Source organism: Spermophilus citellus (assembly GCF_964194105.1).
Source record: "Spermophilus citellus genome assembly, chromosome: 4".
NCBI classification, from domain to species: domain Eukaryota; kingdom Metazoa; phylum Chordata; class Mammalia; order Rodentia; family Sciuridae; genus Spermophilus; species Spermophilus citellus.
This window is the reverse complement of record NC_138185.1, coordinates 67,208,008-67,351,845: the sequence shown is the minus strand read 5'-3', so window position 1 is coordinate 67,351,845 and position 143,838 is coordinate 67,208,008. Positions and strand designations below refer to the sequence as shown.

At 41.9% G+C, this 143,838-nt stretch overlaps 4 protein-coding genes and 1 pseudogene across 7 annotated transcripts; 4 read left to right on the top strand and 1 right to left on the bottom strand.

Moving 5' to 3' along the window:
* Positions 1-30,244: 30,244 nt before the first annotated feature.
* On the top strand, positions 30,245-47,488 carry POLG (DNA polymerase gamma, catalytic subunit). Of its 3 annotated transcripts, XM_081290976.1 has the most exons (25): positions 30,245-30,399; positions 31,102-31,878; positions 34,564-34,759; positions 35,846-36,010; positions 36,121-36,267; positions 36,417-36,496; positions 37,285-37,467; positions 37,560-37,702; positions 37,862-37,991; positions 38,828-39,064; positions 40,032-40,152; positions 40,361-40,447; positions 40,731-40,838; positions 41,297-41,457; positions 42,102-42,155; positions 42,259-42,376; positions 42,826-42,961; positions 43,050-43,296; positions 44,567-44,689; positions 44,821-44,989; positions 45,122-45,330; positions 46,249-46,282; positions 46,327-46,346; positions 46,475-46,575; positions 47,016-47,488. In XM_081290976.1, exons 2-25 carry the CDS (start codon positions 31,262-31,264, stop codon positions 47,090-47,092), a joined length of 3,663 nt encoding a protein of 1,220 aa, XP_081147102.1. In that variant the 5' UTR covers positions 30,245-30,399; positions 31,102-31,261; the 3' UTR covers positions 47,093-47,488. The 3 variants fall into 3 exon arrangements, with proteins under 3 accessions (XP_081147102.1, XP_081147101.1, XP_081147103.1); XM_081290975.1 differs by lacking the exons at positions 46,249-46,282; positions 46,327-46,346 and having other exon boundaries at positions 46,415-46,575; XM_081290977.1 differs by lacking the exons at positions 35,846-36,010; positions 46,249-46,282; positions 46,327-46,346 and having other exon boundaries at positions 46,415-46,575.
* FANCI (FA complementation group I) lies at positions 47,278-120,325 on the bottom strand. Its single transcript, XM_081290974.1, has 38 exons — positions 120,204-120,325; positions 119,537-119,639; positions 104,991-105,063; positions 99,271-99,401; positions 98,560-98,716; positions 98,402-98,459; positions 96,301-96,342; positions 95,430-95,553; positions 94,835-94,920; positions 91,268-91,394; positions 88,789-88,878; positions 88,050-88,186; positions 87,076-87,256; positions 84,993-85,080; positions 76,826-76,956; positions 76,105-76,175; positions 74,137-74,251; positions 72,200-72,322; positions 69,567-69,635; positions 67,788-67,889; positions 66,555-66,728; positions 66,348-66,469; positions 65,439-65,603; positions 64,791-64,970; positions 59,219-59,385; positions 58,780-58,865; positions 57,835-57,951; positions 55,957-56,008; positions 55,032-55,159; positions 54,866-54,934; positions 54,594-54,687; positions 54,091-54,272; positions 53,214-53,267; positions 53,075-53,134; positions 50,300-50,371; positions 49,262-49,357; positions 48,458-48,565; positions 47,278-47,414 (listed from the first exon to the last, which is right to left on the bottom strand). The coding sequence occupies exons 2-38, from the start codon at positions 119,618-119,620 to the stop codon at positions 47,355-47,357; spliced, it is 3,975 nt and encodes a 1,324-aa protein (XP_081147100.1). The 5' UTR covers positions 119,621-119,639; positions 120,204-120,325; the 3' UTR covers positions 47,278-47,354.
* LOC308647328 (ras-related protein Rab-2B-like) lies at positions 79,358-80,162 on the top strand (annotated as a pseudogene). The gene is made up of 2 exons: positions 79,358-79,367; positions 79,645-80,162. The product of its transcript is annotated as a ras-related protein Rab-2B-like (transcript).
* Positions 92,032-92,698, top strand: LOC308647105 (ubiquitin-conjugating enzyme E2 C-like). The gene is made up of 2 exons (XM_081290978.1): positions 92,032-92,455; positions 92,554-92,698. The coding sequence occupies exons 1-2, from the start codon at positions 92,047-92,049 to the stop codon at positions 92,670-92,672; spliced, it is 528 nt and encodes a 175-aa protein (XP_081147104.1). The 5' UTR covers positions 92,032-92,046; the 3' UTR covers positions 92,673-92,698.
* A 6,694-nt stretch (positions 120,326-127,019) lies between the features above and the next one.
* Positions 127,020-138,087, top strand: RLBP1 (retinaldehyde binding protein 1). The gene is made up of 8 exons (XM_081290260.1): positions 127,020-127,141; positions 129,710-129,814; positions 130,027-130,155; positions 131,805-132,009; positions 133,870-134,048; positions 135,493-135,651; positions 137,088-137,198; positions 137,504-138,087. The coding sequence occupies exons 2-8, from the start codon at positions 129,803-129,805 to the stop codon at positions 137,660-137,662; spliced, it is 954 nt and encodes a 317-aa protein (XP_081146386.1). The 5' UTR covers positions 127,020-127,141; positions 129,710-129,802; the 3' UTR covers positions 137,663-138,087.
* Positions 138,088-143,838: the final 5,751 nt, after the last annotated feature.

Sequence of the window (143,838 nt, the reverse complement as noted above, 5' to 3'; positions counted from 1 at the left end):
GTCTTCTAGTTGAGAGACCCAAGGTTGAGCCAGCTCAGATGGAGCCTGGCACCCAAGGGTCCTAGGGCTTCCATACCCACCCTCATGTACAGGTGGCCAGTTGGGCTGTAGAGACCTCCACAGCTGCTGAGGTATAGACAGCTGGGGTTGGGGCTCTGGGAATCCCTAGGCTGAACAGGAACTTGGAAACATCTCTTCTAAAAAGCCCTGGGCACAGCAGCCACCCCTCCCCTGAGATCTCCAGCAACCACTATTTCAAAGGGAGGCTCCAGAGGCAGACCCTGCATGACACCTTCCATCTCAGAGCCCAAGTAATCTACCCACCCTGTGGCCTCTGTCCTTGTTGAAAGCCAGACCCTTTAACTCCATCTCCTTTTTTTCCATGTCTAAGAATTAACCTTCTCCAGGATATGGGGGCTCAAAAGCCATCTCTCCTTCAAGCCCAGCACCTGGATTTCTCCCTTGCCACAAAGGTTCGAAGTGTGCATTTCTGGATTCATGCACTCCTCCTATGATCTGACCTCAGAGCATCTCTCAGCTTCTGCTTCATCCCTGTTCTGCTTGGGTCAGCATGGACTGTGTTCCAGTCCTTTCCCAGAGAAGCCCCTCACCACAGTCTCAACCTCCCTGGCACCCTCATTCTTCCCCAGCTCAAAACGGGCTAAGCTGGAGGAGGCTCAAGAGCTGCCCACCGACAGATCCAAAAGGCCTGTTCTGAAGCACAGAGTGGGGAGCAGAACAGAAAGGATTCCCCCAACAACGTCCCATTTCAGAGGGGCAAAAACACGTCATAAATCTTGTCTAGATTGGGTGCCGGTGTTGCATTTTTCTCAAAATATATTTTTTCAGGAAGCCACTTTCTAGGTTATTTTTTTTTTTTGTGGGGAGGGAAAGAGCTGAGAAGGAAGAGGGGAATCAGAGGGGAAGCGAGGGAGGACTCCTTGGGACTTCACTTCAGAAGCATTCTCTCTTCTCCCAAACCGGTCTGCAGTCCCACCACTTCCATCGTATCCCATGCCCTTCCCCTTTCTTCGCACCCAAAGTCCTCTTCTCTGGGAGCTTCCCACTGTCCCAGGACTCTTGACCTTGATCTTGACGGCTTTTGAAAGATGACAGATCCCTGCCTCCTACGCATAGTCAGAGCGAACCCCTTATCCCGCCCGACAGCAAAGGGAAGCCCGGAGCTGCGAGTGACCCAAGGGGACCAGGCAGGGATGCCCCAGCCCCCTCTCCCAGTCCAGCCCAGCTCCCTGGGCTTCCCTAGCGGAGGCCACCGCCCTGGCGCCCTAGCCCTCTCTACCCAGCCTTGCCGAGACACAGCGGGCAGTGGCACTTACGGACCCGGAAAGGGGCCAGGGCCCCACGAGGCGACAGCGGGGGTGGGGCGGCTGCGGCGACGGCGGCTCTGTCTCCCCTGATCAGGCGAGTCCCCAGGCTCAGGCCCAGTTCTGGTCGCCTTCCAAGCGCCCCTGCCCCGGTAGGCACATGGCAGAGAGCTGCGGGAGGCAGGCACCAAGCACTGGCTCGGGGGCTCCTGGCCGCTCGCCGCTTCTCTGGGCTCTGAGCGGCTCCCAGCACCGCCTTCTCGGGCGGGCACGGCCCGCAGTGACGTCAGCGCGGCTCCCCCCGCCCCCTCCCTTCACCCCGATCAGCGCCGAATGGAGCGGGCCGAGGCGGGCTGTGAGGGTGCCCAGCCCTGCGCCCCGGCCAGTCCTCCCGCCTCTCCGCTTGCCTCCTAGCCTTTCCAGGGGAGACGGCGCCGTTCAACCCTCCCCGCTGCCCACGCCGGGCACCACCGGGCTCACCCATAGCCACCAACGACCTGGGAGGTGGTGGCGAGTAGTGCGTTGGAAGCCTTGCTGGCATATCCAGGCTCAGGGATCCCGGCTGCTTTGGGAAGAATGGAGAGCTGAGAGGATGAGGGGTGTCTATGTTCTAGGCGGAAAGGGGGCGTTTCATCTTTTCTCACTGTGTCTTTATCCATGATAGGTTGGACGGTCCTGGGGTCCCCATGTCAGTTCAGAAGGGATCTTTCAAATCGCGGAAATGTGTCTTGTTCGGAGCTGGGATTGCTTTCCAGCCTGGGTCCTGCTTCTCCAAGCCTCAGGGCTGTCCTCCCACCCCCACCCCAACCAGGGCGTGCACCTGCAAACTCACTGGTCTGCGAACGCCCCGGAGCCGCTGTCCAAATGCTGAACTCGGCCTCCCCCGGGCGGGATCCAGACGTCCGGGTACCCACCGCTCTGCATTGTCTGCAAGGGCGGGCCAGGGGTTCTGGAGTATTCTGGGACGTACAGTGCAGAACCCGTGGAAACTTTGGTGCTCCAATATGATATCAGGAAGCTCCAGAAAAGGGGACAAGAGGTCAAGGGGAGGCAGAAACCGAGAGGGCAGGCAGAACAGCCATCCTCCTACCCCAAACCACCTTCTTCCCCACGCACCCGGTAGCTTGTCCGGGGTCCTCTCTGCCTGTGTGTGTTTCTCCTATCACCACAGCAGGGAAGGTCCCTCTGGCTGAACTTGTCAGCGGGTCTCATCATCCATCAGGGGCCAGCCAGACAGGCCAAGTTCATGAGCAACGCTGTTAACCCCTTACAAACCAAGCGCCTACCAAAGGATGGAGCCGCTTGGCCGTCGAGCGCGCTCTCGGATTTCAACCACTGCCTCCCAGAAGCCACCGGTGGCAGCCAAGTATTCCTTCCTCTTCCAGGTTTCTGTCCTAACCATTTATTCTGTCATTGTATTTACTTTTGGTCTCCACAATCTCTCCAGTTCTTCCTCTTCTAAGTTAGTTTTATACTAGTATAACTGACTGCTTTTCTAAATGTCTTCTCTTTTTTCCCATTTTATGACTGTGCTCATTGTGGAAAAACTAGAAAGTTCAGACAAATGCAGAAAAAAAATAATTTGCTTTAATTTCTATAGCTAGAGGCCTGAACTTAAAGTGGGGGGAAAGAACATTTTTATTAGAAGACTCTAGATTGGAGCTGGGGATATAGCTCAGGAGTAGAGTGCTTGTAAGGCCCTGGGTTCAATCCCCAGCTCCACAGAAACAAACAAACACACACCCTCCAGGTGACTGTTTGGTGCAGTATGCAGGGAGGGAGGGGGAATATGTTAAATCCAGACTTTCTCAAGTGATGAGGAAAGAAAAACAAATACAAGCTCTGAGAAAAGGTTGACAAGGAGATCTGTCCAGAGCCTGCTAGAGGGGCCAAAGAGGGACCTAGTGCTATGGAGGGCTAGACACAGGAACCCAGAGAGATACTGTATTCAGAATATCTGGTGGAGAACCAGGGCAGGGCCCAGACACACTCTCACCCTGTACCTACTGGTTCCTGTTCTAGCATCCAAAGTCCAAAAGAGGCTTCCCCTGGTCTTCCTGGTCAGACCAGCTAGGGTGCTTGACTGTGTGTGTGTGTGTGTGTGAGAGAGAGAGAGAGAGAGAGAGAGAGAGAGAGAGAGAGACAGAGAGAGAGAGAGAGGGTGCTGCCCAAGAGCAAAGACTCTGCCTTGTTTTGGAACCCATCCTGCGGAGAACTTTCTCTGCCTCTCCCTGCAGTCTGTCTGACTGGGCCACTTTCCCCCCTCCCCCATTTCCTATTGAATTCCTGGCGTCTGGTAGCTGGCGGCAACTAGGGCGACCTACCAACTTTTCCCCTGGGCATTTTCTCACCCCCTTCACCCCCCAGTGCTTTCTTTTCTTCTTCCAGCGCTCCTTTTGAAAGGAGGCACCCAGGCTCAGAACGTGTTCTGCAGTTTAACTACTTCCAAATTCTTTGTTCAGGTCACCCCGGGACTCCATTGTCCGCTATTGAGAGCGCGGGCAGGCCGGCGGGTGCGCCTCTGCCATGCAGGCCTGAATCCATTAGACCGCCGCCCCGGCCCCAGTGGCCCATTGACAGCGCTCGCTTCACCCGGGCGCCGGCAGCCCCCCTCTGTCTCCTTGGCTCCCGCCCTCAGCTGCCTGTTTTGGATGCAGCAGTGCAGTCACTGATGGCTGCAGGTCCTCAGAGCGGTTTATCTGCGTCTTACCTTGTCTGGAGAGAGTGGGCACAACTCAACCTAGGATGATTCTTGTAGACTCAATACCAGCTTGGGCCGCCCTCAACCGGGGTCCTGCCCAGACCCTGTTGCTTGCCATGATGCTTGATTCTGATGGGTAGCTTTTGAAGGACTGCTTCAGGAATGAAAGTGGAAGATCACACCCAGAAGTCACCTCCTCCTCTTTTTCCAGGCTTCCAACCTTCTTTTTTCACCCTTCTTTTTTCTCTGGCCTCACATTCACAGTTTCCAATATCTCAAAGCCTCTCCTGAATTGAGGAAGTGGAATGAGGTGGTCCAGTTTCAAGCAGAAGTCTTCAGGGAGCAGTACTCTGCCCTACTCCCATTCTGCCCCAGTGTCACCCTTGAAGGCCTGTCACCCTAGTATAGAGATTTCCACAGCTCACAGGGAAAGGGTCCAGAGATACTCTGGCAGAACCTTCCAGGTTCCTAGGGTCCCAGGGTCCCACTGAAGGTGTTGAGGCTTGTCCTGTCTTTCCCTATCTTTCCTCAGAACTCAGGGAGACAAAGAGCATGTGAGTCCTGCAGGGGAGTCAACTCTGAGGTGGGTGTCTGGCAAGATCCTGAGGCGCTGTGCCCTGCAGCACCCCAGATAGCATCCCTCTAACTCTGTAGGGAAATGAAATTTCTCCCCAAGTTGGGCTTGAGCCCACGAAAGATCAGAGAGGTTCAGGAAGACGTTGCATTCACAGTCAGTGCCCAGGAAGAGATTGATTGCTATTAAGGTTTCCCCATCCTCCCCATCCCCCAGCACGAAGCTTCCCTTTACCCCGCCCTGAGCTTGACCCTCTCCTTTGGGGATTGTCGGGTCACTGAGTCTAGGTCAAAAATCGATGCCCAACCCCAGGATGTCTTGAGGTCACTCAAGCCTCTGATCTGCTTGACTTGTCCAGGACCAGCCCAGTTCTTCCCCAGAACTGAACTCCGGTGAGTGAGTGACGGTAGTAAAGTGAAGATGCTAGCAGGAGAAAGGCCGTGGATGCGGGCATAGGTCTCAGAAGAAGAGCTCTAGGAGGTGGGCTCAGCTCCCCGCAGGCCGAGGAAGGAGGGAGCGAGAGGGAAAACGGGTAGCCTCTGCTCTCTAGGCCCCACGACTCCGATCCTCAGGCCAATACTACCGGGCAGCAGGGTGCGGATCTCGTGGAACCCGCTGCGGCCTGGGTGGGTAGTGGAGCGTGCTCTGCCAGAGCTCGCACGTACCCCTCCACTGAGTTCTAGACACCGAGCTGGAGAGGCTGAATCCAGTGCATTTCGAGACCTGGATAGACTATACCAAAGCTCTTGCGGAACACAGGACCTCTTGAGGGTCTCCCACCCTCCAACCCACGTCCTCCCCCTCCGTCCTTCCCCCTGGTATCGGGTTCTCCAGTCGGCTGCCCGGATCTAGCGACTCTCGCGTCCTAGCGGGCTCTGCACGCTGTCCAACAGTGCGCTCTGGCGGCCTTCTTGGGAGCTGCAGGCGCGCACAGCTCAGCCGGCCGAAGTGGGCGGGAAAGACTCGGACCGGCTCGGTGGGCGGTGCCTCGACACCGCAGGTTGGGTAGAACCGAAGAGATGCAGTAGCCCTAGAAGAGCTGCGCACCGTTCCCCCTCTTGGCTGCTCTTTGCTTCTCAAACTCTACGAGTCACGAAATAGTTACTTTTGTTAGTGAGGACACCAGGTACAGGCGAATGAGGTCTGGAGACTTCAAAAACCTTGCCCCCATTTCTAAATGCCCGGTTCCTACTGTCGTGTCAATTTCTTCCCAGCTTTGCCCTCTCCATCTCAGCGGCTTACTTTTCAACCAGCATCTCTCTCGTACCTTCAAGACCTCAGAAAACTAGAAATAAATGCCCTTTATCATTAGGTCTCTATTCCAAGGGTGAATGGGAGATGAGCAAGAGGGAATGACTGGTCATGATATGCAGGTAATGCCTGCGATTTGGAGAGTCATGAAATCTCCCTGGCTAACAACTTAAGTGTCAGGAGCATCTTGGTGGGTTCAGTGTGGTGTTCTGTTTTCAGTCTGGCCACGTGTTTCAAAGGGTCCTTGACATTCATTCTTTCAGCAAGTGACTGAGCTCCCACTATATTGCCAGGAACTGCTAGAGACAAAACTCAGAAAGGTGATTAACTTCCTCAAGGTCACACAGCTAGAAATTGATGGAGTCAGTTTTCGGCCTCAGGCATGTTCTACCCTACACCCCATTTTTCCTTTCTCATCTGGATGATTTCAGAAATCTAACTGGTGTTCCACCTCAGAACTTAGCCCCCAGCAATATGCTGTCCAGTTTGCTGGGGAGAGACTTTTCCAAAATGCCTATCTGATCATGTCTCCTCCTTGCTTGAAATCCTTCAGTGGGGCTCTACTGCCTCCAGGAGAAAGCCTCAAGTCCTGGCAGAAGAGCTCCCCCTGCCACCTGGTCCTATGCTCCTCCCCCACTCTTCCACCATTGCAGGAGACTTCATTTCACCAAGGACAGGGTCTGGCACCTGCCCCTGCCTTTGTGTGCACCTACACTTCCTGTTCTCTCAGGTACCTTTAAGATTCTGGATGAATCCTCTGTGTGACTTTCTGACCTATCCAGCTGGGCTGGATGGGCCTAAGTGGCCACATTTGTATCACCTGCGTCCTCTCTTCCTACTGACAACCTGTTGATGGAATCTGGCATGGTCATTGACCCACAGGGGATAATCCCTGGCCTGGACTGTCTTCCAGGGTCTCTCCTGAGTAGTGACGTGAAACCCAGCTGAGCAGGTCTGCCGTGGCAGGGACAGCTCATGGAGTCAGTGTTGTGCTCAGCCCAGGTGATGAGGAAGCAAAAACAAACAGAAATCCCCAAACACAGAGGAGAATGGAGCAGTGGTGGAGAAGCCAGAGAAAAAGGGCGAGAAAGAGAGAGAGAGAGAGAGAGAGAGAGAGAGAGAGAGAGGGAGGGAGGGAGGGAGGGAGGGAGAGGGAGGACCCAAGACTTCATGAGGGCATCTCCTTGACAGGAAAGTCTCACTTCTTTCCTTTGGTTGGCTTTAAGTAAGATTCTGTTCTGCTCCTGCCAGCTCTCTGACCCAAGTCAGCTCCTGCCAAGCTGTCCCTTCTTCTCTGTGTGTCTTCACCCCTAGGCAGCACCTAGATTGTGCTGCAGAGCAGTGCAGCAGACCCGTGTCTCGGAGGCCCCCTTCTTGAACATCTGCACTTTTCACAAGCAGTGTAACTCAAGTTTCCATTGAGGCAGCAGCAGGTGCGCCACCACGTGGCAATTGTGACAAACACATTTTACAATCCATTTGGACGCCAGCTTAGAATGATGGGTTTATTGATTAGCGTTTAAAATGTTTCAGGATTTGCATCACTCAGATTTGCTCATGGGGTGAGATTTCGCTAACAGTTAATGATTACTGAGTGGGTAGGTTGTGCCAAACGCTATTCTGAGCACTCTATTATTAATTTTCACAGCTGTCTTTCTGTGATACATGCTGTTATTATCATTCAACAGATGGGAAAGCCCAGGCATGGAGAGGTTAAGTAATTGGTCATAAGTCACAGTAGCAGAACCAGGATGGGAAACCACAGTCCAAATATTCTCTCTCTCTCTCTCTCTCTCTCTCTCTCTCTCTGTGTGTGTGTGTGTGCGCGCCAGGGATTGAACCCAGGGGCACTTAACTACTGAACCACATCCCCAGCCCTTTTTTGTAGCTTATTTAGAAACAGGGCCTCACTAAGTTACTGAAGCTTGCTTTGAACTCGAGATCCTCCTGCCTCAGCCTCCCAAGCTGCTGGGATTACAGGCATGTGCCACTACACCCAGCTCACAGTCCAAATTCTTAACCACTATGTTACATTGCCTCTTAACAGCAGTTCTCCCCCACCCCCACTTCGGGCCTGGGGAGTACAGGCTAGGTGAATGCTCTATCACTGAGCAACATCCTCAGAATAGTTTATATTGTCCTTTTCAGTTTCTTGACTCATCTCTTTTTCTTTTTAAATATTTTTTAGATTAAATGGAAACAACACCTTTATTTTGTTTTATTTGTTTTTGTGTGATGCTGAGGATCAAACCCACTGCCTCACATATGCAAGGCAGGTGCTCTACCACAACCCCAGCCCTTGACTAGTCTCTTTTTCCCACTTGACTGTGAGCCCACTGAGGGAAGGAATCCCATCTCGTTCATCTCCATATTTCCTGCTCTGGACACAGAAAACATGAGCAACATTCAATGTATTGAAAAGAAGCACCTTCCAGACATATGAAAATGTGGAAATACCCAAAATTTCCACTGGACAGAGATGGAAGCAGGAGCTCCTCTGGCAGGCCAGCTCTGCAGCATTCCTGGAAGACTCCCATTTGCTTCTGCAGGCCCTCCAATAGTTCATAACTGCCTAATTCCTGGTATTAAATTATATCAAATTCCTTTCTGCTTAAAACATCAGCATGGTTTCTGTTTCTTTTGAGATCCCCGAGAGATACAGGTTTGTTCCCTTCTTTGTTAACTTTGCAGACATTTCTGGAATATCTGGCGTAGGTCCAGTAGTATGTACCGGGTGCTCATGCTAGGATAGTGGTAGAAAAACAGTTCCTGCCCTCAAGGATCCACAGGCTTATGAGAATCTCCCAGACCCGTGTGGCCAGACCACACTGGGCACCGTCTTTGGATTGGATGCTGTGGTGGACACTACTGCTTCTCCACCCAGGTCCCATCCCAAACTTTTTTCCAGATATATCCCTCCATCCCCCTGCAGCTCATCAACTTTCAACCTTGCATGAGTCCAGAGAAGTAGCTGGGAGTGGACACCTTGACCAGTCCCCCAGCAGCCTGTAGCCTTGACGATGCTTATGCTGGAGAAAGCTCAGCTCCTTCAAGGGCGGTGGGCATGCGAAGAGCTGGAGCCCTCTATGGATCAGGCAGACACGGGGCCTTGGCTGAAAATCCCACCCTGGCTTAGCTTCTGTCCCTTTCCTGGCCTGCTTCCCCCACTCTCTTCCTGGTTCTTCTGGGAGCACTTTCTTTCTTTTTAAATATTTTTGAGTTGTAAAATTGATCTTTCATTTTGTTTATTTATTTATATGTGGTGCTGAGGATCGAATCCAGGGCCTCACACATGCCCTGCAAGTGCTCTACCACTGAGCTCCAACTCCAGCCCCAAGGAGCACATTCTTAGTACATCATTAGCATACAATTCCTTGTCTTGGGGTGTGCTCTGAGGAAGTGGACCTAAGGACCTAAGGCAGGCACCATCATTTTATTTATTTATTTATCTATTAACTTATTTATTATTTATTTATTTAGGACTGGGGATTGAATTCAGGGGTGCTTGAGTACTAAGCTACACCCTCAACCCTTTTTATTTTATTCTTGAGACTAGATTGCCCAGAATGGCCTCAAACTTGTAATCCTCTGGTCTCAGCTTCCCAATTTGCTGGGATTACAGGTCTGTACTGCCATGCTCAACAGGGACCATAATTTTAAAAGGTTACTGACTGACTCTGAGAATGACCAGCCAGATCTTTGGTCATCTGGCTGTGGATGGGATTTTACCTGAAGAGAGATCAAGGGGATATTTGTCTGTTATCTGCAACATCTGGGGCACTGACCTGGAGGACAGCAGGTAGGAAAGACAACCTGGGTGTGTCAAAATTGCCTCATGACAGTTAATTTTATGTGTCAATTTAGCTAGGCTATGGTACCCAGTTATTTGGTTAAACATCAGTGTAGATGTTTTTAATATTTACATTTAAGTCCTTGCACTTTGAATAAAATGGATTATTTTCCATAATTTGGGTGGGCTTCATTTAATCAGGTGCAGGTCTTTAGAGAAAAAACTAGGCTCTCCCAAAGATGGAAAAAGTTTATCTCCAGACTGCTTTCAGACTACAAAGTCCACTCTTGCTGGAATTTCATCTGCCAGTTTGCCTTGAAGATTTCAGACTTGCCGGCCTCCACTGATTCCTTAACATAAATCTTTAACTATGTATCTATGTGTCTGTGTATGTGTGTATGTATGTGTCTATCTATCCAAATGATCATTTGCTGCATAACATTTCAGTCAATGACAGACCACATATGTGACAGTGGTCCAATACTAGAACTGAAAAATTCCTATTGCCTAATATTTTAACTGTATCTTTTTTGTGCTTCCATATATGTTTAGATACATAAATATCTAAATAACTGTGTTACAGTTGCCTACAGGGTCAGTGTAGCTCCATGTTTTAGACTATCACCTGGGAGCCATGGGCTATATCATATAGCTCAGGTGTGTAGTAGGCTGCCCCACCGAGGTTTGTGTAAGTATGCTTTGTGACGTTTGCACAATGACAAAATCCACTAATGAAGCATTCTTCAGAATATGTCCCTGTTGGGAAGGGGCACCCAGCTGTACACACACCCACACACCCCCTGCTGGTTCTGCCTCTCTGGACCTCAACTAGGGCGGGCTTCAGATCCATAACATCATGGCAGGGCCCATCATGGGGCAGGCAAGTGGGACAAATGGAGGCCCTGAGATAACACAGGGACCAACACCCCAACATGTGGGTTGACAGCAGAAAGCCCTCCTGGAGGCTCACTGAGGACAGTCCTGACACCCTAAGCCCTAGCAGAGCAGCTGAGAGTGGCCACGAGACAGTGGAGCAGCGTGGCCACTGTGGGGCTTCTCCTGGTGCTGCCAGGGGGAAGTGTGCTGGCCTCCCCACCATTGGCAAGGGTATGGTGGAGTCCCCAGCAGCCGTCCCGATGACCCTGAGCCTGAGATGGAGGCTGTCCTGTTCCCCACCCTCAGTTCCACTTACTATTTCTTTGCTGTGGGGCTTTGGGCAATTGATCATGTTTCTGTATCTGAGTTTTTATATCTGTAAGATGGATGTGTCAGGCAGTTTTCTGTTGCTGGGACCAAAATACCTGACCAGAACAACTTAGAAGATGGAAAGTTTATTTGGGCTCACGATTTCAGAAGTCTCAGTACGTGGTTGACGGACTCCATTGCTCTGAGGCCCAAGAGAGGTGGAACATCACGGAAGAGGGCAAAGGGCAGTGTGGGTAAGAAGGATTCTCAGCTCATGGCAGCCAGGAAGGGGAGAGAGAGAGAGAGAGAGAGAGAGAGAGAGAGAGAGAGAGAGAGAGAGAGAGAGAAAGGGGGGAGGGGGAAAGGGAGAGAGAGAGAGGGGAAGAGAGAGGAGGGGGAGAAAGGGGGGAGGGGGAAAGGGAGAGAGAGAGAGAGAGGAAGAGGGAGAGAGAGAGGGAGGGAGGAAGAGAGAGAGGAGCTCCAGGAGCCAGGGACAAGATATGATTCCTAAGCCTGCCACCCCCACAGTGACCTACTTTCTCCAGTCATGCCCCACCTGCCTACAATTACCACCCAGTAGTCTATTTAAATTATTAATCCATCAAATGGATTAATACACTGATGAGGTTACAGCTCTCATAATCTAATCGTTTCTCCTCTGAACATTCCTGCATTAACAGGGGACATTAAGGATCCAAACCATAACACGGGGCTAGTGGTGGTCCCCTCCCTGTGGGGGTTATTGAAAGGATTAAATGGGGATGCTGAGGAGAACGCCTGAATGCAGATGAGCAGTCCCCGCTAGCCCCGGCTTCTCCTGTACACACAGCCTGCTTTCCTCTTTTTTTTTTTTTTTTTTAATGATCTCTTTAAAAAAAAATTTAAAGTTGTCAATGGAGCTTTATTTTATTTATTGATATGTGGTGCTGAGAATCGAACCCAGTGCCGCGCACATGCTGGACAAGTGCTCTGCCACTGAGCCTCAACCCCAGCCCTCCTCTTGTTTTTGGTAACTGGGGAGCTAACCCAGGAGCACTTTACCTCTGAGCCACACCCCCAGCCCTTTTTGTTTTTTTATTTTGAGACAGGGTCCCACTATGTTGCTTAGGTCCTCCCTAAATTGCTGAGACTGGCCTTGAACTTGCGACCCTCCTGTTTCAGTCTCTCAAGTCGCTGGGATTACAGGCATATATCATGGTGCCCAGCCCGATTTTTTCTTTGGTGTGGCTTGAGCAACAGATTTCACAAGAAAAACATCAGGCACTTCATCTGCTGAGCCAGGAAGCAGGTTTCCTTCTGGGTAATGAGCTTTGTGCTGCTGGAGGTATGCCAGCAGAGCCCTGGGTGTGGGTGAACCAGGCTCCAGGTCACCTGGGGCTCCAGGGACATGCAGAGCCTGTGTGCTGTGTCCCAGGCCCCACATCACACCCTTCTCCCATTCTCACCATCAGTGGGCTTCTAGTCTCTATTTCTTTGCTGTCACATCATGATTTTCTGCCTCGGCAAAGCTCCCATGGCTTGGCTGCCTCTCTGTGCCTTTTGGTGATTGAAATCACCCTGCCAGCTAAGGCCACGGGATACTAGCCAGGGCTTGGACACCTCCCTCATGCCTAACACAAGGATTCCTGCTTCAACCTCAGAAGGAGCCTGGCAGGCACTCCCTTTCTGCAGACCTCTCTGCCTGCCTTGGTGATTTCAACCCCCACACTGTGACAAGTCAAGCTTTGACAGATTGTAGAGCAAATTTGTTCAATTCAGGCTGCCTCCTGAGCCAGGACTATCATGGACAGCTGTACAGGTTGAGTACTGCATAACTCCTGTGGGGTGGCAGTCACATTGGCCTTGGTCCTTCCCCCAGGAGTGCATATTGCAGAAAGAAAGGGATTAAGGGGAGGGGGTACACATCAGAGCCTTCAAGTGAGAAAAAAATGTCATTTAAAAAATACAATGTTGGGACATAATTTCCTTTTTTGAAAAGTTAGATCTTGGGTGCACTGGCACATGCCTGTCATCCCAGCAACTCAGGATGCTGAGGCAATAGGATCACAAGCTCAAGACTAGCCTGAGCAAGTCCCTAAGTAACTTAGTGAGAGGTAGTCTCAAAAATACATAAAAAAGGGCTGGGGATGTAGCTTAGTGGTAGAGTGGCCCTGTGTTCAATCCCTGGTTAAAAAAAGAAAAAAGGAAAAAATACATTTTTTATGCAGTGCAACTATAGAAAGAAAAGGTAGACAAAAATCTTTCATTTTGATGGGGCCTATGGACAAGACTGTGATTCTCAATGTTGTGCACAACCGAGGCAGGAGGGCAGATGTTTATGTGTGTTAAAAGATGAGTAATGGGGCTGGGGATGCAGCTGAGTTGGTAGAGTGCTTGTCTAGCATGCACAAGACCCTGGATTCAATCCAGCACCACAAAAAATAAATAAATAAATAAATAAATAAATAAATAAATAAATAAATAAATAAATAAATAAATAAAAGGTGAGTAATGAGCTGGGCGTGGTGGTGCACGCCTGTGATCCCAGCAGCTTGGGAGGCTGAGGCAGGAGGATCTCGAATTCAAAATCAGCCTCAGCAACAGCAAGGTGCAAAGCAACTCAGTGAGATTCTGTCTCTAAATAAAATACAAAAACAGGGCTGAGGATGTGGCTCTGTGGCTGAGTGTCCCTGAGTTCAATCCCCAGTACCAAAAAAGAAAAAAAGAAAAAAAAAAACCAAGGTGATTAAAGAAAAATGTTGAGAAAGCTTGTTGTCCCAAAGACTGGGCAAGCTTTCTGGCTGCCACTTCTGAGTGTCCAGCAGACAGCAGAAGCACTGGACATACTCTGTGAGGGCCCAGTGGATAAAAAGGCAGGAGGCTAGGTCACCCAACAGCACTGTCAGGCTCCAGTGGTCTTCTAGAGCCATGCCAAGAGTAGCGACCATCATAATTGTATTCCACAAAAATTAAGAGTCAAGCCTTTTATTGCTGGTTTTGGTGATCTGAACATATTAATAGGGACTACCTCTGTCTCTTCACATTGTATTTTTTTTTAAAGAGAGAATGTGAGAGAGAGAGGGAGAGGGAGAGAGAGAGAATTTTTTTTTTAATATTTATTTTTTAGTTTTCGGCGGACACAACATCTTTGTTGGTATGTGGTTCTGAGGATCGAACCTGGGCCGCACGCATGCCAGGCGAGCGCGCTACCGCTTGAGCCACATCCCCAGCCCCACACATTATATTCTTCATTCCTCACAAGGTCCTGGGCATGTAGGATAAATGAATAGGCCCACAACTTCCCTAGTCAATAATTCCCTCCAGCCCGGGTCTGCATTCCACCCTCTGAGAGAGATGATTGGCTTGGGTTGTGGCAGCAAGGAGCCACAGACTGCATAGCTTAAACAACAGAATTTTATTTCTCACGGAGCTCAAGATTGTCCTTGGCAGGGCTGGCATCTTCTGGGGCCTCTCTCCTTGGCTTGTAGAGGGTCCTCTTCTCCCTGTGTCTCTTCCTCTTCACCATTTGGCTTAGGTGAGGGCCCATTGTAACGACCTCATTTTTATTTAATTACTTCTTTAAAGACCTCGTCTCCAAATATAGCTAGAATCTGAGATTTTGGGGTTAGGACTTCAACATGAACTTGATGGGAGACCACAATCAGCCCCTAAGAGATGGGTAGCATCCAACCCAGCCTGTGGGGCAGATGTAGTTGCGGATACTAGAAGTATTACACTGCAAAGATTGTTCCCATACATTTTCCCAAGGGTGTGGTCCAGGCCCACCCAGGTCTTAACTGTCACTGGGTCTCACTGGGACTCCCTTGCCAGTCCTCACCACCTCCTGCCCTGAAGCCTGTTTTGGCCTGCTGGAAGTGCAGACTGTTCCAGGCTGTCACTGGCCCTGTGTTTAGCTGCCTGGATGAGGAAGGTCTGTGGTTGCATTTCTCCTCCCCTGTGTCCTCTCTGAGGCCAGCCAGGGCCCCAAGTGGGCACCATCTCCCTTTGGGCTACAGTGGCTCATAAGGCCCATCTCTCCAAAGGTCAGCTTGCATGTGTCCAAAGCCTCTTTACTATGCAGACAGGATGGTTTCAAGAGGGATTTGGGGGTGTAAATCAGGGCCATGTTCCCAGCAGCCTGCGCAGGTGGCGACCGTGGGTGTTCTGTCTCAGCTAAATGGAAACGCAGCAGTGCCACCCTTCTGTACCATAGAGGGGGGCTGCCAGCCCTGCTAGCTGGTTAGTCATCACCTCAGCAGAGCGCACGGTTCCACATACACCATCTGGGGTGAGGAAGACCGTGTGCGGCCAGAAATAAATGAAAAGCCACCCAATGTCCAGGCCCTCACAAAGATTATTATGGCCTCAGAAAAATGATAACATCAGAGTGAAGGTGAGAAAGATGGGTGTGGGGGTGCACTGCACAGACTGGGAATGACAAATAGAGCAGCACCATGACATGCCCCCGCCAGATTGTTAGCAGGGATTATCTCTGGAGTATGAGCTTATGGAAGGCTTGGATTCTCTTTGTTTATTGCAAGTGGGTCGGTGGCTACATGGTGGCAAGGGCCAGCTCAGGTCTAAGAGGGATTCAAGCAGTCTGGGTTGGTCCAGTGAACTGACACCGCTTGCAGCCAGAGGGCTGTTCTAATGTTAGCTGTGAGAACCTCTGAAAGTCTCTAAAATCTATAAAAACAATGACAATTGCTATCCTTCGTCTTGGCCTGTAAAGGGGGTAGGTATTCCAGATGGTTTGATTTTTTGGGGAGGAGGGTACTGGGGATTGAACTCTGGGGTTCTCAACCACTGAGCCCCATCTCCATCCCTACTTTGTATTTTATTTAGAGACAGGGTCTCACTGAGTTGCTTAGTGCCTCCCTTTTGCTGAGGCTGGCTTTGAACTCACAATCCTCCTGCCTCAGCCTCCCGAGCTGCTGGATTACAGGCATGTGCCACCACCCTCTGATGATGGTTTGATTTTTTTCAGAGGGGAATATTAGGGATTCAACTCTGGGGCTCTCGACCACTGAGCCATATTCTCAGCCATATTTTGTATTTTACTTAGAGATGGGTCTCATTGTGTTGCTTAGTGCCTCACAGTTGCTGAGGCTGGCTTTGAACTTGCAATTCTCCTGTCTCAGCCTCCCAAGCCTCTGGAATTATAGGTGTGCGCCAGGATGGTTTGATTTTAATGCACAGGTAGCACAGGTAGATGTCGCCATCTTACAGATGAAGAAATGAGGTTAACTAACCCATCGATGATTACACAGTGCTAAGAAGTGGTAGAGCCGGGATTTGGCCCCAGCTTTAACCACTCTTGGTGTCCATCCTTGGAAATTCTCTGTGGTCTTGGGAATAGCTGTCCTTCATCTCTCAAACAAGAAGCTGGGAAATCAGAGTGCATTCTGGGTACCTGCTGGCATTCCAACAGTTCTTGATGGGTCAACAAACTCTGCAACTTGTTCCTGAATTCATGTGAGATGTTTCCAGGGGCTCTGAGGAATACCTGGGCGTGAGGGTTGGGGTCACTGGTCAGATCCCAGAAAAGAGGTTCAGGATCATCAAAGTAATTCCAGCTGCATCCACAGGGTGGTGCCACCAGCGCAAAGGCCTAGGACAAAGTTGTGGCCCTTCCACAGGCTGAGGATCAACCTAGAGCCTTGCACATCCTAGGCCCGTGCTCTGCCACTGAGCTACTCCTGTGGGCCCCAGTTCCCACTTCTATGGTCATTGTGTGAAACTTGAAAAAAATTTACAAAAATGAGATTGGGAATATACTTCAGTGGTAGAGTGCTGGCCTGGCATGCACGAGGGTCTGGGTTTGATTCCCAACACTGCTAAAAAAAAAAAAAAAAAAAAAAAAGAAAGAAAGAGAAGAAAAGAAAATTACAAAAATGGCCCATGACTCTCAAAGCAAAACAAACAACAGAGGCATGTAAAGAAAATATTTAACCATCATCCCCTTGTGTTGTTCCCCCTCCATAAAGGAAAGCTGGGTTCAATCTCTTTGTGGTCTTTTCCATGTTCCAGTGAAGTAGGGATGCACACATAGAGGCCTTCAAAAAAAGAAAGAAAGAAAAAAACAACTCTTTGCTTTGTTTGATTTGTTTTCTACTCAAATATGGGGTCGTGTTATGCCCAGTATTCTGCAACCCACAGCTTTCATTCAGCTGAATACTATGAGCATCCTGACTAATAAACAATTTTCATTATTTGTTGTAGTTGTGTTCTATAAAGTTCCCATGAACACCAAATTAGCAAATACTGAACCATTGCTTTTAGGAGAAATATAGGATAAAGTTCCCATGAGCCTCTGGTAGCAACATTTTTTCCCCTAGTACTGGGGATTGAAACGAGGGGTGTTCTACTACTGAGCTACAACTCCCATCCCTTTTTATTTTTTATTTTAAGACAGGGTGTTGCTAAGTTGTTGAATTTGCAGTCCTCCTGTCTCAGCCTCCTGAGTCCCTGAGATCACAGGTATGTTCCTCCTTATCCTTCATGCTTCTGTTTAAAAACTTGTTACTTGATACATATTGGGATTCACTAGCATTGAACTCATGACTGACAGTTCTGTAACTTCTTCTTGAACAAAGCTTAGATCATCTAACACAAGCATTTGTCTGTCAGGCACATGTTATGGTTTGAATTTTAAATGTCCCCCAAAGGTCATGTGTTGAAGGCTGTTCACCAGCCTTTGTGCTGCTGGGAGTTGTGAAACCTTTAGAGGTGGGACCTAGTGGGAGGAAGTTAGGATCACTAGGGGTGTGTCCTTGACAGGGATATTGAGATTCTACCCCTTGCTCTTTCTCTCTCTTTTGCTTCCCCATGTTATGATTTGAACAGCTTTACTTTACCATGTACTCCACCATATTTTGCCTTGCCACGGGCCAAAAGCAATGGAACCAAGTGACCTTAGACTGAACCCTTTGAAGCAGTAAGCCAAAATTAACCTTTCCTCTTTTAACATTAATTGTCTCAGGCATTTTGTCATAGCAACAGAAATCTGACTAACAGCACATCACAGCCACCCTGCACTGAGGAACACTAGGCATACTTCAGCCTATGCTTGGGGGCCCATCTTCAATAACAAAATCAACAACAAAAAAAGCACAAAAATGTGAAGAAAAAAAAAGGGTCTGGAATAGGATGCAAAAAGTACATCTGTTTACAGCTCAAGAGCTGAAATAGAAGGCAGACATCAAATTGTTCAACCTCTCAGGTTCTTCACCACTCTAGGGCTGAAGATGAGGCTCAGTGGTAGAGCACTTGCCTAGCCTAGGCTGCACGAGGTGCTGGATTCAGTTCATAGCTCGCTCGCTCACACACACACACACACACACACACACACACACACACACGTTTTATTTGTTTTTTAACCACTCACTGAATGTCTTTAGCTATGAATGCACTCTAAATATTGATTTTAGGGTCAGAAATAAATGTGAGAGAGTAGGCAAATTCATAGATACTGAATCTGTGAATAATAAACTGACTATATACTGAGTTTTATGGATTTTCTAAAATTTCTTCAGTTATTTTTTGGGGGGAGGTTGTGTTTTGGTAAAAACAAAAACAAAAACAAAAACAAAACAGAAAAATATTGGTCACTAAAAAAAAGAAAAGAAAAGAAACAAAGAAACAACTGGGAATTTGGGAGAGCTGTTGGGCTTCCACTTCCCGGTTAACTCCATTTTCTGCTCGGGTCCCTTAGGCAGAATTAAAGTGTCAGCATCTTGGCTGGTCTCGGGAGTCGGCCATTGGCATGCGGCATGGCTGGCAAGGGGACGAGGACACATCTCTTCTCAAAGGCACCCAGAACGGACATCAGAGGGGAGCAGCACAGTGTCCTCAGGCTTTCTCCTGAGGTCAGCTGGCCATGAGGGAGGTAGAGAAAGCCTTTTCTCCGTTTTGCTCAGGAGGGAATGGAGGTTCTCAGAAGACCCCCGTGTGAGGCCACGTAGCAGTGGAGTGGCCCACTGCTCTGGGTTTGAGCCTTTCAGCTTGAGACTTCATACAAAGATCCATGGAGCCAGCAGCCTTGGGACCCTGGTGGCTGAGCCACTGGAAAAGAGCAGATGCCTTTCCCTTCCTGGGTCTGTCTGGAGATCCTGCAGGGGTTCAGAGGCCTCACCAAAGAGCAGCAGACCCTGCAGCATGGCCAAGTGAAGGTCTCTGAGGAGAGGAGTTTGCGTCCTGGCTACACCAGCCCGAGCTGTGCACTCTGAGGCACATGATACTGCACCTCCCTGGGACTCAGTGTCCTCATCTCTAGAATGGAAAAATAACGACCTTTCAGAGCTCATGAGGTTTAACTGTGATGACATGTGCGCATTCTCTACTCAGAGGAGGCTTTGGTTGTGTGCTCACCTCCCCTCTGAGCTGGACAGTCCAGCAGAGGTCAAGTGATGGCAGGACTGGGCCAGAGAAGGCAGCCAAATTGCTTCTCTTCATTTGGCCCAACCTCTTGGATGTTGAGCGAGTCCACCTGACATTGGGGAGGGGGAAGGTTAAGGTCCCTCTACCCCTGAGCTGGGGCCACCACAGCCAGGCCAAATTCTGGCTCATCCCAAGGTTTGGGGGACAAGGGTGTTGGAACACCTAGGCCAAAGTCACCGGCCCCTGACAGACTAGTGGCCCCACTATGCCCTGTTATTTTACTGAGGGGAAGACCAATCACTTAGGATTCTTTGGCTATAAGCACCAGAAATCTAATTCAAACCAATTTTGGCACTTATAGCCAAACTGCAGAAAGGGAAGGGACAACAGGAATCTGATCCCATTGGGGTTTTGTGTGACTCTTCTCTCTTCTTTCTACAGATCAGACCACCTTTCTCCAAACCACGGGGCCCAGATGGCAGCAGCTCTAACCTAACCTTGCATCCACTCAGCTTTGAGATTTGACTCTTTCCTAAGGAGTTGTAAAAGTTCTAAACTGGGCGAAGTGGCACACGCCTGTAATCCCAACTACTTGGGAGGCCAAGGTGGGAGGATCACAACTTTGAGGCCAGCCTCAGCAACATAGTGAGGCCCTGTCTCAAAATTAAAAGCAAACAAATAACAACAAAAGAAGGGGGATGGGAGTGGAGGGCAGAGATGCAACTCAGTGGTGGAGCACCCCTGGGTTCATACCCCAGTACCACATGCACCCACATGTGTACACACACACACACACACACACACACACACACACAGTCTAGACAGAGTCTCTGATGGGCACCACTGGGATCACTTGCCACTTTTAGCTGCTTTCCTGGGGCTTAGGTGGGAGCTGTATCTATTTTGGGGCTTCATGTGGAAAGCAGGAGGGCGTGTGTTTTGGGGAGGGGTGTAACAACACAGATGTGGCCCAGGGAGGAATCAAAGTGACTTGAACACACCCTAGCCTGAAGTCTATCAACTATTCTGGAGAGAGAAAATAACTGGTTTTTTTTCCTCCTTCTTTCTTCCTTTCCTTCTATTTTCCTTCTTTGCTTTCTTTCTCTTCCCCCAACCCTTACAATTTTCTCTCTCTCTTTTTTTCTTGTCTTGGAGATTGAACCCAGGGGCACCCTAGTACTAAACACATCCTCAGACCTTTGAGACAGGGTCTCACTAAGTTACCCAGGCTGGCCTCCAACTTGTGATCCTCCTGCCTCAACCTCCCAAATTGCTGGAATCAACTGGGATTACAGGTGTGAGCTATCATGCTGGACTCCGGCTTCTTTCTTGTCTTCTCCTTCTTCTCTGTGGTATTTTGGATGAACCCAGGGCCTTGCACATGACAGGCAAGTGCTTGACCACTGAGCCATGCCCCGAGTCCCTAATGTATTATTTTTGAACAGGCAACAAGTTCATAATTCAAAATTTGGAAACTACAACAGGATTTAAATACAAGGTCCCCCCCACCCCACCATCCCCTCACTATGTCCCTCTACCTAGAGGTATCACTGGTGTTGATTTCCGGTGCTTCTGGGAAGGGGTAGAGCCTTGAGCCCCCCTCAGAAGTTTCAGGGTGGAGGTGAGGCCTTGAAGATGACCAAAAGCTAGTGTTTGCTGCTCCCATCTGGCTCTGGGGGTCCCTGGGCAATACGTAAGACGCCATTCCTGACAAGGACTAGAAGCCTGATGGCTTTTCCAAGTCTTCCCCCACTGCCCTCACCTGCTGGAGCTCAGGTTCAGATTTACAGGCTCCAGCCTGACCCTGGCCTCCCCTGTGGTCTCTTTGCAGACCATTAAACCCAGGATTGGCATGAAGCTAGATCAACTTGAATGGGTCCTCAGAGACTGCTCTCTGCCAGGATTGCAGACCCAATCAGGAGCCCCTGAATGAGGACAAATCAAAACAGCTGGATTCCACCAGCCACCAGAATTGAGGGGTGGGTATTTCCAAGTTGGGGGGTTAGGACAGTCACTTTGGCTCCTTGACCCTTCCTGTGGGGGCTCAATCTTCAGCAAATTACATGTCCCTGGGTTCCTGCCCTACTAGCACGCTTCATTTTTTTGTTTGTTTGTTTTTTTGCTGACATTTGAGAGCTACTGTGTTTCTTTACAAACATGCGGAGGGGAGGCTAACCATATTCTCTTCCTGTGGATTCCTGGGTTACGGCCTTCCCCAGAATTACCTCCCCTCCACTGATAATATGCCTTATCACCCTCTGGGAGCTATATCCTTTGTTTTCTTGTTTTTGTTTTTGTTTTTGTTGTTTTGTACTGAGGATTGGACTTGGACTTGGCGTACTCTACTACTGAGCTAGATCTCCAGCCTTTAAATTTTTTGTTTTGAGACAGGTTCTCACTAAGTTGCCCAAGCTGGCCTCGTACTCAGCCTCCTGAGTGGCTAGGATTACAGGTGTGAACCACCAGGCCCAGCATATCCTTTGCTTTCTAAGATGCTGCTGGTCCCAGAGACGAATACAGTTCAGGTCCCAGGCCCTAGCATGCAGCCTCTTTTCCCTGGGAGGACAAGTGGGGCTTGGTGGTGGGTTTCTGGCAGTTCTATGAGTAGCCAGGCAGCAACTCTGGATCCCTAACCCTGGGAACCCATGGAAAATATGAGTGACTTGGCCAAAGACATTAATGGAGCACGTGCTCTCTGATAGACCCTAAGCCAGGCACAGGAAGGCCCAGGGCAAGGACTTCCTTCCTGGGAGGCAGCGTGTATACTCCCATGTCCTAGACCAGGCAGAAGAGGTGCAAATACAGTTGTATGGCTGTGTCTGCCAGATATCATTTGTTGGAGTTTGGCCTTGATTCCCAGCCTCTTCTCTGTTACCCTGTGAGGTAGAAGGCTGCCGGACGCTCTTGCAGTGAGGGTCTGGTTGTGACTACATGCTGCTATGAACACTCATGTGGCCTTGGCACAGGTCAGCAAGCTCTGGCTAACCAGACTGTGGCAGCTCACTTCCACATATCACTTACTGTCACTGGCTTTATGTCATGGTGGCAGCAACAGTGGTAGCTGAAGCAAGACAGTGGTCTTCTTTCCTTCAGAATTTGGATCCAGATTATAGATGTGACATTGGGAACTTACGTAAGTCACCATCTGACATCTACCCCTCCAGCCCTTCCATCTTTATTCACATAGGTAAAGTCCTGCATTACGTTTCTTTTTGCTTGAAATAAACAGAATGTTTCCTAGTTCCTGCTCTGCACTCAGAGTGAGACAATGGGTACAGAGGTAAAAAAATTTATTTTCCCTGGGGAGATTCATGTGTTCATTCAAGAAATACTGATAGGGCCCCTCCTTTGAGCCAGCCATACCTCAAGGACTGGAGACACAGGAGAACCCAGACTCAGCCCTGCCCTTGGGGAGCTCATGCTTTGTTGGTGGAGAAAGTTAAACAATCATGTGACCCATACAGCAGGTACAGGGGGAGCTGAGAATAGGGTATTGGAATCAGTGAGGGTTCAACCTCAAGAAACAGGAACTTTTCCATATATTTTAATTAGAAAGTGACTTAATGCAGGAGAACAGATCCTTATAAACCCTTGGAAGGGCTAGAGGATGACCTCTCAGTGGGGCCTCCAGAATACTTCCAGAATGCCACCCCTCCCTCTAACAAAGAGACCACCCTGCCCTGGTCAAGGTCACGGCCATTTCTGGAACTGCTGATTTGGCATCCCTGTGATGCCCTGAGCATTGTGGGGAGAATTGCCTGAGCTTCCAAGGCTGGGAAGTTCTGCCAGCTGCATCATCACGCAATGCAGTAGCAGCTCTGGTGACCCTGAGCTTGTCCTCTCGATTGGGAACAGCTACGGTCCCTTCTCGTGCTTCCTGAAAGAAGACACAATTGAGATGCTTTGTCACCATTCAGCTTGAATCATCCCTACTGACAAGCCTAACTCCACTGATGATTGGTTTCCCTCTCAAGCCTGGCTGGTCCACATTATCTTGGCTCAGGCACCTGCCTGGGTCTAGCAGCTGTGGTCAGGGGAGTATCACCAGTTTCCTTGGGACTGGGGCATACAGGGGTGGCAAGCCCTTGTAAACCCCCTAGTAGGACCTGTGGCTGCTGATTTCAGCAGATGCCAACTTGAGGAGCTTCCCTGCCTTAAACTTGGACAGTAATGCCTACATGATCACAACTAGCCAGTGCCACCAGAAAACCTTTCTGGAAGAAAGTAGGGAAGAGACAAATAAATATAAGCCAACCCAAATGGAACGATTCTTTACAATGATCAAACTGGTCCATTATTTTTCTTTTGGTATCAAGGATTGAACCCAGGTACACTCTACCACTGAGCTATATCCCCAGCTCATTTTTTATTGTTTATTTTGAGATAGGGCCTCATTGAGTTGCTGAGGCTGGCCTTGAACTTTTTTTTTTTTTTTTTTAAGATAGAGTGAGAGAGGAGAGAGAGAGAGAGAGAGAGAGAGAGAGAGAATTTTTTTTTTAATATTTATTTTTTTTTAGTAATCGGTGGACACAACATCTTTGTTTGTATGTGGTGCTGAGGATCGAACCCGGGCCGCACGCATGCCAGGCGAGCGCGCTACCGCTTGAGCCACATCCCCAGCCCCTGGCCTTGAACTTTTTATCCTCCTGCCTCATCCTGCCCACTCACCCCTAGCATGACAGATGTGTTCCTCCTGGCTCCATTGTTTTACTTGAAGAACAAAAGACAGAATCTTCTCTTTCAATTCTGACAATTAAATGCAAAAGCCACACAGCCATATACTTCTGAACATAGAATTTGGAAGAAGAGGCTCCCCACCTGTAAATACCTCCCCATAGTATCTTGTTCTCATTTCCCCCTGTTGCATAGATGGATGACTAAAATGCTTTTTGTTCCAGGGAGGGAATGGAGCATGTCCCCTTCTAACAGAAGGGCAAGGTCATTTCCACAAGCATGCTTGACCTGGAGAATCTAGCCCAATTTACTCATCAATGGAAATGTCTCTGCAAGAGAGAAATACATTTCTCTCATCCCATTTATATTCAGTATGGCTGATATTTTTAAGCTAAAAATCTGTGACAAACAAATTGCAAGAAACCCACTTATGGGGCTGGGATTTGGGCTCAGAGGTAGAGCGCTTGCCTACCATCCATGAGGAACTGGGTTTGATCCTCAACACCACATAAATAAAATAAAGATATTGTGTCCACCTATAACTAAAAAAAGAAAAAAAAAAAAGAAAGAAAGAAAGAAAGAAAGAAAGAAAGAGAAACCCATTTATCACCTTGGGCACATGAAATGGACTGCTGCAGGACCCAGCAGGTGTAGGTCAGGGCTGAAGGTCAAAGCTGTGCTCATAGTGTGGGTGGCACTATGCTCATCTTATAGAGGGCACTGCTAGTTGGGCTTGCCTTGTCTAGCTGTGACAGCTCAGGAAGTGGAATGCACAATTCTGGAACTGGCAAAAAGGTTGCAGGGATCGGCTAGGTCTCAGAGACCATGGACTTTTCCATCCCTCAGGAATGAAGGGTTCTTCCATCTGGGAGGATATGTGCCCAGATGACATGGCTTCAGGGATGGAGCCTTATGGTGTCTACCTGTATAGAGATTTTTTTTTTTCAGCAATTGATCAAAATGTCACTTCTAAAAGTCAATATTTATTTAGTGTGTGATAAAAAAGTGTACAAAAGTGAACCGGAGTTGGCAGTACATGTAGATTGAGATTCTTGGAGTTACTATTATTACTTTTTTGAACCCAAGGTTGTTTATCCACTGAGCTACATCCCCAGTCGGTTTTTTTTTGTTTTGTTTTGTTTTGTTTTTTTTTTTTTTTTGGTTTCATTTTGAGATAGGATCTCGCTAAGTACTTAGGACTTTGCTAAATTGCTGAGGTTTGTTTTGAACTTGCAATTCTCCTTCTTCAGCCTCCTGAATCATTGGGATTATAGTTGTTTGGCACTAAACCCAGCTAATTTTCTTCTTTTTTTTAAAGCTGGGGATGGAACCCAGGGCCTAAAACATGCTAGACCAGTGCTCCATTACTGAGCTGCACCCCCAGTTCTATCATCCAAAATGTTAAAACTAAATTGTCTTATTGACCTTTTAAGCTAAGAGACCTTAACTGAATAGATCCTTTATATACCCTGTTAAGAAAGTGCTCAGGACTGGGGTTGTGGCTTAGAGGTAGAAGGCTCACCTAGCACGCTTGAAGCCCTGGGTTCGAGCCTCAACACCACATGAAAATATATAAAATAAAGGTATTGTGTCCAACTACAACTAAAAAAGAAAAAAATTTAAAAAGGAAGTGTTTAGGGCTGGGGATGTGGCTCAAGCGGTAGCGCGCTCGCCTGGTATATGTGTGGCCCGGGTTCTATCCTCAGCACCACATACAAATAAAGATGTTGTGTCCGCCGAAAAACTAAAAAAATAAATAAATATTGAAAATTCTAAAAAAAAAATTAAAAAAAGGAAGTGTTTATTTCTCCTGATGGAAAAAATTATTTTCAGGTATGGAGTTTTGTAAACTGGTTGACTTTTTTTTTTAACCAATATTTGGTATTTTAAAATTTTACATGTTAAAGTAAATGATATATATTGTGTTGTATATTCTAATATATAAATTACATATTGTATAGTAATATGTAGTTGCATATATTAAAATTGTACATGATGAGTGATAGGCGTTTTCAATTTATGATAAAATATCTATTGAGTCTCTTTGAAAAATAGTTACTTGTATCAGTGACAGCTCCAGGACCCTAGATCCTTGGGGAGCTAAGGTGAAATTATAAGGGTTTACAAACAGCAAATTGCAAAGCACTTTTTATGTGGAAGAATCTTATGTACAGCCTAGTCTCATCTCAGTGAGATTTCCTTCAGTAAAATTTAACTGAAGACATTTAAAAAACAAAAAGCTCATTCATGCTAGGTGCAGTGGCACATTCCTATAATCCCAGCTACTCAGGAGGCTGAGGCAGGAGGAGCATAAGTTCAAAGCCAGCCTAGGCTTCTTAGCAAGACTCTGTTTTTTCAAAAGAATAAAAAGGGCTGGGGATGTAGCTCAGTGGTAAAGCACCCCTGGATTGAATCCCCAGTATCAAAAAGATAGAGATAGATAGATAGATAGATAGATAGATAGATAGATAAGAAAAAAAAAGCTCATTAATTTGGTCAGCAAATATTTCATGGATACCCAATCAGTAAGGGCTCTTTCCATCACAAATGACAGAAAATCAAGTCTATATTAGTTAAAGCAAAAAGAGGCCCTTGTCATTGAAAATTTCAATACTTATAATATGAAGGAAGTACTGTTAATTTTTTGAAAGGTCCAAATCAGCCTAGCATCGCTAATAAGCCCTATTCCTGACTCTTAGGACCAAGTCAGCTCCTCAGCCCTGGCCAGCAGCTGCAGAAAAAATGACTGTTGGTGTGAAAAAGAACAGCAAACATCTCCTCTCTGTGTCAGGTTCTATAACTAGAGACACAAAAATGGAAAGGGTCCCATTTCTTCTCATCAGGAAGCTTCCCAATCACCAAAAAATTATTTGAATTTCCATCATAAATTCTCTTTTTACCTGCCCTTAAACTTTATCCAACCAACTAGATCATCTTTTAAAAATAGTCTATACCTCTCATCCTGAATATCACAACTGGTCATGAAGCCACATACTGATTTTACCCCGTATGACTATTCTGAGGCTCAGGACTATACTGAGGCCCAGCAAGGCAGAACCTGACTACTCAGATGCTGTTCTCAATGCTTTATATGCAGACCTCTGTGGAGCCTTGTGGCAACTCTGTGAGGTTGCTACTGTAAAATGTGCCCCATTTTACAGACCAGGATACTAAGGAGCACCTCATAAAAATAAAAAAAAGGTACTATGTCCAACTACAACTAAAAAATAAAATATTTTTTAAAATTAATTAATTATTTAAAAAATTCTGGGGATGTGGCTCAGTGGTTAAGCACCCCTGGGTTCAATCACTGGGTCCCCAAAACAAAAACAAACAAACAAACAAACAAACAAAAATCGACCCTTAACACCCTCTGCCATCTCCTCATACAGGTCCTCCTGCTCAACTCCCTTGGGGGTCCCGTTGGTCCAGGGGAAAGAAGGAAAATGTGAATAAGTTCCCAGATTGCTTTCTGACAGCTACTGGAGGGCAATTATTAGCTCCTAGGATGTTATGCAAAACATTCTTATGTGGGTCAGTCGTCAATCAGAGTGGGATTTTTGTTTTCCCAAACTTCCTTCTCTGCCTAGGGGGCTTGCAGAAACACTGGTAGCTTTGGAATCATACAGTGCTCGGTTCAAATTAGGCTGAGGACTCACTGTGTGCTCTTTGGATGAGTCAATCTTCTACTTCTTACTAGAACCTTTCTTTTCTTCTCGGTGAAAGAATTAATAACAGTATCTACCTCATGGGATTAGAGAGGGAATTAAATGAGATGGAACTTGAAAGGGTTCAGTCTGGTTCATTTGGAAATGGAACTCTTGACAAATATGAAGCAATGATATTTTCTTTCTGTGGCAGAGGCTACTGAAGCTGGGGCTTGGCAAACACCGAGGAATATTGTAACAAGGAAATAAGTACAAGAGAGGGATCCTGGAGGAGCCGCTGCCAAGGGAGGGGTTCTCTAGTCAGTAACATTGAAGCAGAGCCTTCCCCAGCCTGCATCCTTAGCACCAGGACGTGCTGCCCACCAGGAGTTCAGAGTGTATGTGCCGTGCTGTACACTTATTGATATACTTGACCCTAGAGCTGGTCTCTCTGTGTTCGAGTCCCAGTTCTACCACTTATCAGCTATGGGGCTCTGGGCAAGCTTCTTGACCTCTCTGTACTTTGATTGCCTCATCAATAAAAGGGAATAAAGCCAGTATTTCTATAGGGCCCAAAGTGAGCCCTTGGAACAGAACCTGTAGGCAGCAGTTATTATTACCAAGTTCTTGAACAGGTTACAGAATGAGATACAAGGCCAGTCCCTGTGGGAATTGACAGCAGTAGAAGGGGGAGATTTAAAACGATCATAATTTAGTTACAAATGAGGAACATGCTTTGAGGGAGTGTTTTGATGGGGACAGGGTCTTAATGAAGTTTGTCTCTTCTTACATGGGGAAGAGGTCTGGGGCACTGTAGGGAGATGTGTCTTTTTTTCTCAGGGATTACCAGTAAGGACAGACTTTTCTAGGTTAAGGGGAGCTCCCAGAAAAGGACGGAAAGTGGAGGAACTTTGAGCAGAAAGACCTGGAAATAAGATGCAACTTGGCAGGAAGGGCCTATTCCTCCAGCACCCTTCCTCAGCAGGAATGAGTGCCAACCATTTTTGTCCTTGCTGAAGATTCCAATTCCAGAGTGAGGGCATCAGACTCCAGAGGGGAGGGCATTTTGATGGCCATCTCCTAAGACAAACTCTAGAGGCAGGATTGTTCTCCCAGTGGACACCACACAGGCCAATAACAGCATCTCCTCTGAAGGGACAGTTAGGCCAAATGTTCTTAAATACATAAAACACACAGGATTATGTAGGAAACCAAACAATGAAATGTTAGGAAGGAACAAATAGGTGACATAACACCTGTGCTTTTGTGTTAACTCATTAAATCACAGGGTCTAGAGTGGTGGCCTGGTAACACTGCTATCATGAAGTATTGTAAGATGAATGTAAACAATATTTTGAAAAATCTGCAGCAATTTGATGTGTTATGAAAATATCTGGGATTGCTACTAGAGAGAAAGTCACAGGTATATCTAAAACCACTGTGGCTGCTTGCCTCGGCTCATAACTGAAAGGGATGCTAAGTTTCGATAAGAGAATAGAAAAGTAAAAATTATTTATGTTGAGAATCTTGCCTTAGGCATTTTGTAAAAACTTGTCAATGTACAAGGTTATGGGAAAACAAACAGAAAACCCCTCTCACCTTACAAACGTGCATTTCCAGTTGATCCTATTCCCCCCCCCCCAAACAAAACAAAACAAAACAAAACACTGTGAGTACATTAAGTACATCTAAAAAAGTGTATGAAATCTATTTCATACTTTAAAGAAAAGAGCAGTGTATGGAGGAATCCAGGCTCAATGCCAGTAGGCCAGGGCTTCGCATTGCCCCTCCTGGTGGCAGGAGCAGCCTGGTCTGGCATCAGCCTGCAGGGCCTCAGTACCCACTCCCGGAAAAGGTCGACTTTTCAGGTCCAGTCACATGCACAGGTTGGTAGTGGACTAATCTGCTGTGAGCCTTCGTTTCATCTATGCAGCTAGATCTCCAGACTCCGGCCCGGAGGCTCTCCTTATTTCTCATAGGCCTTATTGTGAGTGCTGCAAAAGACGACGGATACCAAAACTTGACACCACCTGAAGGGGACATGGTTTGACTGTGCGGGGGGGGGGGGGGGGGGGGGAGTTCAGGACCTGAGGGCAGAATCCAGGAAACCTAGCGTTTTTCCTCATCAAAACCGCCCAGGACAAGGAGAGGTGGCGTGGGATTGTTTGGGCTGATTAGAGCCCCTTAGCCCCTGCCATCTATCAATTGATTATAAAGTAGGGATGGATGTGCGTCTTCTCCACAATCTTCCACCTGGGTAGGTCTGCTGGCCATGGTATGTTTGAGGATCTAACAAGCCTGGGGCTTCACAGTGGGGCGCTGGGAATGATTGAATGGAGGGAGATTCCCAGATTTCAGCGAGAGAAGGGAAATGAGCAAGAACACTTGCTGTCTCAACTGGAGCAGAGTATGAACTAAAAACTGAAAGCCACCTCCTCCCGACCGCGGCAGGACTCGAACCTGCAATCTTCTGATCCGAAGTCAGACGCCTTATCCATTAGGCCACGCGGCCGCTAGCTACACAGAATGCTCTGCACAACTTACAGTGTCATAAGCCCACTGGTTAGCTGAGACCAACCCACCTGTTTCCTGGAGGGGGGTTGAACCTCGGTTCCCAGCGTTCCGCAGGGAGGACCCGCCCGGAAGTGCCCTTCTCCCCCCGCGGGCAGACCGCTCCATTGGCGGCCTTCCTATTGGTCGCGCTGGGAGTCTCCCGCCTGCTTCTCAGGCGGCCCCGGGACCTAGCGGGGCGCAGACGGGAAGTTGCGGCTGCCAGCGAGGCGGACTGGTCGTCGGAGGCCACACACTACCTGGCGCTGCTCCGGCCGCGCGGAGGGGACCCCGTGTCGTCAGCCTAGGGTCGAGGCAGGCCGACCGGGAAGCACCTGGCAGAGGTTTCCGGCGGGTTTGGCGGGGGCAGGCCGGTCGCCGAGGGGCTGTGCAGCCCCCTTCTCCAGGAGGGGAGCTTGCCGGGGCAGGGCGGCGGCTAGTCCCAGGGCGCACCGCGCGCCTCCGGGGCTGCCCCTTCGCCCCCTGCAGGGCGCCCTCGGCCGGGTCGTGGGTGGGGCCGGGGGAACCGCGGCTTCCCAGCGGGTTCGAACCCAGGCGCCGGATTCCCAGTGCGGGGCCCGGGCCGCGGCGCTCGCGACAATGGCAGCTACCATCTGCCGACTGCTTGCAGAGGGCAGGGCTGCGCGATGTGTGCGCCCTCTATCACCCCAACAGCAGTCTTCTGTGGCAGGTAGACCTAACCCCATTCTACAGAGTAGGAAATTGGGACCTAAAGCGCTTGCCCAAGGTCACACAGCTCGCGATAGCCGGAACCGGGGTTCGAGCCTGCGTGGTGCAGCTCCAGAATCTGCACTCTTAACCTGTGCCGCAGCTTCCCCAAGCTTACTGATGAAGCTCTAAGGACCTCAGTTTCCTCAAGAGGGGTATTGCCATTTCCCAAGGTTGTTTGAGACTTAACAGAAAACATACCTAAAATATCTGGCATAGTGCCTTGGACGCAGTAAATATCCAAGGAACGACGATTATTAATACAACACATAATGTATATGTAACAAATAACACCTTATATCATCTATCTTCTTTAGGATTTGTGGGAGGAAGGCAGGCATGGTCAGACCCATTTCACTGACAGGAAAACAGAGACAGGACGTGTCTCTCTCCAAGTTTTTCACCCAGTAAAAGCAGCCAAACTGGAGGCCAAAGCCAGGTGTCCTGATTCCCAGCGGGGGGCTCCCTGCACCAACCATGAGCCGCCTGCTCTGGAAGAAGGTAGCCGGCGTCACCGTCGGGCCAGGGCTGGTTCCAGCAGCGGGCCGCTGGGTCTCCAGCTCCGTCCTCGACCCCGTCCCCAGCGACGGGCAGCTGCGGCCTCAGCAGCCGCAAGTGCCATCCTCGGAGGGCGGGCAGCTGCGGCACAACCCATTGCACATCCAGATGCTCTCGAGAGGGCTGCACGAGCAAATCTTCGGGCACGGAGGGGAGATGCCCGACGAGGCCGCGGTGCGCCGCAGCGTCGAGCATCTGCAGAAGCACGGGCTCTGGGGGCAGCCGGGCGCGCCCTTGCCAGACGTGGAGTTGCGCCTGCCGCCGCTCTACGGGGGCAGCCTGGACCAGCACTTCCGCCTCCTGGCCCAGAAGCAGAGCCTGCCTTACCTGGAGGCGGCCAACTCCCTGTTGCAGGCCCAGCTGCCCCCCCAGCCCCCGAGCTGGGCCTGGGAGGAGGGCTGGACCCGGTACGGCCCCGAGGGGGAGGCCGTACCCGTGGCCATCCCCGAGGAGCGGGCCCTGGTGTTCGACGTGGAGGTCTGCTTGGCAGAGGGAACTTGCCCCACATTGGCGGTGGCCATATCCCCCTCGGCCTGGTAAGTAGGGGCCAGGGCCAGGGCACTTTAGCACACATAGGGGGCCCAGCTTAATGGTTCAGTGGACACTGTTATTGAGCTCCAGCTATGTGCTAGGACTGCTGGTGTGCTTTAACCCTTGCTTCATGGGGCTCACTTTCTGGTGGGAAGATAAAAGTGGGAAACACCTGGGCAAACAAACGTCAGTGATAATAGAGCCATTCAGAGAATTACATGGAGTGTTATGAGACTTACGGGAAATCACTCGAAATCATCGTGATTGGTTGCCTGTACCCTTCCCCTACTAGCTTCATAAGTGAGTCTGAAAGACATTGAAAGGTGTTTCTGTTTGGGCATGGTGTTGGTTAATTTTGGGCAGGAGAAATTTCCCTTTTGTGGGATTGTCCCAGGCAGTATAAGATATTCAGCATCACCAGCCTCTCCCATAAACTTCAAACAAATCCCAGCATTTCCAAGTACCCCCTCTAGGTGGCATGCCCTTGGCCATCCCAGCTAAGAAACATTCCTTCCTTCCCCCCAGCCTCCCAAGCAGGCATTTTGATCCCAAACAGGTATATCCAATCTCTCTCTTTTCTTTTTAAATAACTTTCTAAGTGCTACCCAAGTTTCTTTTTCAAACAATGATGGCAGTACTGTTTCTCCCCTTTTTTATTCTTCATTCCAGGATTAAAATACTATTTACAACCTTAATGCTTTCAGGCATGGCCAGCAAAAAAAGTTGGCAGTTTCTTTATTCCTATTGGAAGCTACATCTTTGTAAAGAAAGCTGCGAAATGTTATATATGCAGTTGAAAATGGTGAAAGCATGGCTAAATAGATAAGGTAGGCATTAATGGCTGAAAAGAGCAAAACTAGATGATTTCACATTGATTTAGTTCTAGTTTTAATAAGAATCACAGTGCTTATTATGTAACTTGATGGTCAAAGTGAAGGGGAATACCAGCCATCATTAGAAAAGATGAAGTAGGCTTTGGTGGCTGAAAAAAAAATTAGGAAACCAGTGACAAGGATTTATTTTTTGATCTGTTGGTCATTTTTGGCCAGTTAAAGTCCTTTTTTCTTTTTTCCTCTCCTCTTTCTCTTTTACCTCTCCTTTCTCTTTCTGTCCTTCCCATTCTGCCCTCATACTCATTCCATTCTTGCCAGTGGTGCTGGGGGCATTGCTGAGGCCTGAGCATAGACTGGGATCTTCTTTCTAGTAGTCTGTGATGGGTGTGGGGAGGTGCCAGATGATGCCCCTATAGCAGTCCACTTTTAAACTGGCACTCCCTGCCACATGGCTGTGACATTAGGTACCTAACCAGCCCATGGTTTCCAGGGGATAGAGGAAAGCCTTGGACAGCTCTGAGCCTTCTCAGGGCAGGTTCCTAAAGGCTCTTGGTAAGGGCTTTGGTCATCAGGCTAAAGAGACATCACTCAGGTCCTTGGCATTTATTTGAAAGTTACATGAAGACTGTAGTATTAATGACATGGATTCCAACTCATCTTAAATTTATCTAAGTATTTCATTTCAGCTTTCTTTTTTTTTAAATCATAAATAAGTTGTTAAATCATAAATAAGATGGTTCCATGCATAGCTGCAGACCTGTGTGTTGACACCAATATGACTTTTTATTGTAACTAAAGCTTTTATCATCATAGCCTCAAATATTTGGTATTTAGCCTTTCTTCAGTGTTGTTTTTAAGGGCTTTGACATGCTGAATTTAAAAGGGAGAGGGTTGTAGTTTGAGTCCCTTGGAATATTCCCACAATTTGGAGGCTGAGTTAAATTTTGTTGTATTTAAAACTAGAAACCTCTTTTTGAAATAAACTAGTTTTATGCAGTTTGAAACTATTGAGGCAAATCACCCTTCTTCCTTTCCAAAAAGGTTGCAGGGCACTCCTTTGTAATGTTTTGCGGTTGATGTCCACACATGTGGCTTCATCACTCTGATGCCAAGTGGGACTCAACCCTTTGGAGCATCCGTGGCTTCCAACAGGCCTTTTTCAGAGGCCTTTGCCTACACTTAGCCTTTTGAATCTTGAGCAGACTGCAGTCTTCTCCTGAGTCAGTGTCAGACCCCCACAGGCAGCACTCATCCCGTCTCTTCCACCCCCACCCTAGTACATGTACATACATTTTCTCATTCTGGCACTTTCCCTGGTCTCTCACTGAGGGTGGTTGCTTCTATAGGGTGCATGATTTGCTCTTTGTCCTTCAGAATCTTTGCAGCCGTCAGATGACTCATCCTGTACATGTGTGCAGCATTTGTCTTTTTTTGCCACTGTCAATTAAAACAAAAATCTTCACTTTGGGTTCTATTGTAATCACCTATATCTTTTGCTAGCACTTTGAACACAGTTATGTGTTTAAAGAGGGTTTGTCACATTTGTAAAATACCTCAGAGCCGCATACAGATTCTGAATACTGGGTCCTGCAAGGGCCTCAGTGGCCTAGGCCCAGCACCTGCATGTGGCACCCCGTATTGTATCACTTAGCTCCATTTTCATCTGTGAGAGTTTGAAGAAGCTTTGTATTTCCTCTCCACAGTGTACACACGCACCCTGCCCCACTTGACCTGAGGGTGAGGAGCACCCCTTGGAGCAGGACCTGGCATGTGGTGGTGGATATGCAGTGGGTGATATAGAGTAGAAGTTTAATGTCTCCGTGTACCTCTCACCTGTATACCTCTCACCTCCCTCAGGTATTCCTGGTGCAGCCGGCGGCTGGTGGAAGAGCGTTACTCTTGGACCAACCAGCTGTCGCCGGCTGACCTCATTCCCCTGGAGGTCCCTGCCAGTGCCAGCAGCTCCACCCAGCGGAATTGGCAGGAGCAGTTAGTGGTGGGACACAATGTTTCCTTTGATAGAGCCCATATCAGGGAGCAGTACCTGATTCAGGTAAGGTTCCTGTGAACTGCAGGTTCTGATACTGGATAGGCTAAGAGCCCTGATCTCGGTGGCTAAGGAAAAGATTGCTTTCCTGATCACTCTCTCCATCCCCAGAACAAGTCTGGTTCAGAACCTGAGTGTCATAGAGTAATAATGGCCCTTATCTCTGTGTGGTGTTTTATAGCTTAGTAGGGGCCTTTGGAAGCTCTGAGCCACAGCCTATTCTTATTCTGCCTCAGCCACTAATGAGCAGTGAATATCTCTAAGCCTTAGTTTTCCTTTTTTGTATAAAGAGAACTAATAGATGTGATGGTGCACATCTGTAATCCCAGTGACTTGGGAGGCTGAGGCAGGAGGATCACAAGTTCTAGTTCAGCCTAGCAACTTGGTGAGACCCTGTCTCAAAATCAAAAGGGCTAGGAGTGTGGCTTAGTGGTAGAGCACCCCTGCATTCATTCCTCAGTATGTACATGCGTTTGCGTGTTCATGCATGTACACACACACAAAGAAAATGAAAGTGCACCAACAGAAGAAGCTCCCTCATGGGATTTTTTTAGGAGAATTTGAACACACATACATGTCAAACATTCAGAACTGTGTCTGGCATGTGGTGATGACATTTCTTAATTTTATGAAAATTGTTTTTTCACTATGCCTTCACAGTAGGCCTAGGAGAAAGAAAGGCAGGGCAGGGGAGAATACTATTATCGTAGAGCTAAGGGTGCTGAGGCTCAGACAGCCTTGTTGAGTATCTGCTCAGGGCCACAGAGCTTGTGAGGGGCTGGGACTGGGGTCAGACTGGTAGCTCCGAAGGTCTTGTTTTGACCATTCTGTATCCAAGTTGCTCAGAGTGGTTGCTGGAAGCCAGGAAATACTTGCATGTTGGGATCAAGCCAGGCCTGATTCTTCAAGGATGGCTAGGATTTGGGAGGCAGGCCCCTCAGGTCAAAGGCAAGCATAAAGATTTTGTGTCTCACATGTTGGAGACTTCTACAAAGGGAGACTGAAGAGCTGAGATGGGGCTGGGGTTAACACCACTGAAACAGTGGCTGGCTGACCCCTGCACTGTAGTCTACCCCCACCCCCATCCCCCAGGGCTCTCGCATGCGCTTCCTGGACACCATGAGCATGCACATGGCCATCTCAGGGCTGAGCAGCTTCCAGCGCAGTCTGTGGGTGGCAGCCAAACAGGGCAAGCACAAGGCCCGGCACCCTACGCAGCGAGGCCAGAAGTCCCAGAGCAAAGCCAATGGCCACGTGGTGAGAATACATTTCTGGTGGGCAAGCTGCTTGGGACCCCCTCACCAACCAGCCCACCTGTCTGGCTTGAGGCCAGGCTGACCTGCATGTCACTTTCTCTGGTCCTCCAGATCTCATCCTGGGACTGGATGGACATCAGCAGCATCAACAATCTGGCAGACGTGCATCACCTCTATGTGGGGGGACCTCCCTTAGAGAAGGAGCCTCGAGAATTGTTTGTCAAGGGCAGCATGCAGGACATCCGTGTGAACTTCCAGGTAAGGTATTGGTGAGAGGGTCCAGGGAGTTGGGCTTTGGCAGACCTACAGTTGTACTTGGGGAGGTGCAGCTGCCAGGCCTGACCCTGAGACCTGGCAGTGTTAATGGATGGCTGCCCACCCCGCGCCTTCCTGTCACCTTGTTCTAGGACCTGATGCAGTACTGTGCCCGGGACGTGTGGGCTACCTATGAGGTTTTTCAGCAGCAGCTGCCGCTCTTCTTGGAAAGGTGAGGGGAACCTGGGTGGAATCCCTGGGGTTGGTGGGTCCCAGGATCCAGGCCCACTGTCATCAAGTGGCACTGGTTCTTTCTCAGGCTGGGTACTTAGCCTTTCCAGATTCAAAGAGTGGAACCCCACTTTGAATCTGGAAAGGCTATCTTAATCTGGTGGTATCCACGTGGGCCCTGGACTCTGTTTTTACAGAGGCCCAAGGGGTTATACTCATATCTCATGTGTATGGTTCCTATTTATTAAGCACCTGCTCTGCCCTCAGAGAAGCCATGGGCTTCACATCTGTCCTGCTTGTTTATTAATCAGTGAATCTTAGAAAGTGTTCAGTTATAAGTGTCAGCAGATTTCATTCAAAATTTGACTGTGATATCTTCCTCATTAACCTTAAGCAAGTTACTTGGTTTCTCTGAGCCTCAGTGCCCTGAAGACACTGAAATACTTCACTTCCCATTTGTGAGGTACATATGTGATCATTGGTGGTACAGGGAGAGTTATTAAGACTAAAGTCACTCAAGTGGCAGCCATTCTTTCTTTTGTGATGTGTCATTCCCACATTACCTCTGAGAATGGGATATCATTCCCATGTTACAGGTGAAAGAACTGAGGTGCAGATAGAAATGACTGACGCAGGGCTAGGTATAGCGGAGCAGGGATTTAAGTTCCCATTTGACTTTAGAACTGTACCATGGGGTTGGTTGCGTCAAACTTGCCAAACTAGTTTAGGCATTGGGCCAAAGTCTTTCCTCCTGTGGTCATTTACAGCAGCCCTGGTATTTTCTCCAAGGTGTCCCCACCCTGTGACTCTAGCTGGCATGTTGGAGATGGGTGTCTCCTACCTGCCTGTCAACCAGAACTGGGAGCGATACCTCGCAGAGGCACAGAACACCTATGAAGAGCTTCAGCGGGAGATGAAGAAGTCACTGATGGACCTGGCCAATGATGCCTGCCAGCTGCTCTCAGGAGATAGGTAGTCAGGCCTCTGGTGGGCAGGGGACAGGCAGGCATGAGGCCAGGCCTTTGGCTCAGCCTTAACCCTGCTCTGGTGGACTGGCTCTGTAGGTACAAAGAAGACCCCTGGCTCTGGGATTTGGAGTGGGACCTGCAAGAGTTCAAGCAGAAGAAGTCAAAGAAGGTGAAGAAGGAGTCAGCCACAGCCAGCAAGTTGCCTGTCGAGGAGGCTGGGGATCCCATTGATCAGGAAGGTGGGGAGCATGGTTGGGAGATGGGGAGGGTGGTCCCCAGGATGTTGTTAGGACTCAGGGAACCCTTGGAAGTATTATCCCTGCTTTCTGGAGATGACAGAAGTGGGTAGGTCTTCCTGAGTCCCCCTGGTCTTGACTGTCCTCCCCAACTCTGCACAGACCCCGGCCCCCCCAGCGAGGAGGAGGAGGTTCAACGAGATGTCATGGCCCATGCCTGCTTGCAACAGCTGAAGGGCACCACAGAGGTGCTATTGCCCAAGCGGCTCCAGCACCTTCCTGGATACCCTGGGTGAGCCCTGTTCCCTCTAATATATCCAGAGGTTGCCCTTATGCCATCCTTAGAACATCTCTTGTCTGGGCTCCAGTACGGAAGTAGCATACACTTTTGCTGCCATTAATAACTCCATCTTCCAGTCCTGCTTGCATGTGTTTACTCTGATGCCACCAGCTTCCTAGATTCTCACAGTTCAGTGTGCTGAGCACCTGAACTGCAGCAGGAGCAGGTGGCAGGCCAAACCAGCACAAGTGATGTGGAGATCTGTAGTGAGACAGTGAGCAGTGGTGTGGCAGTTCTGACTGTCTGGGGAAATCAAGGAAGGCTTCCTTGAGGTGACCTTTCAGAGTGGAAGAGATGAAAAAAAGGCAGCCAAGTGAATATTAGGGCACCAACTTTGTACCTTCATAACCTAAGAATGAGTCCTCTGGGCATCTTGCTAGCCTCTCCCTGGTAAATAGCCAGTGCAAGAGATGGAGCTCAGAAGGATCTGGTGTGTCTTGAAGGCAGCAAGGGGTGGGTCTGACAAGTGGGGAAGGCAGATCTGCACCTTCTGCTTAGAGGATGCAACAGGCTCGGGAGGGAGCCTAGCTCTGGATGGGTGCTTGTTGATCTTGAGTCCTGATTAGTTCAGTGAGATTGACATAGGGTCTTTCCTTTGGAGATAAGTGAATTATTCAAGGAGATTCCATAGGGCTAATCAAAGCATCTAAAAGGTAGAGATAGTGACTTGTAGGTCTGGGTTACTAGAAAGTCCTAGGACCTTGGAAGGTGGGTGGGGAAGTGGGGTGGGGGGACTTCCTTCCCTCCCCACATCTTCTGACACTGCTTTCCTTTCTGGTGAGGAATAGGTGGTACCGGAAGCTCTGTCCACGACTAGATGACCCTGAATGGACCCCAGGCCCCAGCCTTGTCAGCCTGCAGATGCGCGTCACACCTAAACTCATGGCACTGACCTGGGACGGCTTCCCTCTGCACTACTCAGAGCGACATGGTTGGGGCTACCTGGTGCCTGGGCGGCGGGACAACCTGGCTAAAGTGCCAATGGGCACCACCCTAGAATCACCTGGGGTGGCCTGCCCCTATAGGTGAGGCTCACGCCTGGGCTCCAGGGAGGAAAGGGTTGGAGAAATGACGTCTACTCAGGTTAGTGGGAAGAGCTGGGGTCCAGGAGTCTGGGATCTAATTCTTTTCCATGACTTCCCTGCCCCTCTGGTAGGGGTATTGAAGTGTCCAAGTTGGAGGATAAAGGTCCTGTTCTTGGTCCCAGCAGTGTAGCTGCACTCACAGGAACATGAAAAGGGAGGGCTCTTGGAAAGTACAGGGTAAAGGGGCTTGTTTTTTCTTTCTTTCCTGTATAATTTGAGTACTGATTATGTGCCATGCATTGCTAATAAACCTTTTGCAGTGCTTACCTCATTTGTGCCCCGAGTAGCCCCATGAGATAGGATGGTGTCCCCGTATAATTTATATTTTTGTGTGATGTTTGGGCATAAACCTAGAGCTTTGTGTTTCAACATGCTGGACAAGTGCTTTACCACTGAGCTATACCCAGCCTTGTATTCCCATTTTATAATCTAGTAAGTTAGTTAACCTTTTTGTGATCACAAACCCTGAGCTTTTGAAAAGCGGGTATTGGGAAGCCATGGCACTTAAAGAGGCCCAAAATTACTTAATTAGCCAGGACAGCCTGAGTCACTCTTGGTTTTGCTTTTGTATCAGAGTGGCTAAGATGAGCCTTGCTCCTTTGAGCCCATCCATGAATGAGCAATAGGACCAGCCCAAAGTGGGGCTTTGAGTCTTGACTTTTCTGCTCTCAGCTCTTCAGGCAACTCTGGTATAAGAGGAGCTTGGATTTGAATCAGACCAGGCCTGAAACCTCAGCCTGACACCAGTGTGCTGTGTTTGTCATTTCAAGTCATTCCCAGTCTAAAAAACAGGAAGTGCTGTCCACTTCTGTCTCAGGATTGAATATAGGGAATTGTGGGAGGCCCCCAATGAGTCACCTGGCCAAAGTAGCATCCATTAATTAGGCTGCTGCTGTTCTCTGCCCAGAGCCATCGAGTCCCTATACAGGAAGCACTGTCTTGAACAGGGGAAGCAGCAGGTGGAGCCCCAGGAGGCAGGCCTGGCTGAGGAGTTCCTGCTTTCTGATAACAGTACCATGTGGCAGACGGTGAGGGGGAAGGCTCTGCACCTAAGCCTCAGGGGTGGGACGAGGTGTCTCTAGTCATTGCGGGAAAGGTCTGCCTTTTGGGTGGGGGCTGGCACTGGTTGTTCACTGCCTACCTGCCTGGGGTGTCTGAGTGCCCTGCAGGGTAGGGCTTGTGGATCCAGGCCCATATAGCCCCCTGCCTCTCTGCCTTGGTCTTTGGGCCATCCAGGTAGAAGAACTAAGTTGCCTGGACATGGAGGCTGAGGCCAAGATGGAGAACCTGTGTGCTGCAGAACTGGGTCAACCCCAAGCTCTGGTGAGCGAGGCTCCTACTTAGGGGTTTTCTGGATGGGTACTGGGTGGCAAGGGCTTCCTCTTGTCCACATAGCTCTTCCTCACCAGAGTTCCCTAGGTTTGGGGGGGAGGTTTGGAGAGACTGCCTGGTGCCCCTGTGGCCCCGTACATGTTGGGAGGCCAAGGAGGAAGCCTGAGACCTCATGGCCTTCCTGTCATTTCCCAGCTTACCTGCTCACAGTTTCAGGCCCTTGCTGAATACAGGTTCTGGAACAGGGCCTGATCTAGGTGTGTGGCCCCCACAGACTACTGCTTGTGGCCCCAAGGCCAGCCAGCCCAGTTATCATCATGGCAATGGACCTTACAATGATGTGGATATCCCTGGATGCTGGTTTTTCAAGCTGCCTCATAAGGTGTGTGGCCTGCTTTATGCTTGTCCCATGGTGTCCTGTGCTTGCTCTGCAGTAGGGCTCCAGAGTGACTTAGACCAGTAAACTGTCCTTTTTGAGAGAATGTTAGTATTCATGGGATAGTGTGCACTTTGGGGCAAATGTTGCTATCTCTCTAAGCTTTCATTTTTCTTCTAAAAATTAGATGGTGATGGGTTTTGGTAGAATTAAAAATGACATGTGTCTCACACCACATCTGATAAGTTTTATTGATTGCTATTGTTGAGAGGAGCCAGGTTTGCTTGTTTCTGTATGTTAGTACCTGGCTTCGTATGTGTGTGTTGGCAGGGGGAAACAGTTGAACAGAAAGATGCAGTCAGAATTACCATGGAGAGCTTGAGGTTCTGTTGGGAAGAGCCTAGGGGCTCTCTCTCTGAGGTCTACCCTCTGCCTCCAGCCCTTGTTTCTTTTCCTCTCTCTAGGATGGCAATAGCTGTAATGTGGGCAGCCCCTTTGCAAAGGACTTCCTGCCCAAGATGGAGGATGGCACCCTGCAGGCTGGCCCAGGAGGTGCCAGTGGTCCCCGTGCCCTGGAAATCAACAAAATGATTTCTTTTTGGAGAAATGCCCATAAACGTATCAGGTGGGATGCCATGGGCAGAGAGGCCCATCTGCAGTCCTAGGACTCCTTTCCCCCCTGTTCCTGTCCTGGGGTCCCTGACTTTTCCTGGGCTGCCACAGAGGCCTGGCTACATGTCCTAGTACCATGTTCCTTGAGGAGGTCTTTTATCCTCTCCAGTTTGTTTCACTGTTTATGTAAAGAGAATCATATTGTAGGACGTATTGTATGTATTGTATGATGGCCCTTCCCTGTTCTAACTGAACCACTTGGTTTAATTGCTGGTGCAGTGGGATGTGGCTGAGGATCCTGGATGGTTAGCTGTTCGGACTGGCACATAAATTCATCTTGAAGGCCCCTTCCAAGGTGGTTGTGGCTACAAGCACACTTATGAGTAGAACGTGATGGGTGCCTCATGAATACCCTGGGAGACGAATAAGAAGCTGCCTTGGATACTTGCCAGTTCTCAGATGGCTCATCCTCTTGGTTGATGTTTCGTAGGACCTTGTGTAGAGCCAGGGGCTACCCTGAGTCAAGTTAGTAGGAAAAGGGTTGAGACAAGGCAAAAGAAGAGTTTTCAGCAGCCCAGAAGCTAAGTGGGTATGGGCCATGGTGGGATGGTGGATTTGGCTTCCTAGGGCTATGCCTCAGCCTATCTGTCTTCACAGCTCCCAGATGGTGGTGTGGCTTCCTAGGTCAGCTCTGCCCCGTGCTGTGACCAGGTACATATGGCCTGCTACATGATTGTGGAAAGAGAACTCAGTGGGACATAGCCTAGGGCCAAAGCAAGCTACTGATATTCATTGCCACTCTTTCCCATCCCAGGCACCCTGACTATGATGAGGAAGGCTGCTATGGGGCCATCCTGCCCCAGGTAGTGACTGCTGGCACCATCACCCGCAGGGCTGTGGAGCCTACATGGCTCACTGCTAGCAATGCCCGGGTATGTGTCCTCTGCATCTTTGGCCTCTGTTCTTTCACTCTTAGGTCTTTAGAAATGAGGAGCTCAAAGGGCCTTTGGGGTTTAGCAGAGGGCATGAAAAGGAATCTATTCTGAGCCAGGCAGGCTATAATTCACATCTGGCTTCGGGACTCTTGTCCGTTCCCTTAGCAACATGTTCTAGGTGCCTGCTCGTGGCCACAATACCAGGCATAATAGCCGCAACTGTTTAGATTAGGTCAGAGGCCAGACATGGAGTAGGGGTTCTCTATCTGCCCCATTGCTGAGCAGTAGCCCTCACTAGAAATGTGGAATTTTGAGTACTGCTGTCATTATCTAAAGACATTCCCTCTAGAAAGGCCCAGCATATTCCCAGTTAACTTTGGCTCCAGGAATAGGAATAGGAGTTATCACCTGGTATCTAGGTGAGCCTGACCTCACTCTTTCTGCAGTCTGACCGAGTAGGCAGTGAGTTGAAAGCCATGGTGCAGGCTCCACCTGGCTATGTCCTTGTGGGTGCTGACGTGGATTCACAGGAGCTGTGGATTGCAGCTGTTCTCGGAGATGCCCACTTCGCTGGCATGCATGGTGAGTCTTGCAGGGGCAAGACAGCCCAAACCCTCAGCTAGGCCAACTGTTTCTGAGCTTCCTTTTTCACTCCTGCTTTGTCCTTTAGGCTGCACTGCTTTTGGGTGGATGACACTGCAGGGCAGGAAGAGCAGGGGCACTGACCTACACAGTAAGACAGCTACCACAGTAGGCATCAGCCGTGAGCATGCCAAAGTCTTCAACTATGGCCGCATCTATGGGGCTGGACAACCATTTGCTGAACGCCTACTGATGCAGTTCAACCACCGGCTTACGAGGCAGGAGGCAGCTGAGAAAGCCCAGCAGATGTATGCTGTCACCAAGGGCCTCCGACGGTGAGGATCCTTCTACCCACCTTACTGCCCAGTCTCAGGCCTGTTTATTGCTGCCATCTTTGTGTCACCTGATCTATCTCCCTCCAAAGCTTTGTGACCTAGCTACAGGGTGACTTGTCTTTGGAACTGTTTGCTTGTTTTTTCTGAAAGAGGTAAAGCTGTACTCAGGTTGTCACTGAGTGGTAGCACTTCCACAGCATAAACAGCATAAGAGTCTTAAACTCAAGTGCCTGAGGAATGAGCGCATGAGACAAGAGTTGCCAGGAGAGCACTGTGGGTAACTGCAGAGTGCCGACTGATTCTGACATAGGAGAAGCTTGACCAGGCTTCCAGTTTACTTCTTACCTGTTCCACATACTTATACTGCACTTAGAGCCCTCACAGGCTTCTTGAGGAGGAGAGGTACAGGAACATTTACAGCTTTGTGCAGTATAATGAATATGTGTCCACATTTAATTAGCTCACTCAGTGTGGAAACTAGCTTCCTCATAAAAGAACAAAAGTTGACGAAGTGGCAAATGGGGTAGCAGTGACACATCAGTGCAGGGAAGGGGAGCCTAGTATTGTTGTAGGTAAATGGGGGTGCCTCATAGTTGCATGAGCTGGCTAAGGTCACACCGCAGTGTGTGCCTGGGGAAATGTAAAGGGCAGAGAAAAGGTTTAGGCTTAATTGTGGAGATTCTGAAGGCATCAGAGAAGTTGAACCATAGGATCAGATGGTGACATTCAGGGGACAAGCCTAGTGGTGTGCATGATGGACTGAAGTCTGGGGGTTAAGGAGGATAAGTAGGACCTCCCTATTCTCTGCTTCTCCAAATGCCTTGTACTTTTGAAGAAGCTTCGAGTAATATGTTTTTACCCCTGGCTAAATTCCTTAGCCAGGGCAATTTAGCAAGACCCTGTCACTCCCCCGAAATCTGGAGTGATGGCCATTGCTGCCTCCCAGACACAGTGTCACTCATCATTGGACAGTTCACCATCTCGGGTATTAGGACAGTAAAAATAGTGATAGCTCTTGCATTACAGTCTGTCCTTTATTGGGTACCATGGTGTAGCCCAGGCTTTGGGGCTACAAATGCCCGAATTCCTGTCTGGGCGGCTCCTCTTCCTTGCTGTATGACCCCAGTAAGTCATTTGAGCTTTTGTTTCCTTCTCTGAAATAAAGCCCTGTGGGGGAGAGGTATGACCCCAGGGCTGTTTTGGCAACTGAGTGAAGTGGGTATGGCACCGAGGTGCTCCTATAGGAATCATGGTGGTACACTACCTTCAGGTATCGGCTTTCTGATGAGGGCGAGTGGCTGGTGAGACAGTTGAACCTCCCTGTGGAGAGGACTGAGGATGGATGGATTTCTCTGCAGGACCTGCGCAAGATCCAGAGAGCAGCTTCAAGGAAGTGAGAACTCTGTTTAGGATGGAGGGATGGGTGTGAGGTGGCTCCACAAGAGCTGGGTGCTTTTTTTTTTTTTTTTAGCTCTGAAATGTTGAAAGACAAAGCCTATTCGTTTCTGCTCCTGCTTCCCCCAGGTCATGCTGGAAGAAATGGGAGGTGATTGCTGAGCGAGCATGGATAGGGGGCACAGAATCAGAAATGTTCAACAAGTTGGAGAGTATAGCCACATCAGACACACCACAGACCCCAGTGCTGGGTTGCCGCATCAGCCGAGCCCTGGAGCCCTCAGCTGTCCAGGGGGAGGTAACTTGCCAACCTTTGAAGCAGGGAGTGGGCACCACCAGTTTGACAAATGGGGCCAGAGTGGAGCTCCTGCCTGTGCTCTTAGATTCCCCACCCCAGAACTAACACCTGTGCCCACCTATCCTTCCCTAGTTTATGACCAGCCGTGTAAACTGGGTGGTGCAGAGCTCTGCTGTGGACTACTTACACCTCATGCTTGTGGCCATGAAGTGGCTATTTGAAGAGTTTGCCATTGATGGACGCTTTTGCATCAGTATCCATGATGAGGTTCGCTACCTGGTACGGGAAGAGGATCGCTACCGTGCTGCCCTGGCCCTACAGATCACCAACCTCCTAACCAGGTATGTGGGGCCCATGGCCTCTCTGGCTCAGCCATGTGTTCCTTTCTTGGGTCCAGCTAAGCAGCAGTTTTAAATTTCATCAGCCCAGAAATGAACGTCTTTTAGCTTTTCTAATTTTTAAAATATATTAAAGTCCTAAAAAAAAAAATTGGCCTCAACTTTTTAAAACAATTTGTTGGATTTCAAAGTGTCACATACCAAGGCTAGGTCACCAAACTCATGTTTAGGTCAGGGGAGTTGTTCCAAAGAGTAGTTCTCAAATTTTTCCCCTAGGAATAATACATTTTCCTCAATTCCTAGAAAAGTGAAATGTTTTCCTTTCACCCATAAGTTGGGTGTGGTTGTACACACCTGTAATGCCAGAAACTCAAGAGGCTGGGACGGGAGGATCAAAGTCTGAGGCCATCCAGGGCAATTTAGCAAGACCCTGTCTCAAAAATAGAAAGGACTGGGGAGTGCAGCACCCCTGGGTTCAATCCCCAGTACAGAACAGAACCAAACTTTTGCCCCATAAATGTTTTCTTAAGTGCCACAAGTTTGTTAGTAGTCAGAATAACAGAAAACCCTGCTAATGGGGAAACTCGAATGTGAGTGAAGAAAACACTTTATTAGTTGAATTGTATTTTCTTATAGTAAAATTCCTAGTTTATGTGGGTGAGTAAAATGGTATTACCATTCCATGTTGCTCTGCCACCTAGAACCAGTTTGAAAACCATGATCTGTCCTGATTAATGGGTAAATAACAAATGTTCACAATGCTAACATTGTCACCATTGCCCTCTTAATTATCCCCTATGGGGTTTACTTAACAAAGTCTTCATTTACTGCTCAAACTCTGGCCCAATAATTGGAAATAATTTTATATCAATAAAGTGTAACAAACCGGAAAAATGTGTGTTGTCCATAATTGCATTTCAGTCTCTCAGCAGGAGGTGTAGGCTGTTTGGAGCAGTGCTGCCCTCCAGCTCCCTGGTTGGGACTGGGGAATTGGTGCAGGGAAAGCTCTACTGTAAGGGGTATGTGATGGTTTCTCCTGGTTTCACAGCAGGGGCATGACTGAGAGGGGAGATTGGGTTTCTTTCAGGTGCATGTTTGCCTACAAGCTGGGTCTGAATGATTTGCCCCAGTCAGTCGCCTTTTTCAGTGCAGTCGATATTGACCAGTGCCTCAGGAAAGAAGTGACCATGGATTGTAAAACCCCTTCCAACCCAACTGGGATGGAAAGGAAATACGGGATTCCCCAGGGTGAGCATAACACATTTGTTCCTCATATACATACAATAGTGAGGGGTGGGCCAGAAAGTATAAAGTGGTCTTTGGTCAGAAAACAGGCAACTTGAGGCCCCAGTGAAGAAATCTACTCATGCAATATTCCAGGCTATTTCAGTTTATAAGGTGCCCTAGATCCAAAGTGAATGTGATGTTCAAATCAGAGGTCTGTTTCTAGAAAGCAGTTCATTTATACCTGTCCCTTCTTCAACCAAACGATAAAGTTTTAATGGATTTATTGTATAAAGTCAAAAGTGCCTTTGTTAGGTGGGAAAAAAAAAAAAAATGTGTGCTACAAACACCAAACAAATCAGAAAGCTTATTTTCTATTTGACCTTAAGTTAGGTCCTTTTCTAATTTCTGGGCTCTCAGTTATAAGTCTCAAGGCATCCTAACCAGTTTGCACTGTCTTTCAGGTGAAGCGCTGGATATTTACCAGATAATTGAACTCACCAAAGGCTCCTTGGAAAAACGAAGCCAGCCTGGACCATAGCTCTGCCTGGAGGCACTGTATTTGCTCCTGTGGAGCTTCATCGGGGCAGTGCAGGCTCCCAAACTCAGGCTTTCAGCTGTGCTTTTTGCAAAAGGGCTTGCCTAAAGCCAGCCATTTTTTAGTAGCAGGACCTATCAAGAAGACTCCTTCTAACTGAAGGTGCAATTGATGCCAACTTGGATATGGGCTGTAGGACAAGGGGCACTGTTGTGTTGGGCAAAAAGAAAGCAGACGCCCCAAAGTTCACACTAACTCAGGCACTTCATTTTTTTCTTTTCTTGGCTGGTTCTTCATTCTGTCCCCTGTGCTCTGATGCAGTGCCCTAGAGGGGAGAGAGAATGTTCTATCGTGAGACACCTGCTCTAAGGCAGTGGAAATAAACACAAAAACCCTGTACCTTCTTGCATCAAAGCCTGTTATCAGTCATGTTGCCCCACCGCCATCTTTTTCTACTCATGGGAGATAACTATGCTGAAAAAAAGGGAAGGAGGCATTCCAAAGTAGACTAATTCCCTTAGGATATCTGTTACACTGGGGAATCAAGGGACAAGATGTTAGCCTCAAGAATAAAAATGCTACAGGAGGACCTTCCTGCTTGAATGCCAAGAAGGTTAAAGGGAATGTGGGTGGGGCCAGGGACATTATGGCCCTCAGGTGTGATAATCTGAAATACAGGTTCAAAATTTTTGAGAATCCAGAAAACCAGATGCATTTGTTACTCCTAAGGATACACTGGCCCCTGTTTCAAAGATGCTAAAGGGATGGGAGTATGGTACTGTTAACTGAGGAACAAGCAGGCATTTGAACAGAAGGAAGCACCACCCAATCTAAACAGTAGCCCTACTCTGAAGGCATGTATAATAGGAAGCAAACTGGTTTCCAACTCAGGATGCTAGCTGGTTGTGGTCCACAAAAAGACTGTCACCATCCTCTTCCTAGAAATATCTACCAAAAAGGTTATAAAGTGTGAATTGGATGTTGTGGTGGTGCACTCCGGTAATCCAGTGACTGGTGCAACTAAAGCAGAAGAATCACAAGTTTCAGGCCAGCAGGGGCAATTTAGCAAGACCCTCCCTTAACAAAAAGACTATAGAATGTAGCTTACTGGGAAAGCTTCCCTGGGTTCAGTCTTCAGTATTCAAAGAAAAAAAAGTTATGCAATCTGGACAACTTAACAGGATTTTGTTGGTTCTAGCCCCTCTCTTGAGATTCCTTAGCTTTCATCTTTGCCTGACCACTTCTTAGCCCTTTCTCAATCTGCTGGTTGCTTTTCTCCCACTAATAGGCGGTTGCTCCCAGATAGGCTACTGCCAGTCAGTAAGTTGGGTAGGGCTTGCTGTGCTCCAGACAGAGGTGGCTACTGACCTCTTCACTTTCGTCCTCCCTGTCCTCTCCAAGAACCATGTCCAGGATGTTTCCTTTGATCTTGAAGTCTCGTGAGGTGCTGAGCTTCATGTGCTGCATAAGGTTCACCTGTGACAGGATTATAAGCATGAGGCTATTTTTTTACTCAAAGGTCCTGCTGAGGATAGATAGCTTAAGCCATATTTAGTGTACCTGACAACCCCTTCAGTTCCTAAAGTATATTTCACTGCATAGTTGTCACTGCATTTGTGTATATTTACGAGTATTCTCTCTTCCTACTCTTAATACCAAAGCCAGTTTGGTAAACAAATTATTTTTAAGTATTTAAAAAAACTTGGGGGCTACAGTGGCTCAGTGCTTGCCCAGCATGTGTGGGGCACTTAGGGTTTGATCCTCAGCACCACATAAAAGTAAATAAAGGTATTGAGTCCATCTGCAACTAAGGGGAAAAAATTTTTAAAAACCGGTGGGGATAGAGCGGGTTTGAGATTATAGCTCAGTAATAGAACATGCCTGGGTTCAACCCCCAATACCACCACCAAAAAAAGTTTCAAGTAATGCTCACACCCCACTGTTTTAATAACAACAATAATCTGATGATTATGCAGTGAAAAACAGTAAGCACATACCCTTTTGACCACTTTCCCATCAGTTTCCTACACAATGTTTCCATTCAGGCCATCAGAGCAAAGAAACAGGAATAAATAGTTCAAAATTTTCCTCCATTGCAGTTGTGCTGCTTCAGTTTGCCAGATCCTCTCAACAGAACAAATGTAAATGATAATAAACAATATGCATGTTTACCTTAGATTTTTTAGAAAGGTGGATCAGGAATTTTTCATACTGTTCAATGGCAAAGATGAGGTTAGGGATTGGCTTGGTTTCCCGAAGGACTCTGGCCTAAGGGTAAAGAACACAAGATGAAAATTTCAAGTTCAATGGTTTTTGAAATTTTCCTCTTAAACTGCCATGGCTTTGAAGAAAAACTAGTCAATCATCCAATAAAATGCTATATATTTATATATATATTATTATTATAAATAATATATATTATTATTATAAATAATATATATATATATATACCAATATTCTAAGACTTGTAGCAGTTTAATCTCAGAAGATCTAAATGCCCAGATTGCACTGCATCTTTCCAATTATAATTCCTAAATATTTGTTACTGAAAGACTGGCAGGACCATTTGCAGAAACAAGTCTACTTCCTATTCCTGAAACAATGAGTAGCACTAGCTCTAGTTCCTTTTTCTAGTCTGCAAATGAATTTTCACTGCTGGAATTACGTATCTATTCCCTCAATCTGAATTATAACGTGTAGATCCTTTCAAATGTTAAGGTATAAGTGTTCATGCTCATTTTTCAAATCCACAAATACAGACACTATACATTTTTTAAAAAAACTTATAAAAGAATTTAATAGCTGACATTCACATCTGTATTTATGTCTACATAGATTTTTCCAGTATAAATGTACTATAACCTATTTAGCTAGTCCCTATTAATGGACATCTTTAATATTGTTGTCTTTCAAAAAAAGGGGCTAGGACCATCCTGTACCTATGTCTTTACATTTCTGTGTCTTAAAAGTGGAACTGTTATACCAGTGTGTGTGGATCACAAAAATTAAGTAGTTACATCCTCTTCAGAGCTTGTACTCATTTTTGCCTTCGCTGGTAATGTACTGGATACTCATTTTCCTGCACTCTCACTAATTCTCTGATTTCTTAGGAAGCACCTTTTGTGCTCACCAGCTTTTCCTGAAAACAATTTTTATGATCAACAGAGAATGATCAGCACTATACTCTAAGAACCAGTGTCAGCAGCTTACCATGGCAGTGGCAACAGCAGTTTTCTCCTTTTTCTTCTCTCCCGTATATTTCAGGTTGTTACCCTTCTTATTCTAAAGAAATAAACACACATTCTCTCATTCCTAAAGATTTTTCTGGAGAACTAGAAGATAAGTGGTAATTTTCCTAAAAGGTAATTCCAACAGACAGTCAAGAGTAAATTTGGGTGAACAGGATAATCTGTGTAATAAATGCTGCAAGATGGGGAAATTTTGTGATGCTTTATAATCTTAAGATGGCTCTTTTAATTGTTGGGAGGTATAGTGTCTGACTGTTCTTGGAGCTGGCACATGGAAAGTGAAGGCAGGACAATCATTACTATACTGGGCCAGCCAAGGGACTTGTGAAGGTACAAAAGGATGGTTAAAATGGGAAGTGTCAAGGTGGCAGCAGGAATAGGCATTTTCCTGTTGAGTAGCTGTATAAGAGAAAGGAAATTAAGGGCGCTATCCAGGGGCCAGTAATATTCCCACTTAGAGGTTATCACTACATGTCTAACATGCACTGCAGTCAAACTAGATGGGGTCAATTTTCAGATCTGCCTCTTACTAGCTGTCTGTCCTTGGACATTTCAAATAACCTTTAATTTAGGGATAACTACTGATCACAAAACAGCAGGAAGAATGAAGTGACACATGAAGAGAGCTTAACATGACAGGCATTAGGAAAGGCAAATGTAATCTAATAAAATGAACAAAGTGACTTTGAAATTAAAACAAGGGTGGTATATGTAATCTAACAGCAGTGTCTCACTGGCTGTCATCTAGAACACTATTCTTCCAAATGATAATGTTTATTACTAAAAAAATGTTCTTAAATAGGTTTGAAAAGTACTATTGAACATACCCTCAGGACCTTTAATATGCTAATGCACACTACAAATTAAGATAAATATGGGGGCTAGGGATGTGGCTCAAGTGGTAGCGCGCTCGCCTGGCATGCGTGCTGCCCGGGTTCGATCCTCAGCACCACATACAAACAAAGATGTTGTGTCCTCCGAAAACTAAATAAAATATTAAAATTCTCTCTCTCTCTTAAAAAAAAAAAAAAAAAAAGATAAATATGGTAGGAATATTTCTCACAGAATCTTTTTTTTAATTTCACCTCAGTCTCTACAGGATACTTCCAGAAATGTGGCTTTGCAGGCATCTTTAAGACCTGGCAACGGGGGGCTGGGGATGTGGCTCAAGTGGTAGCACGCTCGCCTGGCATGCGTGCTGCCCGGGTTCGATCCCCAGCACCACATACAAACAAAGATGTGGTGTCTGCCGAAAAATAAAAAATAAATATTAAAAAAAAAAATTATCTCTGGCAATGGGGGAATTCAAAACCCCAATTTAAGAAAGGAGGGATACATTCTCTTTAGAGAAAACAGATTTGTTTGACAGAATGGCACGCACATAAAAATTTATGAGCATGAAGTTTGAGAAAGTATGTCTGCAAGCATTTGGGTGAGATAAAAAAGACTAAGTACAGCTTGATGAGAATAAGCTATAGACTGTCTGGCCAAAGAGATGTTCCATTCCAGAGAACCTCAACATATGCACATTCCTGCGAATTCTTTCAGATAAACTTTCATGACAGTCCACTTGGTCACTAACTGTCAAAGACAAGGAGAAGGTAAACTTAGTATACATAATGAGGCAGAGTACCCACACAAGGGTGTTATGCCTATGATGTAGGGACAGTATCAACTGAAGCATCACTACCTAATGTGCAATCTGGGGTTGGGAACAGCACTTGTGTCCAAGTTGGGGACAGCTCAGTGGTAAAGCACTTGCCTAGCATGCATAGCACCCAGAATTAAATTCCCAGTGCCACGCCCCCCACCCCCACCCCGTCATAATCCATTGCTTTAATAAAGGATTCTAGAATCTTAAGATTTAACTTGGTGGGTCCATTCTGGTTCTTTAAAGATCAGTAACAGTCCTACAATATATTCACTACAGAGACTAAGTGGCCTTAGGAAGCCTCCTATCACTTTTGCATTTAAACCAGTGGTTCTCAAACAGGCAATTTTGCCCCTTAGGGACATTGGGCAATTTCTGGACACATTTTTAGTTGTCTCAACAGGGAAGAATCTGCTACTGGAATCTGACAGGTAGAGTCAGAAATACTGCTAACCATTTTCAAATGCACAGAACAGGCCCCACAACAAAGCATTATCTGGTCCAACATGTTGTTAGTGGTAAGGTTAAAAAACTCTGGTTTAATGAAAGAGTAAAGGAGATTTAAGTACTGAAAGAATCTATTGGTATCCAGGATCAGATGAACTACTCTCTTCAAACCCTGAAGGAACCTATTACTTTATTAATTCAAAGAGGGAAGAAAAAGAGTCTAGACAAATGAAAGAAAAAGTCCCTCTACCTCCCTGAAAGTGCTGCTGCTCTCACTAACACCACCTAATCTCAGCTTTCTTCAGGTGCTTGCAGCTTCTTTACCCACATTCTGAAAAGTCTTAAGAGCATGGACTTCCAATCACACAGAAATGAACCAAGTCACTGAGTCAAAGTTTATTCCTTGCTCCAAAAGCTAGCATATCAAATGCTTTTTTTCTCTAAATTAAAATTATTTCCTTAGTGTGAATAAATATCTTCTTGCTGCAAAGCCCCCAATTCTTGGATTGGTCTCAGATGAGCGTTTCTGTCTTATGGTAAGTAGGGAAGAAACTCAGCTCAGGTGACCAGTCAGCCCCTTGGGAACATAAGGAACCCTTTCTTGAAAATCTACTTTGATACTGCCTCTGAATCACTTACCTGTACATAAGAAATGAAAGAATAACACAAGGGAGTCAGATGAGAACCAGATAGCTTCACCTGCAGCACAGAAGGAAACCAATGTAACCATAGCAATAAAATGCTTCCCCTATTCTTAGGAAAATCATTTTCAACTTACCAGCTTTTCCATATTTTTTTGAATTCCTCCAGAACTCCGACACACCTGGAGATACTAATAAAAAAAGATTCCAGATTTAGTAAATTACCCTATGAAACTACAGGTGACTCTTACAGTGAGCCTATGAGTGACTAATCACCTTTACTAGAGAGGTAAAAGAAAAATTCATTGAGAAGCCAAGACACAAGGCTTCCTTTCCCCCTCCTTCAAAGTTCCAAAGCTTCCCAGACAACAAGCAATGGAGGGTTTCTGTTTCTGACTTTGTCAGCTCATTGCTTTAAAAATACTTCAGGCCAAGAGTCCCTGCATCTAGAAAATCAGGGACTTGGTTAATTCTCTTAAAAATTCCCCCCAAAAGAGGCTCTTAGTATTTCTACTAGCATCTCAATGGCCACAACATTAGCTAGAGCTACATATTCTCAGACCTGGCTACACTACTGGTACATTGTGGGTTGGTCTTTTTTTTTTTAAGTTGTCTGTGCATTTTTAAGTACTCATTATGGATCTGTTGATAAAACTAAACTAACTAGTTCCTATCATCTTCTAAATCTGTTGAAGATCAGAATACTGAATGAACAAAAAAAGAGTTTCTTTGAAAACAGCATTCACTTTCTATCAGGTGCTAAAAATTTCACATACCAGGGAATAAAGACCTTTGAAAGCAAAATTTACAATTACACTATCAAGTGTTTTCCTTTGGCTGTGAACACACCTGCCACCTACTGAGCAAACTAAAAATGAATCCATGACTTGCAAAGGTAAGGGCAAGAGCTCTGTTTAGGGGCATCCTGCAGCAGTAGGCAGCTGCCTCAGTGTTATATCCAGGCTAGCTGGGGTAGAATGGCGGGAGTGATCTGATGGTCTCTTAGCTACTCACATATCTGACAAGAGCTGTAAGGATGGTGTACATTTTGCACAGGTCCTTTAACAGAGTGTCCACGCAGCTGCCTGATGGCAGGGCTGTCTGCACCAACTCATGGAAAAATGTAAGCAGAGTTCCCAATTGTATGATGATGGCTTTCTCAGCAGGATTATTTTGTGGGGTTGCTTGAGAAGTTTCTGCTTAGAGGAAATGAAATTGGCATATTTCAACCAGTCTTATTTTCTAACTAACAGTAAAGAAGAACTAGGAATCAACTAAATAACCAATAGTTAGAAAGCTGGTACAGAAATGAGCATTCATTGTGCAGAGTGAATTGACTGTCAGTCTGTCATAGACTATTACTACCTTCTTCATCACATCAGAAATCTACCTCAAAACCACGTGAAAAATATAGGAGACTTAGTTCAAGGGTTCCACCTTTACACAGTGGTCTAATTTAGATTTGGATGGCTTTGCTCTTGTCACAATTCCTGAAACTCCACCTGAAGTCATCTTACCTGACAGGGTTTCTTGGCTCACTTGTCCCTTAAGCTTGGTGATCAACCAGTCTACTTCTTCTAGGACTTTCTCAGCCTGACTCAGAACAAGTAACTGTGGAAGAAAAACATGCTTGACATGGTTCACTACACACAGCTGTTGGGGGAATACAATAACCATGGCTTCTATAGGTAGGTTATAGGCCTCCCAACAAAAACCATTACAAATGACTCTATGAAGTACAATGGAAGAAAGACAAAGCTATTTCTCATGGATGGGGATCAATACTTACACAGACAGTGGGGGCAGCCGTTTTCAAATTCACCATTGCAAAGTGGTTTGTTTTTTCTACTTCTACATCCTGGGGAGGGAAAAAGAGGTAAGTCCTAATAGCAGTAATGCTGATCCCTTGACCTCCATCCCACACAGGCTGTTATATTGAAGGTTTGCTATAGTACTTGGTCTATGTCTCCAAGTTGCCCATGAATATCCTGGGACAGGTCACGTAGCAGGGTGACAGGACTCTTATACAAAACATGCAGGCTAAAGAGCAAGTTCATCAAGCTCTTGCAAAACGAGGCATCCTCTAGGAGTATGAAGGAAAGACAATTCAAAGGTAAGTTATAACCCAGAAACTCCTTTGTGTGACTGTACACACATGCCTAACCAGCACATGTGGCTTATCATGTCCAAGGCACAACCAACAATCCTAGTGCTGCACATACTCCAAATAGCTGTACGACAACTGCACCCTTTTATCCATAAGTCCTATTACTAGTCCTAGTCACTGGATCCAAGTATTCAGATCAAGACCCCTCTCTTTCTCATCCCACCAAGAAAACTTCTATCCTGGCTTTTAACATCAGATTACTTTTGTCTAATTCTTAACTTTATCTAAATGGACTTATACAGCATCTGACTCTTTTGTTCCCCATTATGTTTGTATGATCCTCTCGATGACATTGCTGTAGGTCTAGTTAGTTCATTCTCACTGCTGCATCGTATTCCACTGTGTGGCTATATCATAGTTCCTTTATTCATTCTACCAATGAACACTTAAGTTTGTTTTCACCTATTAAAATAGTGCTTCATTGATAATTGTTCCATGAATTTCTTTAGGAATGGAATTGTTGGGTCATAGACTTATGTTTAACTTTAGTAGTTAGATATTGCCAGTTTTCCAGAGTGGTCATACCAATTTACACCTCCACCAGCATTAAATGAGAGGTCCAACTGTTCTACAGACTGGTCAACACCTGGTATCATCTATCTTTTTCCTGTTGACCACTCTGGTGAATATGTAATGAATATTCTTTTCTAAATACTAATTTGGTGATGATGATTTTACATAAAGCCTTTAGGTAATGTAGCAGGAAAACTTACCCCGGCTGTTTTCCTTGCAAATCTTAGATGTCCAGGATAACATCTGCACAAACTAAACGAAAAGTCATTCAGATATTAAAGAAATATGCTAAGAATGGGGGTTGTCAGAACAGAAGAGTCCTAGTCCTTTCTGAGCCTAAGCAAATCACCTGCTAAAGATAAAGTCCAAAACTACAAATATTTCTTTTGGTACTGGGGACTGAACCCAGGGGCACTTTCCCATGAAGGTACACACTCATCCCTTTTTATTTATTTGAAGACAGAGTTTCACTAAGTTGCTTAGGCTGGCCTTGAACTTGTGATCCTCATGTCTCAGGCATGTGCCACTGCTCCTGGTGAAATTGTAATTACAAGACAGAATATGATTTAATTTTGAACATGTATGCCCTCATTAAGGGCCAAAAGGTCCTGGGGAATGGATCTGAGTCCTTGTATACGGGTTGGGTTTTTTTTTTTTTTGGGGGGGGTAGGGTTTTTTGCTCTCTTCTTTTTTTGGAACTGGAGATTGAACCCAGGGCTTTGCAAATGTGAGGCAAACGCTTTGCCACTGAGCTACATCCCAGCACTGAGTCCTTGTATCTGAAGCTTCCTGTGCCCCCACTGTGCTACCACTGAGATCTCGCTTTTTCCTTCCTGGCCTACATACTTCAGACATCCTTTTTTTCTTCTTTTTTTAATACTTGTTTTTTAGTTGTAGATGGACACAATACCTTTATTGTATTTATTTATGTTAATGTAGTGCTGAGGATTGAACCCAGGGCCTTGCACATGTTAGGCAAGTGTTCTACAACTGAGCCACAACCCTAGCCCCATACTTCAGACATCTTTAAGGATATCAGGCTAACAAAGATGTGAGGAAGAGGAAGGGCCTGACCATAAGGATATAAGAATTAGCTCTTAGGAGCCAAAAGGTCAAAGGAGATTAGAACAGAATGGAACAAAAGAAGGAAAAAAGAGAGGTAAGGACTTCAACTTGATTTCCTTGCAGAAATCGAGGAAATTAGGAAAAAAGATATAGTAGGAGCACACAGGATTCCCTGGCTCCTGGGAATGCTCTTTACCATCCTAATGGGAAATTACTCCTGATGTAGACCCAACAAGTGTGGCCTTTCTTACTTTTCATGTGTGTATACACGCATTTCTGTGTGTACGCTCACATGGGGGCACAATTATATGTATATGTGGGCACACCCACATATATATACATACAACCTATCTAAGCAGAATGCTTTTTAAAAAAAAAAATATATATATATTTTAGTTGTAGATGGACACAATATCTTTATTTTTATTTATTTATTTACTTTTATGTGGTGCTGAGGATTGAACCCAGGGCCTTATGCATGCAAGGCAAGAGCTCCACCACTGAACTACAACTCCAATCCCAATGCAGAATGCTTTCTGCTTTGGGTCTATGGCCATGCTTTTCTGACTCAATCATCCTTTGTTGAATTTCCACCCCCGCGCCCCCCTCCAAACTCAATACCAAGTAAGTGCTGAGAAATCCAATTACTGAATGTCAGCTACCCTATTGATAATTAGCATACTTTAAACTTAGAAAATAAAGGAAAACACCAAAACTGGGGAAGAACACAGCTTAAGAATGTTGAAGGCATCAAAGATGTTGTGAGTTTTTTCTGTAGTGTTTATAGTTTACCCTGGACAGTGATCAAATAAAAGTACAATCTTGTCCTTATATGGCTGTATGTGTTATGACAGAAATAATATATAGGAAAATACATCTTATGGTTTTATTAATTTGAGTGTAAAATTAAATATATTTAAAATAAGCTAGGCTCCAGAGAGAGATCTTTTACTACGCAATACTCCTTACCTTCTGAAGGCTGGTAAATGGGACTGAACAAGCAGTGCTAGTACCTGAGGGGAGGAAGGCTCCAGTAGCTTGGACAAGTTGGAGAGAACACTGACTAGGAGGAGGGCTTCTTTACTATTAAAGTCTTCCTCTTCACTGCTAAGTAAATTCAATAAGGACCTCTGAGGAAGGAAAGTATGCACAGAAATATCAATAGATATATTCCAATCAGAGAGAAGAGACACCTAGTTAGACATTTAAGACTGTGACAGAAAGAATCTAAAGTTACCAAAATTCCAAGAAGACACAATATGAAAATGACCTTGCATTGAACCTGTTTTCAACTACAAACCTGAAAAATTTATTGAAAACTATGGACTCTTTCCTCTCCAACTTCCCACCAAATATACATTAAGAATAAACAACATACAATTTCTGGTGGTTCTTATCTCTCTGAAGCCTATCCACTAAACTCATGTTATGTTTAGAATAAGCCCCAAACCCGGCATTCCCTACAGATCTTCTCTGTTAACTTAAATACCACGTGTTGTTTTCATTTGTCTTTCCCTACTATGATGTAAACTTCATAAGGACACGAATATTTCACTTTTGTTCCCTGCTGTATTCCCAGCAACACTTCCTGATAAGCAGAAAATTTAAAATTTATTAAATAAATGAAATCCTTATGATAGAATATCTTGATATTTTGACAATTTGTTAGAAACTAACAAGTTCCACTGTTAATTTCTACATAATCTGACAAAGCTTAATCATACCACAGACTCAAAATCAAAAATCACAACATCTATCTGAGCTATCTCTTCATGTCATCTCAAACAGTGGTTCTCAGAGGCAACAGGTAGGATTTGCTTAGATAAAATACACATCCTCATTAGGATCCTTTTAAGAGCTGTTCCACTGATTCAATGTTGCAGGGGGGAAAAAAATGCTCTATTTGTTCACATTCTGCCCTTTGTAAGAATCTTCAGGCCAGTACAACAGCTTCTTACCTGAAACTGCCGGATCTGGAAAGCTGCTCTTTGAGTGACACTGACATTTGCATCTTCTCCCTCATCTCCTTCCTGATCTGTGACATCTAGAAACAGAAAAGAACTCTATTTGCTCTGAAGGTGATTCATTCTGTTTTGGACTTTTAAAAAGGTAAAATTTAAGAAATTCAAAAAAGTCTGGAGGCAGATTTAAGTGTATTTCTAAAATCCTTCAGTTATTTTACATTCCATTTTCCAGTTGTCATTAAAATGTATACATTCCATTTTCCAGTTATCATTAAAATGTAAACTATTAAGTATGATCCTGTATCCACCAGTTGTTACTTCTCAACATCAGGACTGTACTCAGGTGTCCTCTGGTAGGTGAACAAATATGATTAAGGAGCATGGGTAAGAAGAAACCTAGAACAAGCAATTTTGTTGACACTGAAATGCGCACCTAGCGCCCTGAGGAACTGCTGGATCTTGGGCTGATAGAACTGTTGCACAACACTGAATATCTTTTGCAAACCCTCCAAGCACAGCAGTGAGATGCTCTTTCCTTTCTCTTTCTTTGCTGAATCTTCCACTGAAGTAGGGATTGAAGTGTATCTCCACAGCAAGACTCTGAAAGTGGAAGGTGTGACAGATCATTTTTAAAGACTGGACCATTAAAGTAAATTTACATACAGTAAACTTTGTATCCTGGAAGTGAACAGTTCTATGGATTTTTTAAAAGCTTATACAGATGTGAAATCTCCTCACAATCAAGGCATTTCCATCACTCCAAAAGTTCCCTTGTGCTCCTTGGTAGCCAACGCTCTCACCCATTTGCTAGCAACTACTGATCTGATTTTCTGTCCCTACAGTTTGACTTTTTACAAAATACATAAAAGTGGCATCATTCAACATATAAGTTAAAGTCTGGCTTTGTTAACCCAGCATATGCTTTTGAGATTCACCTATGTTGTGTGTATTAGTAGCTTATTCTATTTTTCTGCTGAGCACTATTCCATTATGTGGTTCATTCACCCGTTATTCATCCACTGGGAACACTGGGATTCTTTACACATTTTGCTGTTACAAATAAAGCTGCAATGAATCTTTGTGTGCAACCCTTTACATGAACAGCTGCTTTCATATATGGCAGATCAGATAGATTATATGGTAGGTGCATACTTAACTTTTCTTCTTTTTTTTTTTTTCTATCAGGATTGAACTCAGGGACACTTAACCTCTAAGCCACATCTCCCATCCTTTTTGTTTTTTGAGACAGGGTCTCTCTAAGTTGCTTACCGACTGACTACATTGCTGAGGCTGGTCTTGAACTTGCAATTCTCCTGTGTCAGCCTTCTTAGTGGGATTATAGGCATGTGCCACAACATCTGGTGTGTACTTAACTTTTGAAGAAACTGTCACACAGTTTTCCAGTGGCTGGACAATTCTAAACTTCCACCAAAAGTGTATACACTTTGATATGATCAATCTCTTAATTTTAGACATTCCAATAAATGCTTAGTGATATTTTTAAGTTTTGTTTTTAGTTGTTGATTGGCCTTTTTTATTTATATATGGTGCTGAGAATCAAACCCACTGCCTCACACATTAGGCAAGCACTCAGCCACTGAGCCACAATCCCAGTCCTGTGCTTGATTTCATTATGACTTTGTTGTACATTTACCTAAAGGTCATGTCATCTATGTGTTTAGTTGCCATGTCTATGATATTTTTGGGTCAAGTGTCTACACAAATATTTTACCCATCTTTTTAACTTCCCCATTGTCCCTGTAGGGTGGGGTGGGATGGGATAGGTGGAGAATATGCTGGGGATTGAACCCAGGACCTTATGATGCTAGGCAAGTGCTTAACCAGTGCTATACCCCCAGCCTCAACCATTTTTAAATTTAGCTGTTTCTTCTTATAGTAAGTTTGAGAATTCTTTATATAATTCTAATTATCAATCCTTCACCAAACATGTTTTGCGAATATTTTCTCCTTATCTATGGCTTGTTTTTTCTCTTAAAGTTTTTGGAAAACAGAATTAAGAGTATTTCTCGGGCTGGGGAAGCTCAGCAGTAGAGTGCCTGCCTAGCACACGTGAGGCACTGGGGTTCAATCCTCAGCACTACATAAAATTATTAAAACAAAAAGTACTTCTTATTTTCTGGATTGTGCTTTTGGTGTTACAGCTAAGAAATTTTTGCCTAAAAAAAAAGATCACCAGATTTTTCTTTTTGTTTTCTTCTAGAAGTTTTATAATTTTGTTTTATATTTAAGTATCTAATCCATTTCATTAATTTTTTAAACACGGAATGAGAAATGGAGAAAGGTTCATTCTAGATCCTTCACCACATAAATTTTAGAATCACTGTCAATTCTTACAATAAAGCTAAGTAGGAGTTTTTATTTGAGGGGGTTGCTGGGGATTGTATCTTTAGTCTCTGTATGCTAAGCAGGTATTCTACCACTAAGCTACACTCCCATTTTCCCCTTGATAGAATTTTGACTGGGTTTATGTTGAATCTGTCAGTATTGAATCATTCATTCATATACAATGTACACATTCATATACAATGTCTATCTTTCAATTTACTTGGGGTCTTCTATGATTTCTTATTAATGTTTATTATAGTTTTCATCATACAAGTATTGTATGTTTATTACATTTATTGCTAAGCAATCCATGATATTGTGATGCTAGCATAAATAGTTTTTAAAATTTCCATTTCCAATTATTTACTGCTGGTGTGTTAACTAAAATATTTTTATACTAAACATATTCTACAACCTTGTAAAATATTTAATAGATTTAATAACTTTGAAAAACTCTTTTAAATTTTTTTGGAGAATGTTAATTGCCTATGAATGAAGACAGTGTCATTTCTTTCTTCCCAATTTGGATGCCTTTTCTTTCTTCTTCTGCCATACTGCACTGGCTAGGACCTTTGGTATGATGTTAAATAGTAGAGGTAAAAGTACAAGGTGGAAAGGAAGTATTCAGTCTTTTCATCATTAAATAAGAGTTAACTATAGGGTTTTTGTAAATTCTCTTTACTGAATTGAAAAAAAATCTATTTCTAGTTTTCTGAGATTTATACCATGAATTTATGTTGAATCATAATTTTATATACTTATTGAGATGATCCAGATAGTTTTCATCCTTCAGTCTGATATTCAAATTACATTGGTTTGTTTAGTGAACCAACCTTGCATTTCCACCTAATTATATTATTCTTCACATTGTTAAACTTAATTTGCTTGTCTTTTTTGCATCTATATTCATGATGGAAATTGTACATAATCTTTTCTTCTATAAATGTCTTTTTCTGGGTTGATATTACTAATCTCATTAAAGTGAGAATATGTTCTCTTTTATCTTCTGAAGCGTTTGTACAGAATTGGTATTATTTCTTCCTTAAATATATGCATGGGGGTAGGGTGGGTACCAGTGGTTGAACCCAGAGACACTTAACCACTAAGCCACATTCCCAGTCCTTTTTATTTTGTATTTTGAGACTGGATCTCCTAAATTGCTGAGGGCCTCACTAAATTGCTGAGGCTGGCCTCGAGCTTGCGATCTTCCTGCCTAAGCCTCCCAAGCTGCTTGGATTACAGGTATAGGCATGTAACACTGCGCCCAGCTGGCCTAGTGTGTATTTTTTTTAAACATCACTTCCACTCTTTTTAAAATATTTCTTTAGTTACAGATGGACACAATACCTTTATTTTTATGTAGTGCTGAGGATTGAACCTAGTGTCTTACACATGCAGGGCAGGTGTTCTACCACTGAGCTACAAACCTCAGTCTCTTGGCTTAGTGTTTTAAGAGAAAAAGAAAAAAAAATTTTTTTGGGGGGGGGTACTGGGCATTGAACTCAGGGACACTTGACCACCGAGCCACATCCCTATCCCTTTTTTATATTTAGAGACAATGTCTCAGTGACTTGCTTAGTGCCTCACTGCTGCTGAGGAGGGTGAATTTGAACTTGTGATCCTTCTGCCTCAGCCTCTTGAGCTGTTGGGATTTTAGGCATGTGCCACCACTTCTGGCTTAAGAATTTAAACCTCAAGTTTAAATTCTTTTTTTTTTTTTTATTTTTTAATATTAATTTTTTAGTTCTCGGTGGACACAACATCTTTGTTGGTATGTGGCACTGAGGATCGAACCCGGGCCGCACGCATGCCAGGCAAGCGCGCTACCGCTTGAGCCACATCCCCAGCCCTGAGTTTAAATTCTTTTGTAGAAGTTGGATTTACTCATGTTATCTAATGCTTCTTGAGGGAACTTTCAAGAAATTTGGCCATTTAACTCATGAAGTTTAACACACAAAGCAGCTATTATCAATTTTTTAATAGTTGTAGGATTAATAGTGATATTTCCTCACCCTCACTTTTGATATTTGTATTTTGTGTCTTCTTTCATTCTGATTAGTCTGGCTAAGGTTTATTAAACATATTCATCTCACAAAAAAATAGTTTTCTTTCATTTTTCTCTATTATTTTGATTTTCATTATCAATGATTCTGCTTGTCATTATTATTTTCTTCCATCTATTTTCATTTTAATTTACTTTTTCTATTAATGTATAAGCTTTTATGGAGATTAAAAAAAAATCAACTGCTATAAATTTCTACCTGAGCTGGGGGCGGTGGTACACACTTATAATCCTAGTGACTCAGGAGGCTGAGGCAGGAGGACCCCAAGTTCAAAACCAGCCTCAGGAACTTAGCATGCCCTAGGCAACCTAGGGAGACCATGTCCCAAAATACAAAAAAAAAAGTGGGGCAAGGTAATGGCTGGAGATGTGGCTCAGTGGTTGAGCCTCCCGGAGTTCAACTCCTGGAAAAAAACACATCTTCCTAAACAGTACTTTGGCTGGATTATAGATATTTCATATGCTTCATATTCATTATCATCCTTCAAAGACATTTTCTAATTTCCTTTATGACTTTCCCTTTGACCTTGACTAGAGGTTATTTAGAAGTACATTTAATTTTCAAATATATGAGATTATCCCACTATCTTTTTTGTTTAGTTCTATGTGGTTAAAGAACCAACTAATCTCTATTTTTAAAAATTTCTGGTTTATTTTATGGTCCAAAGTACAACTTGGTAACTGAATCATGCCTACATAAAAAGACTGTGTACTTGGAAGCTGTTGTTGAGTGATTTAGGTCAATTAAGTCAAACTGTAAGGTCTTTTATTTCCTGATTTTCCATCTACTAGTCTTGCTCATTACTGAGAAATGACTAATAAAAAGTTTATCTTCAAGGCTGGGGTTGTGGCTCAGTGGTAGATGCTTGCCTAGCACATGTGAAGCACTGGTTTCGATCCTCAGCACCACATAAAAACAAATAAATAAAATAAATGTACTGTGTCCATCTACAATTTAAAAAAATATTTTATTTTATTTTATTTTATTATTTTATTTTATTTTTTTAAAGAGAGAGTGAGAGAGGGGAGAGAGATAATTTTTTTATTCTTTAGTTCTCGGCGGACACAACATCCTTGTTGGTATGTGGTGCTGAGGATCGAACCCGGGTTGCACGCACACCAGGCGAGCGCGCTACCGCTTGAGCCACATCCCCAGCCCCATAAAAAAAATATTAAAAAAAAAAAAGAATTTGTCTTCAATTTTATTGTCCCTCTCAGCCTCACCCACTTTATGTATTCTGGGTCTTTGTCAGGAACACTTACATTTAGAATTATTATGCCGACTTGACCAATCATTTTGTTTTGGCTGTGCTGGGGAGGGAATCCTGCACCTTAAGCAGACTAGGCAAGCACTTTACCATTGAGCTACATTTCCAACCCTGATGAAATCATTTGTTCATCATTTAATAATATCCTGACCTCTTTTTTACACGACTAACAACCTATACCAAAGTAGGATTAGGAAAAAAAACCCAACTTCAGTGATTGTACTTTTGCTCTTTAGGCATGTCCAACCTCAAATCACCTTCATTCACATTCCTCTCTTGAAGAATCCATGGCAGATAAGTCAACAAGTTTGAGACAGTAAGTGGCTTACCGAGTTATGTCACAGAGGTTCTGAAAGATCTTGTCTAGGTTTTGGCCATCGGGGCCACTAACATGTCCTGTTTCTTTTAGCTGCTGCACCTTCTGCAGAGCAACAGTCACTGCATAGCGCATGAACTCATTGTTGGACCTCAGAACTGACAGGCTCTCTTCATGACTTTGGGTACTATCCCTAGAGAGAGAAAGAAAGAGCATGGGGAAAAGATTCCTCTGTTGCTACTAGGATCTGCAATTAGGCTTCCTAGGGAAGAACAGCAGCAGCCAGCAAAAGTTTTAAATGGCAGACTCTATGAAAGCCTTTGTTCTTTTACAATCATTCTTGGTGTCTGTTTTTTTCTCTCTCCTATAATCCTTACTTTGATAAAATTTAAATGTCTAAGTTTAAATAGATTTTCTTATAATACTATTGGCATTCATCTCTCTAGTTAGTCCATTGTTTCTGCTTTTAATAATTTAAAGCGCCTCTTTAAAATGCCTACTTGTGATTGTCCAGCTTTCATTTTAAGAAAATTTAAGCCTCCTTACATTTCTTACTATATATATAGCAATATTTGTGAATCTAAACTAATACAAGTGAACCTGCACATGAAGAATTATCTTTACTAGGCTGTCGTCTTTATACAATCAATTAGAACCTTACCTGAAAAGAGCAGTAAGAAGATCAGAAACAAATTTTATGGACAAAAAACTATCATTTGTTTTGTTGGTCATTTTAGCTTTGCCTTTACCAGCTTTTTCGCTAAGGATGTCAGAGAGTTTCTTGTAACACATGAATAAGCTCAGAACCTCCTCAAACTTATTCTTACTGCGTAAAAGGAACAGACAAAGATCAGAATTATGGTTTGATGTTACACATAACAATAAGGAAATCACAACGCTTCTTAAAATGTCATATTTTAGATATAACATTATAAATGAGTGGACCGTCATTAACATAAACATAGCACTCTCACTCATACACTGATCTATCTAGATCCCCTTCCCCCTTATTCATACTTTGTCAAAGCAGAACATATAAGTCCAACACTAGCACTAATAAAAATTTCTATTAAAATGTGGAGTACTTGAGTTCAAGATCTGGTGAGTTTTGAATAAATTAAAGCCTGCTAGAAGACAACATTCCTGCCTAGCATATTCTTCAATGTTCTCTGATAGAAAGAAAATAGTTTGGTCTTAGGCTAGAATTCTTTTTCTTTCTTTCTTTATTTTTGGTACTGGGGATTGAACTCAGGGGCACTCAACCACTGAGCCACATCCCTAGCCCTATTCTATATTTTATTTAGAGAGAGAGTCTCACTGAGTTGCTCAGCGCCTTGCCATTGCTGTGGCTGGCTTTGAACTTGCAATCCTCCTGTCTCAGCCTCTCAAAGCTGCTGGGATTACAGGTATGTGCCACCGTGCCTGGCTTAGGCTAGATTTCTGTTTAAAAGATATTATAGTCTGTGGTCTATTTAGTGCCTAACCATATTGTGAAGAGTTAAAAAATCATATCCATTTGTATTCATGATATATTTATCAAACTACAAGTGGAGTCACAATAATATCTTACCTGAAATTACTTATGCAGAAATTATATTCTATTAGAACCTCACAAACTCCCATCACAAGAAATGCAGAGATATTATTTTTGATGCCGATACTAGTGCTCTGAGAAAAATCTGCTGATTTATCCTAAAACCATAAGATAAATATTAATACATTAACTTATTAATAACAGTAACTACATTATTCAATACATGGAGGACTTAGCCATTACCAGTTCAAAGTCTTCCAGCTCACTCTTAATCATTCTATTAGTAATAGACTCCAATATATCATCTAGTTCTTGGTAGAATCCCTCTTCTTCTTCCTCCTCATCTCCCTGTTGCACTGACACCACTCTACTTTTATACCAGGCCAAACAATGCTGAATACAACACAGCAGATAATCCTGTAGAAGAAAAATAAGTAAATAAGGGATAACCCAAGACGCTACTGAAAATCAGTAAATAATTCTTCAGAAAGCTTAAGTTATTTGTTGGCATTACAAATCTATCTGAATTTAAAAAACTGGGAAAACTTAATTGAACTAACAGGTATTGTTTAACAGAACTTTCTCAAAGAAACTGGTCTCATAAGTAGCTGACATTTCAGAATGCAAATCAGATATATTGTCATTAGTTTGATAGAAAAAATCCTGGAGCCAGGTTGTGAAGTTAAATGGTTTCTAATTCCTTTGAGTCCCATTTTATGTTGAGGAAGCATCTTAAGTTGGAAACAAAATGCACATCAAGACAGGTTATGACAACTGAAAGACTTCCCTCCCTACTGCCATGAGTTCTAGGTCTCTGGGGCAGGAAATTTCAATTTTTGTTCTTTTTTATGTCTTTCTAATACCAGGTAACATGAAGAACAACCCATCCTAGATCCTTTGAAGGTCTGACAGAGCTCCAATCTAGCTCAACCTAAACCATGTACTTTCTCCAACTAAGCAGGTCCCTGGATTCATCTACTCCTGGGTGACATCCCCATTCTGAAATAATGGAAATAAATACTTATTTAAATACACTTATTTAATGTACATATTAACAGATAAGATGTTCCTTGATGCGGTCGATGCCATGATTTAGCAAAGTGCTAACATGAAGTAATTTTACCAACAGATACAAAGTGCTACTGCGTCAGAAATTATTTATTTATTTGGATACTGGGGATTGAACCCAGGGGGACTTAACCACTGACCCACATCCCAGCACTTTTTAAAACTTTGAGACGGGGTCTTGCTAAGTTGCTGAGGCTGGCCTCAAACTTGGCAATCCTCCTGCTTCAGCCTCTGGAGATTACAGGCATGCACCACCACATTTGGCATTCAGCAGTGATAAGCAAGGGAAGATTTCAGAGTAAAAATTCACTGTAAGAATTAGGAAGAAATTTTCACAGATCTGTTTCTGAAGATCAATTCTACCATTATCAGTAAAAATAATGGTTATAGGAGGAATAAATATCTCACCAATGGTTCTTGTAGAGAGATCTGATCTCCCTGGGTCAGAATACAAGCTTCTAATTTCAGAGGAGGCAGCACATCAGGTTTTGACTCATAGAACTGTTTTAACTGTGTATAGCAAGGGGGAAAAAAAAGTCATCACTGTTCATTAATACTTTTTTCACTTTTTTTTTAATTTTTATTTTTTGGTACTGGGGATTGAATTCAGGGGACACCTTACCACTGAGCTACCACCTCAGTCCTTTTTTATTTTGAGAAAGGGTCCACCATGTTGCTACAGCTGAACTTGAACTTGTGATCTTCCTGCCTATAGAAGATCTGGGCACCACCATGCCCAGCTACATTTTTGCATTTTTAAACTGGTCAAGATAAAGATCATTTCATATCTTGTGCCTTCTAAGACACATTTCTTAAGTGTCTAAAGAACAGTACAGCAGAATTTGTATTGCTTTGTCTCAACTAGATCCTTTGGCCCTTGCTTCAAGCATAGTACTGATAAGAGGCATCTTTCCTATTTCACTTCACACCAATTCCTAAACTTGCACAGGAAATTAGCATTTTCGGTATAATGTGGTATTTAAGAATATAGGCTCTAGAGTTAGACTAGTTGAACCCAAAATACCAGAACCACCACTTATTACTGATTTTGATAAAGTTATTTATACCTTGGTTCCTCATTTGAAAAATAAGTATACTGTTAATATGAATGCTACATAAGGATTAAACATGACAACAGATGTAAAGAGCTTTAATCCACTACTTGACATACAACAGAACTGAAAAACAAATGCTGGCTATTATTTTTTTTCCCCCTTTTCCTTTTCAAATCTGTATTTTAACCTCAATTGTGAAGCACTGCTTTTCCTTCAAACATAATTTTATATTTCTGTTAAGTATGTGACTAAAGCTTAATTATTATAATTTGAAAGATAGATATTATTAATCAGGATCTAAGTTTTATACAGGATCAATGTGAAGGCCCAGTGAAAAGCTTTTTGGATAGCAAAGGACCTTCCAATTATCTCCACACATTGAGAACTTAATTTCAAATGGAGCTTCTTCAGAATTAACACAGAACAATGACAAAACTAGTAAGCAAGCACACATGCTTATTTTCTACTAAAATGATGGACTAAGGGTCTACAACAACCCTTCTGATAAGAGAACAGTAACAATTACTGGCATATGAATTGTATCTTAATAAAGATTCAAATTAGTGCTTAATTAATATTGAAGAGTAAAAAGGTCTTGTTAACACCAGATATTTTCCACCTGAATTCTTCTCATTAACGTCGAAAGTAAAAAGGTCTTATAAACACCAGATATTTTCCACCTGAATTGTCATCTTGATGGTCTTTTGAAATTTCATAATTTTAAAAATCTTTTTTAAAATTAAAAAATACAGAAAATAACCTAACAGTTATCCATGTACGTGTCACTTGGATTGAACAGATGTCAACATTCTGCTCTATTTACTGTAGACTTCTTCTTTCTTTTAGAAATAAAACATACAGATATAAATGCTAACAGCATTTGTAAATAGTTCTTCAAAAGGTCTCTGACTTACGATGTAGATTGCTAATTCACAGGGCTAACAGTTAAATGGTGGCAATATGGTAGGTAGTAAGTGGTAATTGACATAAAACAACCCAGAAGAGCATGACATACCACAGGCAACACAGTGTATTACTCAGGAATTATTTTGTGTTTTGAAAAGTCTAGAAAAATTCAATTGCCTCTCAAAGTCTCACCGATTTCCCTGTAATGTACATAAATACATTTTACCTGTGATAGCAGAGTCTGCATGATTGAATTAGCCAGTTGAGAGTTCCTTCGAAGAACATCATAGAAACCCTAGAAGCAGCAGAGAATAAATAAGCTCTTTAACAAAAATAATGTTTTAAATAATCATAATTTTAAAATACTATTTTAATCCTACTTTTAGTTCTTTGATAAAGATGGAAACTCTATTTGCTAGAGTGAAAATGGTTTAGAAAATTTAGATTATTTGTCTGCAGTAAGAGATCTCTGATTACCATGAACTGGGTTAATGATCTCACCATAATTCTCACATTTTTTTTTGGGGGGGGGGTTACCAGGGATTCAGTCCAGAGGCAATTAACCACTGAGAGACATTCCCAGATATTTTATTTAGAGACAGGGTCACGCTGAGTTGCTAAGTGCCTCTCTAAGTTGCTGAGGCTGACTTTAACCTCATGATCCTCCTGTCAGAGCTTCTTGAGCTGCTGGGATTTACAGGTGTGTGACACTGAGTCTTAAATTCTCATAATTTTTAAGCAAAGGGTCAATATGGCTTTGGAGTACTCTCCCCCTTCAAAGTCAGGGATGTTCTAAGCTTCTATTCTTTTTACTCATCCTGTATTAGTGGCCTTCTAGGACATTCTTCCCACTTAGTTTATAGGGCTTAAAGGCCCTAAATACCCAAATATACATGATCTTTTTTTTTTCTATCTGAAATTTCCCAATATTGTTAAAAACCACTCAGACTACACTTCTGGGGAGTTTTTTGGAACCTGCCAAAGAGGTCGTACAGCTCATCTCTAAGAAGAAGCAAATAATAATTGACCAAAACTTTTTGTTTCAAGAAAAGCAATGAAATGATGGAAGATTAGCCCCTAGTAGGCATTAATATATTTTATAAGGCTTAATAATAATAAAAAGATGCTTGTCTTGGCACCGAAATATATAAGCAAAATAAAGGGCTAGCACACAAACATAATAGTATACATAAAGGAGGCAACCGAACAACTGGTTAACCTGAGGGGGAAGAGTTAGCTCCTTATAATGTTAAAACAAATTCCAGAGGAATTAAGTAACTAAACATAAAAAAACAAAAGCCAAAGCAAAAAATCCTAATTTGGAGAAAATGTTAGTGAATGTTCATAGGAAGAATATAGACTCTACATAAAAACACTAGATACCCTCAAAGGGGGAAAAATAGATTTAGGTAGAATGCTTGCCTAGCAAGTGCAAGGCCATGGGTTTGATCCCTAGCACTCTCTGCTCCCTGGAAAGAAAATAATAATTAAAAATAAAAATAATAGTGCTTGCAAAGGTGTGCCATGAGACTAATCTTTGACCCAGAATGTGGTCAAACATTCATTCATACTAAAACAACTACAAACATCAGAAATGCTCCAAAATAAGTTTAAAATACTCTATATTTTAAAAATATATAATTTGGCATTAAAAATCATGTTGTCAGATGGGCACTGTGGAGCACACCTGTAATCCCAGGTACTCAAAGAGGCTGAGAGGCAGGAGGATTGCAAATTTAAGGCCAGCCTTGGCAACTTAGTAAGACTCTGTCTCAAAAACAAAAACCAATTTTTAAAAAGGGACTGGGGATGTAGCTCAGCTCAGTGGTAAACTGTTCCTGGATTCCCCTCAGTTCCATAGAAATAAATAAATAAATATGTTGTCAAAGAATTTAATGAAGTGGGAAAATGATTACAACATAATGTTGAGATAAAATCTATATAAATCTCATTTCAATTTTGCATAAATATGTATATACGAATGGTGAGATTAGCAATACTACAACATAGCATTTTTATATTCTCTCTGTATGTTCTATAATAAGCTAAAAAATTCAGTGCCTGGCAACTCCTGTAACTATTTTAAGATGACAAATGAAGGTATTATAATAGCTGATCTGTGAAATAACTTCTACTTAATGTACTTGTTTAGAGTATCTAAAGCTCTTTATTCCTTCCATGAAACATGTGCTGAAATATGACTTACTTAATGCTAGAAATGTACCTCCATACCACATACTTCTGTTCCCACTAGGTGAGTTACATGCTAATACAAGTCAGTAGTTTTAACTGTCCACTATTTTTGGCAATCGTACTGCCTTTACAATTATGTAATTTAATCATATATTCTATAAACAGCTGGAAACCAAATGCAAAAAAGAGAAACCTTGTTCTGATAAAAACTAAGCTAAATATTTTAGAAAGACTTTAAAAACCAATTTCTGATGATTAGGTAATAAGCAAATTTAAAAAGCTAGGGAAACAACTAAACCCATCTAAAAAGTTTCTGTACTAAGTCTGTGTCTAGAGTATATTCAGGTTTTTTAGCACTTTAAGTAAACAAAAATTTGAAATTATAGGCAATAAATTAAGGGTATTGTTTATATGAGGAACAAGAAGTTACAAATGTCAAGCTTGGTCTTAAAAGACTAGCAAGTTAATGTACATTTAAATATTTCAAATTAAAAGTTAAGATGTAGCAACATTTATGATTTCTTATCTTAATTTTTTGACTATCACAATCTATTGGTCCTAACTGTATAAGGGCATGACTCATGTATTTTTATATCCAAGAAAAAAATTAATTTCTTAGTTGGGGATGGGTAGGTTTGCTACATTCCTTCCATTCTACTGACTTACCTCATAAAGCATAAGTCGAACATCAGCCTGCTGGCCTAAGCATCTCCTCAAACTATCCATGATCTCAAGGCAAAAAGTTTCATTGGCAACAGAATTGTAACGGCTATGAATATCCACATGAACCTAAAAGGAAGAGAGCCTAGTTCATGTCCATCTTACTAAGATAGTTTTCATTAAGGAGTAAAATGAGACTATATTCTTGTTCAAAGAAATATAGACTGAGCTTTCTCTATGCTAAAACCCAGAAATGAGGCAGACACTAAAATCACTATGTTCATGAACATCCCCTAAAGCAATAAACAAACAAACAAATAACCATGGGCAAGTTATTTAACCTCTATCAATTAGTTTCCTTATACTTAAAATGGGAAGGATAAATGGGGGACAAATAAATGACACCATTCTTCATATTTAATTTATACAGTGGTGTTGCTCTTACTCTAAACTGAGATAAAAGAATTTTCAAGTATTTTAACAAAATTAACCTTTTTCCCCCTGTTCCTTAGATTTCCTTGACAATGTCAGCTGCTAGGAAGCATTAATAATCTTATATTACTAGAACATAGCAATCAGAATGTACATGATTTTATTTAAAAGGCCTAAGACTTCCTGAAATACCTTTAGTAGCTAAAAGAATCTACCTCTTCCACAAATTCCAGAGATGTTCAGAGGAAGAGACTTTTGTTTAGAAATGGACATGACAAAGAACTGATATTCTTTTTGACTTCAAATAAAACTAGCAAGTACAAAGAATTTCTTAATCCTTACTTCAGATAGAGTTAGGTAGCTCATACTGTCTGAAGTCAAATCCTAGTTCTACCCTTTACTGGTTACATAAATATAACCTTGGGGGCTGGGGGTATAGCTCAGGGTCAGAGTGCTTGCCTATCATGTGTGAAACCCTGAGTTCATGAACATTCCCTAAAGCAATAAATAAATAAACAAATAAATAACTTTGGGCAAGTTATTTAACCTCTATCAGTCTTAGTTTCCTTATCCTTAAAATGGGAACAATAAATGGGGTACAAATAAATAATGACACCCATTATGCTTCATATTTAATTTAAACTATATGTTACTGACAGGTTTTATACAGTTATACTAGAGCAATAAAAGATTCCTAATAAAAATGCTAATTATGTCTATTTATCAACACTATAAGATATCATTGAAATCATGAAGACAATTTTATTGCTCCAAAGCTCAGATTATGAAATTACTATAAAGTTTCATTTTCTCAGATTACATGGTTTAGTGGTGCAAATCAAATATACTTATTTTAAAAATGGGTACAATAATACCAAGCCTCAGACAATGACAATTAAGATTAAATGATAATAAATACTTAAACAGTGTCTAGAACAAGGATATTCAATAACGATATTATGAACCACAAATATAAGCTACTTATATAATTTAAAAATTTCCAGTAGCCACATCAGAAAAGTAAAAGGATGTAGTAAGTTGTTTTTTTTTTTTTTTTTGGGGGGGGGAGGTCCAAGGATTAAAGCCAGGGGGGCTTAACCATTGAGCCATATCCCCAGCCCTATTTTTTTTTTTTAATTGTATTGGAGAAAGGGTCTGAGTTGTTTAGGGTCTCACTAAGTTGCTGAGGTTGGGTCTGAACTCACGATCCACCTGCCTCAGCCTTCTAAATTGCTAGGATTACAGGTATACACCACTGTACCTGGCTTGAAGTAAGTTTTAGTATTTTATTTAACCCAACAGATCACAAGTATTATCAACAATATAAAATTAATATAAAATTATTATTGAGGTAAGTAGTAACTGATACCACAACCATCATCATCTTCATAACAGAACTCAGTTTCACAATAGGTTCTTAAAACCATAATAGGAATTTTTTAAAAGTAGTTTTCATATTATTGGCTTCTGCTTTAATGCTCAAACTAAAAGTCAGTGTGAACAATCCTTACCTGACTGACACCAATAGACTGACTGCACTGAGAGGATGACAGGCTGCCTAAAACTTTAAAGTTCTTCAGGAGCAGCAAAAACCCAGCAACTGCAGATTTTCGGGCATCAAGTTGGCTAGCTCAGGAATACATAGAGAGAGGTTAACAAATAGCATTAATTTTACAGGAAATATGAATATCCAGTGAGTCCCATGCAGAAAAAGAATACATATATAAAGAATGAAGCAAAAGCCGGGCACAGTGGCACAAGCCTATAATCCCAGCAGCTTGGGAGGCTGAAGCAGGAGGATCGAGTTCAAAGCCAGCCTTAGCAACCATGAGGTGCTAAACAACTCAGCGAGACCCTATTTCTAAATAAAATACAAAATAGGAGCGAGGATATCGCTCAGTGGTTGAGTGCCCCTGAGTTTAATCCCTGATGCCAAAAAAAAAAAAAAGCACAAAACAATCTGAATTTATATTTTCTCAAATTAACACATCAGCTATTTAAAGCAATTAGCAATACACAAACACAGCCAATTTCTTTTCATTATCTTCTTCACCTCGTGCCTTTATCTGTACTTTCTTCCAACCTGCTCTCAACTCCTTATTGGGTATGAAGTAGAGTGATGGGAGGTCATACAATCGGCTGCTAACTCAAATGAAAGGAAATTGCTTGTTTTTCTGTGTCCAAAGGAGTGCTTCTCTTCACAGGCTCCCTTTCTTCACAGAGTCGTGCAATACTTTGTGCTATGTAAACCTTCTATCCAGAAAAATGACAACTCTTCTACAGGCTGAGGCTCCATGATTAACTCATGTTACACATTCTACAACACGCATTTTCCGTTTGGTGAGGAGTAACACAAAACTGACAATTCTTGCTGAGAGCCATTGCCAAGTAGGAATGACGCATTGCAATTTCCTTGTCAGCCTACCCAATGTTGCTTAGAGGAAGGACTCTACGTATTGGACCCAGGTCATTTGCAGTGACATTGCATGAGAAAGGTGACCCTGCTCAAGGACCAGGGTGGATCCCGGTTTAGGGAGGATCCTGCTGGGAATAGGGAGTATCCCGCTCCTTGGGTTTAGGGCGGTTCCAAGTTTAAGGTGTACCCTGCTGGGAATAGGGCGTATCCTGCTGCCTCAGGCGAGTCCACTCCTGGAGTTCCCCTGTTGAGCTCTCGCGGGATTCAGAGAGTTTTTTGGGATACAGAGCCCAGTGGAGGTGTGGATTTTGCCCAGAACGTGTGTAGAGTGCCAGTGTGAGTTCGGGAATAAAGAGTTGCTGTTTGAATCTACAAGGTGTGAGTGGCTCGTGGTTTTGTGCCCAGCCAGACTGTGGCAAATTCTAGAACAGATAATAGCAGCATGTGTTCCTCTGAACATCTGTAATATCACATGGCTAATGTGATATTAATTGGGCATCTTATTCTCCAAATACGAAATGCTTTCTACATATTACTGTTTCTCTTTATTTTTAGAATATTTTATTACCATCCTGGTCCACGACCACAATCCTGATGTTCATGAAAACCGATGTTCTTACATATATTCTTAATTAAGAATATATGTAAGTTCCCTTTGGAACTGTTGCCAGCTCAGATTTCAGGGAATTTGGCAATGAAACTTTTTCCTGAAGCTTAATTCTAGGAGTGGTACAGCAGAGTACTTGAGATCATAAGCTTTGATGTTAAATTACTTCCATCATCAACTACTGCTTGACTTTTGGAAAGCTACTTATATATTCTCTAACCCTAAATTTCTTTGTCTATGAAGTGGAACTGCAGCATTTTTCACTTCACAGGGTTGCTCTAAAGACTAAATGAAAAGAAGCACATAGAACACTTATCACAATGCCTTACTGGATGAGCATGCTCTGGTGGGTTAGGAATTTCATGTGAATAGGTGATACTGAGAGATGGCAAAGACAACTTTTAGTCCCAACACTAGAAGGCATAACTTCCTATGATTTCAAGGAATGCTACATACCTGGCAAACATAGCCTTCCGAAGGACAAGTATCAAGGAGTCTCTCATTGACATGCTGACTTTGAGAAGTGGCTGAAGGAAGAAAAATTACTGGTAAAAAACAGAATGAGTTTGCTTATTTATTAGCTTAGCTCATTTCTTCTCAATATTGTTAGCATTTGCCTTATATAAAGAACTTTGGTTCTGTTTTATATACATGTTTTAATGTTGATTACATTTAATAAGGATAATCATATACTATGAAACAATAAATTGAAACTGATTTTGAAGATATTTGTAAACCATTGTATTCAACAATTTAAGAGAATTTCAATTACTTCACAAACTTGAAAATGAATCCAAGGAGGGGCTGGGATTGTGGCTCAGCGGTAGAGTGCTCATCTAGCATGTGTAAGGCCCTGGGTTTGATCCTCAAACCCAGCACCACATAAAAATATAAATGAAATGAAGGTATTGTGTCCAACTACTTCTAAAAAATAAATGTTTAAAAAGAAAAAAAAGAAAAAAGAAAATGAATCCATGGAGAGCAAACAATGCTAAGAGGAATAAAATTGAAAACAGTCCAGCTCAGCACTCTTACCATTTTACTACAAAGTTTTCTATAGAAGACTCAAGGGAAATAGGATTTTGTGGACATTAGTATTTATAAAGAAATGTATCAGACTTCCATTACACACTTAAACCTCACTTTTGGCAAGTTAACTTTGATATCAAAAACTTACCTGCACTGCCTTAAGTAGGCCTTGTACAGTCTGAAGAGGCAGGAAGGACAAAAAGTCAAAAGTTTCTGTTACTTTAGAAGAACAGCTCTGAAGGACTAAGGGTGCATATGTGATGATATTTGAGAGCAAGTCTGAAAAAAAGAATCTATAGTCACTTACCTCAAATAACTATTTTTTAAAAGAGGGAAATAATATGGGGAAAGAAATGATAAAAAAAAAAAGTCTTGTTTCCTTTCTGAATTATTCAACAATACAAATTTCTACTTATCAAACATACTGTTTCTCCAGTCAATGCAGTCAGGACACTTCAACATTTTTTTGTGATAGTACAAGACTACAAAAATTAAACTGCCAAAAAGAAAGGAAGAAATCCAACATAGTGCCTAGACAAGTAGCACATCCTCGTTTTTCCAAGATAAAATAAATCAATAAACCAATGAACATTTATAAATTTTATTACATGCAAGCGTAATATGGTCCTATCAAGAATATCGAAAGCTTAAACTATGGGTCTCTCTTCCTTCAAGAATTTGAAGAACCATAGTGAATCTCACCATCATGTACATCCACAAGACTAGGGTCCTAATTAGAATATTCCATGCTTGTATAATTATCAGAATGGACTCTACTGTCATACATAACAAAAAGGACCAATTTTTTAAAAAGTAAGAAGGAACAACCAGGTTCTGAAAAACGAGTACCATTTAATGTTCAAATGATCACAGAATGGTCTACTAAATATAAAAATACAAGAAAGATAAGAATAATACTTAATCAGAGGATGAAAGGGAAACCAATGGAACTTGGGTGAAAAAGAATTCAGAAAAGTAAATCATTGAAGTTAATATGGGAAAAGTAGGTTAGGATCAAACTGAAGGACCTGAAGTGCCAGGATGAAAAGTTGATAATTTTTTTTAAGATGTTGATGGATCTTCATATTATTCATTTATATGCAGTGCTAAGAATCGAACCCAGTGCCTCACACATGCTAGGCAAGCGCATACTGCTGAGCCACAACTCCAGCTCCAAGAGCTAATAATTTATTAAAGAATATATTGATGATTTCAGAACAATAGGGTAGTTTTTTTAGGAATACTAATATGGCACCAATATGTAGTCTGAAAACCATTTAGGAAGCTACGGGTCAATAAATTTAAGAATTATTGTCAAAGTATGTTCTCTAACCGCAAATTAGGATCAGTAACAAAGATCAAAAAAGAAAAAAAAATTCAAATATTTGGAAACTAAATATACTTCTAAATAATAAGTTTAAATACCCACCCACCCCCACCAAAAAAAATCACAAGAGAAATTAGGAAATATTTGGAACTAAATGAAAATGAAAAAAATGATGGGATGTAGCTAAAACAGTGTTTAGAGGAAAACTGATATCTTACTGCTTACACTGGAGAAAAAGTAAGATTTCAAATTAATGACAAAAGCTTCCCATCAAAGGAAGAATAAATTAATCTCAAAGTAAGGAGGAGAAAAGAAACAAAACATAAATAAAAAAGAAGAAATGAAAGTGAAAATTAAAGAAATTTAAAAACTCAAAAGCTGGTTCTTCAAGAATTTCAATAAAATCAGTAAATGTGCCAAACTGATAAGGAAAAATAGATAATACACAAATTATGACTCTTGGGATGAGAAAAAGGACATCAACACAGATTCTTGAAGCATTAAAGGGAATATATGGGCAAGATGTGGTAGGAGTGCAAACCGGTAAACCCAACTACTTGGGAAACTGAAGCAGGAGGATAACAAGTTCAAGGCCAGCCTGAACAACTTAGTGAGACCCTGGCTCAAAATTTAAAAATTACAGGGCTGGGGATGTGGCTCACGCGGTAGCGCGCTCGCCTGGCATGCGTGCGGCCCGGGTTCGATCCTTGCACCACATACCAACAAAGATGTTGTGTCCGCCGAGAACTAAAAAGTAAATATTAAAAATTCTCTCTCTCTCTCTCCTCTCTCACTCTCTCTTTAAAAAAAAATTTAAAAATTACAAAGATTGAGGATGTAACTCAGTGACAGAATGCTTGACTCCTGTGTATTATGCCCTGGGTTCAATCCCCAGGGCTGAAAAGAGAAGGGGGGGGTGGTGGGCGGACAGGGAATATTCTGAACAACTTATAGCAATAAACTTGGAAAAAAATGATCAAATTACTTCTAAGATAATTGGAATAGTCTATCTGTATTAAAGAAATTGATTTTGCTAGTTGAAAATCCTTTCCACAAGTACAAGGAAACTTGGAATATAAGAGGAAAAAAGGGTAAATGTGGGTAAATACAATAGATGAGAAGTTGGTATTTTTCTTCCTATCAAAGGTCAGAAGGTGAATATTTTAGGCTTTATGGGCCTTATAATGTGTTACAACTACTCTGTTGGTCTAGTGTGAAGCAAAACAGTTAACACCTACAAATGAGCATGGCTATGTTGCAATAGTATTGATTTATGAACTCTGAGATCTAGATTTTGCACTTCATGAAACATTCTTCTAATTCTTTCAATCATTAAAAACAGCAAAGCCAGGCATGGTGGCTCGTGCCTGTAATCCCAGCAACTAGGGAGGCTGAAGCAGAAGGATTGCAAGCTCAGTGGTTAAGCACCCCAGGGCTCAATCCCTAGTACGAAAAAAAAAATAGGCAACAGAAAGGAGAAAAAACAAATAAGCAGCAATCAATGAAACTAAAAATGAAAAATAAAAATCAAACCAAAACCTCATTCTTTGACAGATTATTAAAACTGTCCTAGATACCCAGAGTCTAGCAGCTGGAAAGTTCTTAGGCCTCATGCTTGCATATACATCCTCCTCTTTCAGTTGTGGGGAAGTCATGCCTCCTCCTGCAACTTATAGGCAAGCAATCCCAGCCTGTCCATGACCTCACAATAGGTGTGGAGTTTGGGACCCACGTGGTCAACATTGATGGAAAACAAATCAAACAGCAAATCTGGGATACAGATAGGCAAGAATCCTTCCATCTTCCACCTGTTCCTACTACAGGGGAACAGTTGGAGCATTGCTGGTATATGACATTACAAGACATGAAACCTTCAATCACCTGACCTCATGGTTAGAGGATGCCCACCAGCATTCTAGCATGTGGTTTTCATGAAAACTGGGAATAAAGGTGACCTAGAGTCCCACAGGGATGTGAAGGGAGAAGGAGGAAAGCCTTTGCTCATGAGCATGACTTACATTCATGGAAACTCAGGCGAAACAGCCTGCAATGTTGAAGAGGCCCTCATTAACACAAAGAAATATACAGGAAGATCCAGCAGGGTTTATCTGATGTCCACAATAAGGCAAACAGCATCAAGATTGGGCGCCAACAGTAGATTTTAACATCACAGGGACCCAGCACCTTCCAGCAGAACTGCTATGACACAGAGTGGGATTCTGGCTGCCATTGAACACTTGGCCCAAACTTTTTTTTTTTTTCCCCCTGGAACAGCTTCAGATAAATAGGCTTGAAGAAAAAAGTCTTACTTGCTTTGGCTGAGAGCAGCCTCTTTTCAAGATGTGATAATTTGCTTTTCCACTTAAAGAACAGGGGAGATTTGGGGACCTTTCTGATTTGTCCTTCTTCAGGGGCATGAACACTCTCTATAGATTGGGACTCTTTTCATCTTCATTTAAATTTCTTAAATGGTAGGATTCAAAAATAAAGAATTTAATAAGCATATATAATATGCTCCCCACCAATAATTAGAAGTAAGGGTCAAGTATGCTCTGCTTGAACACTTGAGATGACCACGATCTGACTGGCCTTAGGATATAAAACAGAGCCACTGCACAGGAATTTCTTTTGAGTTTTTTTAACTTCTTTGCTCTTAAGGGTCTACTTGCCACTTTGGAGTTCTTGCAGAAAGCAGTTCCTTCTATTTGCTCACAGAAGCAGAGAGCTTCTCTACTGTCTTGACTGCTGCTTTCTGTCTCTTGCATACCAAACTTGGGAGAAATGGAGTTGGTCCTGGACTTGTGGCCACTTATCCTTACCTAGATAAAACATTCATTCCTTATTCATTTTGTTTAGGGACCAGATCTAACATTGTAGTGTCTTTCACTGAACTGACTTCTACTGTTTCATCACACTCACTTCGTAACTAGATATATTGGGACTCTCTGATCAAGCTTGTTTACTGAACATGGTATATTTATTTTTCTGTATCTTTGCACATGCCCTACTCTCTACTAACACTACGTTTAAAAATCCAACATTTTTTTCCTTTAGGAAGCCTTCAGCAACTCTCCTAGGGACTTCTAAGTAAATATTTACATAGTACCCCTTAGCTTTCCTATGTTGGCTAGTCATATGTATATTTATTTGTATGTATGTTACTTTGTAAATATATTTTATAGTAGTTTTATACATAGAAGTTGTGTCCTCATATAGGTTATAAGCTCTGTAAAGGAGAATCCATGTCACCTTTTTATTTTTAAAAACTACTTTCCCCACCATTTCTTCATGGGTGCCTAATGCTACTTGTGATTATAGAATTTGACCAACACACCTAAAAACTTAGGACACTGACTTTAGAGGGAACAAAAGATCTCAGAGTCATCTCCATAATTCCTTCTCTCTTCCACCTGTTTACCCTGGGTTATACATTCTTCTTTTCCTCTCCTGCCTTTCTCTGGCACATAGCCTCCATTCTGTGCAGTATTCTATAAGGCTGCTTGCTGCCAAGCAATCAGATAACTGGTTGCTTCTTCAGCCTTTCTCCTTTTCAAATCATTCAATACTATCCAAGCCATATTTACCTTTGCTCATCATATTACCTTCTGGGTCAGCAGCTTTTTTTCCTTGATATCTCATTTTCTTCCACAATTCTGGGGTCTCATGAATTTTTATATTTTTTGTTGTTAATGAATGAATTGTTTCATTATTAAATACATGCATATATCCCCCCCACCCTAACCCCCCCCCCCCCCGCAAAGAAAGAGCTGACAAGCTCCTAGCTAGCCAAGCTGAAAAGAAAAAAGACAAATTACTGGGAATGTCTTGATTCACAGATGATGTAACTTCTATGTACAACATCTTACACTGCTGTATATCTATTTGCACAATTATATATAAATTAAAAATTTTAAGAAATGCCTTACATCCATCTCAAAAGCATATAAAATACTTAAAGATAATTCTGATAAAGGTATGCAAAGATCCATGCAATGAAAACAAAGCCATATTGCAAATAATTAAACAAGGTCTAAATAAATGAGAAATGGATGTGTTCACAGGTTAAAAGACTCAATATTGTTCAGATCCCAAACTAATCCCAAAGACTCAAAACAACCTCAATCAAAACTTGATCAATTTTCTCTAAAAATTGACAGACTAGAGTCTAAAATTTATTTGAAAATGCAAAGGACCTAAAAGATCCAAACCTATTTGAAAAGTAAAGTTCAAGGACTTAACAATATCTGATTTTATGACTTACTACAAAACTACAGCAATGAAAACAAACACTGACACATAGATCATTGGAATACTTCCTGAAATAGATCACACATAAATGGCTAGCTGATTTTTTAACAAAAATACCACTCAAGGGGCTGAGGTTGTAGCTTAGTGGTAGAGCGCTTGCCTACCACATGTGAGGCACTGGATTTGATCTAAGCACCACATAAAAATAAAGGTATTGTGTCCATATACAACTAATAAAAAAAAATTTTAAAAAACACTCAGAAAATTATTTTAAAAATTAGTCCAAAAAACAAGTATTGACAAAACAACAAGATACTTATATGCAAAATAAGAAATTAAAAACATTAAAATCCCTTTTACCTCACACCATAAACAATACTTAACAAAAATGGATCACAATCTAAGGATGAAAGTTACAACTATTTAACTTCTAGTAGAAAACACAGGAGAAAATATTAGTGGTCTTTGGTTTGGCAAATATTTTTTACATTTGACATGAAAGTAGAAATCATAAAATAAAATCAATAAACTGGACTTCACTGAATTAAAAATTTTTGCTTCTTAAACCAGTATAACCAAAAATAAATAAATAAATAAATAAACAGAATGGATGAATATTTATTTGAAAACATGTGCAGTCAGACCTCCATATGAACAGATTCCATCCCGACAGGTTCCCCATCTATGGATTTAATCAACCATGTATAGAGAACTTGAAAAAAAAGTGATTTTTGTTGCTGACATGTAGTTATGTCTATGATGATTATATTTGTACAAAGCATATATGTTCTATAATGGTAATATTTGTACAAAGCATATATGTTCTATTCTTTCTTACCATTTCCTGAACAATACATAAAAACTATGTATATAATAACTACACTATATTAGTATCATAAATAATTTAGAGATGATTTAAAGTTTATGAGAGGATGTATATAGATTATAGTAAATACTATACCATTTTATATAAAGAACAGAAGCATCTGTGGATTTTGGTATGTGAGGTAGTCCTGGAACCATTCCCTAATGGATACGAGGGAGGTGATTATACCTGACACAACTTATTTAGAATATATAAAGAACTCTTCAAATACTAAGGCAAACATCTCAATTTTTTTAAATGGGCAAAAGATTTGAATAGTCACTTGCCCAAAGATGATATACAGATGACAAACATATTAAAAAAATGTTCAGCATCATCAGCCACAATTAGACACCATTATTAATATGAGAATGCCCAAAATTAAAAAGGATGACCATACCAAGTATTGATGTCAATGTGCAAAAACTGGGAACACTGCTGGAGAAATGCTGAATGGTACAACCACTCTGGAAAACAGTTTAACAGTTTATTGAACTGTTAAACATTTATTACATAATACACCCGATTCATTGCGTGTTTTCCCAAGAAATGAAATCATTATGGCTACACAAAACTTACAAACATGGGCAGGGGTTGTGGCTCAATGGTGAGCATTCGCCTAGCATGTGCGAGGCTCTGAGTTCAATCCTCAGCACAACATAAAAATAAATAAAGATATTGGATCCAACTACAACTAAAAAAAAAAAAAAAAAAAAAAAAACACAGGAATGTTCAGAGTAGGTTTTGTTAGCTCCAAACCAGAAACAACCTAAAATATCTTCAGGTGAATGAATGAAAAAATTAGTTATATTCTTAAGATAAAATACTAACAACAAAAAGGAATCAACTATTGATACACATAACACAAATCATAGATAAATCAAAGCAGAATACTATGTGAAAGAAGTCATCATCCCCACCAAAAAAGTTATGTACACTACATCATTCCATTTGTATAAAATTCAAAAAATGGTATTTAAGGGCTGGTGGTATAGTTCAGTGGCAGAATGTATGCTAGCATGTACAAGGCCCTAGGTTCAATCCAGGGACGGGGACACACACACACACACACACACACACACACACACACACACACACGACATTTATAGTAACAGAAAACAGACTAGAGATGGGCAGTGGAGAAAGAAGAAACTGAGGAACAGACTACCAAGAGACATCAGGAAGCATCTGTGGGTGAGATATATACATCTTGACTGTGGTAATGGTTTCACAGATGTATAAATGTATTGAAAATAATCAAACAGTTATACTTTCAATCTGGAGATTATTATGCATCAAGTATGCCTTAATAAAGCTGTCAACAAACGGAAAAAAGCAGAATAAACTATTAAGTATTAAACTTTACAGACATTTAAGGATAGAAGAAAGAAAAGTTCCTATTAAAGAAAAAAGAAAAAACAACTGGCCACAGGCATGAAAAGCAAACTAGTAGTCACCAGAACATCTATTTAAAAAGTTTCAGGAAGTTGTGAACAGACCGAATGAAAGAGAAACTAAGAAAATTGGTGACTGAGAAAAAGGCAATGTATTTAGATATTAGGAGATATGTACTAAATCCAGCAAATTTATAAGTCACCAAAGAGATGAATTCTGACTTCAGAATGTCTAGGTCTAAGCAGCTAGGAGGTCAACAAATAACAGAAAAGCAATCATTTGAGAAGTATTTAAAAAAAAAACCCACTAATGAAAACTGAAAGTATCCCTCATTACTTAAATGTTCCTTTCCTTACTGATAACCACAGACAACACAGATGTATATGTCAAACTGGCATCACAATCAAAGATATTTCATTAAACTCTCCTGCATCATAAAGTATTTCCCAAAATCTTATCCATGTTTTCAAAGTTTAGTACCTAAGAAATGATTGATGGGAGACGATGCTCTGGTAACAACCCTGTTGAGGACTTGCTCCAGAATTTCTTGTCTGATCATCTCATGGATCTAAAAAGAATAGAACCAACAGAATACTCCTGAGTGACCTTCAGCTTATAAGGTCATCAATGCGTACCAGGCAGGATGAGAATAGTTTGAATATAGGTAAAACTCAACTGTTTTATTCTAAAAAAATAAAATAAAATTTAAAAGTCCATTAAAATCTTTTAAGAAACATAAAAAACTTATTCCCGTTTCAAGAAGCAAAACAGCTGCCTAGAAAAGATCCATTCTAAATTTTCATTTGAATTTTAGTTAAAATTCTTACTTGAACTTGATTACTTTGAAGTACAGATTAATTTCTGTCAGACTTCAGACTACTGGTGACTTGTTAGAAATACGCTTTAGAGTCTGGTGCAGTAGTACACGCCTGTAATCCTAGCAGCTCAGGAGGCTGAGGCAGGAGATTCACGAGTTCAAAGCCAGCCTCAGCAAAAGCTAAGCAACTCAGTGAGACTTTGTCTCTAAATAAAGTTTTAAAAAACGGGCTAGGTTGAGTGCCTCTGAATTCAATTCCCGGTACACGCCCCCTACTCCCGCAAAAAGAAATATGCTTTAGAGATGCTTTGAAAAAGCCAACATCTGTGAAATGAAATCAAATGGATCTTGTTTTGAAAAACATTAATTTAAAACAAGAAGTTATTCTAAGAATGTTTTTAACTATATTATTATTTAAAAGGATTATTTATATTAAGTACATTTACCTCAAGAACTATGCCATTTACCTCATAGTTTTGGATCAAAACACTAGATTTTTTTAAGTTGTTGATGGACCTTTTATTTCATTTGTTTATATCAGTGCCTCACACATGCTAGGCAAGTGCTCTACCACTGAGCCACAACCCCAGTCCAAAACACTATCTCCAGATACTTGTGGTATAATTATATTAAAACAACTGAATGTCAAAAAAATAACTTAGAGCTGGGCACAGTGGTGCATACCTGTAATCTCAGTGGCTCAGGAGGCTGAGGGAGGAAAAATGCAAGTTCAAAGCCAGCCTCAGCAATTTAGCAAGGCCCTAAGCAACTCGGCGAAACCCTGTCTCTAAATATAAAAAAGGGCTGGGGATGTGTCTCAGTGGTTGAGTTCAATCCTTAGTTGGGCAGGGGTGGGATGCTGGGGGAGCTGGGGTTGTGGCTCAGTGGTAGAGTGCTTGCCTAGCATGTGGGAGGCACTGGGTTTAATTCTCAGCACTGCATATAAATAAATGAATAAAATAAAGGTGCATCAACAACTAAAAATATGTATGGAAAAAAATTAAAACAAACAAAAAAAGGGCTGGAGATATGGCCCAGTGGTTAAGCACCCATGGTTTTAATCCCTGGTACCAAAGAAAGAAAAAGAAAAATAGTTAATTTAGAGAAATCACTAGCAAAATTGTTTAGTATCAGATGTGACCTTGCTTTTTTATTTCAAAGGAAATTATTTTTTTTAATTATTTCAAGAGATTATGAACTTGAACTTGATTACTTTGAAGTACAGATTGAGATAACAGTCATAATTTGGTAATAATGTAAAAATTTATTAATGTCACATTTAGCTTCTTCAAAAACAATGAATCAAGCAAATTCTTCAAGTCTAATATTCTTTGGTGACCTAAAAAGAATTATGAAATAACATTAAATTCCTTTTATGTACAAAGAATAACAGATCAATCAGACCCTGAGAAATACAGTAAAAAAAAATAAATAAGCAAAAAGTTAGAAGTGATCTGCTACTAGAGGAATAAGAGAAAAAATACATGTAGAAGTTATAATCAAATTTCTATGGTATGATCCAAAACAACAGGATAAGTGGAATACACGAAAAATGTAATAAAAGAACAAGAAAGCTATTCATCAAACTGGATCTATAATGTCCCTTTACCAACCTAAGCTCTGTCATAAATACTGTCAAAGTACTAAACCACAAATTTTCTTACCTTCCAAACTCCCAGACAAATGTTCTGCTCTACTGATATCACTTAAACAAAGTAGGAAATTGTTGCCAAACTAGAGTCTCACCTTAAAAGTTTCCAATAGGATATTAGCTCCAAGCTTACATGTACACTGGTTTGGCATTTTAGAAAGACTAGAGCTGGTTTCAACAGTTTTCCCATCAAGAATCTTCTTTGGCCCATATAAATCCATTAAAATGAAGCCAAGTTCTACCAGTCCCTGAGTAATATGATCCCAACTATGAACACTACAAGAAAAGAAAGCATAGTTAAAAAGAAAAACCCGGAAAGACATCTAGTTTTATACTCACTGCTATGTTACACACACTCTAATTAAAGATGGATAAACCAATGCACTTCACGTATGAATCTTTTCATACAACCTTATCTGGCAGAATTCTGAATTCCTGAATGTATAGTAATGGGAATGAATTGGCAAGTGGTTTTCATGGACAACCAGAACAATAAATAAATCTAAAAACTACAAATACTCAAAAATATATATAAGAAATTAGAATATTTCAATGTAATAATCATTAAAGATTTCCATTTATTTAAAAATTAATTTTCTTCTCATTCCCCTAATACTGACAATACTTACATGATATATAAACTTACACACCTGCCTCTCCCCCTATACTGAGATTCTCTAGGGCTGAAGCCATACTACCTAGCACAAGGTTGGCAAACAAAGGTACTCAGTATATATTTATAACTTGAATGAATAAATACCCTGGTTCCAGCACATGAGCTAAAACTATAAAAACACTTTTGTAAAACCGTAGACTCTTTGGTGATTATACCACTTACTGTTACCCTTTCCAGTGAAAGTGATAAGCTTATAAATAATCTTTATATCATTGTGTCTAGCTGTTTAACAGTAATTTGCTTGACCAATTTTAAGGGATTAAAACTTCATATTATGAAGTCAACAGTTGTAATCATCAGTTTTCTTTGATGGGTCATAAGTATGGTGCCACATTACATTTTCTAATACTAAATACCATGTAAAAGTATTTGGAATATGGTTCACCAACTCACCTATTCTTTACCACTTCCAAGATCATAGTTGAAACACAGGATCTCTGGGGTACTAGATTCTGAAGAAATTTTGAGCCTTGGAGTAGCTGAAGATCCTTAAAGCTTTTCACAATGGAAGTTTTTAAAAGATCAAACACCTAATATGATGGAAGAAACAGGGAAATGAAACAAAATTATTACTCATGCTGTGAATCTTAACCCTCTAACTGTTCCTTTAAGCTTAAACTCACATGTATCCCTATGAAAACTGTCTAGATGAAGATGACACAAAATGTGACTTTCAGAGAAACCTAAGAATTGAAGAAATGCCATCTTTGATAAGAAAAATATATCATATTTTATAAATATTACCCAAGATCTGGGAACACACATGAGAAAAAGTGGCAAAAGATTTTATTATTTTCATCTTGTGACGACTATATTCTCACATTAGTTTCAACTCAATCAGGTCCAATTTTTTGGAAAGTTACAATGCAAAAAAACTGCTGGCAAATATCCATGGATACTTCCCATTCTTACTATGTAGGCTATGTGATATTTCCACCTTTTCCTCATTTCACCACCTGGCTTACCTCACAATAGAAAATAGTTGTAGACCAAGTATCTGAAGTTTTCTAGAATCCCCACAGAATGGGAGTAGAATTGTTTAAGAAAGGATAATAACAAAAACAATTTCTTGTATATTTTCTTATCAACACAGAAGTAACCAAGATGTCATTAAAAAAAAAAAAAAAAATACCTGTTCCTCAAATCTCTGTATTCTTGTTACAGAAAGAAGAAGAGCAATACTGAAGGGACATAAATTATTTGAATCTCCTTGTTGTCCTGCCTAAAAGAAACCAAAAAAGAGTCATTATTTACTTTTTAAAAAAGAAAATGTGTACACTTAAAAAGCATAAGGTAGCCTACTTAAAAATAGGCCCTTGAATGGATTCACAAACCTAAATGTAAGAGATAAAACTTTTAGAACAAACTGAAAATCTTTAAAACCGTGGTCTAGGTAAGGATTTCTTAGACATAATATCAAAACATAATTTATACAAGAAAACTGATGAACTGGACTTCATCAAAATTAAAAACTTTTGTGCTTTAAAAGATACCATTTAAAAACTGCAGCCTGACGCGGTGGTGCACACCTGTAATCCCAGCAGCACAGGAGGCTGAGGCAAGAGGATTGCCAAACTCAAAGTCAGCCTCAGCAAAGTGAGGTGCTAAGCAATTCAGTGAGACACGGTTTCTAAATAAAATACAAATAGGGCTGGGGATTTGGCTCAGTAGTCAAGTGCCCCTGAGCTCAAACCCTGATATCTCCCCAAAAATAAAATAAAAAATGCAAAGATAAGTTAGAGACTGGGGAAAATATTTGCTAAATATACCTGTTAAGTATATACACAAAATAAAGAATATATACCTGGTAAAGAATATTTAAAAAATCCTTACAACAGTATGACAAACACCACAATCATGAAATGGGCAAAATATTTGAAAAGACATCTCACCAAAAACATGACAGCCAATGAGCATAAGAAAAGATACTCAATTATCATCAGTCATTAAGAAAATGCAAAGTAAACCTCAATGAGATATTATTTCACACCAATTAGAATACAAGAAAAAATACAATAAAAAAAGACACTATAAAATATTATTGTAGGATGTAGAGAACAGAAACAGAAACCTTCCTACAATGACAATGGGAATGTGAAATGATATACACCTACTTTGGAAAACACTTCCGCAGTTGGTTAAAAACTTAAACATAAGCCTGATTTGATGGCATATGCCTGTAATCCCAATGATTTGGGAGCCTGAGCCAGGAGGTTCAACAAATTCCAAGGACAGTCTCTGCAACTTAATGAGTCCCTAAACAACTGAGTGAGACTCTGTCTCCAAAATAAAAAATAAAAAGGGCTAGGAATGTGCCTCAGTGATTTAGCACCCCGGTACCAATTCCCCAGAATCAATCCAAAACCAAAACAAACAAAAACAATTTTTAAACATAAATGTATCATACAAATCAGTAATTCCACTCCTAGTTCTCTACCCCAGAAAAATGAAATATACACCCAAAGATTCAGATTTAATTTTCAAAATAGTATGATTCCTAATAGCCAAACAGTAGGAAAAACTCTAACTACATCAACTGGTAAATAGCTAAACAAAACTGCTATATCCATAAAATGGAGTACTATTCAACAATATAGCTACTATAAATAGTTGGAGATGATAAAAGAATTATTGTTAATTTTCCCAGATGTGAGGATGGTATTGTGTTAACATGTCCTTATTCTCAAGAGGCACATACTGAAATATTCAGATAATGAAGAATTATGGTTTCTGCAACTTACTTTTAAATGACTGGGGGGGAGTGTATGAGAGAGAGAAAGAGATAAGACAAATAAAACTGGTAAATCTAGATGAAGAAAATACAGATGCTTTCTGTGCTACAGAGTTTAAACTTTTCTGTGGGTTAAAATTTTCTAAATAAAAAGTTGGAGGAGTTGGGTGCAATGGAGCACGCATATGCCTGTAATCCCAATGACTCTGGAAGCTGAGGCAGGAGGATTCCAAGTTCAAAGACAGCTTCAGCAATTTAATGAGGCCCTCAGCAACTTAGTGAAATGCTGAAAAAAAAAAGAACTGGGGATGTGGCTCAGCAGGGAAGGAAGGAAGGAAGGAAGGAAGGAAGGAAGGAAGGAAGGAAGGAAAGGAAGGAAGGAAGGAAGGAAGGGAAGGAAGGAAGGAAGGGAAGGAAGTTAGGGAGGGAGGGAGTGGGGGGAGAGAGGGGGGTGGAGAGAGAGAAGAGTTGGAGGAAAAAACATAAATGTGTCCTTCTTTTGTTCAAGAATTCAAAGCACTTCTGAATTTTTATTTTTCTACCTCACAGATCTAATGTTGAATGACTTAGCATCACAAAACTCTACTAGAAATAAGCAAGACCCTAATTCAAAAATGATGAAAAGTGAGGAAAAAGGTTGAAGATCACATAATAAAATTAGATTTTGATCTTCCTGATGAATAGTCCTCAGTTTTTTCTTTTCTAGCACTAGAATGTTTAAAGGAAAGTTTTAAAATTTCTGGTTTGCTTAAGATTGGGTTGACATGTTTTCAATTTCAAAGTGAAAAAAAGAGATCCTCTCAACCTAGGGCTCTTCTATAATATTTGTTTCCTGTCATTAACTGACATAAAATGGCTTAAATTCAAAGTTTGGTGCTACCTTTACATGTTTCAAAAGTTCTCTGCCTAGTTCACAGTCCAATTTGATGGCAAACACAATGTGTAGAATAATGGTGCCTTCCACATGACGAAGTTCACCTGATGGCACGGTAACAAGATCCAGCAGTCTAAAAGATTCAATAGAAAGATGAGTTAGAATGAGACATGCAGATGCTTCAGTGAACAAGTAGACCAACTCAAGTTGAACTCACACAATCACTGGAAGCACAAAGTAAGTACAAAATATTGGCCAAATTATATTGTTATATTGTGTGTATGTATGAATATGTAACAACAAATCTCATGTGTAATTATAATGCACCATTAGAAAACATGGAGAAAAAAGTAGCATGATAAACAGATTCTACTGCCCCATTTTCTGCTCCTCTTTAGAACAAAACTTACTGAAAGTATTCTCTATAGTCATTATTTTACTTATCTCATACTGTCTTCCCAGTTCAACCCCATTCAACCAGGTTTCTGCCCTCTCTTAATCCCACCCTCAAATGCCACTTGACTCTACTTACAAGGGTCAAATAACTGCTATGCTGCCAAAGCAAATAAAGTCCCATCTCAATAGATTTAACAATTAACTACTACTTCCTCAAAACACATTATCTTGGCTTCCAGGGCACCGTCACTGGTCTCTTCTCAAAATTCTTTTTTCAGGACCATCTTCCCCTATTGCTTAACCTTTAAAATTTAGAATGCTTAAGAGTCAGGCTTAGGCAGTTGCAGTCCTGTCCTCCGAGTTCCCGTCTCCCTGCCAGCGCTGCCAGGATGGCCTCGCAAAACCGGGACCCAGTCGCCGCAGCGTGTAAAGGAGCCGAGCCCAGCGGGGGCGCCGCCCGGGGCCCTGTGGGCAAGAGGCTACAGCAGGAGCTGATGACCCTCATGATGTCTGGTGACAAAGGAATTTCTGCCTTCCCTGAATCAGACAATCTTTTCAAATGGGTAGGGACCATCCATGGAGCAGCTGGCACGGTGTATGAAGACCTGAGGTACAAGCTGCCCTTAGAGTTCCCCAGTGGCTACCCCTACAACGCTCCCACAGTGAAGTTCCTCACGCCCTGCTACCACCCCAACGTGGACACTCAGGGCAACATCTGCCTGGACATCCTCAAGGACAAGTGGTCTGCCCTGTATGACGTCAGGACCATCCTGCTGTCCATCCAGAGCCTGTTAGGAGGTGACTTCTGAGACCACCCCTTCCTGTCAACAGGGGCCTGTCAGGCTTTCTGTGGGTCGGCCTCTTCTACCCCCTGACCATTCTCTCTCCCCCCACAGAACCCAACATCGACAGCCCTCTGAACACACATGCTGCTGAGCTCTGGAAAAACCCCACAGCTTTTAAAAAGTACTTGCAAGAAACCTACTCAAAGCAGGTCTCCAGCCAGGAGCCCTGACCGGGGTTGTCCAGCTCTCTGGGTTGATTCCTCCTTAGGTAGCCTGTCCTCTTCTTGGTTTCTGTATAGGACTATGTATCTTTAGCTGTGGTATTATTTTTGTTTTGTTTCTGTCTTTTAAATTAAGTGTACCCTGAAGACCTTAAAAAAGCATGCTACAGGGATACTGCCACATCGATGTTCATAGCAGCACAATTCACAATAGCTAGACTGTGGAACCAACCCAGATGCCCTTCAATAGATGAATGGATAAAAAAAATGTGGCATCTATACACAATGGAGTACTATGCAGCAATAAAAAATGACAAAATCATAGAATTTTCAGGGAAATGGATGGCACTAGAGCAGATTATGCTTAGTGAAGCTAGCCAATCCCTAAAAAACAAATACCAAATGTCTTCTTTGATATAATAAGAGCAACTATGAACAGAGTAGGGAGGAAGAGCAGGAAGAAAAGAATAACTTTAAACAGACATGAGGTGGGAGGGGAAGGGAGAGAAAAGGGAAATTGCATGGAAATGGAGGGAGACCCTCATTGCTATACAAAATTACATATAAGAGGTTGTGAGGGGAATGGGAAAATAAACAAGTAGAGAAATGAACTACAGTAGATGGGGTAGAGAGAGAAGTTGGGAGGGGAGGGGAGGGGGGATAGTAGGGGATAGGAAAGGTAGCAGAATACAACAATTACTAATAGGGCATTATGTAAAATTGTGGATGTGTAACCGACGTGATTCTGCAATCTGCATTGGGGGTAAAATTGGGGGTTCATAACCCACTTCAATCTAATATATGAAATATGATATGTCAAGAGCTTTGTAATGTTGTGAACAACCAATAAAAAATTAAATAAATAAATAAATAAATAAATTAAGTGTGGTTGAGCCCCTGCAATGTACATTAAATAAATACATTTTGGTTGGTTTTTGTAAAAAAAAAAAAAAAAAAGAGTCAGGCTTGGATTTTTTTCTCTTCACACTTTCCCTACATAATTCATTCCATCCAATCCCATGGCTTTAGTCCCTTCAAATCTGTGTCTCCAGTTCAGTCTCTTCTCTACAATTTAGGACTACGGCTCCCATATCTATATGGAATGCTAATACACACATCAAACCTAAAATGATCAAAATTAAGCTAATTTTCTGTCCCAAACCTGACACTGTCAGCATTAATTCGCTAAGACTGCTTTCTAATCAACTGATCAAGCCTAGTAACTAGAAGTTATGATACAGAGGAACAGCAGACTGTACTATAGCTAACAGAAAGAACTCTTCAAACCAAATCTCAGGCCCACTACTTTATGGCTGTGTAACACTGTGAAATTCCTTAATTGCTTGACTCTTGGTTTCCACGTCCACAAAATAGAGGCAAAATAGCATTGTGAGGTTTATAGTGCTTATAACTGCACTAATACACAATAAGCACTCTACAAATGCTTGCCAAAAAACAAAAACAAAAACAGGGGCTCAGTGGTAGAGTGCCTGCCTAGTATGTGTGAGGCACTGGGTTTAATTCTCAACACTGCATATAAATAAATAAATAAATTACAGATCCAACAACTTAAAAAAAAAAAACCCTCTTATATATGTCACTGCTTTTGTATTATTCCTTCACCTGAGAATGTTCTCTCTGATTTACATGTTGTGGTTCTTATCATTCAGGCTTCAGTTATTATAACATCTCAGGAGAAGATTTTCTTGATCCAATCTAAAGTAACTATGCTGTCACCGTCACATCACCCCTTTGTATTACCTTCATAGCATTTTCCACTCTGTTTTCTTTCCACTAAAATGTAAGCTCAATAAGAGCAAGGAACTTGTTTGACTGGTGCATTAGTGTGACCACAGATCAAATAACTTTGTGGCACAGAGTAGACATTTAATAATATATAGGTTTTTAAACCTACATGTTAGAGGACAATTATTGCTACTTTTCTGGAAGGTTGCAAATTAGAGAACTGAAGACACTGCATTTTCTTAATTATTTATCATATTTTCTTAATTTCTCTTTATTATTATCTAGGAGAGGACTACAAAAATTCAGTGCTGAGGTTCTAAAGAAAGGACATGAAAAAGAAGGCAACAGGCAACAATAAAAAAATTAAAATATATAAGATGAATTTGTAAAAATAATATTTTTATCTATTTGTCTATATTACTCACTCATCACCACTTTGTTCCTCATTGTGCTGCTTATCTAGCTCATTGAAGAAGGTTATGATTCCATCCAAAATGCTCTTCCTGCTTCCCTAGGAGGATAGGGGAGATAAATTCTTCTAATTTAAGGATAAAATAACCATGCTAAATCAAAGTACTTTTCAAGGGTCTGAGGATGTAGTGGTAGGAGACATAGCTCAGTGATACAGCACTTGCCTCAAATGCACTAGGGCCTCAGCACTGCAAAAAAAGTACTTTTCAACCTAAAGGATTATAAAGTACAGATTTACTTAAATAAACTTCAATCTAGAATCATAGGTTTAAACAGAATTTAAAATACCTTCGTGTCTGACTTTAAGGGGCCTATAGTTAACCCTTTCTGAAATCTCTTTCTTTTGCTACTAAAAAGAAAACATATTAATGGCAGAAATAACTATGTTTTCCTTGCCTGAGGAACATGACCTTTTTACTAAACTAAATCACCACACATAAAAACAAAACAGCTATGGCCTAGTACATAAATCAGCACTGTGAAAAAGCTGAATGGTGATAATTGGTTCAAACCACCAAAATAAAAGAGAAATCAATTTTTTTAAAATACCTTTGAAGAGAGAACAAGAAGCTGATAGACCAAAGGTGGTATTTCTTGAAGATTCAACTTGGAGAACATTTTCAACACTTTTCCAACCACAAATTCCACCTCTTCTGGAGTCAGAGGGACATCCCTATAGATCAAAATTTCAAAGGCTCTAGCCAGAACTCAACCGCCTTGTTTTTAGAAATTCAATTCAGTGCTAAAATTCCATTAAACATTTTCTTAAGAAACAAAATTTGGGAGCAAGAAATAAAGAAAATTTTAGAATATTATAATTATTCCTTTTGATTTTTCTCTTATAAAGAATCTTTAAGGGAACCAATAACTTTTCCTAAACAAAGTCATCTTGGAAAAAAAAAACAGTATTACATTAAATAATTAAGCTGGACATGAGGGTGTGTGTCTGTAATCCTAACTACTCTGGAGGCTGAGGTAGGAGGATCTGAGTTGGAGGACAGCCTGAGCAACACAGCAAGACCCTGTTCCAAGAAGATGAAAGAAAACTAAAGTCAAAAAGGAGGTGGGGGAGCTGGACTTGTAATCCGAGTGGCTTGGGAAGCTGAGGCAGGAGGATCATGAGTTCAGAGCCAGCCTGAGCAAAAGTGAGACGCTAAGCAACTCAGAGATACCCTGTCTGTAAATAAAAAATACAAAACAGGGCTGGGGATGTGGCTCAGTGGTTGGGTGTCCCTGAGTTTAATCCTCAGTACCAAAAAAAATGAAAGAGGAGGTGGGGGAGAGAATTCCCTAAAAGAAAACAAGAGGTACCAATATGCTTACTCAGAGGATAGTGACCTTTGAGCTTGCTGTTTTTCAATTTCTAGCAAGTAAGATCACAAAGCAGAAGATAAAGAGAAAAAGGAATAATGATTCTTACTTGAACATGGAGGTGAGTTGGATTACATACTGCTGATCCCATCTGGTTCAAGAAAATGACAAAGAACATGAATTTATTTCATTTTAACTTATTTATACTTAATTTTGTAAAACTAGTGAAGAGGTAAAACAAAATTAGGGACATTTCAAGTTTAATTTTGCAACACTTGAAATCAAGATTTTTAAAATACCATTTAGAACAATGATTTAAGTGTCAGTTTTTAACTTATCAGACTTAGAAAACCAAAGTTTGATGAGATTTGATTCCCAGAATCAAAAAATAAAAACCAAAACAAAATTCATGACACCCAGTATTGGTGAGATTATGGAAAATAAACACTATTCAAATACTATTTTAGGGAATGTAGGAGTCGATAATACTTATCAACTTTAAAAATGCACATAACCACAAACCCACCCAACTTACTGTTTGAAATACATTCCATATACATGCTTATAAAAGGTCATCTAGATGTATAAAAATAGAAATAAATAATCCAACAATCGAACATTAATCAAATAATATATTAAAATACTATGAAATCACTACAATGAATTCAGAGTTGTATTTACATGCTGACATAAACAGATATGTTAAATGAAAATGAAAAATATAAAATATAACGTATACTGAATAGGCACCTTACCACTGAACTACTCCCTTCCCTTTATTTATTCTGAGAAAGGGTCTCACTATTAATGCTTAGGGTCTCAATAAGTTGCCCAGGCAATCCTCCTAGCTAAACCTCTCCAGTACTAGGATTATAGGAGTGTGCCAACATAATCATTTTTAATAAAATCTTTATGTAATTAAAAACAAACAAACAGGGGCTAGGGTTGTAGCTCAGCACTTGCCTAGCATGTATGAGGCACTGGGTTCAATCCTCAGCACCACATAAATATAAATAATTAAAATAAAGGTATTGTGCCATCTACAACTAAAAAAAAAAAAAAAACAACAAGCCAGGCGCAGTGGCACATGCCTCTAATCCTAGCAACTCAGGAAGGTGAGACAGAAGGACTCCAAATTCAAGGCAAACCTCAGCAACCTAGTGAGGCCCTAAGCTACTGAGACCCTGACTCAAAATAAAAAAAGGGTTGGAGATATGACTCGGTGTTAAGCACCTCTGGGTCAATCTCCAGTACCAAAACAAATAAACCAAACAAAAGAACAGATGGACACATTAATTATAAGCCTAAAATAATTTACATCATGGCTCTTACGTAAAGAAGCCTTGGATATTCTCTTATTCTTTTTAACATACTCAAGTATAATCACTGTAGTATGTAACTTAGTATTCTCTTTATTTTACCGACTATATAGTAAAAATTTTTCATCTTTGAAGTATGCCTTTATATATTTCATTCTTAATAGGTATATGGGCTGGGGATGTGGCTCAAGCGGTAGTGCGCTCGCCTGGCATGCGTGCGGCCCGGGTTCGATCCTCAGCACCACATACAAACAAAGATGTTGTGTCCACCGAGAACTAAAAAATAAATATTAAAAAAAATTCTCTCTCTCTCCTCTCTCTCTCCTCTCTCTCTCTCTCTCTCTAAAAAAAAAAAAAAAAAAAAAAAAAAAAAGGTATAAATTTCATAGTGGCTATACCTTAACTTACCTAGCTTAAATGTCAGTTATGGTGTGCTCACTTGGGTCATAAGTTTCCGTGTTGAACATATTCATGTGTAAGAATTTTTTATATACTGGTGTCTTAACTAGGTAGAATCCCAGAAATACAATAATTGATTAAAGAATACAAACATTACTTTTGTATTCTATTCCCTCAAAAAAAAAAATTTTTTTTTTTTTAGGGGCTGGGGAGATAGCTCAGTTGGTACAGTGCTTGCCTTGGTTCAATCCCCAGCACCACCAAAAAAAAAAAAAAAAAAAAAAAATTGAAAGATGTGACATCAAGACAACTTTCTTAGCCTTAAGGATCTTGGGACTCCAAATAATGCTACTATGTTAAAATGAACGTTAATATGCGTGTTTAAAAATGGCCTAGAAACCTCACAAATGTAAATTCCTGAAATAAATGATAGTCATTTTTTGTCCACTTGTAGTTCTGAGAAAGTTATACACATCAATGACAAAGACTGACCTGCCAGAACAGAGGGTGTTAATCAACTGCTTCTTACATTCTTCCCCACTCAATTCACCTAGAAGTGCAAAACACACTGTGAAACAAATCTGATTATGTGGGGAAAAAAAAAAAAAATCTGACTAGAGAAAAAGTCACTAGAATTGGAAGAAAATTACCTTTTCCATAAGACAGATTTTCCTTTTTAGTAGCCAAGGCAGTGAGAATGATGGGCAGTAACTCCAAAGATTTTCCATTCACTAGGCTGCCCTCTTTGATAGCACCAATAAACTCATTGGCTAATTCAATCAGTAACAGTCCTGGGAAATGGTAAGCCTAAAAGTTCGAAAAGAAAATCTTAAGTAGAAATCCAGTGTTTGATATCTCTTTCTAAGTAATAAGTCTTTGCTGGCAAACTGAATTGATGTTGAGACCCAAAACAGACCCTATAAAGGATTCTTAGAGGGCTAGGAATATAGTTCAGTTGGTAGAGTGCTTCCCTCAAATGCACAAGGCCCTGGGTTCAATCCCCAGCACCACAAAAAAGAAAAAAAAAAAAGAAAAAGATTCACAGAATCAAGTTGCTATATTACACATTTGTAATTGTAAAGATTTCAAAGGCTAGAACCCTTCATCAGTTCCTTAATGTTTTCAAATATGTCAGCTCTTCAAGGAGATATATGCTCAGGGTAACAGAAAGGTAATATATACATCTAGGTGGTTCATAACCCATTTATCCTAGGTGGTTCATAACCCATTTGTTTGTTTGTTTTGTTAACATTAGCTCTAATTCATAAATAGAAACTATGCTAGGTTTGGCACAAAAGTTTTCCCTCCCTCAACAAATTACAACCTTTCAAAACAACTATCCCCAAACAATTCTATCTTACCTCCAACATTAGTAATCCAATGATCTCAGATGCTACTTCTTTCTGTAAATCTCCTGATTCTACCAACTGGATACAACAAGTGTATACCTTACGTCTTCTAAGTGCTCCACCTTCCTCAGAGCAGGGAGAACCTTTAAATATATGGTAAGGAACAAGAAGGAAAAAAAGTCTTACAAGGTTAAAGGGTAAATAAGAAAAACAAAGAGCTTTATAGTTTATAGAAACAGAATTATCAAACTACTGATTATTATCAGCAACACGTAGGGGCTTTGAAAACACATGCTCAATGTAACCAAAGTAAAGGGACCGAAATAACATCTTTTCTTCTTCCACTTATTAACTTAAAAATTACATAGTACAGGGGGCTGGGGTTGTAGCTCAGTGATAGAGAGCTTGCCTTGCATTTGTAAGGCATGGGGTTCAATTCTCAGCACCACATAAAATAAAAATAAAAATAAATAAAGGTATTGTACTCATCTACAACTAAAAATAAATAATAATTATTATTATTATTGTTATATAGTACAGGAGGAGGAAGCCTTCTAGTATAACTTGCAGCATTTGGGGAAACTGCAGTAACCCTAATTTAATGCCTTTAATATACTTCATTTCAAATTGTCATCACTAAGTGATATCTATAGGAACAGCAAAGTAACAAGGACCCTAGAAATTTCTCTCATCTATAAACAATAAAGGAACATTGACAGAAATAAGCAAAATCAACCTTCCAGAGCTCTAAAAATTAAGCAAAGGATTCCAATAATCCAGAAAGTGTCTACTCAAAAAAAAAAAAAAAAAAAAACAACAGTTGAGGGGCTAGGATTGTGGCTCAGCGGTAGAATGCTCGCCTAGCATGTGCAAGGCCCTGGGTTCGATCCTCAGCACCACATAAAATAAAATAAAATGAAGATATTATATCCAACTACAACTAAAAAATAAATATTTAAAAATAAATAAATAAATAGATAATTAAATAAAGATGTTGTGTCCAACTATAACTAAAAAATAAATATAAAAAAACCTTAAAAGTTATTTTTTAAAAAAAGAAAAGAAAAACAGTTGAATCTCGGTTAACAACAACAAGCTTTGTGGCATTTTAACAACACTTCAATCCATTCCTTATCCCTATAATGTTAAAAATGGAAAGACATCACATGCTCATGGAATGGAAGATATGAATTAAGATAGCACTGCTGGTGGTGCACACCAGTAACCCCATAACTCAGGAGGCTGAGGCAGGAGAATCACAAGTTCCAGGCCAGCCTTAGTAAGACCTTTCCTCAAAATAAAAAAACAGCTAGGATGTGACTCACTGGTAAAGCACCTCTGCGTTCAGTCTCTGGTAAAAAGATAACTTTGCTTCTCAAATTCATGTAAAAATTCAACAAAATATCTCTAACAACCCAACTTCCTTTTTTGCAGAACAAGCTTACTTTAAATTTATATGGAAATATGAAGAACCCACAATATCCAAGACAATCGAGAGAAAGCAGCACAAAACTCAAAAAGATTCACAGTTCCTATGTGCATAACCTACTACAAAACTGACTTTAAACTTTTAATTCTCCTGCCTCAGCCTCCAAAATAGCCAAAATTACAAGTGTGTGGTATGACACCTGGCTCAGGCAATTTTTTTGGTACCAGAAATTTAATCCAGGAGCGCTCTACCACTGAGTCACCCTGTCCTTTTTACTTTTTATTCTGAAACATGGTCTCCCTGAGTTGCTTTTAGGGCCTCACTAAATTGCTGGGACTGGCTTCGAAGTTTCAATCTTCCCGCCTAGGCCTCCTGAGTCACTGGGTTTACAGGCATGTGCCACCACTCCCAGCTCAAGCAACTGATAAGTGTTAAGTGGAGGAATAAAATGAAACTGAACCTCTTCCTCCTATCATACAAAAATCAACTTGAAATGGTTAAAAGATCTAAATGTTAAGAGCTAAAGCTATAAAACTCTCACAAGAAAACACGCACAAACCTTTATGTTCTTGGTTTAGGTAATGGTACATGAGATATGACACCAAAAGCACAAAAAAAAATAAGTGGATGTCATCAAAATTAAAAACTATGAGCTTCAAAGAACACCATAAAAGGAAAAAAAAATAGCCAGGCATGATGGAGCACCCCAGTAATCACAGTTACTCAGGGGGTTGAGGCTGGAGAATCCAAGTTTCAGACCAACCTGGACAATTTAGTGAGACCCTATCTCAAAATAAAAAGGACTGGGCGTAGTAGTTGCACACCTGTAATCCTAGCAGCACAGAGGCTGAGGCAAGAGGTTTGCAAATTCAAAGCCAGTCTCAGCAACTTAGCAAGGCCCTAAGTAACTCAGCAAGATACTGTCTCTAAATAAAATATTTTTAAAAAGGGTTGGGGACAAGGTTCAGTGGTTAAGCACCCTGTGTTCAATCCTTAGTACGAAAGACAGACTTGTACCTAAAATATATAAAAAAACTATTACAACTCAATATTTTTTAAAAATCTGATTTTTTAAAGAGTAAAAGATTTGAAGAGACAATTCTTCAAATATATACAAAAGATCAGTAAAGCACATGAAAAGATGGTCAACAAAATTAACATCACAGAAATGTAAATCAAAGCCACATACCACTTAAGTGCAAATAATTAATAACAAGTGTCGAAGAGAATGTGGGAGAAATCAGCATTCTCATACAGCCACTCTGAAAAATTTGGCAGTTCCTCAAATAGTTAAGCATAGAATTACCACATGACCTGGAATATTCCCCCTCCTGAATATATACTCAAGATAAATAAAAGCATGTGTCCACACAAAAACTTGTACATAACTGTTTACAGCAACATATTATGATCAGAAATAGGTCATCAACTCATGAATGAAAAAAATTTGCTATATACAATGGAATATTATTTGGCAGTTAAAAAAATAAGATGCTACAACCTAGATAACGTGTAGATAAGTAATATTCAGAATAGGCAAATCTATAAAAACAGAAAGTAGATAAATGGCTTTTTAGAGCCAGGATGGACTGGTAGAGAGGTAAAAACTAATGGTACAATTTCTTTTAGGGGTAATGAAAACTATTTAAAATTCACTGTGGTGATAAATGCACAACCCTGTGACTACACTAAAAGTCATTGGATTATGCATTTTAAGGAGGTGAACTGGACATGACAATTACCTCAATTTAAAAATTTATACACTGAGCTGAAGCTCAGTGGCAGAGCACTTGCCTAGCATGTGTGAGGCACTGGGTTTTGATTCTTAGCACCACATAAAAACAAACAAATAAAATAAAGGCATTCTCTCCATCTACAACAACAAAAAAAAATTTTTTAAATTTACATATTTTAAAAAGGTAAATTTTTTTAGTATATGGATTATCACTCTTCTTTTTGGGGGGGAAGAACTGACCACTTCACGCATGCTAGGTAAGTGCTTTATTCAGCCCCCTATCACCCAGCTTTTGTAAATCAATAAATTTTTATTTAAGGAATTTCTCGTTGTGATTCCTTTACTGTCCATCTCATCAATTCCCTTTTTTAAAGAACATGCTTAGGGGCTGGGGTTGTGGCTCAGCAGTAGAGTGCTGGTCTAGGACGTGCAAAGCACTGGGTTCGATCCTCAGCACCACATAAAAATAAATAAAATAAAGGCATTATGTCCAACTAAAAAAAAAGAAAGAAAAGAAAAAGAAAAACCGATGCTTAACCTAGTTGCCCCATCAGCCATGCCACCATTCTTTTTTTTTTTTTTTGCAGGGAGGGGGGCTTCTATTTTGACTTGAATTATGGACAATACTGATAATGATTTCATAGTTCTCCATCTAAGATATATGGGATCTAATTTCTTCGGGTAATTGACTTTAGGATCACTTTTGGGGTAGATCGATCTGTTTGGTTCTCGATTGCTGAAACCTTCCTTAAACATCAATGAGTTCAAATCATACTAATTTCTATTATCACTCTCAGGAATAGTGCAGATGTGGAATATGCCAATTCGACAGGCAAACATGATCCAACACATTAAGATATATTTTCAACTCCATGAATCATTTTCTGAAGACAAAAGCCTCTAAAAAAGCCATCTGACTATCACAATATGAAAACTGGAATACTGAATCAACGTAACTGAGATTCTCTCAATACCTGTGCTTTTCATCAATCTGTTAATCTTAGAACTACCCTTTTTAGTTATCAATATCCCATCATTAAGCTGTTTTAGGTATAATAGTCCTGCTTATATGTATCAAAACTCAAAATGAACAATGAGTTTTGGGTTGCAAAAAAGGCTATGTTTTGGGATGGGATTGTGGCTCAGCGGTAAAGTGCTCGCCTAGCTCATTCGAGGCCCTGGGTTTGTTTGATCCTCAGAACCACATACAAATAAATATAATAAAGATATTGTGTCCAACTACAACTAATTTTTTTTTTTTTTAAAAAAAGCTATGTTTTTTGCACTTGTCTTTGTCCAAAAGGTATACAAAAACATAAGTGCTCCCCACCTGGCTCTTTTGAGACAGGTCCAGTTAAGTTGCACAAGCTGGCCTTGAACTTGTGATCCTCCTTCCTTAACTTTGAGTAGCTGGAATTATAGGTGTGCCCCACTGCAATTAGCTTATATCTCAGTTTTTAAAATGTCATCATTAGTTAATTATTGGTCATATACCTAATAAGAGAACTAAAATGATTAAAAAGATAGTTTCCACAATACTTGATAATTCATGCAAATTTAAAGCAAGGTTTTCCAAAATCTGTTTTTAAATATAGTCACAAATTGGGAGTTCTAGTAATCTGTTCCAGGATTGTCTAACAAATAAACCATCAAATGCCACTGATCATCCATCGTTCCCTTTTCTCTGGTATTTCTACAAAATATTTTGCAGGTTTCCATGAAAGTTTAGTCAACCAATTTTGAAATTTCTTTTATGAATAAGAGGTTGGGCGCAGTGGCACATGCCTGTAATCCCAGGGGCTCAAGGCTGAGATAGGAAGATCCCAAGTTCAAAGCCAGCCTCACCAAAAGTGAAGTGCTAAGCAACTCAGTCAGACACCGTCTCTAAATAAAATACAATATAAAGCTGGGAATGTGCTTCAGTGGTCGTGAACCCCCGAGTTCAATCCCTGGTACCCCCCCAAAAGGGAAGAAATCAACAATACAATCTCAGGTAGCCACTCCAACTCCCTTTAATAAAATATTTTAGGAGGGAAAGAGAGAGAAAAGGGAAATTGCATGGAAATGAAGGGAGACCCTCATTGCTATACAAAATTACATATAAGAGGTTGTGAGGGGAATGGGAAAATAAACAAGGAGAGAAATGAATTACAGTAGATGGGGTAGAGAGAGAAGATGTGAGGGAAGGGGAGGGGGGATAGTAGGTGATAGGAAAGGTAGCAGAATACAACAATTACTAATAGGGCATTATGTAAAATTGTAGATGTGTAACCGACGTGATTCTGCAATCTGCATTTGGGGTAAAATTGGGGGTTCATAACCCACTTCAATCTAATGTATGAAATATGATATGTCAAGAGCTTTGTAATGTTGTGAACAACCAATTAAAAAAAATAAAATAAAATATTTTAGTATTCTAAACAGGAAACTGCTGCTTTAGTTGCTTCTGTGAAACACCAGAATATGTTCTAGTAGCCTTCAAATAGTAAAAGAAGCAATAATTGCCAAAGGTAAACAAATCTACCAATGAACACAGTAAAACAAAAGTAAAATTAATTAACTCATTACCTTTGAAGATGGCTCTCAGGAGTGCTCCAGGAGCATTTCCTTTCACTGCTTGATTCTGAAGGAGATTAGTCAACTGCAATGAAAAAAAAAAAAAAGAAAAAGCTACAAGACTGGTCACAGCTCCTCTATCCCAAAAACCTAAACACTCAAAATGGAAAAAGCACTCATCTGTCTGGTTCAGATCATTCAGAGACTTCAAGTACCTGAAAATAAACACATAGGGGATGAGACTGTAACTCAGTGATGGAGTGCTTGCTTCCATGTGTGAGGTACTGGGTTCCACAAAATATAAATAAATAAAGTTATTAAATAAAGAAATAACTTCCATCTTTACAAAAAATAAAAATTAAATATACATACATTTTGGATACCAGGGATTAAACCCCAAAGGCACTCAACCACTGAGCCATAACCCTAGCTCTTTTTCTACTGTTGAGACATGGTCTTACTAAGTTTCTTAGGGCCTTGCTAAGTTGCTGAGGATGGCTTTGAACTTGCCATCTTCAACCTAACTGCCTCAGCCTCCCAAACTGCTAGAATTACAGGAGTGTGCCACCACACCTGGCCTTAATTTTTATTTAGAACAAGGTAGAGCTTAACAGGATAGATGGCTGTCAAGACTAAAATGTATTCTATAAACATTTACTTAGCAGCACTTGGTATTGTATTGTTTTGAGATTAAATTCATCAACGAATATTTTTGGTGTATTTTCTTCTTTCTAGGGCCAATACAAGGATGAACAAGGGATGTGCACAAGGTAATTTTACTTGGTTTCTAACAGAAGAAAGGATGACAGAAAAAAATGTAATGGAAACAAAAGGATGAGGTAGACAATAATTTCAAAAAGGGAGGCAACTTCAGTTAGAGTAGTTTTAAGTTTCTCTTATGTAAGTGACATTTAAGCAGAGACTTAGAGGATAAGAAAGAGCTAGTTATACAAGGGGAGGCAGTACCATCACTGCAAAGGCCCTGAAGGAGCAAAGACCTTGGCCTATTCAAGTACCTGAAAAAAAGACCAAGATAGGTGGAGAGTAGTAAGAAAAAGAATGCCAGAAGATGAGTTTGGAGCAGCAACAGGCAAAGGATTATTATGAAAACTTTTACAGGCTATGGTAGGAATCTTCGATTTTAAGTATAAGAGAAGTTACTAAATGGGGGGAAAATGGAGTGATACAACAGATATGAAGTCAATTTTGCTCCTTGTGTAGAGAATGGCTTATGGGGATATTCACGAGTAAAACAGGGATATCTGATAGGAGACTGCTATTATGTCCCAGCAAGAGAGAACAGTGGCCAAAATCAAGATGACAGCAGAAGAAATGTTATAAGCTGAACTGTGCCACCTCAAATTTCATAAGTTCTAACCCCAAACACCTAAAACTATGACCAAAATTGGAAGTCAGGTTGTTTTGAGCCCTAATTCATTGTAACTGATACCCTTTTTTGTTTTAGTTACACATGACAGTACAATGATCTTGACATATCATACATTTGAATCAGATGGGGTATAATTTCTCATTTTTCTGAGTGTACAGGGTGCAGAATCACATTGGTCATGCATATACATACAGCAATAATAATGTCTATTTTATTCTGCTGTCCTTCCCATCCCCGCTTTCCCATCCCTCCCCTCCCATCACTTCTCTCTACCCAATCTAATGTGACACCCTTTTTTTTTTCCCCTCACATCGTCATACATGTATTCTGTATAACAATGAGGGTCTCCTTCCATCTTCCGTGCAATTCCCCTTCTCTCTCCCTTTCCCTCCCACCTCTCTTCCCTATTTAGTGGTAATCTTCTTCTCATGCTCTTCCTCCCTACCCCATTTTGAGTCACCCCTCTTATATCAGAGAAGATATTCGGCCTTTGTTTTTTAGTGACTGGCTAACTTCACATAGAATAATCTGCTCTAATGCCATCCATTTCCCTGCAAATGCCATGATCTTGTTATTTTTTAGTGCTGAGTAATATTCCATTGTGTATAACTGCCACATTTTTTTTTTATCCATTCATCCATTGAGGGGCATTAGGTTGGTTCCACAGTCTAGCTATTGTGAATTGTGCTGCTATAAACATTGATGTGGCTGTGTCCCTGTAGTATGCTGTTTTTAAATCTTCTGGGTATAGTACCAGAAGGGGAATAGCTGGGTCAAATGGTGGTTCCATTCCCACTTTCCAAGGACTCTCTACACTGATTTCCAAATTGGCTGCACCAATTTGCAGTCCCACCAGCAATGTATGAGTGTACCTTTTTCTCCACATCCTCACAAGCACTAGTTATTGTTTGACTTCATAATGGCTGCCATTCTTACTGGAGTGAGATGGGACTGATACCCTTTAAAAAGGGGGAAATCTGGACATAGACAACATGTATACAGGGAGAATGTCAAGGGAAGACAAAGACAGAAAGCAGGTGTCAAGGAACATCAAAGATTGCCATCAAACCTGCAGAGACTGTAAGAGGGAAGCAGAACAGATTCTCACAGCCCTCAAAAGGAACCAACCCTGCCAACACCTTGATCTTGGACTGCTAGTTTTCAGAACCTTGAAAAAAACTGCATTTATTTGAGCCATCCAGTTTGTGGTATTTTCTAACACAGCCTTAGCATACTAGTACAGGAGATGAAGAAAAGTAGATAATTTCAAAATATATCCCAGAACTAGGAATAGAAATTCTTCATAACTTGGTAGGGAAGGGGTATAACCAACAAAAACTCCTAAATTTATGGCTTAAGCAACTAAAAGAATGGATGATGATAACATCCAAAGAAAATGGTAAAATTGTGAGATCTAAATCACCTTGAAGGGGCTGGGGATGTGGCTCAAGCGGTAGCGCGCTCGCCTGGCATGCGTGCGGCCCGGGTTCGATCCTCAGCACCACATACCAACAAAGATGTTGTGTCCGCCGAGAACTAAAAAATAAATATTAAAAAAAAAATTCTCTCTCCCCCCTCTCTCACTCTCTCTTAATATATATATATATATATATATATATATATATATATATATATATATATATATATATTTTAAATCACCTTGAAGATTACCAAGAGAGATTTCTGGGCTCTACCCAGTTTCTGATTCAGCAGGTCTTTCATGGGCTCCAAACCACTACTCTGAGATATTCAAGTGGAGATACCAAGTAAACAACTAGATATATCCAAATGGACCCCACAGGAGAGTTCCATGGAAATAGATAAGAATATCCAGGAAGATTAACTTGAAGACAAGATAAACACCAACAGTTAGTCATTAAAACAAAAAGTTATACAAGGGGAGGCAGTGGGAGACGAGCAAAGCAAGTGAAGTCAGTAACCCACGAGGACAACCCAGAGAGAGGAGTGTCCCAGAAGTCAAGACTAATAATAAACAATAAATTTGATCTCTACCTCACCTACATGTGGTCTTCCTAACCAGAGTCCATCTCTCCTTTCTTAAAGGTATAAAGAAAGTATCTGACTGCTTTTGTCTGAACTCTCCAAATGAGAACTGATTCTCAGGGATGATTATTGTCCTCCAGGAGAAACTAGACAATATCTGGAGACATTTCTGACATCACAATGAAAGAGTGCTTCTGGAATCTAGTAAACAGATACCAGGAACCCTACTAAACATCTCATAATCCACAGAACAGCTGACCACAAGAAATTATTATCCAGTCCAAAATGCAAACAATGCCAAGGTTGAGAAACTCTTGAGGTTTTTCCAAAAAGTTCAGTTTCAACACAAGTCAGTATGGCATAGAAAATAAAAAAGCTGTACCCAGAATTAGAAGACCTGAGCTATGAATTCTAGCTATGCCATCTACCAGCCATATAACCTCAGGTTAGTTATTTAAACTGTTACATGAGATCATTTCCTTAGCTCAAAGGACTAAGATGATGACTAGAGGACCTTGCATAGGACTCAGATTACAACAGGCATTCAACAAATGTTAACGTCTTTTCCCTCTGTCCCCTACTTCCTTTCCTTCTCCCTCAATTTATCATATCTTCAAACTTCCTCTTAAACTTTATACAGCTATGCTGTTTGGTACTGGGGAATGAACCCAGGACTCTACACATCCTAAGCAAGTGCTCTACCACTGAAGTAAATCTCTAGATCTTTTTATTTTTAGATATTGTCTTGCTAAGATGCCCAAAATGGCCTCAAACTTGTGATCCTACTGCCTCAGCCTCCCTAGTAGCTGGGCTCACAGGTGTGTGCCATTGATGCCTGGCTCAGTAATGCTTTTAACTTCATTTAAAAATTACAAGTAGACTAAGATTAAGTATTCTTGTTACTTTAGAAGCCTGTAAAATTTTTCTTGTCACTGGCAATCTAGAACTACCAAGTTAACAGCACAGTCCAAATAAAGTATAAATTGAAAAAGAAAAAAAGGGCTGGAGGTATAGCTCAGTGGTAGAGCACTTGCCAGCATGTACAAGGTCCTGGGTTTGATTTCTAGCATCACAAAAATAAATTCTTATTTTGTATAGTCTGATGTTTCCACATGGTTAGACTGAGTTTATGGAATCTTAACTGGAACACAGGTGATAGTGTATTCTCAGAGGATCACAGGAGGAGGCACATGGTATCTATCTGTCCGTCACTTGGGATATCAATTCTAATTAGTAAGGTGTGTTGCCAGAGTTCCCTACTTTACAATTATTTCCCCCTCTCTTTGCAACCAGTAAGAAATTTGTAAGGACACACTTTAAAACCATGCAATCATCTTGCCACTCATCTAATTTCCCCTCTATATGATGGAATAGCCCAGCACAAACTACCTCTGCCAGGTTATTAAAATCAATATTACCAGGAATGACAATCATGAGCCCAGTGATACATTCTGAAAAGAGCATCACCATTTTTGTGATCCTTTCATCAGGGATATAGGGCCTAATAATAATTAGTCTAATAATTAGACCATAGCAAACAGACTCTAAGACATTAAAAAAAATAACTTATGAATACTCTCCATGACTCTCAAGATCAAAAGTGACATAAATTAATTCATCAAAGTAGCAGGATATAAAATTAACACCCATAAAATCAACTGTGTTCCTAAACATCAGTAATGATAAACTGAAAGAGAAAACAGGAAAACTACCAAATTCACAATAGCCTCGGGAAAAAATATAATATTTGGGAGTCAATCTAACAAAAGAGGAGAAAGGCCTCTACAATAAAAACTATAAAATGCTAAAGAAAAAATTAAAGAAGACTTAGAAAATGAAAAGATATTGGATAGTCAGAATTAATATTGTCAAAATGGCCATACTACCAAAAAGTGTTACATAGATTTAATGTAATTCCTATTAAAATTTCAGTGAGGTTCTTCATAGGAATAGAAAAAGCAGTCATGGAATTCATTTAGAAAAACAGGAGGCCTAGAATAGCCAAATCTATTCTCACCAAGAAAAGTAAAGCAGGAGGCATCACAAATACCAGACCTTAAATTATACGATAGAGCTATAGTAACAAAAACAGCATGGTACTGACACCAAAACAAGACATGAAGACCAATGGCATAGAATAGAAGACACAGAGACAAACCCACATAAATACAGTTATCACATACTAGATAAAGGTGCCATAAAATTCATTGGGAGAAAAGATAGCCTCTTCAACAAATGGGCTGCGAATACTGGAAATCCACACGTAGCAAAACGAAATTAAATCCCTCTCTCTCCCAGCACAAAATTCGACTCAAGGATCAAGGACCTAAGCAGTAAAAGGAAGAAAAAGTAGGCCTAAATCTCCATCATGTCTGCTTAGGAACCAAATTCTTCAACAAGATTCCTAAAGCGCAAGAAATAAAATAAAAAATCAATAAACAGGATGGTTATCAAACTAAAAAGCTTCACAGCAAAGGAAACAATCAAGAATATGAAGAGAGAACCTACAAAATGGGAGAAAATCTTTGCCACCTGCACCACAGATAAAGCATTAATCTCCAGAATATATAAGAACTCAAAATTTGAGAAATCCTAAGTGTACACCGATACTTTTTTTTCTTTCCTAATATTTTATTTTGAAACAGAGTCTCACTGGCCCAAGCCAGCTTTGAACTTGTGACCCTTGTGCCTCAATCTTCTGAATAACTAGGATTATAGGCATGACCACCCCCTCAGCCAACATTTTCATTTCTAATTTATTCCCACAGGGTTCTTTCCACCCTTCCTACTTTCCATATTTGCATGTGCCTTCTACCACCTTCTACCCTAACTCCAGATGTCAACACACACACTCATCTGCTAACTATTTGATACATCCAAAAACGGTTCCCAAATTGTTTCACCCATACTAAAACAATCAATCCTACTAAAGAGTTCAAGTTTATTTGCATTCCCCCCCCACCCTGTCTAAGATAAGTTATGGTATTATTCCAAAGTTTTTTCCTGTAAAGACACACAGACCTTGTTTTACACAAAAAGTAGTACGATACACATTTTGCACTTTGCTTTTTTTTAATTAAATATTTATTTATTTATTTATTTTAAGGAGAGAGGAGGGGGGGAGAGAGAGGGAGGGAGAGAGAGAAAGAGAGAGGGAGGGAGGGAGGGAGGGAAGGAGGGAGGGAGGGAGTTTTAATATTTATTTTTTAGTTTTCGGCGGACACAACATCTTTGTTTGTATGTGGTGCTGAGGATCGAACCCGGGCTGCACGCATGCCAGGCGATCGCGCTACCGCTTGAGCCACATCCCCAGCCCTGCACTTCGCTTTATTCACTTAATTATATCTTCTGGAAATCACTCTTTCAGTTATAGATCTCTTCCTGATACTTTTTTTTTTTTACAGATTCAAAATATCATAACGAATAACATAAGTGTATATTGCTGGAGGTATATCTTTTTTTAACTCTAATTTGTTATTGACAGCAGAATGCATTACAATTTATATTATACATATAGAGCATAATTTTTCATATCTCTGGTTGTACACAAATTAGAGTCACATCATTCATGTCTTCATACATGTACTTAGGGTAATGATGTCCATCTTATTCCACCGTCATTCTTACCCCCATGCCCCCTCTCTTCCCCTCCCTCCTCTTTGCTCTGTCTAGAGTTTGTCTAATCCTCTCATGCTCCGCCATCAACCCCATTATTAATCAGCCTCCTTATATCAGAGAAAACATTCGGCATTTGGTTTTTTGGGATTGGCTAACTTCACTTAGCATTATATTCTCCAACTCCATCCATTTAGCTGAAAATGCCATGATTTTTTTCTTTTAATGCTGATGGTATTCCATTATGTGTATATATACCACATTTTCTTTATCCATTCATCAACTGAAGTGCATCTAGATTGGTTCCACAGTTTAGCTATTATGAATTGTGCTGCTATAAACATTGATGTGGCTGTGTCCCTATAGTGTGGGTATAGACTGAGGAGTGGGATAGCTGGGTCCAAGGGTGGTTCCATTCCCAGTTTTCCAAGGAATCTCCATACTGCTTTCCATATTGGCTGCATCAATTTGCAGTCCCACCAGCAATGTATGAGTGTGTCTTTTTCCCCCACATCCTCGCCAACACTTACTGTTGTTTGTATTCTTAAGAGCTGCCATTCTGACTGGAGTAAAATCTTAAGAGTTTTGATTTGCATTTCTAATTGCTAGAGATGTTGAACTTTTTTTTTTCATATATTTGTTGACTGATTGTATATCATCTTCTGAGAAGTATCTGTTCAGTTCCTGGGCCCATTTATTGATTGGGTTATTTATTTTGGTGTTAAGATTTTTGAGTTCTTTATATATCCTAGAGATTAGTGCTCTGATGTGTGTGTGGTAATCTGATCCCAATTAGTAGGCTTTCTATTCACTTCACTGATAGTTTCTTTTGCTGAGAAGAAGCTTTTTAGTTTGAATGCACCCCATCTATTGATTCTTGGTTTTAATTCTTGTGCTACAGGAGTCTTAGTAAGGAAATCGGGGACTAATCCAACATGATGGAGATTTAGGCCTACTTTTTCTTCTAATAGGCACAGTGTCTCAGGTTTAATTCCTAGGTCCTTGATCCACTCAGAGTTGAATTTTGTGCATGGTAAGAGATAGGGGTTTAATTTGATTTTGTTGCATGTTTTTGTTCCAGTTTTCCCAGCACCATTTGTTGAAGAGGCTATCTTTTCTCCAATGTACCTTTTGGGCGCCTTTTATTAAAGATAACTGTAGTTATGTGGGTTTGTCTCTGTGTCCTCTATTCTGTACCACTGGTCTACAAGTCTATTTGGAGGTATACCTTTAGGGTAAATTCCTAGAAATGGGATAACTGGGTTGGATACAAATACTTATGTAGTTTTTTTAAAATATTACCAAATCCTAATAAAGGTCAAATCACTTTTCATTTCTACAAACATCACCTTGCCAACCAGCATGTTGTCAAGTAGTTCAGTTTCTATAGAGAAACATTATGTTTTATATTTCCCCTGCTATGAGTGTTAAAGGCCATTTTTACATGTTTCTGTGATTATTCTGTGTCTTTTTTCTATAGGATTAAATCTTCTCTTATTATAAATTAATATAAATTAGGAATTTTGAACTTTTAGCTGTGATTTATTGTAATAATTGCCAGGTTTGTCAGTTATCTTTACTCAGCTGATGCTATTTTTAGCCAGGCAAACTTAAATTTATATGTAGACAAATATGTCAATCTCTTATTGCATCTAGATGTTGAACCATAGAAGGCTTTTCCTTGCCCTAAGGTGAAAGAGGAATTAATTATGTCTTCTTCTACTATGTATTTAGATTTTTTTAATGTTTATTTTTTAGTTGCAGTTGGGCATAATACTTTTATTTATTTTTATGTGGTGCTGAGAATTGAACCCAGGTCCTCGAACATGCTAAGCAAGCGCTCTGCCGCTGAGCCACAACCTCAGCCCCATAGATTTGATTTTTACATGTAGACCTTTTGACTAATTTGGAGCTCACGCTCAAATATTGTGAGGGTTGGTCTAATTTTACCAATGTCTACACAGCTGTTTCAACATTTATCAAAGGCTATCTTTAACCCAATATTTTGAAATGCCATTTTTTCATACACTAGATTTTACATAGTTGGGTCTATTTTGAGACATTTATTTAAGAGACATTATCTATTTTATCCATTATATTTTATTCTGTTCTTGCTCTTGTATTCCATTATCTGATCATCTATTCATGCATCAGTACCACCCTCAATTATAGAAGTTTTTATGGTGTTTGGTATTTGATAGGGTTAGTCCTTCCTCAAAACTCTTCCTTTTCAGTGTTTTCCTTAACTATTCCTGTGTTTATTTTCCTACATGATTTTTATAGTCAGTTAACCGAATTTCACAAAATAGCTCACTGGAATTTCAAACCTCATTACATCAAATTCATAAATTAACTCAGGGAAAACTGACATCTTGATGAGATTGATATTCCCTAATCAAGAATAAACGATATCTTTCCAGTTGTCTATTTTTACATCTTTTATGTTTTATAGTTTTCTTCATACGGGAAGAGATATTTCTTAAGTTTATTAGCACTTTACCTTTTGTATTACTATCATAAATGTGACTTTTTCTTTCACTATACCTTTTAACTGGCTATTGTACATAGGAATACTATTGATTTTTACATATTCATTTTATATTCTGCTACCTTGATGAATTGTTTATAGATGATTTTTATCACTGATTCCCCAGGGGTTCCCAAGTACACACCTTCTCTAGGCTAACTGTATTAACTAACACATCAGAACAACCAGATCTACATTAAACCACAGTGGAGACAGCAGCATCATGGCTTTGTTCCTGGCCTTAATAGAAAAGCCTCTACAGTTTCCCATTAAGATTCTCACTCTAGGGGTTGGAGTCATGGCTCAGTGGTAGAGCGCTTGCCTAGCACCTGTGAGGCACTGAGTTTGATACTCAGCACCACGTGAAAATAAGTAAATAAAGGTATTGTGTCCATCTACAACTTAAAAAAAAAAAAGATGCTAGAGTCAGCATCTATGTTTTATCATATTAAGGAAAAAGCCACCCCGTTCCTGTGGTCTCAAGTTTTTATTAGGAATGGTTGCTGAGTTTTGTCAAAGGTTTTCTCTGATCTAAATCATAAGGTCTTTATAGTAACATACTTTCTAATATTGAGATAACCTTTATTCTTGCCATTAAAATCCTCCAGAGATAGGCACAGTGGTGTTCATCTATAATTCCAGTAACTCAGGAGGCTGAGGTAGGATTACAAGTTCAAAGCCAACTCAGCAACTTAGCAAGGCCCTAAGCAACTTAGGTCTTTTCTCAAAATAAAAAAATAAAAATAAAAAAGATGTAGCTCAGCAGGAAAGTGCCCCTGGGCTCAATCCCTAGTACCAAAACAAAAACAAACCTACACCAGATCATGGCATGTTTTTTTTTATTTTTGGTACAGGGCACTCACTGAGCCACATCCCCAACCCTTTTTTGTACTTTATTCAGAGAGAGATCTCACTGAGTTGCTTAGTACCTCACTTTCACTGAGGCTGGCTTTGAACTCACGATCAGCCTTCTCAGCCCCTGAGATTACAGGCATATGCCACCATGCCCAGCTGGAGTATTGTTTTTTTAATATGCTGTTGAAATCTGTCCTGATATTTAGGATTTTTTTTTGTCAATATTTATGAAATTAGCTCATGATATCCTTTTTCTACACTATCTTTATAACGTATTAGGGTATGAAAGTTACACTCGATTCCAAGATTTTAGAAGTCTTCCTTCATTATTTAAGCTCTGAAACAATTTATGTAGTCTTAAGACTGTCTTTCTGATCTCTAAAACTTTGTTAGAAGTCTCCTATGAAACTATTTGGACCCTGGGCTGGAGCATAGTTCAGTGGTACAGCACCTGCTAGCAAGCACAAGGACCTGGGTTTGATCCCCAGAGGGGAAAATAGCAACTACATGGGCCCTGGGTGAAATAATTCCTTGATAATATTCTTTTTTTCTATGGAAACTGGCCTGGTTATACTTTTCATCCCAAATTGGGTCAATTTTATCAAGCTGTATGTGCCTAAGAAATTATCAATTTCCTCCAGGGTTTCAAATTTATGTGCATAGACAGAACAGTCTTATTTTTTGAGATTTTTTTTTTTTTTTTTTGCTGCATTCATATAAACAACTTGTCTCTTATCATTTCTTAATTTGTGGCTTTTTAGTTTTTTCTTTACTCCATTGTTTTGATTAAAATTTTTAATGGTTTTTCTTTCAAAGAACAAGAATTCTTGATTAGTCTGATCTATTATTTTTCTATTATATATTAATTTTCATTTCTATTTTTAGCAGTTGTTATGGTTTATGAGATGTTCCCCTTAAAAGTTCATGTGACAATGCAAGAATTTTCAGAAATTAACCTAAGTCAATGGTTAACCCATTGGTGAATCAAGAACTTGAATGGATTACTGGTTGGTAACTAAGCAGGTAGGGTGTAGCTGGAAGTAGGTTACTAGGGGATGCCCTTGGGGATTATATTTTGTCCCTTACACTCTCCTCCTTGGCTGCCATGAGCTAAGTAGCTTTCCTCCATCATTCACTTGCCTAGTCATGCTCTGCCTTCCCCTCAGGTCCAAAGCAATATAGTGGGGTGTCCATAGACGGAACCTCTGAAAACTGTGAGCCTAAAATATTTTTTCTTCCTACAAGTTTTCTTGTTAGGTATTTTTGTCATAGCACAAGAGGAAAAGTGAAAAGTGGACCAACAGTAGTTTTTGTGGCTTGTTATTGTTTAAAGCTTTTTTTTCTAGTTATTTGAGTTCACAATTTTTTTAATATTTATTTTTTAGTTTTAATTGGACACAATATCTTTATTTTACATTTATGTGGTGCTGAGGATCAAACCCAGTGCCTCATGCATGCTAGGCAAGCACTCTACCACTGAGCCACAACCCCAGCTCCACAATTTCATTTTCACTTTATTTTTATTAATATATGTGATATTTAACAATATTTCAAAGATTTTTTTTTTTTTTGGTTCAGGAATTTAACCCAGGGGTGTTTTACCACTGAGCCACATCCCCCACCCTTCTAATTTTTTTTTCCTTAGTTGTAGACAAACAGCATTCCTGTATTTATTTTTATGCAATGCTAAGGATCAAACCCAATGCCTCACACATGCTAGGCAAGCACTTTACAATGAGCTACAGCCCCAACCCCCTTTTTATGACTTGAGACAGCGTCTCCCTACGGCCTAAGTTACTGAGGCTCACTTTGAACTCATGATCCTTCTGTCTCAGCCTCCTGAGTTGCTGGGATTACAGGCATGCACTATCACCCCCAGCTCAAGGATTCTGATTTGTAGTGTTTTCATTATCATTATTTTCAGAAATCCTGTAATTTATTTATATATCTCTTTTCACTTGAGTTATTTAGTTGTATTTTAGTCAGGGTAGAAAGACCTTTGTGGTTTCATTTTTCATTTCCAGTTTGACTGCACTGTCATCAGAGCATGGTATGTAATATTTCTCTTATGGGGTCTACCAAGTTTTCCCTTTGTGCTCTAGTACTCAACATAACTAATATCTATGAATGTTCTTCTATGTGCTTAAGACACTCTTTTATCAAAGTACTCTCCACAGGCTGTAAACATTCTTCATATTTTCCACCTCTTTACAATCTGTGATTTAGATTATTTTTCTGTTATATATTATTATATTTAATAATATAGCTTTGTATTCCACTTCACTGATTTTTTTTAACTGTGTTTGTTTATTAAACCATCTACTGAGGTTTTTGTTTTAAGAAATTTTCTTTTTTTTTTAATTCATTCTTCTTGTTTTTATGGATTCTATTCCTGCACTTACAGCTTTGAATATGTTAAGTATCTGTTAAATATTTAAATTTATTTTCAGATTCCTCTATTTTCTCTAGATTCTTAAATGTGAATTTTCCCACTGCCAGATCTGAGGATCTTATCAAGGAACCTCTGAGTTTTATAATTTTTTATTCTGAGTTCATCTTCTGTGACATCTTATTAAGTGAACTAAATATATACACTACTGAAATGCATTACAAATTTGAAGAAAAGGGTAACTAATACAGTAGACAACAAAACCAGGACACAAAAAAAACAGTGGCGTAAAATGAGATAACTAAAAAAAAAAAATACCCAAAAGATAAAAACATTTTGTATGGGCTCTAAGAACAAACTACAGAATTTCAGAGATGAAAGAAATTTAGGCTAATATCAATATATACAAAAATAACTTAAACAATGAGGCAACAGTATGACATTATGGCCCAAAAAGTTGATTCTGCCTTAATGGAAGAATAAGGGAAATACTAACAGTATTACTCTACTTAGTGATAATACATCTGGAACCCTGTGTTCTAATTTGAGGTATAAAACTGTAAAGGAAAATGCTGGGAGAAATGTTCAGAGGACAGTGACTTTGCTGGTGAAGGGACTTATTATCTATTAGATTTTAGATCCATTACATATGTTACATCATTTCATCCTCACAAAAACTGAGACAGCCATCTATTTATCACGAGTAAGAAAGTGAATATTATTTATCCACATCATGGATTTTGTTCTAGTTCTTATGGTGCTTATTTAATTTTAGGGGTTTTTTTCCTTTTTATTTATTTTTTAGTTGTAGGTGGACACAATATCTTTATTTCATTTTTATGTGGTGCTGAGGATGGAACCCAGCGCTTCACATGTGCTAGGAGAGCACTTTACCACTGAGCCACAACCCCAGCCCCTGCTTATTTAATTTTAAAAGACACATAATGTTACAGCTTCCTTTTGGAAGCAGGTAAAATACAGATTCTAAATAATGTAAATGCTTTTAATCAAATCTTGTCTATAACATGATTCATGATGCAATGAGCTCTCAAAAAACTTCTGCAAAAGCAAAACTGGATAATTTTAAGAAAAAAACTCAGAAAGCATCTCTACCTAAATTCTCAGTTATTACATCAGATAATAGATGCACCTAGTTTCTATGACTACAACAACCAGCACATAACAATTCCCTTAAAAACATTATAACTGTTTAAGGTTCATCTTGAAGAGGTATTCTTTTCCAGGCAAAAATCTGCACAAGCTAAGACCAATTATTATAGAAAAAGGAGTAATATATTGGGCAAGAAGAAAAAAAAAAAAACTGAAAAGGAAGATTAGAAAGAAATAACAGCCTAACGTATGGGTCATTATTATTACATTTTATAACCATGTACTTAAAGTGGAGACTCAGGCATTAATTTTCTCTTTTACTAATACTTTAAAAATATTTTGCTGCTTATGAATTTATTTTTGTTAGAAAAATATAAATCCATAGCTATAGCCTAGACATTTTTCAAACAGGGTCCATCTGAGGACCACAAAAGTATACTAATTTGTACACATGCAAAAAGACTGTATTCGTATGCTATTTTAGGTTTAAATTTGGTCACAAATGTTGTTAACCTGTGCATTTCACGCACTCTCCTCTTTACATCTATGATTTGTTATCAAATAAGATCTTATCTCCTAAGGAGAATGGTATGAAGATAAAGCAGCAGTAGAAGTCTTCTGCATTTGTTGACATTTGCTTTTAGCAGAACATGCTTGCCAATACTCACATCATCATCTTTCAGGGTTTGAAGAAATTTCTGCAGTTTGTCTGCTGTCTTTTCTGCTGCTAGACATAAAATTTTCTGATCCATTTTCACTCATTTCAGAGAACTGTAAGGGTGAAAAAATGTCAGAGCTGGATGAAACTTCCAGAAGTAAACAAGCTTGACTTTTTCCCCCCTTTATTGTCTTACAGACAATACACATACTGGGCAGTCAACAGATGAAGTACTAGTACGAGTTGGTGACTATCCTAACGAAAATAATCTCAAGAATTCCCTGGAATTTCCGTATTAGGAACTTGTAATCTAATCAAGTGGTTCAATAATTTTTGCCCACGTTTTCATAATCTACTCAGCATACTGCCTAGAACCAAATATTGTCAAATATGTAATACATTATAAATATAACACACTATATATTATCATAAATACGTAATAAAGTAATATTTGATAAATGATTAGTAGTGGAAATGCTAAATCCCAACTAAATAGTATAAAAAATAAAAGAAGTGGAAAAGCTAAAAATAAGTGGTCAGCCGAGTATATGGAAAATATTGCGAAAGCCCAGGCGCGCAGCGGGAAACCGCGGGCACGCCGGAATTCCCAGCCATAGAACCTTCAAGAAGGCCACGTTAAAAAAAAAAAGAGGGGGAGCCTTCTTGTCCTAACAGACCTGCGTCTCCCAAAGACCGAGCCCCAACGCCCGGCAGCGCGCGAAGCAGCTCCACGAAGCCACTTCAGCTTCGCCGCCGACACAAGCTTCCAAAAAGCCCGCTTCCGAAAAACGCCACCACACTTCCGCCACCCTCAACAACAGGTCCCGCCCCCGCGGCTCATTTCCGCCGTCTGGCGCCAGTGGATGGAATATACCATTGAGACCTAGAGGGTGGGGGGATCCTTCCGTCGATTCCACTCACGGTCGGAAAGAGGTGCACAGTGAGCATGCGCAGTGCCTGGAGCGTTGTGCAGTGTAGTGGAAGTAGTCACTGCAGGAAGGAATTATGAATGGATGATCCCGCAGGTCTTTGCATTGAAAGCAGCTGAAAAACAAGTGGGTTACATGTTCCACCTGTGTTCTGGAGCAGAAGCCCTTCCACCCTTGCGTAATCTGAGTGTTTAGCTCACAACCTGGCCGAAACAGTTAATATTTAATAAATATTTGCTAAATTAATACATGAAAACTCATAATGTAGCTCAATGGTAGAGCATTTGCCTAGCATGTGCAAGGTTCTGGGTTTGATCCCCAGTACAAAAAAAAAGTAAAAGTAAAAAAGAACACCTGACAGTAGAGTGAAGAGCAGGAAGGGGTAAGATGAGATTTGAGATTCTCTATTTTAGGCTGAGGGAGCAGATTGTGTAAAGGGCCTGAGGGCAGGTGGGAGAAATAAGCCCTGAGTTCAGAAGGGGAAGCTGCTTGCCACTTTTGAAGCTTCCTTTGAAAACAAAAGGTTCAAAACAACAATAAGAAGTGTTAGCTCCCTTCCTCAATCTGTTTCTTATTTCTCAAAGACCTGAACAAGAGGAAAATAAAAGAGGAAAGGAGAAGAAGCAGGGTAGTAATAATTCCTAAAAACTGGCCTTTTATCATTAGCAAATTTGATTAAGGTCTAGAGATTATCCAGTTGTATCAATGCTCAATTCCTCATTTTGGTCATTGTACCATGGTTAGAATATTTTAGACTATTTTTCAGGCTACTATAAAAAATATCATAGATCAGGTCACTTCTAAATGACAGAAATTTAATTTCTCAAAGTTTCAGAGACTAGAAAGTCCAAGATCAAGTCTAGGTAGATACAATGTCTGGGGAAGATGGCTTTCTCAAGGTGACTTCTCTCTGTATCTTCACATGGTGGAGGGGCAAGGTCCTGTGGGTCCTCTTTTATGAAGGCCCTCTCTTCCCCCCAAAGGCCCCACTTCCTAGTACCATCTCTGTGGGGGGTTAGTATTTTTAAAATATATTTGTTGATGGGGGAACACAAATATTCAGAACACAGCAAAGAGAATGTCTCTATTTGTAGGAAATCCACACTGAAAGCGTTTGCAAATAGAAGAGCATCAAGTCAGCAATTTAATGTAAAGCAAATGTGGTGAAAGGCATATGAGAATTCCTTGTACTATTCTTGTGCTTTCTCTGTAAATCTGAAATGATGTCAAAATTAGAAGGTGAAAATAAGGGGCTGGAGGGTTGGGATTGTGGCTCAGTGGTAGAGCGCTCACCTAGCACGTGCAAGGCCCTGGGTTCAATCCTCAGCCCTACATAAAAATAAAATAAAGATATTGTGTCCAACTACAACTAAAAAATTTTCTTAAATAAAAGGGGGCTGGGATTGTGGCTCAGCGGTAGAGCGCTCACCTAGCAGATACAAGGTCCTCAGCACCACATAAAAATAAAAATAAAGAAAGATATAAAAAAATAAAATAAAACACTCGAGTTACGAATCTAATAGACTGCTCTGATCTGTGAATAACCAGCAAACTAAACCTGAGGAGCCCTTTCTGCCCTTTTCTGAGAGGTGGGTACCTTTTTTATTGTCTTCCTTTCATCTCTCTTCTGTTGTTATCCTGCATCACCCCCATGCTATGGAGCCTCTGGGGAACTCCACTCCCCACTCCATGACTTTCTCCTTTGTCTCCTCGGCCACTCACTTTCTCAGGTTACATCCTGAGTCTTGGTCCAAGTCACCCTTCAGACAACTTCTCACTCAGTTACTCTATTCAATACTCCTATTCTCCAGTCTTCACTGCCCCTCACTCCTCCTCATCTTTAACTCCAAGATGTAACACACCATATTTGTACTAATATCCTCAACTTGCCTGCTTTTGCCTTTCCTGCTGTGTCATCCATGCCAACCCCTAACCCCATGAGACCAGCCATATTGCTTCATTGATACTATACCTGGCTGCTGGAATATGCTGGAAAAAAATCACATGAGTACCCTGTAAAGTCATTGCAACCAATCTCAAAGGAGTCTTCAACACTGTCAGACAATCTTCCCTGGTAAGTTTATTCTTTCTGGGCTAGGGTTGTGACTCAGTGGTAGAGCACTTGCCTGGCATGTGTGGGGCACCAGGTTGGATCCTCAGCACTACATAAGTATAAATAAAACAAAGGTATTGTGTCCATCTACAACTAAAAGTATTTTTTTTTAAAGTCCTGGGTTTAATCCCCAGAACCAAAAATAAATAAATAAATAAAGTTTATCCTTCTTTTCTACAAGAGGATTATTTCAAACTTTTCTATCTCTTCCTTTATTCTCAACAGATAACTTCACTTCCACTTGACCAGAAAAGAAAAGAAAAAAAAAATAGCCTTTTTTTCCTGTGTAGTAGAAGTTAAGATCATCTTCTTGCAATAAAAGAAGAGATGGGGGCTGGTGTTGTAGCTCAGTGGTAGAGTGCTTGCCTAACTAGCACACATGAGGCCCTGGGTTCTATCCTCAGCACCACATAAAACTGAAATAAAGATATTGTGTCCACCTACAACTAAAAAATAAATATTAAAAAAAAAGAACAGATGGGAGCATGCCTGTAATCCCAGCTACTAGGGAGGCTGAGGCATGAAAAACAAGTAAACAAGTGTGAGGCCATCCTGGCAAATATAGTAAGATCCTGTTTCAAAATAAAAAATAAAAAGGAGGGGATGGGTATGTGGCTCAGATGGTAACGTGCTTGCCTGGCATGCGAGAGGCACTGGGTTTGATCCTCAGCACCACATAAAAATAAAATAAAGATATAAAAAACTAAAAAAACAAAAAATAATTGTCCTACAAATGTGAAATAAATTTATTTTAAAAAATAAATAAATAAAAAGGACTGGAGATGTGGCTCAGTGGAAGAATGTCCCTGGGTTCAATCACCAATACTGCAAAAAATATACAAACAGAAATGGGAAAAGTCTCAGGAATCCTTCTAAACAAAATAAACCCTCTGACCTGCATTGCCCTTCAGTTACCCCACCCCCACCCCCGCTCCCCCATCTGCTTTTGGCCAAATTTCTTGAAGTTTCCATCCATACTGTCTGTATTTTCCTGTCTCCTATCCACTCTTCTGTCCTTCTCTGCTTCTTAGCTCTATCAATTCACCAAAACTGCTAAGGCCAAGATCATGGCAAACCTTCTTGTTTAAAATCCATTGGATTTGATCCCATCTTGACCTCTCTACAACACTGGGCACCCCTTTCCTTCTCTGAGCCACACTCCCCTAATGTGTATCTTCTCTGCTAGATTATGTGCAGTAAGGGCAGCATCTCCCCAGCACTTGGCCAGAGCCTGGTACATAGTTGGTGCTCAATCAATATTTTATTAAATTGAAATCAAAATGCCTGGTGTGGTGGTGCATGCTTGCAGTCTCAATGACTCAGGAGGCTGACAGCAAAATGATGTCACCTTCTCCAGGAGAGGGTTGGGGTGGGAATAGGGCAGTTGTGACTTCCCTGAGCAGCCATACCAGGGCCAACCTTGTGTGTTGAACGATGAGAAGGCTTTAGAATGTGTGACTTTGGACAGGTCCCTTTCCTCCCCACCCCATCCCCTCTCAATTGCTTATTCTATAAAAAAGGGATTAGAGCCAGGTATGGTGGTGCACGCCTATAATCCCAGTTACTTGGGAGGCCAAGGCAAGAGAATCACAAGTTCAAAGCCAGACTAGGAAATTTAGCAAAACCTTGTCTCAGTATAAAAAGTGCTGGCGACATAGCTCAGTGGTAAATTCCATCTCAGTGGTAAATACCCCTAGGTTCAAACTCTAGTTCCATTTTTTAAATCCTATGCTTTCTAACCCACATTTGGAAGGATCTGATGAGATAATGCTGGTATGGTGCCTGCCACAGTACAGAATAGGGCACAGCAAATGTGAGCCTCCTCCCTTGCTGCCTTTAGTAAGGCAGAGCCAGGCAGGCCAGGGAGCCCACAGTTGTTTGCCAGCATAGCCAGCACAGGTGTCTGGACCAATGAGGGCAGCGTCTCCTTTTTCACAGTGGCACTATTGTTCTGACCAGAGAAGCTAGAAGGGAATGTGACTCAGGATGGGGAGAGGGCAGGGGTGTAGGCAGGAAAAGGGTTGTGAGCAGAAAGTAGTGCTGCAGAAAACTCTTTGCCCCAAAAAGGACTGCTAACATTCGGAGATGCCTGGTGCAGTCCAGTACCATCAGGGCTGTCCTTTAACTTGACAGTGTTCCTGGCACACAGAAATATTCTCCACAATGGAGTCCATCACCTGGCTGGCATTGTCAGAGCCTTAATTCAAATTAAGTTTCTTAAATAAAATTTAAAATTTCAGTTCTTGAGTTGCATTACTTTATTTTTGTTTCTCTCTCTCTCTCTCTCTCTCTCTCTCTCTCTTTCTTTCTTTCTTTCTTTCTTTCCTTTGTTTACTCAAATTGAACCCAGGAGAACTTTATCACTGAACTATATCCTCAACCCTTTTTATTTTGAGACTGGGACTTGATAAGTTGTTGAGGGCCTTGAACTTGCAATCTTCCTGCCTCAGCTTTCCCAGTTACTGGGATTACAGGCATGTGCCACCACACCCAGCATATTACTCCATTTTCAACTGCTGAAAAACTACAGGTGGCTAGTGGCTGCCATATGGAACAAAGCAGAGGACTAGGCCCCCAGGGAGCAGAATGATAGAAATAGGGGAATGGTATCACCATTTGTGTAGAGGACTTGGAGAGAAAACAGTCCTAGAGCCAGACAGCAGCTGGAACAGGAACCCAGGGAATGGGCTGTAAAAAACAAAGAGCTGAAGGTGTCTCAGGCACAGCCCAAGATCTAAGCACCAGGCAATGCAGCCTGCTCTAGAGGGAGGGGTCCAGAGAGACAGGTGAGGAACAGATGTTCCTCAGGTGTTCCTTTAGGGATACTCCCACAGCTCCCCCCCTCCCCCAGGTGTCTGGAGAGGCCACAGAAAGGTGAAGAGATCCCAAACTTGCCAAAGTAGGAATGGGTGGAAAGGCAAAAACTCTGTTGGGGGAAATTGGGGCTGGGGATATAGTTCAGTGTTAGAGCAAAGCTTGCCTGGCTTATATGAATCCCTGGGTTTAATCTCCAATGCTGAAAAAAAAAAAAAAGCCGACAAAACAAAATTAAAAAGCCAAACAAGCCAGGCAAAATAAAACAACAACAATAACAAGCCAGGCAGAGTAGCACCTGTAATTTCAGCTACTTGGGAGGCTGAGGCAGGAGGATCACAAGTTTGAGCCCAGCCTGGGCAACTGAGCAAGCCCCTGTCTCAAAAAATAAAAAATTAAAAAAAAGGACTGGGGATGTGGCACAGTGATAGAGCATCTCTGGGTTCAATCCCTGTACTGCAAACAAATACACAAACAAAAACCCCCAAACAAACAAAAAAATATCTGGGAAAATTAAGAAAAATATTTCTGAGACTGGATTCCGCAGAATAACTGTACACAGAATCTTGATGTTGCCCTGGGCACCTCTAGATTGCAAAACCAGGGCCAAGGAGGATTGCAGGAAACTGCTTGAACTCAGACCAACGATGAGTTTTAAACAAAGGGAACTGTCCAGTAATGGAAAAATGGAGCTCCCCACCTTTAGAATTCTTGACAGAAATGTTCTAAAGGAATAATCTCTCCCACACCCTAGTGGAATGCCAAAGCAGAGGCTGAGGGGCTGCAGAAGAGTTTCTTGCTGTACACATGGTTGTACTCTTCCCCTGGGGTGCCTGCTGATTCTGTATTTGGAGTAACTATGAACATTTACAGCATTTAAAGAGCACTTACCAAGTGTCAGGCATCTAAGTACTTTGCTCTCTAAAGCTGTGATCCTGGTCTTCTGGTTATTTCCATCTCTCAGACGGGAAACTGAGTCAAGGAATGATGTGGTGACTTCTCATAGAGAGAAGGTGCTGAAGCTAGGATTGAAAAGTGGGCAGGGGCTAGGGCTATAGCTCAGTAGTGGAGCACTTGCCTAGCATGCAAGAAGCCGAGGGTTCCATCCCCAGCAACACACACAGAAATTAAAACAACAACAACAAAAAAAAGAATGGGCAATCTTGTTCCAGAACCTGCACATACCACTGCACCATACTGCCTAGAAGGCAGGTGGGCCTGCTTTGTCCTCTCTCTCTGCTCAGCTTTCACCCTCTACATCTCCCACTGGCCCCATTCTCTCTGGCCTAGGGAGAAGGTGGGCCACAAGTCTGGATTTGCTAGGCTGTCATTGCATCTGGGATCACATTTATAATTTCCCTTCACCTCTTTCCATGTCCTGTCCAGGCGGGTGCTCTCTCAAACTCCCCTGGGAGCTCAAGGAGAGAGGGCAGGGAAGAGGGGATGGGGCTGGCCTAGATCCCAGCCCACGCTGGCTTCCGCATGGCTAAGCAGGGACTCCGAAGCAGAAGCACACAAAGGAGGGCTTTGATACATCTGCAGCCTGAGGCCTCTCCCCTCTCTTCCCCCATGCTTCACTTGCCCCACTCTGGGCCTCCCGTGAGCCCGATTTAATGGGAAACTGTGGGCGATGAGAAGTTTCTTGTGACACACTAATCCTGACCTGCTGACTGGGCCACGCCCCCAGCCGAGGCAACCTTCAGACCTCCAGGGCATTCAGGTACCAGGTGGCCCCAAGGAGGAGCTGCTGACCTGGCAGGTAAGTCAGTACTAGGGGACTGTCTGCGCCAGGGAGCCCTAAACAGGGGAATCAGGGATGGGAACGGGGGACCACATACTGCCCTGCCTGTAAACTGAAACCAGATGGCTCTTCTCCGGTTGAGCCATACCAGTCTGATGGCAGACTTTGTAAATACAAATACAGAATGCTTAGTTCACTATGAATTCAAATGTACAACAAATACTTTTTTGGTCTAAGTATGTCCCAAATATTAAAAATTTTGTATTTTATATGGTGATCCTAGGTGGCAGGGAACCATATCAATATGAAGTGAGGGACGGGCATTTTTCACTGTATATAATTAATAAATAAGTATTTAAAAAAAATCAAAGTTGAGGGCTGGGGATGTAGCTCAGCAGATGTTGCTATCCCAACATCTCGGGAAGCTGAGGCAGGAGGATCACAAGTTCAAGACCAGCCACAGCCAATTTAGGGTGACCCTGTCTCAAAGAATAAAAAGACCAGGGATGTAGCTCAGTGGTAAAGTGTCCCTGGGTTCTATCCCTAGTACCAAAGGGGGAAAAATAAAAAGGAAGAAAGAAAAAGAAAATAAACTTAAAAAATAAAAACAAGGTTTATTGCTTGGGCATGTTTAGAAAGAGTTGCTAGTTGCTGCATTGACTTTATATTTCTAAGAATTAGTATCTTTTTTTAAAGTTGTAGATGAACACAGTACCTTTATTTTATTTATTTTTATGTGGTGCTGGGGATCAAACCTGGTGCCTCACACATGTTAGGCAAGTGCTCTACCACTGAGCCACAAAAGCAGCCCTAAGATCTAGTATCTTGTCCTTATGATCCCCTTAACAAACTGGGGATGTCTAGTCACTAATCTCTCCTACCTGAATTCCTCAGGGCAGTTGTACTAGCCTCTCCATTCCTGTTTCAGAAGACCTAAGGGGAACATGGCAGCATTTCAGTCTTTCTGTCTCTGTGCCTACACATGTAGATGTCTATCAGCCAAAGAGATGATTGACATTTGGTTCCTGTGGTAGATTCCAGTCCCCACAACTCCCTGCCCTTGCTGGGACTGCAGAGTGGGAGGGGCAGGAGGTGGGAGACCCTCAAATATTCCTGATAATCCTCCAAGTCTCTCTGTGCAACTTAGGATAATGCTTGGTGTGATGCTAAGAAAGGGAAGAGGAACGATGTTCTAGAGCGAGACGCCTTGCTGGGCACATTAGAGAAATTATAGTGTTTTCGTGAGGATCCTGTTTGGTGGGTACTGTTATTATTCTCAATTTGCAAACAAACAACAACAAAAAAAAAACTGAGGCTTAGTTAGATGGCTTGCCTGAGGGTGCATAGTGGCAAAGGACAAAGCCTGTTTCAAATCCAGGCCTAAGACAACAATTTTTCTAGGGAGTTTGTCTGGAGATGTCTTGGTTCTCTTGACATAAGACAGACTTGGTATGGGGCAGGCATAGGTTCAAGTCCCAACTCTACCATTTAGCAACTGTGAGTAGGTGACTGAACTGACTGATGGAATGAGGTCAGAGGCAGCACAGACGGTAAAGGAACATCTAAGCAGAAGAGAAAATCTGGGAACAGAAGAGCTGCCATCAAAAGTCCCTAGTGGGGGCTGGAGATATAGTTCAGTTGGTAGAATGCTTATCTTGCACGCACAAGGCCCTGGGTTCAATCCCCAGCACAACATTTACACACACACATAAAAGAAGTCCCTAGTGGGAAAGCAGGGTGGCATGTGGGCACTGCTTGTGTATACATTATTTAATTATACTTCCAATCTTTCCATCCCAACAGGGAACACCCAAGATTGAGGTGAGATTCCATAATTCTCATGTGGGAGAGACGGAACAGAAACCCAGGTCCAATTTCTCTGCTGCCCCAGCTGCCTCTCCATGCCAATAGAAGTCACCACTTAGATTTGAGTCCTGATCCTGGCTATTTTGGGTTGTATTACCTCAGACAAATCACTAAATGTCTTGGTCCTATTTCCTCCTATATAAAATAGAAATAATAATGCCAGGCCCTGAATCTGAGACAATGAATCTGAAATTATTTAATGCACCACAAAGTACTGAACACATACCCAGAATAAAGACCATGAAATTTCACCAGCACTCCTGAGAACGAGTATGCTGAGGACAGGGTCAACCACGAGGCTGGGAAATTTCTGGGGTACCCTTTGGGCTAGGGAGGAAGGGCCTCAGAGGCAGTAGGGATTGTCTTAACCTGCTGTGATCTGAAAGAGATAGGAGCCCAACTCCACTTTTTTCCTAGCTGGGCTAACTTAACAGCTGAGGTTTGAGGCATTTGTAGGTATGCCCCTTCCCAGAGCAGTGCTTCCCAGCATGTGGTCCAAGAACCTTCTCCTTCAGAGCCACCTGCAGGAGTCCTAACCTGGAAAGCCCTGGGCCCTGCCCAGACCTCCAATCAGAATCATGGGGGTGGGGCCCATGCAGCTGCCTTTCTAACAAAAACCCCAGGCAATTCTAATGAACTTGAATATTTGAGATCCACTATTCTGAGACAATTGTAGAACAGACTCTCTACTGCCACTGCAGTGCTGACTTCCTTTCCTAGGACCAGTGTGTGAAGCAGTCAGGAGAGAGGAAGCAGAAAACTTTTTTTTTTTTTTTTTTTTTGGCCAAGGACTCAGCGTCTTTCAGAGGCAATATGACAGAGGTGGTAAGTACCCTGGTTCTCCTTCCCTTTTGCCCTCTTTCCATCCTTTCCTGCTTCTCTATCATCTACACCCTACAACTTCTCTGTGGGCCCTGGTCCCCCAAAAGGGAAGGTGCTTACCAACAATCTTGGGCTCAAAAGTACTAGTTTAGGGTCTCAGAAGTCCTGCTTGCCTGGCTCACTCAGGCTGCTGTCCCTAACTCTTCTCTATCTAGGTGGGCACATTCCGCATGGTCCCTGAAGAAGAACAGGAGCTCCGGGCCCAGTTGGAGCAGCTCACAACCCAGGACCATGGGCCCGTCTTTGGCCCGTGCAGCCAACTGCCCCGCCACACCTTACAGAAGGTGAGGTGGCAGGTTTACGGTGAGGGCTAGCCTATGGGGGCAAAATGGGGTTGGCATGTGCATATAAGGGTTAAGGACAGGATAGCATCCTCAGTCCTATAGAAATGGTCTAGCTTCACTCTCCAGGTCATCCTGGACCTGATAGATTGAATTGTTCTAGCAATCATTCTAGAGTTCAGGGCTACAGCAGCGGGCAGATCTGCATCCAAACTAGTTGAATCCAAGACTAGACTTGAGCCTCTGGAGTCAGATATGAGCAGCGCTGGTTTGAATGTGGCCCTTGTGAATAAGCATCCAACTGTTGCCCCACTGGACAAGCAAGAGGACTGAGATCTGGAATCTGACCTGCTGTGTGATCTTGAGCAAATAACTTTCCCTCTCTAAGTCTCGCCTTCTGTAACTATGAAAGATGGTTGTTGGATTGGCTCAGAGATCATCAGACTCTGCGGAAGTTGGCAGAATTGCTTTGGGGTTACTGGAGAGGGTGAGAAGTGGCTGAGCTGTGCCTGGGCTCCTGATACCCATCCCTGCATCTCTGAACATCTCAAAGGAAAAGTATTCTTAGGTCCCTCAATTTGACTCAGTTTCCCCTCATGCTGATCAGAGAGAGAGCTGTCTGAGAAGTGGGAAGGTTTCCTATCTTTCCCAGCAAAGGGAAAGAAATGTGCAACTGTGGGGCGGGGGGTGGAGGTGGGGTGGGGTGGGGGGAGGAGACAGGGACGCCTCTGCTGGGGATCTTTGTTTTTAAAAAGATCAGAATTAAGTCTGGGAGGCTAAGTGTGTGACCCAACAGGAGTAGGGAGTCTCATCTCCACTCCTGTGTGAATGACCTTCACTCCAGCAGCCCTCAGTCTACTCATTTGAGAGATGGGATTTTAAGAAAACAACCCAACCAGGTGCAGTGCACACACCTGTGATCCCAGCAACTGGGGAGGCTGAGACAGGTGGATCGCAAGTTCAAAGTCAGCCTCACCAAAAGCAAGGCACTAAGCAACTCAGTGAGACACTGTCTCTAAATAAAATTCAAAATAGAGCTAGGGACGTGGCTCAGTGGTCAAGTGCCCCAGAGTCCAATCTCCAGTACCACTACCACCCATCAAAAAAGAAAGAGTGGGCTCAGCAATTTAGTAAGAACTTTCCTCAAAAATTGAAAGGATGGGGCTGGGGTTGTAGCTCAGTGGTAGCGCACTTACCTAGCATGTGTGAGGCACTGGGTTTGATTCTCAGCACCATATATAAATATATGACTAAAATAAAGGTCCATCAATGTCTAAAAAAGTAAAGGAAAATTAAAAGGGCTGGGGATGAGGATGATAAAGCACCCTTGGGTTCAATAATCCCCGGGGAAAAAACCAAATGAACAAAATCTAAACATGATGAGTTATGGCAATGATTAAAAGGCATAATTCATTTAAAGAACTTTACAGAGTGCTCAAAAAAGGAGTAGTAAGTGTAGGTAGTTACTGTAGAACTGTAGGAACGTTTAGACTGTTGCCCATATCCTGCGAACGGAGCCAGGATGAACGGTTTCTCCAAACACCCTAAATTGAGAGGAGGCCAGTGCAGATACTGCCCTTGTGGACCCCAGAGGCAAGTCTCCCACAGGGTGAGGCGAGCCTCATTACATATGCCCTTCTCCCCTGTTGTAGGCCAAGGATGAGCTGAACGAGAGGGAGGAGACTCGGGAGGACGTGGTGAGAGAACTGCAGGAGCTGGTGGAGGCACAGGCCGCCTCTGGGGAGGAACTGGCCGTGGCGGTGGCGGAGAGGGTGCGAGACAGGGACAGCGCCTTTCTTCTTCGCTTCATCCGTGCACGGAAGTTCAACGTGGGCCGCGCCTACGAGCTGCTCAAAGGTGAGATGTGCGTGGTAGAGGGACCATGGTGGGGAGGTAGGGCAGCTGTGGGGAGGTAGGAGGAGGGCATGAGGAGGGTGCCCATCTTCACCCAGGCACCGTGAATGTCCTTTCATGCTGTGGGTTTGTGCAGTGGGAAAGTCACTCTCTCAGCCTCCAAATCCTTCTCAGTAAAATGGGAATCTGTGTGTGAACTAAACAGTTTCCAAGATCCCTTTCAGCTCTGTCAGTGAATGAATGAATGAACGAATGACTATATGAGGACCAGTTTCTTAGAGGAATGTCTTCTTTCCCAGACTTTGGGACTCAATGGAATATCAAATTTGAATGAGGGGCTAGGAGTGTGGCTCAGTGGCAGAGTGCTTGCCTAACATGCTCTAGGCCCTGGGTTCCACATCCTCAGCTTTGCTAAAAAAGAAAAAAAAAAAAGGGTGACAGAGTGAGGAGTCTCCCCCAGGATTCCCCCCACCACCTCCACCACCACCATGATTTGACTTTGGAATGCTCCAGAGAGTCATGGGTGTGAGCTTCCCTCCTGGCAGTTACAATGGAAGTGAGGAGGGCGCTAACCCCAGGGTAGTATTACCCTGCCCCTGCTGGAAGGAGGAAGGGTTTTGCTAAAAAAAAGTCAAGTTTTTGATTCCTGGATAAGGAAGGGTCTGGGCAGGCCCTCTCTCTGCAGGCTGATTTTCCTTTTTCTTACTTCTTCCTTCCTTCCCCAAATTTTAATTCAGTACCATGCTGTGCCAACCACTGTTTTAGACCAAGGAATGCAAAACAGATAAGAATCCCTTGCCTTTGTAGGGCACGGGGGGGGGGGGGGAGCACACCTGTGATCCCAGCAACTTGGGAGGCTGAGGCAGGAGGATGGCAAGTTTGAGGCCAGCCTGGGCAACTTAGTGAGACTCTGTCTCAAAATATAGTAAAAAGGGGTGAGGGGTGTAGCTCAGTGGTTAAGCACCCTGGGTTCAATCCTAGTAAACCCCCCCACCAAAAAAAAAAAAACCCACAAAAAACAAAAACAAAACACAAGCATCCTCTGCCTTCATGGAATTTATATTCTAACTGTGGAAATGAAAAATCAGATAAGTAAAAGCATATAGATTATTAGTGACAGGGACAAGGAGAAAAATAAAGGAGGTGGATAAAGTGGTCAGGAAGCCCCCAGTGCAAAGTGAGACCCTAAGAACATGAGATGTTTGGGAGAAAAGCAGGGAACAACAAGGCAAAGGCAAGGTGGTGGGATGTGACTGGAGTGTTCTGGAATAGTGAGGAGGTTGGGGTGGCAGGCACCAACCTTGGCAAATGCTCCCCGAACACCTCCTCCAGGTCCAGCTTCTCCAAAGCTCATGTTTGGTGGTGCAGATAGCCACGGAGGAAGGGACCTGTTCAGGATAGGTGAGGATGGAGTTTGTGGTCAGCGGAGGTGTTGCTGGAATCAGGAATGGCCTCTGCATCTTCCTTGGGGTTTGGATTTTATCTTTGGAGCTTTACTACAGCCCCGTCTACACCCCCACTCAGCTAACCCTGAGCCCAACTGAAAAACCTGTGCCTTGTCCCCATGGGAAAGAACATAACCAGCAATAAATATCCCTGTGTTTAGGACTACATAGTTTACACCCTGAGTCTTGTTTGATTGCCATACCATTTGGTGAGATAGGACAATATTATCATCCCATTTGTTGGAGAGGAAAATGGAGCTCAAATAGATTGAGAATCCTGTTTAGCTACACACAGGATGTGGAGGAGCCAGGAAGGAGCCCAGGTCTTCTTCTCCCACACTGTGTGCCTCCCTGGGAGGTGGGATGTATTAGGGTGAGGATGGCTCACTAAGGGGGCACTGGGTTCTTTTTCCACCAGGCTATGTGAACTTCCGGCTGCAGTACCCTGAACTCTTCGACAGCCTATCCCTGGAGGCTGTTCGCTGTACCATTGAGGCTGGCTACCCTGGTGTCCTTTCCAGTCGGGATAAGTATGGCCGAGTGGTCATGCTTTTCAAAATTGAGAACTGGCAATGTGAAGAAATCACCTTTGATGAGGTCAGTGGGAGCTCATCTGGCTCCTTCCCATCCTGTGGGTGAGCTGGGCTTCCTTCCCTAATCCTTGTCTCTAGTGAACCTTCATTCCTGATTCCTCAGGAAGCAAGGCCTATGGTGGGGAAAAGACAGGCAGCCACCTGTCACCTGGCCCTTCTGGTCAGGGGAAAATTCCTAGGATGTGCCAGGGCAGCTGGAAAGCCCAGGAGCTTTGCAAGCAGGGATCACTGGCCAATAGTACATGGCTGTCCCTGAGTGTCGCTGCCAAGTGCCAAACCAGGGCAGCAGCTGTGGGCCACGAGCAGAGGGCAGCCCTGCCAAATGCTTAAAGCTGAGAGAAAGAGAACAGGGATTAGTGAACTGTGTGGGCTGGAAGAGATTCTAGAAAGTTCCATCCTATTTAGCAGCTTGAGTTCTTTGTACTCATATTATGCGATTTTGTTTCTCTGAGCCCTTAAGAGGGCTGCCCTGAGCGGAAGAATTAAGGTCTATCTTGGGAGAACTTTGACATGTGCCACCAATGCTTAAATAGGTTATTTAAATTAGAAAAAAATAGTACAAACTCGATTTAGAAAATGTTATCTAGATATCCCAACACAACTTATTTAAAAGTCCATCTTTTCCCAATGACTTGAGGTGTCACACTTACCATAGTCTATATTTTCATATGTACTTGGGTCTATTTCTGGATTTTCTATTTTGTTCCATTGGTCTCTCTTTTTATTTTTATTGTGGTACTAGGGATTGAACCCAGGAACACTGTGCCACTTAACTATATTGCATCCCTTTTTATTTTTTATTTTGAGACAGGCTCTTGTTAAGTTGCCTAGACTGACCTTGAACTTCTGATCCTTCTGCCTTAGCCTCTTGAGTTGCTGGGATTACAGGTGTGCGTCACTGAACCTGGTCATACACAAGTATTTTTCTTATAAAAATAGGTCCATGTTGTACAATGATAGACCATGAGCATTTTCCTGTATCGATGGTCCTCTGCATCATTTTAAACTTCTCTGTGGTATAAATGTACCATAATTTCACCAGTCCCTTATTGACGGACAGTTAGGTCCACTGGTTCCACTATTATAAGTATTTATGTTGAGTTAACCACTTTGATGTCTATCCATCAATATAACATTCATTTTTGGGGGTATGTACCCACAGAGGGGAATGGTCCTACATGGAAACCTGTGGCAAATTCCTCCAGTAAAGAATGTACTGGGCTGGGGCTGTAGCTCAGTGGTAGAGTGCCCGCCTCACATCTGTGAGGCACTGGGTTCACTCCTCAGCACCACATAAAAAAATAAATAAATAAATAAAGATATTGTGTCTAACTACAACTAAAAAATTTTTTTAAAAAAGAATGTACCAATTAGCTCTTCTTTCAGGACCTTAAACCTTAATCATCTTTGCGGATTGGATCTTATGCCCTGTCTACTCTGTGCTCCAGATCTTGCAGGCCTATTGCTTCATCCTGGAGAAGCTACTGGAGAATGAAGAAACTCAAATTAATGGCTTCTGTATCATTGAGAACTTTCAGGGCTTTACCATGCAGCAGGCCTCCAGGCTCCGGACTTCGGATCTCAGGAAGATGGTGGACATGCTCCAGGTGAGGCCTTGGGACCTACCATATAGGAACCTCCACAGGTGGGGTCCTGAGAAGCTAGGCCTGGTTTCCTAGATTCATGGTGCTGGCTGGAACCTAAGATATTGACCCTCATAAAGAACAATGACAACCACAGTCCCAACCACAGACACTTGCACATTGATGGAAAGTTTGCCTGGTGTACAGTCATTATGTCACTGGATCCTCCAGAGTGTTCTCCCTCTGCTTTTTTTTTTTGCAAACCTGGAAACTGAGGCTCAAAATTTTAAGTGACTTTTCTCAAGGTCACATGGTAATAAAGTGGTAGAGACTGGACTTGAAAACACACACACACACACACACACACACACACACACATATATTTGGTACTGGGGATTGAACTCAGGGCACTCAACCACTGAGCCACATCTCCAGTCCTTTTTTATTTTATTTAGAGACGGGGTCTCACTGAATTGCTTAGGGCCTCACTAAGTTGCTGAGTCTGGCTTTGAACTCGACATCCTCCTGCCTCAGCCTCCTGAGCCACTGGGATTACAGGCATGTGCCATCGTGCTCAGCCTGTTTGTTTTTTTGAGATAAGATCTTGGTAATGCTGCACAGGTTGGTCTCAAACTCCTGGGCTTAAGTGGGCCTCCTACTTCAGCCTCCCCGGTAGCTGAGACTACAGGTGTGCACCGTGATGCCCAGCTTAAACCTACATTTTCTACCTGGAATCCCAGGCTTTCTGTCCATTATATCATGCTACCTCTCTTTGTGAATTTACCCTGAAGAAGGGATATCACCAACTCCCTGATGGCTACTCCTATATATACTGATGTGTCAGCCATCCTTTCTTAGAGCTATTTTAGAGCTATTCTATGTGTATTGGGAGAGTTGAAAGGGAGGGTTGTCAGAAAGGTGAAAAGTCATGACCACAGTGTCTCTGTGGTCTATAATAGTTTGCAGTCCACTTGATGAGCAAGTGGGTCTGAAAACACTGCCACTAAAAAACCAAGCAAGTCTACCATTTCATTTATTTTTTAATTTTAATTTTTAAAAATATTTTTATTAGTTGTTGATGGGCCTTTATTTTATTTATTTATTTACATGCAGTGCTGAGAATCAAACCCAGTGCCTCACACATGCTAGGCAAGTGCTCTGCCACTGAGCCACAACCCCAGCCCCCATTTTATTGTTCAATTAATTGTAGTTTTTTTGTTTGTTTGTTTTTAAATCTGGGGGAGAGGGTTGGGCATGTGACTTCTGGTGCTTCCTACCTGCCACTTGGAGCCACAGTGAAGCCGGGGCTCCCTGCTGGCTGGCCTTCCATGGGGTGTTGGACTAGTTGGTCCTCATGCCATGAGGAGAGGCAGTCCCTCGGGTAGGGGGTGATGGGGAGCTTCTGAAGTCATTAGGACTGTGGGGTTGGGGGGTTCTGAAAACACTCTCTGTCACTGCAGGATTCCTTCCCAGCACGGTTCAAAGCCATCCACTTCATCCACCAGCCGTGGTACTTCACCACCACCTACAATGTGGTCAAGCCCTTCTTGAAGAGCAAGCTGCTTGAGAGGGTGAGTGCATGGCCTGCCAGGCAGGTGCTGGTGAGCTGGTGAGTGTGGGGCTGGAGCAGGAAAGAGCTCACGATACAAGAGGGGCGAGAGGGCAGTGGGATGAGGACCCCACCTGAGCCCTTCTTAGACTGTGCCCTGTTCCCAAGCTGAGTGGATCCCCCTGATTACACAACATGGAGGACAGTGGAGAAGGATGTCACCAGGCAAGATACCATGATGCGGCTTTATCCCTCTGTCCCTCTCCTGCCCTCATCCCTCATCCTCAGGGCACCTTTAGCTTAGCTGTCTTCCTTGCTTCCCTGCAGGTCTTTGTCCATGGAGATGACCTCTCTGGCTTCTTCCAGGAGATTGACGAGAACATTCTGCCAGCTGACTTTGGAGGCACGCAGCCCAAATATGATGGCAAAGCTGTTGCTGAGCTGCTCTTTGGCCCCCGGGTCCAGGCTGAAAGCACAGCCTTGTGAGGACATGTCCAGCCATTTGAATTGTAGTTAGCATCCCTGGGCCTCTCCTCAGCCACCCTAGGCCTCTCTTCAGCCATCCCGGGCCCCTCCTCAGCCACCCTGGGCCTCTCCTCAGCCACCCTGCACCAAGGCTGGGAAAGGACCTCCTGAGGTGACTTCCTAGGATTAGGTGAGCTCTGATGTCACCGTTTCCCCAAATTTGGGTCAGGGCAGTAAAGCAGAGGGAATTCCCTTGGAACAGAAGAATTCAGGCAGTTATATCTCCATGTGCCTCTAAAGCTATGGGACAGTGACTTTTATGTGAGGTTGCATTTCAAAGATTCTAAACAGGCTTCTCAATAATTTTTTTTTTGTAACAGAGTTTTTCTAGGGTCTGTGAAAACAGGCAAAGAGGCTGGGTTAAAAGCCTCCCTTGCCCATACAATTAAAAGAGGGAGGATTTAAGTTCAAATGATTTAAGTTCAAATGGAACACAGTGACTGTGGTGACTGGTTGACAGGCAAGGGGTTTTCCACAGAGAAATTCAGGGTGGAAGCAGCCTTAAAGCAGCTTCATTCTGGGATGACCTGCTCCCCTTGGTCAGGTGCAGTCTGATGTGTGCAATGATGGTTAGGAGCTTGGACCTCTTCCCAGGGTGGCAGTCATGTCCTCATCTGTCCTCCTTTCCACACAAAAAAACTGTCTCCCCTAGACCCCTTACCTTGATGAATGGTTTTACTTAAATTTACAGGTGATAATTTCTTTGAGCATACTCTCAGTCCTCAAGTTATACAGTTAAACTCTTCTTTGTTTTAGTTTCAGGCACCTTGAAGTAATGAACTTATTAAATCTGCATGTTCTGACAAATATAAATGCTTTCCTCCTGTGGAGTTGTCTTTCCTCCAGTGCTTAGAGATTTTTGAGTGTGTGTTCATTTTTGTAGATGAGAAGCCTCTGCTGAGCATGTGACTTCCTCTGGCTCATCTAGCAAAGGGCTCCCAACCATTGACAGATAATTCTCCTAAGATGCTATATTTACTTTCCCAACTGGAAGCAGACTCTCATTGCTATTGTCTGGCTAATGGTGATAGGGAAGGGTTGACTGCCTGGTTGCAACCACTGAGGTATCCCAATAAACCAAATCAAGATTTGTCTGCCCCAGCTGGTGGAGTAACCTTACTCCTTGCATGTATGAAGCACATTTGATGCTCTACCCACTGTTTGTGGCAGGGCCTTCCACTTGCTTTCACACCTTCCAGAATTTCTCTTATCTATAATGAGGCTATGTACATGTAAATGTGAACGTATGTATACATTGATCCCTTTTTCCATTCCTAGGGTTTGTAGTCTATGCTTATTACCCAAGTAACTTGCAACTTCTTCTTTTTTTGGGGGGTGGGGTGGGGGGAGGGTACTGGAGATTAAACCCTGGGAAGCTTTACCACTGAGCTACATCCCAAGTCCTTTTCAGTTTTTATTTTGAGACAGGATCTTGCTAAGTTGCTAAGGCTGGTCTTAGATTCGCAATCCTCCTGTCTCAGCCTCCCAAGTCACTGGGTTTATAGGTGTGTGCCACCAAATAACAGTAATTTCCTTCTTTATAACATTCACAGTCAAGATGGGCACAGTGGTGCACATCTGTAATCCCAGGCTGAGGCAGGAGGATTGTGAGTTTGAGGCTAGATTTAGCAGTATAGCCAGGGCCTAAACAACTTAGTGAGATCCTATCTTTAAAAAAGTGAGGTGGAGCCAGGTGTGATGGAGCACACCCCTAATCCCAGAGACTTGGGAGGCTGAGGTAGGAGGGTTGTGAGTTCAAAGTTAGCCTCAGAAATTCAGCGAGACTTTCTTTCTAAATAAAATACAAAAATGAGCTGAGGATGTGGCTCAGTGGTTAAACACCCTTGGGTTCAATCCCTGGTACCAAAAAAAAAAAAAAAAAAAAAAGAAAGAAAGAAAAAGAAAAGAAAGAAAAAAAAACTGAGATTGGGGTTGGGGATGTAGCTCACTGGGAAAGCTCCTGCCCTGGGTTCAATCCCCAGTACCCTTGCCCCCAAAATTGCAGTTAATAAGCAATGGTATTTACACAGGACTTCTGAACTGGAGGAGGAATCAGTAAATTATTATTGTGGGTAGAATGAGAGGCTGCTGACCAGTGAGGATTTTCCCTCAAGCCCCTGCTTCGCTACTTTTTAAAAGTTGAGCCCCTCCTCCCTTTCAAATCACTTTGACGTGGAGTCTTGGCATACAAATGTAAACAGAACAAAGCTGCCCTGGTTAAAGGGGGCTCAGCAGCTTCAGTGCCCTCACCCTGCAGGATTTCCTAGGAACCTCTGGCACTAAGAAGGCATTTCAAGTACAACAACCTGGGCAACTGTGTCCCAGGGGCAACTGAGTCAAATGGTGACAATGGAATTGACATCTGCCAAGATGGAGGGCACTGGTGACCCTTTAAAGGGTGTCGCTGGCACAGTTGGGATGGGGATGGGCTGAGTTAATGAATTTTTTTAAAAATATTTTTTTTTTAGTTGTAGATGGACACAATATCTTTATTTTTTTGTTTATTTTTATGTGGTGCAGGGGGTCGAACCCCGTGCTTCATGCATGCTAGGCAAGCAGCTCTACCACTGAGCCACAACCCTGTCCCAGGAAATTTTTTTTTTTTTTTTGGTGGTGCTAGGGGTTGAACCCAGAGCCTTGGGCATGCGAGGCAAGCACCGTACCAACTGAGCTATATCCCCAGCCCGAGTTAAGGAATTTAAAGGAATGAAAGCTGGGTGTGTTGGTGCATGGGGATGCACCAGAAGAGCCCTTGAACCCAGGAGTTGTGGAGACCAGCCTGAGCAACATAGCCAGACACTATTTAATAAAGTAAAATAAAACAAAAAATTAAAGAGGTGGGGGAAGGGAGGGAGAGAGGAGGAAAGGAAAGAGGAAGAGAAGCGGAATTGTTGGGGCTGGGGATGTAGCTCAGTGGTAGAGCACTTTCTAGCATGCCCAACACCAAAAAGGGGGGAAAAATTTTAGGAAATATTTTTTATGTTCTCCATATATATACTTCTAATTCTTTTGAAAGAGTTACATCCAAATCTAAGGGAACCAGTGGTTGATCCTGTCTGCTGACTCCTATCTCTCCCCTATCCCTTAGTTGCCAGGAGCCCTCCTGGACACAACCAGGCCGTCCTGATTTGTGGCAGTTCAGAATTTATAGAGTGGTCAGGATGGAGAGAAAGTGGCAGGCAAGTGCTAGCCAGGAGGCTCCTGGGTCAGCCTTGGATCCTACTTAAACTCTAGTATCTGAGGTTCCTCTTAAAGTTAGCAGGGCTGGGGGACCTAGCTCCGGGTTCTTTACCATAGCCTGGGGACTCTGTGTGACAAGAAAACCCAGTAGGTTTCTCAGGGAGAAGCCAGAGGGTTGGGACCCACTGAGCCTGCTCTGACTGTGAGCCAGCACCGCCCCCTGCTGACCCTGCCTTGGCACTGCCCCTTAGGCAAGGAGGGGGGCTGGCTGGCCAGATCTTTTCTAGGAAGGTGGTGCCACCACCATTGGGAGAACATGGGTGAAGATCATGAATATTAAAATAGGACATACTCAGCTCCCACAAAATCCCAGCTGCTTATGTGTGCAAGTCCTACACGTGCTTTTTCCCCACCTGACACTCACATGAGAGAGATAGAGAGAGCACAAGCGGGAGAGTGAGCATAAAAATACTCCTGAAAGCCACAGGAAGCAAGAATTTTATGACAACCATTTGGTGCCCAAGTGACTTCCTTTTGGAGACATCTGGGGTGAGGCAGGGATTCTGCTGCAAACGGCAATTGGAGCAAAATGCGAGGGTGGAAGTTTGTGGCAATGTATTGCTGCATCCTCACATAGCCCCTTGGAGGAATGAAGACAGCAGACTCTGGAGGCCATTCATCCAGGTGTGGGTAGAGGTTTCACTAGAGAAATGTCCTCCAAGCCTCAGAGAGTCTCTGAGCAGGATCGGCCCCGGCTTGCTTCCTTGAGTTCACTAAGTTACTGGAGGAGGCTAGCTAGTGCTGCCTGGTGAAGCTCCTAGAAGAGGTGTGTGCCTTTGTCATAGTCAAGCCAGCTAGGAAAAGAGGTGGACAGTCATCTAAAGGGTAAACTGGGCCATTTCTGATCCCTCTTCTATGAAACTTAGCAGTGTTGGTTTTAGAAGCTCAGCGGTTCCCCAGGAACCTCACCATTCACAGATCACCTGTTTAGAGCTCACTAGCAATGCATAATTGTAGCCCCACCCTAGATCTACTGAGTCTGAACCTGCATTTTTATAGCAAGACTCCCAAGGAATTGCACATTAAAGAGCTCATCAAAACTTCCAAAGCAGTGGTTTGCAAACTTCCTGCCAGTTGGAATCCTCTGGGGAAGCTTTAAAATTATTTTACCCTGGGCTCCAGCCACGGGATTGGTTCACTTGGTCTGGCATACAGCCTGGCCATCCATATCTTTCCAAGCTCCCCAGGTAGCTAAAATGTGCACTGCTAAAGCACTGTGTATAGACATATGGAGAAGGTGAAGATGTGGAAGCTGGCAAGTTTTTTTTTTTTTTTTTTTTTTTTTGCTACTAGGATCGAACCCAGGGTGCTTTACCATTGACCTACATCCATAGCCTTTCTTTCTTTTTTTTTTTTAAATATTCATTTTTTAGTTTTAGGTGGACACACATCTTTATTTTATTTTATTATTTTTTTTTAATATTTATTTTTTAGTTCTCGGCAGACATAACATCTTTGTTGGTATGTGGTGCTGAGGATCGAAACCGGGCCGCACGCATGCCAGGCGAGCGCGCTACCACTTGAGCCACATCTCCAGCCCTTTATTTTATTTTTATGTGGTGCTGAGAATCGAACCCAGTGCCTCACGAAGGGCTAGGCGAGCGCGCTACCACTTGAGCCACATCCCCGGGCCCCATCTTTCTTTTTTTTTTTTTTTTAATTTTAGTTTTTAGTTGTAGATGGACACAATACCTTTATTTTTATTATTTTTAAATGTGGTACTGAGGATTGAACAAAGTGCCTCACATATACCAGGCAAATGCTCTACCACTGAGCTACAAACCCAGGTCCTATTCTTATATTTTTATTAGTTATTAATAGACCTTTATTTATTTGCTTATATGTGATGCTGAGAAACGAACCCAGTGCCTCACACTTGCTAGGCAAGCACTCTACCACTGAGCCACAACTCCAGCCCCCTTTCTTATTTTTTGATAGAGGATCTTGTTAAGTTGCTTAGGGACTTGCTAAGTTGCTGAGGCTAACCTCAAACCTGTCATCCTCCTGCCTCAGCCTCCTGAGTTCCTGGGATTACCAGGTGTGTACCACTACACTCAGCTAATATCTAAGATTTTAAAGGCAAATTTTGCACTGGAGCAGAGAGGAGAGAAAAGCAGGGATGCTGAAGCCTGGCTCTTTCAGCCTGGGCTACAAAAGTCCAGGTGGGAAAGCAGCAGCCATAGGCCAAATTTCCTAGAATAAGAGCAATCTCCTCCCTGGGGCTGTGCTCAGAAGTAGCCATGTCATTAGGCAGAACATGTGTGATTTCTCAACATGACTATATTAACAAGGAAAAAATTAGGTTCAGGGTTTGATGGTGCACACTTGCAGCTCGTCTTGAGTTTCCAAGCCCAGAAATGTTTTGGAAACTAAACCTCTCCCTATTTTCCCTGAGGAGACTTTGGCATAGAGCTTCCCACGAGGACACTTGTCTTCTAGTTTCTACACTGTCCAGGAGATGATTTATGAGTGGGAACCAAACAAAGTCAAAACCACTGCCTGAAATAACAGGGACACTTTGAAAAACATTATTCGAAGCCCCTCAATATTCTGAGGCAGGCATTCTTATAGTCATCTTACAAGTAAAATATGAAAAAATTTTTATATGCAAATAAATACAAATATATTTATATGTTTTGGAAACTAAATATATTAAATTTTTTGGAAACTAATTTATATATATTTTTGGAAACTATTTATGTGTGTGTGTATGTGTATATATAAAACCTGTAGGATGTGTGTGTGTGTGTGTGTGTGTGTGTGTGTGTGCGCGCGCGCGCGCACATATGACCTGCTTAGGATTAAAGGGCTAGAAAGTGGTCAGGATGGAACTCTAACCCAACAATTCTGGTTCTGAGTCCCTCTGGCTGTTACTACTTGTTTCAAATACTTGCTTC

Coding starts and splice junctions, on each gene's coding strand:
- POLG (XM_081290975.1), top strand. CDS start 31,262: ATGAGCCGCCTGCTCTGGAAGAAGGTAGCCGGCGTCACCGTCGGGCCA. Junction 37,992..38,827: donor CACCTTCCTGGATACCCTGG/GTGAGCCCTGTT, acceptor GGTGAGGAATAG/GTGGTACCGGAAGCTCTGTC. Junction 43,297..44,566: donor GTCACCAAGGGCCTCCGACG/GTGAGGATCCTT, acceptor CACTACCTTCAG/GTATCGGCTTTCTGATGAGG.
- LOC308647105 (XM_081290978.1), top strand. CDS start 92,047: ATGGCCTCGCAAAACCGGGACCCAGTCGCCGCAGCGTGTAAAGGAGCC. Junction 92,456..92,553: donor CATCCAGAGCCTGTTAGGAG/GTGACTTCTGAG, acceptor CTCCCCCCACAG/AACCCAACATCGACAGCCCT.
- FANCI (XM_081290974.1), bottom strand. CDS start 119,620: ATGGATCAGAAAATTTTATGTCTAGCAGCAGAAAAGACAGCAGACAAA. Junction 64,971..65,438: donor CTTCTTACTGCTCTTTTCAG/GTAAGGTTCTAA, acceptor TTCTCTCTCTAG/GGATAGTACCCAAAGTCATG. Junction 47,415..48,457: donor GGGAGGACGAAAGTGAAGAG/GTCAGTAGCCAC, acceptor TCTCCCCTCTAG/GGCACTGCATCAGAGCACAG.
- RLBP1 (XM_081290260.1), top strand. Junction 134,049..135,492: donor AAGAAATCACCTTTGATGAG/GTCAGTGGGAGC, acceptor TCTGTGCTCCAG/ATCTTGCAGGCCTATTGCTT. Junction 137,199..137,503: donor AGAGCAAGCTGCTTGAGAGG/GTGAGTGCATGG, acceptor GCTTCCCTGCAG/GTCTTTGTCCATGGAGATGA.